This window comes from the organism of the source record quoted next, unplaced genomic scaffold, assembly GCF_019419815.1.
Source record: "Pyrus x bretschneideri cultivar Hongxiangsu unplaced genomic scaffold, Pyrus_bretschneideri_v1 Contig59, whole genome shotgun sequence".
Lineage (NCBI taxonomy): Eukaryota > Viridiplantae > Streptophyta > Magnoliopsida > Rosales > Rosaceae > Pyrus > Pyrus x bretschneideri.
Window position 1 is genome coordinate 1,308,950 of NW_025999797.1, and position 142,714 is coordinate 1,451,663.

Below are 142,714 nucleotides of genomic sequence, written 5' to 3' on the forward strand. Positions count from 1 at the left end.
GGCCCTCTAGAGCTGTAATCGTCTACTTTTGGTGCTGGCTTCGTGCCGAGTACTGTCTTTTTGAATTCCAAAATTGCTGTGGGATTTTTACTCTTCTTGATATAGTTTATGACATTTTCACCATCTTTCAGACCGATGAATGCTGCTGGAAACGAGCTTCGAGTGTAGTACTCTGAAAGGGTAAAATTCGTAACAAAGACAGCTCCTGAAACTTTTGCGGAGTTAGCATTTTCAACTTGATCACTCATGCTCAAATTGTCTTTACACACTACAATCTTGTTCTTAAGTTTCATCAGTTCCTTTACGCTTTGACATCCGTCCACGAAAACAATTGGCAGTTTGCTTCTAGAGGAGTTGCCTGGATACAATGTAGTGAAGGTGATTTGAACACCATTTCCCAACGTTAAAATTCCTTGAAATTCGCGGTCTATAGTGCCTGCGCCTATTATCGCTGCCCAAGGTGCTCCATTGAGTAATGTCCCATACGAAGGGCCATCATTTCCTGCTGAAGCTGCAACAAAAATTCCCTTGTTCATGGCTGCAAAAGTTGCTATTGCAATTGTGTCATCATCCAAAAAATGGTCATCTAACGTATAACCTAAGGAGATTGACAATATATCCACCCCATCTAATATTGCTTGGTCTACAGCAGCAAGTATATCGGATCTATATGCAATGTTAAACCAAACCACTTTGTATATAGCTATTCGAGCTCTTGGTGCCACGCCTCTAGCCGTGCCAGTAGCATAGCCAAAATAGGATGCGCCCTTTACATCATGACCAGCGGCGGTGGATGCAGTGTGAGTTCCATGTCCATCTGTGTCACGGGGTGAGTTCATCGTGATGGTCTCCTCAGGATTGTTGGCAATGTAGCCTTTGTTGAAAAACCTGGCTCCAATGAGTTTTTTGTTGCACAAGGAAGAGTTGAATTGGGTGCCAGACACACATTTGCCTTTCCATTTAGAAGGGACTTCAGTCATTCCTTCATCCTTGAAGCTATCGCTCTCAGGCCAAACTCCAGTATCAAGCAAACCAATTATGACACCTTCGCCATAATTCGAAGCAGGCCAGGCACCAGAAGAGGAAGTCAGACCAAGGAACTGCGAAGTGTGGGTAGTTTGGAGTTTGAGGGGGCCATCATGAGCAAAAGAAACGAAGCCAGGGCACTTTTTGAGGGCTTCAAGTTCTGAAAGTGTAAGAACTGCACTAAAGCCTTGGATAGAATTAGTATAAGTATGGATGATCTTTGTGGTACTATTAGAGGATTTAGCACTATCCGAGATGGATAAAAGGGTAGCTAAGTACCACCTTTCGTGGCCGGAGAAGGCTTTGGGCATGGCGGACGAGTCCATGTGGATAATGTAAGCATGGGATTGTGCAGAAACTGAATTGAGGTGAGCGATTGCAGATACAATTGTGCATACAATTTGCAGGAGCATTAGAGTAGCCATTGATGAGCAATGCAATGACATTGTGTGATACAATATTCGTTGGCTCTAAATATATATATATATATATATATATATATATATATATATATTCATGGTTTAATTCCAACGTGCAAAGAAGGAACTTGGACCCCCAAAGCATACTAGCATAGTGACTAAAATGAGTGTTTGCAAAAGCAAGTTTGGCATTCATCTTATCTTTTTGTAAAGCATTTTTTAAGTGGGGGACATTTTGCTTCTCTTTTCTCTATAATTGGATGGTATTCCCGTGATTACCCACTTTCTTCTTGTATCGATTACAAAACTACAAATTGCAAGGCAATTGGCCAAAGAAATTTTGTTGTGTTCTTTGTTTTTCCATCAAATGGGCCAATGAACTTGTGGAAGGCCTCTAAGGTCAAAAAGGTTATATACTTGAAAACTTCCACATAGAGAACCCGGCCGACATGAAACCTCTTGTAAAAACATCAACCAAATTGAATGCTTTGGGATGATGATAAAAAGTTTTTATTATTATGTTTGTAGGATGAAATGATGTCATGTTGTCATATAAGGAATACTTGCTTCATACATGTAAGTAGTCAAATATTATCCGAGTGTAATATATGGCGGCGTTCTTTAAAATCAACTCTCGAACATGTTTACTAATCAGGAATGGGTGGGAGGAATGAAAATTATACTTACGATAACAACTCGAGAACCAACAAGGAAAGTCATAAATCAAAGAAGTCAAAAATTTTCTTTTGGGGGGGGGGGGGGGGGGGGTGGGAAGGGGTGTGGGGGGAATGAGGATATGATCAACTACCACCTAATCAATCTAATTGTTGGTCAGGGAGCCACATATTTTGATCTCATATATCTGATAGTAAACACATAAGAAGTCGTTGGTAATTTATTTTAATTTACATGAGTTAGTATGAAGATGAGAAGTTAAGAATTAGAATAATTTTAAATATCATGTGTGCAAATTTCCGCCGTCTTCTCCTTTGACGAAAATGCAACTGCAAAATAATAACACCTAAGATTAAGGCCAAAAGCCTCATGCGCCCACGATGATTTTTTTTGGGCGGGGGGGGGGGGGGCGCTTTGGCCGAAGAATCTTCGATGCCAAAGTTATAATTTTGAGAGAGAAAGTGTTTAGGAATTTTTGGGGGAGAGAATAGCCTAGCATTTTAGTGGGAAAACATGGCTATTTATAGGGGAGTGACCGACCCTATTTGGAGAATAAGGTCGGCCATATATGGTCAAATTGTGAGTGTAATTGCAAGATATTATATGAAATAATATATTGCAATTAACTTGGCAATTAATCCCAAATTGAATAGGAAAATTGGGAGTTACATTTTGAGTGAGGATTTGATGAGAAGTGATGAGAGGGTTTTGAATAAATACCATTTTGATGACCTTTGACTCTTTCTTGATTAAGTCGTTATTGTCCATTGCATGCACGTAGGAATCCTGGTGTGCCTCAAGGGTAATTTTGTCCTTTTACCCAAAAGTACACATGTTGCCTCCATAATTTTCTTGATTATTTTTTGGCTCCACAAATGCCCCCTACCTGCTAGTCTGCTCGCAAGAATGGGCAGCAACTATAGAGATCTACAACTTTGATACAGATTCCCACTTGTGTAATATCCCAAAAATTTTAAGTGGTGATTAAGAGTGAATCACTTATGGTCATTGTTAGAAAAATTAACTAGTCTTATTTGAGGTTTGGATCAAGTGGCCTTTGGTACATTAAATGATCTTTTACTTTGAGACCAACCTTTGGATAAATAAATAAATAAATATAAATATATATATATATCCCTCGTAGGATTTATCCTCTCGCATGAAAGGAAATAAATCGTCTCCAAAGCCTATTTAAGCCTACCTTAAGTAGAGGATTAAATCAACTTCAGAGAGCAATTATTTATCCCTACAAGAAATAGAGAAAGCTAAAGGATATTTGTTCCCCTTCCTCTAGCACTCTTCTTGGCTTGCTCGTGCAAAGAACCGTCTTTCGTTAATTTCTTTGTCTTATCCGCACCGCACCAATGTAAGAAAAACTTAATTTTCTTTGTCTTCTTCTTAAGTGGTGCTACCACGGGGCAGCCGTAGGGGTGGTGCGACACGTTGGCTAACAAGGGTCAGGAGTCAATTTGGCATAGGTCGAGGAGATGGTGTGGCAATGGCCACAACTTATGCTGATCGGCTTGACTGAAGTCAAGGGCTAGCTCAGCATGGGCCGAGGAAGTGGCGTGGCATGGGCCATGGTTTAGGCTCCCACGTCTGGGCTGCTTGCCAAGAATGTGGAAACTGTTTAAGTTTGATTTCTCAGCTGCCGTAGACGGAGCAATTAAGGAAAAAGCTGCCAAGATCAGAGTTGATGAAGATAAAATGACGAATGAGCGAACTGTTAAGTGCGAATTGGTTGTTGCCCCCAACCATTTACTACTTGGTTGGTCTTCGAGTAGTCGATATTTTGAACTGTGTGGCTTTCTCGCACTGGACAACAATTAGTTTACCCTCTCGCACTGGAGAGCAATTAGTTTATCCTCTCTCACTGGCAAGCAGATCTAGATGAATGTCAGGGAATTAGTTTACCCTCTCGCACTGGAGAGCAATTAGTTTATCCTCTCGCACTAGATAGCAACCCTAGATGGGTGTTAGGGAATTAGTTTACCCTCTCGCACCGGAGAGCAATTAGCTTATCCTCTCGCACTAGAGAGCAGACCCATATGGGTGTTGGGGAATTGGTTTACCCTCTCGCACTAGAGAGCAATTAGTTTATCTTCTCACACTAGAGAGCAAACCCATATGGGTATTAGGGAATTGGTTTACCCTCTCGCACTGAAGATCAATTAAGTTATCATTTCGCACTAGAGAGCAGACCCAGATGGGTGTCAAGGAATTAGTTTACCCTCTCGCACTGGAGAGCAATTATTTTATCATCTCGCATTGGAAAACAAACCTATATAGGTGTCGAGGAATTGGTTTACCCTCTCATGCTAAAGAGCATGGAAGTCGTCATTATGAGCGTAGCTGAGGAAAATTGGACTGCTAAACAACTGAAATAATCCTCAGCTTGTGAGGTTTTGTTCGGTGATCTGATTGAGACTTCAAACTGTTTGTGGAACCCGAGTAAGGGTGTAAGTGGGAAACACAGTGAGCTGTTCCCAAACTTTCTTAAAGTATTGTGTCATCATTAGATGTTTCATCGTGTGCCCTTCTGAGGCTTGGTTGGTGATCCCAAACTATTTGAATTTGACATCTACATTTTCTCAAAACTTCTCTCTTAGTAATAAATTTTATCAACTATTGATGAATCTACAATATGAAGTTTCCTTTGATATAGTTAATAGAATCTAAACAGAAACATATTGAGGTATGCCACCCCTAACAACGGTCATATGCAAACATACATATTCAGAATTCTCTACATTTTAGACATGTATGTACATAATAGGTTGAACTATACGTCTACTCATTTCTTGTTAGTATTTGTAGGTTTCAAATCTTTGAAATTGGGAATTGTTTCGAAAGGAATGAAGAGATAGAGCGTTGAGAATTGCAAAGAGAATGAATAAGGAGTTCATTGCTCCTCAATGCTCTATTGGATTCGATTACTCACTCTCATATGAAGTGTGTGCTTTACAAGATCACAAAAGTGGCTGTTGTGACTCTACACGAGCCAACAGTAAAAAAATACCCACATGATCATGGTTTGCTAATATAACATAAAAGAAATGGCAGGTGGCAAAATACAAGCCACTAAGATTTTTTTAATTAATCTTACCCATAACTAAGAGTACAAGAACACTTGAGAACAAAATCAAATGAAAGTTTTTTGGAAATCTTGAACTCCAAGGAAGTGATGTCTACAACAAGCTTATTCTTCAACACTCCATTCTAAGATTGTTGCAGATTTGACTCCATGCAAACTCTTGAGCATATAAAACATGTCCTTTGACAAAGTTTTTGTAAAGATGTCTGCTAATTGTTTCTCATATTTGCAGAAAACAAGATTGATAACGTTCTACAAGACATCTATGATATAGTGCTACAATCTATGAATGTGCTTTGATCTTTGATGGAAGACAGAGTTCTTTGTCATTGCAATTGCAGATTGATTGTCATAATACAAGGGATTTGCATCAATTTGCACTTCTCGAAAATCTTTAAGCATAAATCTTGGCCAAACTTCTAAGTTGTAGCTTCTAAACCACTAACATACTCATCTTCAGCATTTGGCAATGAAACACTATGTTACTTCACAAATGTCCAAGAGAAAATGCCACTGGCAAATGTAAAGGCATAGTCTGACGTACTCTTCATGTCATTCTCATTACGTCCCAAATCACTATCACAATAACCCACAAGCATTGCAAAGTTCCCTTTAACATATTCAATTCCAAAATCAATAGTTCATTGGATGTACCTGAGTATTCTCAGGTACATCTCATTACAGTTCCAAGGTGCTTCTTGGTTGGATTGCGCATGAATCTTGATAATAGGCTTGTGGCAAACATTATATCAGGGCTTGTTATAGTGAGATATAACAAACTCCCAACAATTTGCCTATACATTGCTTCTTCTACAAGTTCACTTCCATCATTCTCCTTAAGCTTCTCATTGACCTGCTAAAGGAATACTCACTGGCTTGCAATTCTTCAAACCAAGGTTCTAAAAGACGCTAGGCTCTAGTCAGGCGGTGGGATAGGGCATAGCGCCTAGGTGGCTAGGTGGACTAGGCGGATATAAGTAAATTTCTTATACATGTATAAACAAGGGCCTATTTATACTTAAAAAAACACATAATTGTATACATAAATTGCAAAATAAAATGACATATATATTATAAAGTATTAGAACATATTGAAAATATGGGGAACAATCATACAATGAGTGTTCATCCAAGTATTCAACAAGTCTCTCACATTTTATTACAAAAATAAAATACAAAACGAAAATTATAGATTTTATGTCCAAGTGAGAATAGTGACCTAGTCGAGTACCTAAGTGGGTTTAGGCAGGCACATAGGCAAGTTAGGCAGACACCTAAGCGAGTCTTGGTGCACTTTTTTAACTTTCAAATGCCTAGGAACTAATCGGGGGCGATGGCCAGCCACCTAACCAGCCTAGGCAACACTAGGTGAGGATCTTTAGAATAGTGCTTCAAACCAAACTTTTCAAGAAGAGCCAGTGCATATTTCTTTTGGTTTGTGAAGATTATATGCTCAAATTGAACAATCCTCATTCCTAGAAGGTGGTATAGCAATCCAAGGTCTGTCATCTCTTATCTTTTCATCATGTTAGCTTTGAATTCGTTAATCAAATTCATACTACTTCCAATGTACATAATGTCATCTACATAGATAGAGACACTTAATGATTACCTCCTTCTTTAGTTTTGATGTACAAAGTGGCTTCACTAGGACTTCTTTGAAAACCACATTTAAGCAAGAGTTGAGTCTTCATTCCAAGCTCTAGGATCCTGTTTCAAACTATACAAGGCTTTTATGAGTTTATACACTTTGTCTTTAGAACCTAGAACAATGAATCTCTCATATTGATCCACATAAACTTCTTCATTTAGTACTCTATTCAAGAAAGCTAATTTAACATCAAGTTGATATAATTTCCAATTCGGGTTTTTATCACAAGTAGTCCCTGAAATTAACCCATATTATCAAGATGGTCCCTGAAGTAGTCCCTGAAATTAACCCATATTATCAAGATGGTCCCTGAAAATAAAAATCAATCAATGTAGTCCCTGAATATGGTTGTTGCAAATCAATGTGATTTTTTCATTAAAATTCTGTCGAAGTATGCTAATTTGACACATATGTGGACCCGCAGGTCTATTAAATATTGTCACATGGATAAATTATTAAAAACTCTATAAAATTTTAATTTAAAATCATTTAAAATGATTAAATATAAAAAATTAAAAGTTGGTGAACAAAAACAGTTAAAGCTGCATATACTTTCACGATGAGGAAGACTCAATTCGTGCAAGGAGAAAGAGCCATGGGTAGGCTAGAGGCAGAGGAGACCATTTGGAATGATCGACCCGAGGACGTCATCCAAGCTTGTCTAAAAAATTATTTGTTCTTAGGTTGTCTTGCTATCTCAAGATTGGGATCAAGGGTTGTGATGGGGGACTGGTGGTTGTGTCTGGCTTGGTGTCGATCCGAGGTTGGGATGAGTTGGCAATTGGGTTGAAGGGAAACGGGTTGAGGTGGGTTGGTACGGTCAGGTGAGGAGGGAAGGGGTCGACGATTGACAGTGATGGGGAAAGATTGACAACAACGATGTCAGGGTAGGGTGCGGTTAGGGAATATGGTGGCTTGGGGTAGCAAATTAAGAAACCTAGGTCCTGATGGTGGTGTGAGCGGAGAAGGGTGGTCGTGGTCAACGTGTTTGAAGAAGACGATGGAGATTGCAAACAATGAGGTTTGAGAATTAAAGTTACATCTAATTGTTTAATTTAATTAGATGAGGATTGAGGACTAAAGCTACATCTAATTTTTTTTTTTGTTCAATAGCTTTTAATTTTTAATTTCATTTTGAATTTAGTTTTAATGATTTTAAATTAGTTTTTATAAAGTTTTTAATAATTTATTCATGTGGTAATAATATTTAATAGACTTGTTGGTCCACATATATGCCAAATCAACATACTAATAGAAATTTTGACGGAATTCTAACGAAATGACCACATTAATTTGCAACACGCATATTTAGGGACTACATTGATTGATTATCATTTTCAGGGACTATATGGATGGTATGGTTCAATTTCAGAGACTATTTGTGATGAAAACTCTTTCCAACTTTTTTGAGCTGCAAATGCACTAAGTGTCCTTATAGTGTCTAGTCTAGCAACATGATCAAAAGTCTCATTGTAATCCATTTTTGGCTTTTGAGAGCAACCCTTGGCAACCAATCTTGCTTTATACTTTTGTATAGTGCCATCCAAGTTCAATTTTGTCTTGAAATGACATTAGACTATTGGTCTATCAACCAATTCCCATGTTTTTCTTCTCAATCATTTCAATTTCTTTCAAGCTTGATCAGTGGCAGCATTTTCATATTTCTTTGGTTTAATTATACTGAGATTACACCTTGTATATACATCACTCAATGATCTTAATTTCACTAGAGTGGTATTTGAAGAACAGGTTTTCCAAATTCAATCACAAGGTCTTCAAAAATAGTTCTTTGAGGAATACTCCCTTCTAATACTAGTGATCTTGCATTCATACTACATTTAACATTTTGAAATTAATTGGCATTCTCATTTAATTGTAGGCTTATTGGAAATGACAATGACTTCTCACTTTCAGTTTCCCAACTCTATATGGCATTTTTATCAAATAGAACACTTATGGAAAGTATAATCTTCTTGGGGTCAAGAACAAACAGTCCATACCCCTTTTCAGTCTTTCCATATCCCACAAAGATTCCTCTAATTAAGCATTCATCTAGTTTGTGTCTCATTTGTCCAAGAATGTGACTATAACAAACACATCTAAAAACTTTAAGATGCTTGACTCCTGGTTCCCTCCAACTGAAAGCTTCAAATGGAGTTTTGTCCTTCACTGTCTTTGTAGGACATATATTGAGCAAATAGACTGCTGTGTTGACAACTTCACTCCAAAGGTAATAAGGCAACTTCTTTTCATGCAACATACTTGTTAACGCTCAGAACTTGCATGTTAACAAAATAAAATAATAAATACTTGTAGGGCTTTTGGTACGAAAGTAAAGCAAATTAAACTCAGAGATATAAGTGGTTCACCCTTTAAAAATTGGCTACATCCATTGCAGTGCTAGGATTTATATTGATATCAAGATTGAAAATAGCGCTCGGTTATTTAATCTCGTTAACTTGAGCATCATTCTAATTGCATTTATGTCTTATCTTAAGCATCTATGTCACTTAAAGTTGTCTGTCTACCCAGGTGCTTGCGGCGGTCGTAGTCCTTCTTGCACTCTCTAGTCAGCTAGGTTTAAGGACAGTCAGTCATTGAGCTCGGGCTTGTCCTCTTTTAAGCCCCTTGGGCCTTGGGCTTCGATTTCTCTTATTGGGCTTCTTGGTTGGCTCCATTGTTTGGGCCTAAAAGTACCCAGCGTTACAAGTCCCCGAACCCCGTGATCAAGGGTCCTTTCTTGAGCAGGGAGTTGTAATGGTTGGTCGGCTTGTTGGGTTGAGCTCGAGTGTTTCCAACCTTTGCTCACTGGCCGATTGACTTTATCACATATGCCCTTCAATCAGAGCAGCAGTCGGGAGACGTTTTAGGTGCTCGAGACTTGCGTTAACTATGGCAGACAGGTGTGGCCTCGTGCACTGTGGTGTGACATTTTCAATAGGTTAGATACTTGTTTAGAATGTTTAAAAGGGTTGGAAAGTTTTAGATACTTAATCATTATTTTTTCAAAGGGAATTGTTATTGGCACTCCAAACTTTCTATATTTAGAAAGAAAAATACACTTGTGAGGAGTATAGAAAAAAATTTTTGGAGTACCAAAAATCATTATATATCATTATATATAGGAAAGAGAAAAAGCAAAGAAATGGCAGATGCTAAAGTGACAAAAGAGCTCCGCACCGAACGCATGCCGACGCGTTTCCTCCCGACCTGTTACCCCCAAACAACCCATCACATTTCCACCTTCCATGCTCCGTTCCTCTTTTTCTCTCCCCAATCCCCGTTCCTCTTCCCCTCATTCCAATTCCCATGTGTTGTAAAATTGTGGAAACTGTGATGTAGCAGCTTCAGGAAAAGTCCATCCAAACAAAAACATCCCCACATTCCAGCATATCCCAACCCCACACCTTCCTCAGCGAAGAGAGCGCAATTAACTGCCACTATCTCATTTTCTGTTATTTATTTATTATTTAAAATAATTATCATCTCACTCTCCCACTCTCTGTATCTCCCCCTCCTCACCCCCTCTCTCTGTTTCAATCTCCATCTCCATCTCTCTCTAGATAAACCATTACCTTGAAATTGTTACCAAAAACAAAGAACAAAAAGCAGAGAGAAGCCTGGGAATTTGAGGTAATAAAAGCATCCTCCTTTGGGTAACATTCTCAAAATCTCTCTTTCGTTTCTTGCAAACCCATAAACCCTTTTTACCCTTGCTTCTTGTTACTTCACCATTGCAGGGTTCCAGAGAATATCAAAAGATGGGAACTTTATTAAATAATCTCCAGCTTCAAGCTCTCTTCATTGCAGTTTGCTTATTTTCTTCCTTCTTCTGCCTCAAGGTTTATTTATTTATTTACAGCATTTAATTAGCTCGCATTATCTTCAATTCTGAATATAAATTAATTTTCTGGGTTTTTCCTAAATGGCAAACAGATCGGAGAGACGTGTTCGAAAGACAGCGACTGCGACGCCGGTTCGAGCTGCCAAACATGCGCTGCAAATGGCAACACCCGACCCAGATGCACCCGGATTCAACCCACGAGTCCCACATCAAAGGTCATCATTTTTTCCTTAACTAATTACGTAATTAAACATTTGTTTGGTTTTAGTGTTGTTAATTAATTTGCAAATGGTGATTAGTTAATAATGTAATTAATGATGGTAATTGAAGGTGAAAGGTCTACCATTCAATCGGTATTCATGGCTAACCACCCATAACGCTTTCTCTCAAGCTGGAGTCAGGTCCTCCACCGGTTCCTTAATTATTGCTCCCATGAACCAGAACGATACCGTTGCCAACCAACTCAAGGTAAGTTTCTTTTCTTCAAGTATTCTCTACCCTGCATTTTTACCCTTTTTTTGTTTTTTGTTTTTGGTATATATGGAACTTGGATTTTTTTTTTCTTTTTCGAAATAATTACACTGTATTTATCTGATTTACGGATAAATGATTAAATTTTGGTGTAAAGATAAAGAGTCAACGGCTCTAACTAATTTGACTAAACTAAGCGGGAATTGTGTTCTTGCATGCCAAGCGGTGAGGTGGGCTGGTGTGTAATCTAACGGTAGTCAAAGGAGCGAGCAACATACTCTTTTTAACCTTTAGAGCATTCATCTTAACTTTCTACCGTCTAATCGAGTAAATTGAAAAAAATTAAAAATTAGAAATTAACAGGGATGTGTAGACAGTAAAAATAGATGTATAGATAGCATTACCCTAGTCAAATCATGGACATGTTTGTGGCAGCAAAAATCTGCCGTCTTCAGTCTTGACGAATTTGTACCTACAAAACAATCAACACCTTTGATCAAAGACCAAAGCCTCATGGGTCCATGAGGTTGGGAGTTTAGCCAATGGATCTCTGATACCTAAGTCGGTCTTTGAAAGAGTGAGTGTTTAAGACTTTGTATGCGTAGCAAAAAGCTTACCAAAATTTGGTGGAGATTGAGGTATTTATAGGGAGAATGGTCGACCATAGGGGTAGGGAGTAGCCCTGCACATGGTGGCATCATATTGGCCAAGATGTGTCATTCGTTGGATGAATGAGAAAAAAATATTCCCAAGATATTAATTAGGAAAAAAATATCTTCAGATAATGGTGGAAGTATCATTGATTGATTGTGAAAGGTATTACTTACTTGATGGAGTTGATCTTTGACTTTTTCATATCACGAGTAAAAGAGCTTTGAGCAATCATAGTTAGCTGCTTGAACACCCATTTAAAGAGAGCAATCTTATCTTCTTTGAAATTAAATCTACGTATCGCCTCCAAGATTTTTGTTATTACTTTTTGCTCCACAGTATTGACTAGGCAAATGTTTGATTTTCTAGGTTATCCTTCCTTTGTATCTTTACTTATTTCATGGTTTGACAAAAACAATATATGCCTGATGACGTGGCAATTTGCTAGATCATTGATGTGGTCAAGCTGGCTTATGTTCGACTCTTGGTGTGTGTTGTTGTTGAGAGTATCAATCTATATAAATAAATGTAAATAATAAAATATGTGCCTATAAAAATTGGATCACTCTTCATATTGTTAATTGATTTTATGGTGAAACCTCAACTACTACATGACATTAGAATAGGTTGTCATGTGAAGGCCAATGACCACATGTGCTCTATGTCACCTAATTTGTGTTGTCAGTGTGCTAGGCTTAAAAATTCGCCACACATGTGAGGCGCTTGTTGAGAGTATCAATCTTACATTGGAGAAGGAATGGATCTTGCATGTGCTTCTAAGTAATCGAGCTATTCCTCATATTGCCAATTAATTTTATGATAGAACCTCAACTTCTTCAGTAAAGTATTTTGAACTCAAAGAATCCATCGAATATTTGGATAGCTGACCGTTTAAATCTGGCATATGCATGAACTAGAAATAAACCTCAAGCACCAAGCCTACCAAAATTTACTAGAAAGGAAAAGAGAAGAGTACAAACGAGTGGACATGTAGCCAAAACATCGAAGAAAAAATTGTTACAATAAAGGTTGAAACAGCCTATATGAAACGATAGTTAGACATGCCCAACCAATCACGAAGACAGAAAAAAGAAATAAGAGTAGGACATGAATCCCACCAAGAAAAACTAGAGTTAATAGCACCATAGTTTGCTAAGCATCTGCTACTTGATTACCTGCACGGAAAATAGGAGAAACTTTAAATGACACAAGTCGAAGTCGCTCCAAAATAATTTTGTCAATCCACCCGAAGTTGCCAAGGGACCAGATTAGGACAACTAAAGAAATGAACGGCTAACTTCGAATTTGTTTCAATCCAAACAACATACCAAGCATGAAGCCAAGCCAACTCAATTGATTTGATGATCAATAAGACTTGGGCATGTAGAGCACTAGGAACATTCAGATTAGAACTGAAAGCCCCAATCACACACCCTTGTTAATCACGAAAAACACTTTCACAGCCAGTCCTACCAGAATCTCCCTTACAAACACCAGCTAAAGATCCTTCATGTGTTTTATGTTGTTGAATGGTAGAATGGCGTCCGAGGGTTTATGCTGGATATGTATGACTTCAACAATGACATCTGGTTATGTCACTCGTCTGGTGGCAAATGTTACAACTTCACTGCATTTGTAAGTGCTTCAAATTATGCTTTTGCCAAATTGAATTTGAATTAAAGGAAAAATATCATGCTTAAATATTTCTGTCCGTTTGGAATTGCTTGTGGAATGGCTAAAAGTTCTTTCTGACAACCAAAAGCACTTCTTACTGCGTTTTATAGAAACAGTTAGAAGTGCTTCTGGGTCTTAGAAACGTTTTTGGAGAAGCAACTATCATATTCTTCTTCAGGATGATTTTTAATAAAATTCAGCATGTTTTGAACGAGCAGAAGTTTCCTGCAGATGCAATCCCAAATGAGCCTTTACTCGCTTTACTTTATAGTTTTAAAGGTTGAAAAGTAAATTGCTGCTCTTGATTTTGCTTGCTTGTGTGGACCAATTTTCTCTGCAGCAACCTGCTATTAACACACTGAGAGATATTAAAGCCTTTTTGGAAGCCAATCCCTCAGAGATTGTCACCATTTTTATTGAAGATTATGTGGAATCTCCATCGGGCCTGACAAAGGTCTTTGAGGGAGCTGGCCTAAAAAACTTTTGGTTCCCAATTGCTCGGATGCCAAAGAACGGGGAAGATTGGCCAACTGTCGATGATATGGTCCAGAATAATCAGCGGTTGGTGGTTTTCACCTCTAAGAAAGCTAAGGAGGCTTCAGAGGGAATTGCTTACGAGTGGAACTATGTCGTGGAAAATCAATGTGAGTCCTATATTTTAAAACGTTTCAAGATGTCAAGCACTTCACCAGATTGTTTGTTTAATATTTGCTCCTAAATTTTCCTGAATTTTGTATGTGTAGTATGTGACATATCATTCTATTAATGCGCGTGTAAAGATTAATTCCTGTCTGAAGATTTTCCTTAATTTTGTTTGAGTACTATATTCTCAGATGGAAGTGGAGGAATTATACCTGGTTCATGTCCAAATCGTGCTGAATCATCTCCCATGAGCACAAAATCTAGATCATTAGTTCTCGTGAACTTCTTCCGCGATCTTCCAAATGCATCAGCATCTTGCATGGACAATTCAGCTCCCTTACTAAGCGCGTCGAAAACTTGCTATGAAGCAGCCGGGAAACGGTGGCCGAACTTCATTGCTGTTGATTATTATGAGGTATATAGTGAGACATTTCCGTTGAAAACTCCTGGAAACAGTGTCAAGTAGATAAAGGGACGGGTAGTGACACGCTCCCCTTTTCTCCTTCGGCACTCCTCTTATTTGTCCTTAGTTTTCCTGCGGTTTGTTCAATTCAATGACTAGAGAAAAATGGAGTGCATGGGAAGAAAAGGAGAGTACGAAAATTACTTTCATAAAAAAGTCAAATTTGCATGCATTTGCCTAAACCTGTTCTGGTTTCTGTGTTGAAGAAAAGTGATGGTGGGGGAGCTTCAGAAGCAGTGGATGAAGCCAATGGCCATCTGACATGTGGCTGTGACAGAATCACTTACTGCAAGGTTCGCAAAATTTGCCATCAGAACTTTATAACTTTGCAAATATGAAATTCATCTAAGTTTCCAATCTATCTTTTATGAGCAGGTAAACGGTGGTAACGTTACATTTGGTTCATGCGACGTCCCCAAACTTGCTCCACCGCCACCTGCCGCCGCCGCCGCCATCACATCCGCTCTACCAAGTCCCAGTAACTTCGCTTCTCAGGGACAATCAGTCCACTTGCTTTGGTTGTCTGGAACAATTTTGGCTACAATTCTCTCAATTCGGGTATAATTTGTTATCTACTTTTGATTGCTACCTCCCTTGTAATTTTTAAACCACACGATACATTTTTTTGGGAGAAAAATTGATGCCTCCATTATTTTGGGGTCTGAGGTAAATATCTATTCAATATTGTAACAAGTTAATATATTTTGTACAATCAGTTTCTCTTCGTCCCTTTTATTTTCTGAATTTTACCATTACCCGAAAAGAGTCTCTGGAGGTTCTTTTTTTTTTTTTTATTCTTTTTAGCGGGAAGTTCTAAGTTAAAATTTGGGCCAAGTTCGTTTGGGATGTCTCCTAAGATTCCAAGTTTTCACTTATTTGACTGTGATGTCTCCTACCACCGTTCTCAGTCGCTCCATATCGATTCTCTTTCTCATTTAGCAATGTTGTACCATGATTAAAATTATATACTTTTCGGTTCACTTTTTAAAAATCAACTTTGCAAAAAATCAACTAAATCACAAATAGTGTTTGATTAACATTGTCAAAGCCTTAGTGTTCAATTGAAGAACATGGTATATTATATATTGGACAACTATTAGGCGACTAAATGATTTTGGATTAGGTTGATTATGGGCAAAGTTTATCTTTAACGGGTGAATAGAAAATAGATAGTTCAGATTATTGTTCAACATTGTAGGATGAGAGGGAGAGTTGGGAAGGTAAAATGAGAAGTTCCAAATCAGAAGTTACTAGCATTCCTCAATAATTATAGTGTGTATCAATTTGTTCTCAAGTAGAAAGAATCTACCCTATAATTGAAGATATATCTCCTTATGTCACATGACAAGTGTTGTAGACATAAGGGAATATGTACACTAACTCGTGATTAGTGTTTGTAACTAATTATATACAACTACATGTGTACAACCGATGACTTTGAGGCATCTCCCGTTCTTCGGACAGCCACATAATTGAAGGGATTTACAATATGCACCAGTGTACCTAAACACTAGGGGGGTTGTTAGATTGTTTACTCCACATCTAATCTATCATTCATCTGGTACGCATCATACATTAGAGCACGTTAAGATTTTCACATTGGATAATAGATGACACCACAAATCTCGTCTTTTAATGTTTGTCATCTGGTACGTATCATACATCAGAGCACGATAAGATTTTCACATTGGATAATAGATGACACCACGAATCTCGTCTTTCAATGTTTGTCATCTGGTACGTATCATACATTAGAGCACGATAAGATTTTCACATTGGATAATAGATGACACCACGAATCTCGTCTTTCAATGTTTGTTTGTAAAAATTTAGGGGCAAGGAAACTACCTCATCTCAGGGTCAGGGCATTACCATAAGCCTCTTTGAGAACTTATAGAGGGGTCTTAGCCCCCTTTTTTTTTTGTTTTTACGTGTCACCAAAATTGTCGGCAACAGAACTTGTACCTACACCTTGATATTTGGTCGTAAGAATGAGTTGGTCCGCAAACTAGACCTTAGAATTGCTCCAAACTTGTGAAGTCCAGTAATTCATTAATAAATTTAGGAAAATTTAATTCACATTCTCATTTTTATCTCCCACACATCCTTGTTAATCTTTGGCATTGATTTTCTTCAACTTATTCGATTCAACGGCCAAAAACTGATAGAACTGTATGAGAAGTAAAAATAAATGTATAAATAACACTAACCTAAATTTATTCCCATTTGCCAAGAAGTGTGGCAATCAGATGGTTTAGCTAGTACCTACACATCTCCCTTGAAAATTTAAGTCCAAAACATATTTTTCTTCCCAAAGTTAATAGTTTTTTTCATCAAAAACAAAAATAAAAGAATAAATAGTGACCTTGAAGTCATATCATTGTCCTTTTATCTTAAGATATTTTTGGAAGTGGAGGGAACCAAGAATTAAACTTTCATAGTAATAAAACTGCAACAAGTACAGAAGATCCCTTCCATTCAGGAGGGTGGGGATGAACGGAGGTCATGCAGCCGTCTTCAACATGGAGTAGGATTCTCTCTCATTTTTTTTCTCTTCCTTTCTATTTGAACGGTCACAATTAAACCACGTTAATATCTTATATTAATTTTTTATAAAAAAAAACCAAAAACAAAATAAAGAATGTAAGAAAAAATGATGAAAAGATGAGAGAAGAGAATCATAATCTCTTCAACACCTTCTACATTTGGAGGAATGAAGTTTCCTAATCCCAGACCGTCACACCGCCTTACGAAATTAGTTAACAGTTGACTAGTACGTGTATTTACTTATTAATACAATAATTATGATTATAAAATATTAATGATGTCGCCCACTTATATTTTACCGCGTGAATTAGAAGGATTATGTAACGATGGGACCGTGAAGCTGAAAGTTTTCTCACCCAACCTCTCATGAGCTGCAGTGCTATTTATTTGCACACTGTCAAGCTGTCTCGGTTTACGACTACAAGTTTCCCCACTCATAACAAAAGGCATGTTACTGGAGGTGCCAGGGCCACAGTTTGTGATCAAAATCCACCAACTACTTTTAGAATGAATTTCATAGCTAAAAAATCATTTAATTTAGGGCATTCACTTTTTGGGGCTTTTTTCTTTATCAAGTTACTTATAATGTGAACAAAATCAAACAAAAAATGATTGAAAATTTATCATGTTTACATGCACACCTAGGTTTAGCCAAATTGGCTTGAGCAGTACGCTTAATCTCCCACATCGTAATTTAGATGTTAATGTAATTATTTTATCATTTGACAAAAAAATAATAATAATTAAACAAAAATCATACTTGCCTATAAATACATGTAAACTAAATGCCACCAGATGATTCAGGAACCTATAATTTGAATTTAAACTTGATATATAAATAAAATATATATATATAATATTTTATTCAACAATGACAGATTTGAGGAATAGTGTGACTAACAAATTACATTACACACTCATTGCTCAAAGCTTTTCTGAAAAATGGCATTTGCCAAAACATTTGAATCAGCTGTTCTTGTGAAACTATATGGAGCAAAACACAAGCATAGAATCAGAAAACAACGTAGCGTAATACCCTGTGTATGTAAAAGCCGGCAAGCTATTGGATAACTTTGGCACCATTTGCAAAGGCCAGCTACTGAATGAGTGCAAGAACCGTCACCCGCATCAAACAAGTCTGGTAAAATTGGCACTGCTTTTCTCCTCGATCCCTCCATCATGTCTTATCGGACTAATGCAATGCCACTTTCGTACCCACTACTATCACCTGGTTCAGTTACCTGCTTCTCTTTCAGCCCATCCTTCACATCTTCACCATCCAAGCGCTCTGCGTCCCTTCTGGATCTATGATCCTAAAACAAGTGTTCACAACTTGAAAAGTTAGAAAACAGAATTGAAACATCTAGATGAAAGAAGTAACAGCATTAAGGGGACAGATATGATATGTCATTTTACTGCATTGAATGTAACAGTATAACAAGTGCCAAATGAAATCGATGAGAGAAAGTGACAGAGAGACCATTATTCATTTTCACTCAGAAAGGCACACGTACATCTTTAAATGGGGACTCTTCAGCTTCTAGCATATGTACAATATGTCCCAATTTTGGCCGCTTCAGTGCATTTGGGTCCACACACCGTAAAGCTACAAGAAGAACCCGCTTCAATGCCCTGGAAGCAGGCTTCTCGGGTAACTTGGGATCCAATACTGCCTCTGCATTCCTGTCAGCAACCATCTTCTTAAGCCAATCCACTAAGTTCACCTGATAATCTCACATTTGTTAAAACAAAATCAAAGGAAACTCACGAAAGAAAGAAAACCGGAAGCCATTAGAAAGGTTATCTTAAGGATTCAGACCTCTTCTGGAGGCCGGCTATAATCAACTGGATTCCTCCCCGATAGTATCTCCATGATAAGAATCCCAAAACTATACACATCACTTCTCTCATTCAACATGCCCGTACTCGCGTACTCGGGAGCTACATAGCTTCAAAAGGCAGAAATAGATTATTATCGATCAACGCAAGAAAATGCAAGCGCATAAACACATACATATAAGCACATGGAGGGTCCACCATACCCAAATGTTCCCATGACACGTGTTGTAATGTAGCTTATCTCAGAACCAATGAGCTTGGCAAGGCCAAAGTCTGACACCTTGGCATTCCAATGCTTGTCAAGTAAAATGTTGCTCGATTTTATATCACGGTGAATAACCTTGGGTTCCAGTCCTTCATGAAGGTATGTTAACCTACAAGATTAAATCAGTTATGATGAAAGCCACCGATGAAGTCGGGGAAACAAGAAAGATCAATAGCATATGTGAATTCTAAATTGATCTGCATTTTGTACCCTTTTGCGGTTTTTAGTATGATATTCATTCGGATCTCCCAAGTAAGCGGACTGCAAGGCCCAACATCCCCATGAAGCCACTGTTCTAGGTTCCCATTGTTGACATACTCATACACAAGCATCCTATCAACATAAATGCAGTTAAAAAGATAGAGTTGATATTCTATCGCTATGGACTTAATAAACTATAATTACAAGATTAAAAGCTACAATTGAGATAATGAAGCTAGAGAGTAATGAGGCAAAAAACAGAGTACCTATGAGCTCCTTCAGCACAGAAGCCAAGCAATCTTACTAAATTCTTATGTCGAACTCGTCCGATTGCCTCCACTTCAACCTTGAACTCCCTCTCAGCTTGCCCCCTTTCAATTAACCCAATTTCTAATCCATTAATTCAATCACAAAAGCTCACTTTATCACAGTCATCAGTCAATTAGTACAACACAAATTCTAACAAAATTGACTAAACGCAAACTCTTACAAAACTACATAACCAAACACACAATAAGCCTCGCATTATATACGAACTTAGGGCCGATTTGCGATTACTTCTCTGGAAAGCACTTTTGCTCGTACGCGTTTATGCTAGAAGTACATTTATTACAAACACATTCAAATCTTTATGAAAAATCCAAGCGCTTCCCCAAAAACACTTGAAGTGCTTGAAGTGAAGTGCTTTCTAAAGACGCAAGCATGTGCTTCTCTAGAACGCTTTGACGAGCCCGAAACAATCACATAAGATATCATAAACAGGCCCTTAATCCCCCACAAAATACTAGAAAACAAAAGAATTGACTTCAAAAGCACCTGTTGTTAAGCAAGTTCTTGACAGCAACGTGAGTTTTATCCTCCAAAATACCATGGTAAACAATCCCATATCCTCCTTCCCCGATAACGTTGTCATCCACAAACCCATTTGTCGCAACCTCGAGCTCTCTAAGAGTGTACCAGTGTCCCCACCCCAAGTGAGAAACTTCGGGTCCCACCATCCCCGCCTGCTCAACCCCGCGCGCCTCCCCGCTTCCATGCGAAGAAGAAGACCCGATTGGGTAAGTAATCCGGTGGTCCTTCCCAATCTCAATGTGCACTTTCTGGTACCCAATTGGGTTCTCTTCCTCTGTCGGCTTCAGCAAGTGTTGCCTCTCGATTCTGGGAACTGGGTCGGGCTCCGCGCGCGAGTAAGCTTGGGTTTGTGTCCGGACATGGTCGACCCGGATCTCCTGGATCTCTTTGGAGACGATTGGGATTGTGGGTTTTGCTAAAGTTTTGTTCTTGGAACGCTTGGCGGCGAACCAGAGAGAAATGAGGACGAGGAGGAGCACGAAGGCGACGCCGACGCAGACCCCAACAACAATCCAAAGACGGAGGCCGAAGATTGAGGTCTGCTCGGAAAGCTGGTCGCTCAGGTGCTCGGCTTTTACATCCGACATTTAGAATTTTGGTGCCTTTCTCACAAGTGCTTCTGTGAATAAGCTGTGAGAAGGGACAGAGAGAGTGGAGGAGGGAAGAGGAATACTTATGGCAGCTGGCGTGATGGGACTTTTTGGAATCGGCCGTGTCTGTCTACAAGTAGAGTGAGAGAGTAGAGTTGCTGCTGCTGCTTTCGAGTGAAAACGTAATTACGCGCGGGTTGGGTTTGGCAGTTGGTTGGGGAGCTTCTCAAATGCATTCAATGAGCAAAAATAGTAACTCCACTAGGAAGTTTATTGCTTTAAGTTAAGCCCCAATTAAACGGCACGTCTAGTTTCTAAATTGGGTAATTTAGATTAAAATATGAGCAATGTTTTGATACTCAAAGTCGAGTTGGAACTTCTATTAAAAAAATTGTCTAATTCATAAAAAATTGTTCTTATAATCGGAACCGTCTTTAAAAATCATCTCTGCAAAAAAATGAATTGAAAATAAGGTTATTAAGTAGATCAAATGTAGCACGTAGATAGACAGTCCATTTGCTCTTGGACAATGTGATCGACTAAATGACTTTAGTTTTAATTGATTTTCTGCAAACATGATCTTTATAGAGTGATTTATTATATGAACAGTTTTGATCATAAATATTACGGTCTATGAATCGGAAACGAAGAGTTTTGGGTTGAAACTCCTACTCATCATTTGGGTAGCCAAGTATTATTCTTAAAAGAATATTATGTTTGTGTATGTAACATATTCTTCATGTGACCGTTAAGGGTAAAAATTTATATGTTATGTTAAAGAAAATAGGGTTAGCCTATTAGTGAATATGGGTAGGGTGACGAACTTTAAAGTAACAAAATAACTTTTGAAGAGGTTGTTAACGCTCAAATCTTGTGAGGCTAACAAATACCATTTTGGTCATGTAGTCATCCTTTGGTCTGCTTAGAATTGAAATGATAAGAAGTGAACAAAATTTAAATAGTTCGCCTCTCAAAACTAGACTACACCCACTGAGTCACCATATATATTACACTCAATATAATCTATTCTTTTTTCTCTGTGTATTTGTTCGACCCCTTCTAAGGAGTACTTGTCCTCCTTATATAGGCCCTCAATGAGTCCCCAGTTCTTAGGCTCGAGTCTTCAACTGCCTTTGCATTTAATGCACCGAATACGTAGACAGGATCTACTAGTTGTCCTTTAGTTCTTTAGTTGGCACATGGTAACAAAATGATGTTAGTTCAGGTCCATTTGCCTATTTTCTTGGGACAACGCGTACCAAGCACCTTGCTTGGCACGAAGGTTGGTGGGAATCCATACCCCGATTGCTTAATATGTCAGCCTTTACATCCTTTCATGGGCTTGTATTCTCTCTGATAGTTGTCACGTGGCCTGGAGTTGATGTCCGAGTAAGCATGTCCCTGTGTCCCTGAGACTTTGTGCTATAAAGTTGTCAATACACCAAAATTGATGTCATCAGTCAGAAAGTACTTTATGAGGATGCGATCGGCTTTGTTATTGACAAGCGAACCAGGCCGCTGAGCGGTCATCTGAAGCACTTGAGATAATTATGTTGAGTCTTGGTCTTTCTTCCTTTGGGCCTTTCTTTCTTTGGCATATGTTTCTTTGGGCCTTCATTTATTTGGGCCCATGTTCCTTTGGGCTTCTAGGGGTCAAAAAGAACGTTGCGTCAACAAAGATTTTTTTTGGAAACTTTAATGAAAAGCTCCCGGTACTGTTTACTTTAACGAAAAATCACATTTTTACACTAAAAATTTAATCATGATACTATTCACTTTACCCCTTTATTTTGTTATTTTCGTTAAAACTCAAAGTTTTCAAGTCATTTTCATTAGTTTTCCGAATTTTTAAAGATGAGCTTGAGTGACAACGTTTAAAGTAGCATTAAAGTGTCATATAGGTTAGTAAATGACACTTATAAAACAATTGTTAATTCCCATAGATATGCTCTAAGTAAGCTAATTGTCAACCTTGTTATTTTATATTTTATTATTTACTTTTATATACAAGTGATATTGAGGAAGGACTTAAATATAGGATCTTAGGTACATGAATACTCTTGAACACCTTAAGTTATAAGCCATTTGATTGAAGGACTCAAGTACTATAACTGGTTGTATTAGATAATTTTCCTTTAATTCAAGTTTATTTTCTAGCAAACATAAATAAACCCCTTCACTCTTGTTCTCATGATCATTCCGAAATTTGAAGAGGGTCAAAGTTCGTACTCCCTATTAATAAAAGGGGTACGTAAAGAATTGGTTAAAGGGGGTTTGTTCAGAGTTGGGGAAAAAGATATACAAACATTGATAACTTTTTTATCAGAGAAAGGAGAGGATATGAGTCATAGTCTTGTAAGTTTGAAGATAAAGCACTCTACTAATAACAAGACAAGACTTGTAAGCTTGACTATAGATACTATACTAATAACTTTAAGGTGCAGTATGCCGAAATATTGAGTGTGATATCAACAATAAGGAATCAAACTTCTATGGTAGGTTGGAAAATGTGAGCGATATGAAAGCGATTTTTATTTTTTTTTAGTTTAACATATTGAATTCATAAGTGTGATATTTATACAATAAATAACAAGAGAGAGAAAATAGAAAATCAATGTAGAATGCTTAAGTTGCGGTGCCTGATTCTTATATAGACATCACACACACCTAACCATTGTGGTATATTTAAGTCTAATAATCATACGTGTTGATAAGTTAGTGGCTTCCCTTTGTAAGAAAGATATATAATGAACAATTTCACAAATCATTGAATTCTCCATTGATAAATTTTCAAGTGAGTTAGCACCTAAAAATACATAGGGTTCAAAGCATGACCAATGTGATGGAGCAAAATGAAGTAAAATGTCATACATTGCTCACTAGGACAAAACGCCCAACGAGAATGCACAGCCAATCTCTAATTTGGGAAGAAATTCTGGGAAAATTGGTTGTTAATAATTCTACAACATCAAGAACTGAAATAAAAAACTAATTTAAAAAATACAAGAAAAAGTCACACTTCAAGATTTTGAATTTAAAAAAAATGTCCTTAAACTAAAATTGGAACTCAGCAACTTTTTTTTTTTTGAACAAACAATATTATCTACAGTAAGGGGATGAGGGAGTGGGCTACGCCTCACATTGGACTAGTCTTAATAATGTGGTTCAAATTCGCCTTTAGAGAGAATCGAACCTAAGACTTCTCACTTACAAGTGAAGATGAATACCACTACATCATAATACTAAGTAGCTAGAACTCGGCATTTTGATGATACGATGAGAGTCCCTAAGACTCGAACCGTCTATAATAACTCTTTGAGCTAGTTTCTCGGGTGATCCACCCCCTTATGCTAAGTTTTGTGAGAGACTTTTTATTAATTTTCTATATTTTGTTTGATGTGATACATGGATGAGGACGGTTCAGTTTGGGAACGGAAATGCGATATCCATTCCATAACCACGAATATTAACCATATCCATAACCGTAATTAACTATCGGGAATTGTTCATAACCATACCCATGGGATAATGAATTGTCCATCGGTTAACAATTATATCAATCTTCGTCAATGAAAAAAATTTACTCATTCAACACTTCAACTTACACATTATATTTTAATAAAAACTAAATAAATCATTAAATATCCACATCAAAATCATCAAAAACATAACAATACTTTATAGAGGTGTTGATGTAAGTTTCTTTGTGTTGTTTGCTTTGCTTTCATCTTTCTGAATCTTTGTATAAGCTACTTTGTTGTTGAGTTTTGATTCAATTTTCAGTTGTCTCCCTTGTCATTTGAACCTCTTTTGATTATTGATGTAGATAGCATTGTCTTTCTTTCATCGCCCAAAGTGTTTGTAATCGAACATCGGATATCATTTGAACTTGTCGTTGATTCAGTTTGTTTGAATCATGGTGTTTGTGCTTACTGAGCTTTGAAGCTCAATTTTTTCCCTTCATTTCCAAATAAGTTTGGATGAGAAGTTGACATGTTTTGGATGTATTGAAGAGCTATTGAAGATTTTGGTTCATTTGGCATACATTAGATGTTTTTGTAAATGTTTGAAAACACCGTGTACATTTATTTTTATTTATTTTATTTTACTTTTTACCTTTGTTCTGGATTTTGGAACCTTTGTAGTTCACTCGAGGTTTGTTTGTAAGAAATGTTAACGAATTTGCTTATATTTCAGTTTGGAAAATTTGGAAGTAGTCACTTTTTGTTCTTTAAAGTAATGTGAAGTGTCACATACTCGAGTTTAGTTTGGATCCTAGTGGCACATGACATTGGAATGTGGATTAGGGAGGGTGAGCTTATGTGGGAGGCTATTATTGTGGTGTTAGATTTAAGGGAAAAATTAGTTATGTGCCACTATATAGGTTCAAATTATATAACTGGTTTGGTATTTTAAGTGGCAAAACGAAGAACAAACCGCTTCACTAAATATATTGTTTAATCGCTATCATGGGATCTTAGTTTTGACATGCGATGTGTAAGTTTATCTCCACGTAACATAATATTATTAGATCGTGACGTTATATAATAGCGAATTCGTTTTATGCAAGTTGATCACCATTTGCAAATGCTAGATTAATATCGCTTATCAAGAGAGTAAAAAAAAAAAGCAATTAGCTACAATAAATATATTATTATTTCGTTGTAAAAGTTATCAGTGTTTATTGGCGTCATTGTATCAACATTGTATGGCCGATATATGATAAATATTGTTGTAACTGAAAAAAAAAAAAAAAAAAAAAAAAAAAAATATTTCCAAATACCATCCCGCCATTTCCCTCCGAAAAAAATGCCTTCCCGCGCAAACCACAAAATGCTGGCGGGTTTATTTAGTTGATTAAAAAAGGAACTCCAAAACCCTACTCTACACCCACAGCCACTGACACTTGCACAGACATCCACACACAATCAATGGCGGACGACGAACAAGCGACGGTGGCCACCAGCAGGCGGCGGAGTCGAGGACCAGAGGCGTCGGCCCGTGCCGGAGCCCTCGAACGCCTCAAAGCTCTTCGCCATGGTGGCCGCCGATCTGAAGCTGGTGGGTTCCAAATCAAGATGGAGGACCGAATCTATGACACTGTCGGAGACGACGAGTACGACGCAATCGTCGCCAAACGACGGGAAGAGGTCCGAGGCTTCATCGTCGACGACAACGGCCTAGGTTACTGCGATGAGGGCGAGGAAGAAGACTGGACTCGTGCCGGTCCGTCATCGGATGAATCGGACGGTGGCGATAGGCCCAAGAGGAAGAAAGTCGAAAAAAAGGAAAAGGAAAAGGACAAAGAGCCTCGGCCCAGAAAGCCCAGTTCGTCGCTCACTGCCGCGGCGGCGATGATGGGGAAGCAGAGGCTCTCGTCGATGTTCACGTCGTCGGTTTTTGGGAAAAATAGAGATAATGAGAGGGGGAGAGGATTGAATTGTGATAGTATTGTGGATGATGTGATTGCGGAGTTCGCACCAGATGAGGATGACAGAGAGAAGCGGAGGAGGGGGCAATCAAACAAGATTTTGGTCCCGAATTTGAGTGTTAAGAGTGAAATTGGGTTTGATAGGGGTGTTAATTTAGCAAGGAACGTTGAATTGGATAGAGTTGTGGCAAATAATAGTGATTCTTTGGTGGGTTCTGTGCAGATTAATGAAGGGTTTGAAGAAAATGAGGCCAAGAAGGAGGTGGGTTTAGAAGTCGGTGATCCCCCAATTGAGCAAAGCCATGATTTTTCAGAGGGTGGAGGGGCAATTGAGGAGAAAAATGTGGATTTTGTTGAGGAAAAAGTGGAACCTATGAAGAAAAAGGAAGAGGTTTTCACTTTGAATGCAAAGATTAAGGAAGATAACAAGGACCCGGCATTGAGTGCTATGGCGGGATGGAAGGCGGTGAGGACTGGAGGTGATGGGAATATTGGTGGTGGTGTTGTGGAGGCCAATAGCGGCTCAAATAGCGAAGAGATTTCGCAATGTGATTTGGAAGAAGATGGTTCACTGCCGTTTTACATGATTGATGCTTATGAAGAGTTCTATGGTGCTAATGTGGGCAAGCTTTATCTGTTTGGGAAGGTAAATATGTAAATAGTTTGATGTAATATAAATTCTGTTTGGTTAGTAACAAATGAAAGTTTGTAATCTGTTTCATTTCTGAAGTGTAGTTCTTATCTTGCATGTTTGATCATGTTGCACTACTTCATTGTTAAGTTTTGGTGATATAGGTCAAAGCAGGAAGCACATACCAGAGTTGTTGTGTGGTTTTAGAGAACATGCAGAGATGTGTATACGCAATTCCAAAGAGTTCTGTATTTCACAGTGATGAAATCATGAAGCTTGAAAAGGATGCCGAAGAGTCGAGGATTTCATCCAGAGAATTCCGTACAAAGCTGCATGTAGGTGTTTGCTTTTCAACAGGCGTGAACATACTTACATGTAGTTCTTGTTGTTGGATTAGCATTTATTTTTCTTTGCTGCTGTTCATGCTTTTGTTTTTCCTGTTATCAGGATATGGCTTCGGGTTTAAAGAGCGACATAGCAAAGAAGTTGTTGGATCTCAATATATCAGCTTTTAGCATGGCACCGGTTAAGGTTTGCAGTTACAATCACAGAGATATTTCCAACTGTGAATTAATTAAATTATAAACCAATGAAGTTTGTTGAGTCTTCACGAAGCTTTCCTGTTATTTGTTCCACTTTGTTGCTCATTCAGTGTATTGTGAACATATCACAGAGGAGCTATGCATTTGAGCGATCTGACATACCTGCAGGAGAGAATTATGTACTTAAGATCAATTATCCATTCAAGGTATAACGCTCAACCTGTAATTAAACCAGTTTATACTTTATAGAAATAAAGTACACCTTCAGTTTGCATATTAACTATGTTACTTCTTTCTAGTAAATATTTGGAGTTTCCTAGGTTTTTGTTCTTTGCAGTTGCATGCTGTGATACAGTGATGGTTAATGACTTGATGATTTAGTATCAAATTTCATTTGATTCCATTTTTATGAGTACTGATTGCATGTCGCAGGATCCCCCACTTCCAGCAGATCTTGAAGGAGAAACATTCCTTGCCCTTCTCGGAACACATACCAGGTACAAGATTTAGAGCAGGTCCTCAAGTTTGATGTCTGATCTATAACTCTCAAATGCTTCTTTGTGTTTTGTTCCTGGATTTTCCTAGTGGTAAGAATGGAGCTATAGCTTATGTTACTTTAAAGCTCTTTTCTTTATTGAATAAGAGAAAACCTAACATATCATAACCTACAGCGCTTTGGAGCTTTTTCTTGTTAAAAGGAAGATAAAAGGCCCTTCTTGGTTATCAGTTTCAGGTTCAGAGTTTCGTCCAGTTTCACAACGGGTGAGATCTCCAAGTCTGGACATCTGTTATCATTTTAGCCATGATTATGAACTTCGTATTTTACTTTGCTTTCAGGTTCATCTGTTATAACTTTGGTTATTCTATCATACAGGTAAGTTGGTGCAAATTGGAGGTGGTTGTTAAATCTGCAAAAGACATACAGGTCTCAAATTGCCCAAAGAAAACTGCAGAGGCTCCCCCAGTGGTTGTTACTGCAATAAGTTTGAAAACTATTAATTTTGATGAAATTGTCTCTGCATCTGTTATCTGCTGTCACAAGGCCAAGGTTTGTCCTACAATCTTTTTAGCACTGCTAGTTTTAGTTTTGTTTTTTCTGTGACTTTTGATGCATCTTGTTAGGATGCACAATTATCTAAGCCTACTGACTAACATGAAAGGAAAATTTCTCATCTAACTGTGATGTTTATAAATTTCATCCATTTGTTCCAGTCCTACAGTCAATATAGTTGAAGTTATACATTCATATGCTATAGCTTCTGAAATCTGTTGCTAAAGTACACTGAAATGTTCCATTATCCTTATATTGTGCCCTTTGGTGTTTCAGATTGACACTCCTGTGTTAGCATCGGAGTGGACGAAACCTGGCATGCTGAGCCATTTTACTGTTGTCCGTAAACTTGATGGAGGCATATTTCCAATGGGCTTCACTAAGGAGGCTACAGAAAAGAATTCTAAAGCTGGATCAAATGTTTTAAGCATCGAAAGCACGTGGGGTTTACTGGCATATCTAATTCTCAATCAATCCTTTTCTTTGCTCTTTATAGAATAATAACTATTCTGTTAAAAACTGTATTTTAAATTCACTGGTATTGAAACTGAACTTTGTTTTGCAGTGAAAGGGCTTTACTAAACCGTTTGATGATTGAATTACACAAGTTGGATAGTGATGTTCTTGTTGGACACAATATATCTGGGTTTGACCTGGATGTCCTTCTCCGCAGAGCTAAGGTTGGAATACTTTTGCCTTCCTTTTACGTTAAAAGTTGATTGTATCTATCCTTGTTATGTTTATTCCAATGAGTTGTAAGCAAGATAACAAGCATGAAGTGGTGAAATCATTCTACTATTTGTGATTGATAAGGTCATCCTTTTCATAAAATATTTGCATCTAGAGGCAAACTGGATGAAATACAGACTGCTGACCAGATGCAGTTTGTAATCGGTTACATGATGTTTTGGTGCAATATAACTTCTCTTTTACATAAAAAAGACTAAAAAGCTTGGCATGTTGTTTTAAAGACTTGTTTCAAGTTTCAATTCTGAATAAAAACATCATTCTCCAAATGCAGCTTTCTATGGCTGTGTCATTCCATTGCAAATTTCATGACCTTCCGTCGTTTCAAATGCCTGTTTCTTGTCATGCAATTCTTCTCTTTCTGCTCATCATGATTTTTCCAAATGCAAATGATTTGACCATTGTTTGTAAATTCTATGTATTATTGGTAACACTACTTCCCAAAAATGAAAAAAAGCTAAATTTATCACAATGGTGTCATATTTTGTGCATTATTTGTAATTTCGTACACTTAATGAGCTACCATTTCCCATGTATATTTAAGGATGTTCAATATTTGTAGGTTTGTAAGGTGCCAAACTCCATGTGGTCCAAAATAGGCCGCCTTAAGCGTTCTGGGATGCCTAACCTTGCAAAAGGAAGCTCCATTTTTGGGTCTGGAGCAAGTCTAGGGATCTTGTCCTGCATTTCTGGTCGCCTTTTGTGTGATACATACTTGTGTTCCCGTGACTTATTAAGGGAGGTAAGTACTTGTGTTTGGGATTATATGCTCGGTATTGCTGATTAGGTTTAGGTTCTCAGCAATCAGCATCTCATGTATGCAATGTTTTGGTTTATCAGGTTAGCTATTCTTTGACACAACTTGCAAAGACTCAGCTAAATAAAGACCGAAAGGAGATCATGCCACATGATATTCCTAGAATGTTCCAGAAATCAGAATTTCTAATGGAACTGGTAGGTTCTCATGCTTACATTATAAACTCTATTTGGATTTTAGAGTAGTTTTAACTGTTCTGTTAGTTTACGCTAGATTACTAGGGCTGTCATTATAGCCTCTACCTTATGCACCACCTCTTATCATATGCATACAAGGTTAGGTGAAAAGGCTGTACTAACCCAAAATCTATTTTTCTTACACCTCTCTGATATGATTTTCTTCACACTTGTCTCCTGTTATAGAGATATATGGTCCCTGAACTTTAGTCCAATTGGAGCTTTGGTCAATGAATTAAAATTTTGTGAGTCTTGGCCTCTGAACTTCTTATAATGTGAAGCAATGGTTCTTTTGGCTAACTCAGTTAGAACTTCCATCCTCTTTTTGTCCCTTTAAAATCCTTTATTTTGGATTAAAGTTCTTAGGGAGTTTCCTAGAAGGACCGCTGCTTGAATTTACAACAAGTTTAGGGACCAATAGTCATGGATTTTTACCAAAGCTCCAATTGGGACAAAGTTCAGGGACCATTGCTCCAATTTTCTCCCTGTTAAAAAGCTCAATTTTCCTGTCTTCTTTGACAACAAAATCATATAGTTTAGGGACCAATGGTCATGGATTTTTACCAAAGCTCCAATTGGGACAAAGCTCAGGGACCATTGCTCCAATTTTCTCCCTGTTAAAAGGCTCAATTTTCCTGTCTTCTTGACAACAAAATCATATAGTTATTTTATTATTAGGAGAAGATTAGTGTTATCAGAGATTTGGTATGCAAGTGAGGCAATTTAATGTTTAATGCAACCAATAATATCAATAAGTTATGGGTAGTGTTATCCACACATCCATTTTACTTCTCACACACCCTCTCAATTTTTGGCCGTCGGATTGATGAATTGAAGATCAATGGCCAAAAATTAACAAGGGTATGTAGGAGGTAAAAATAAGTGTGTGAATAGCACTTTCCTAATTATAGTGTATGTACTAGAAAACTGTGTTAGGAGAGTTCATATTGCATGTTAGTTGGTCCCTTTGTTCAGAAAATGGCTGACAATTCATGGCTCTGAAAGTCTCTGATTGTTATCTACTGAGAATTCAGTGGACCAATATGCTTACCAACCAATTATGTCAGCCTCTTGCTAATAAAACCATGATTCTTGTTCACTTTTCTTGACACCTTGTAACTTTATAGAACTAAATTAACAGTGAAAGGGGTTAAATTTCCTGCTATAACTCTGAAATTATTATTTGGTGTGTTTGCACATGTGTTATTCTAATACCTTTTTCAAGTATTCAGATTGAATATGGTGAGACCGATGCATGGCTGTCTATGGAACTCATGTTTCATTTGAGCGTTCTTCCCCTCACACGTCAGCTGACAAAGATAAGCGGTAATCTGTGGGGAAAAACCCTACAAGTGAGTCCTACGATGTTTTTTTTTCCAATTATGATTTCAAATTCTGATTTGGACATGGTCTAAAAAGTATAGGTGGTCTAAATCTAATCTATGCACTTTTCAGGGTGCTAGGGCACAAAGAGTAGAATATCTTTTACTGCATGCCTTCCATGCAAAGAAGTATATTGTTCCAGACAAGATTCCTCATCTGAAGGAAACAAATTCGGCAAAGCGTAAAACAGATAATGGTGTTGATGATAAAAATGTTGATGAGGTGGATGTAAATTTTGATAATGAGGCAAAGAAGGATCATGGGAAAGGCAAGAAAGGTCCTGCCTATGCAGGTGGATTGGTATTGGAGCCAAAAAGAGGGTTATATGACAAGTATATATTACTTCTGGACTTCAACAGTCTTTATCCGTCTATTATTCAGGTAAGCAATATAACTTCTGGACTTCACATACTCCCATCGCCAACATGCCTACTTTCAATTTGTTTCTTCTCCCTGATGTAAAGTGAGGGAAAATCTTTTACATATTTTTTTTAATATTCATACCGATTCAATTTTACAGGAATACAATATCTGTTTCACAACAGTGGAAAGATCTTCAGAAGGATTGGCTCCTCGTTTGCCATCTAGTAAAAAAATTGGGCTTCTACCTGAGGTATAATATCATCTTCAGTACAGAATTCTTTGTTTACTCATCCTGTGCATTTTCGCTCAAACAGATTGTCTACATTTTCGCTCAAACAGATTGTCTCCTGATGATATAACTATCTGTTATAACATGGAGTTGTAGGCCTCATAATTTTGTTTCCATTTTCTCGTTCTCAAGAAAGTATGTGCTGTGCATGTATATAATATGCTTTTTGCACTACTTTGCAGTTGTTAAAAGATCTAGTTGAAAGGAGGAGAAATGTAAAGAAATGGATGAAGACTGCATCTGGTCTCAAGATCCAGCAACTTGACATTCAGCAGCAAGCTCTAAAGCTGACTGCAAATAGGTTTGTTTCGCCCTTTTAGGCCTGTTTATTTTTTGTTGTCACATCAAATGTATTTTATATATATGATGTGAATATGGTTGGTATTGCAGTATGTATGGATGCTTGGGGTTTCCAAATTCGAGATTTTATGCAAAGCCACTGGCTGAACTTATAACACTGCAAGTAAGAGAAATATGTGATGTTTAGTCTGCATTGTAACTACAGGGGATTGTTCACATCTAATATATAAATATTATTACTTTTACACCAAATGCTTTCATTCAGTACTGAGCAAGTCCCATAATTTTTGTGCAGGGGAGAGAGATTTTGCAAAGTACCGTTGATCTTGTTCAGAACAATTTGAACCTAGAGGTCATTTCTTGTACCTCATAATAGCAGTGATTAATATAGCTTCCAATATCCACATATGACTGAGATCTCAACTGACTGGTTAAGAAGGATGTGCCACTATTATTTTATCTTGCAGGTAATCTACGGTGATACTGATTCAATCATGATTTATAGTGGACTGGATGATATTGCAAAAGCAAAAGCAATTGCACGGAAAGTCATCCAAGAGGTGAGGTTCTAACCATGATAGAGTGCTATCTGAATATGATGTGGTCAGTAAACTTTCCATTTCAAACCCTTATCCTGTACGGAAAGTCATTCAAGAGGTGAAGTCCTAACCATGATAGAGTGCTATCTGAACATGATGTGTCAGTAAACTTTCCATTTCAAACCCTTATCCTGTATGTTTAGTGTTCTTGCTCCTAAAACTATTTTCATAACAGATTCAAATGGTGCCTCTTGATTTGTGATGAAAGTTCCATGCTTTTACAATCTCTGGAGAAGTCCAAAGATCTAGTTAAAGAGATTAAAATCCACTACATTAATTTATACATAATGTTTCCGCAGTAAATAACCTCCATAGTTTCCATAACTATTTTTTAGACAATGCAAAGAGCATTTTTTTTTAACGGAAAAGTAGACACTTCAGCTCCACCTTTGCAGTATCTGTCACAATATTATATGTATTCTAGTTCGCCTATCTATTTATACTAAGCTTATGTGCGTATGAGGGGTGATTCCTCTATCTATATGCATCATAGGTTAACAAGAAGTATAGGTGTTTGGAAATTGATCTTGATGGGTTGTACAAGAGAATGCTGCTTCTTAAGAAAAAGAAATATGCAGCTGTGAAGGTGCAATTCAAGAATGAGATGCCCTATGAGGTAATATAAAAAATGATCAAACTTTCAATTTCAGTTAAAACTTTCCTGGGAGACGATGACAATTATATATTTTTTTGGGTGCAGGTTATTGAGCGTAAGGGTCTTGATATGGTTCGACGGGACTGGAGCTTACTTTCAAAGGAACTGGGAGATTTCTGTCTAAGTAAAATTTTATCAGGAGGGTATGCTGTGTTATAGCTCTTTTCTATTTGATATTGTCAGTTTGACTTGTGCAAAGGTTACTGATCAGTCACTTTTGTGGTTCACAGGTCATGCGAGGATGTTGTTGAATCAATTCATGACGCTCTGATGAAGGTGAGGTGGTCCTTTTCATGTTTTGCATGTTGAACTCATTGTGGGTGTTTTCTTTGTTGATTTTCCCTTGGAGAAAATAGCCATTATAAATTAATTCTTCGTAGATTCATTTCCTATTATGTTTTTTTTTTTGGGTCAAATCATTTCTTATTATGTGGCCATATGATTAAATGACTGAATTGTTGTATTACAATTTTGAACAGGTGCAAGAGGAGATGAGAAACGGACAAGTAGCACTTGAAAAATATGTCATCACCAAGTCATTGACTAAACCACCTGAAGCGTACCCAGATGCCAAAAACCAACCACATGTTCAGGTGAGTTCAAGTAGCGTATTTTCTGTTCACCATTAGTTCATCTGGTCCCATGTAATGTACTCGATGTGTTTATTTCATTTTTCTGTTGCATTGATGCTTCTGTAATAATCCTAGGTGGCATTAAGATTAAAGCAAAGTGGTTATTCTGCTGGTTGTTCTGCTGGCGATACAGTCCCTTATATCATTTGCTGTGAGCAGGTTTGTGATGCAGTAGAATGTGTATTATATCGAATGAATATTTAGTGAACACTGAGACCTGTTTTAACATTAAAGTGGTGATGTTAATCATGTTTAGCCTCTTGCTTTCCTTCCCATTCCTTGAACAGGGGACTAGTATAAGTAATTCAACAGGGATTGCTCAACGTGCTAGACATCCGGATGAATTAAAACGAGAAGATGGAAAATGGATGGTTGACATTGATTACTACTTGTCCCAGCAGGTTCTTTATCCAACTTATTTGCTCTATGTATTGTCATTTAGGTAGTACATTGTGCTGTTTGATTGATGACTTAATTCCATTGTGCAGATTCATCCTGTGGTATCACGTCTTTGTGCTTCGATTCAGGGTACCAGCCCCGGACGCTTGGCTGATTGTTTAGGACTTGACTCTTCTAAGGTAAAAATCATTCCTCCTAGGCATTTTCTGGAGCTGATTGATAGGATTCCTCCCTCTAATGTATTTTTGAAATTGGAAATTTTAGTTCAAAGGTAACTCAAGTGAAGCTGTTAGAGATGATCCTTCCAGCTTGTCCCTTCTTCTTGATGATGAAGAGAGGTAACCTTGTCTGGTTTCTCAGATCTTTCATAGTGTCCACTGGTTCCTAAACTCTAATATATTTTAAATTGGAATGAACACGATGAAAGATTTCTCTGGAAATGATAGATGTATTCATGTGATGTATTGCAGATTTTGCAGTTGTGAGCCTTTGATCTTGGCATGTCCTAGCTGCTCCAATACTTTTAGTTGTCCAACTATCTTGAATTCCATTTCCAAGTCAATTACCGAAAAGCAAAGTAAGTCACAAGCCGAGGAATCTACCAGCGATTTTTGGCATACACTACGCTGTTCAAAATGCCCAGGGGAAGGAGACATGGGCAGAATGTCTCCTGTAATGATAGCCAACCAGGTATATAGACTAACTCATCCCTTTTTTCACAGTGCCACTATAATTATCCGTCAAGGCAACTGTTAATCTGGAGAGATTTGGGGTCTGAAAAAGTGCTTATGGTTTTCAATACCAAATTGTCGTCGAGCATCTAATGAACATACTCCTTCCGATACTGTATTTGTCTTTCAGGTGAAAAGGCAAGCAGACAGTTTTGTTTCAACGTACTATAAGGGCTTTATGACGGTAAATTTTCCTCTTGCAGATTATTTTGGGGAACCACACGGGTGCAATGATTTTATTTTATTTTTGTTGTAATTCAAACTAAATCTCAATCTCCTGACTTTACTTTCAGTGTGACGACGAATCTTGCCAATACAACACACGAAGTCTCAACCTCCGGCTTGTTGGTGATGCTGAGAGAGGAACAGTTTGTCCGGACTATCCTCGCTGCAACGGACGTCTTGTAAGAAAGGTTTGCATAAAAAACTCGTTGAAAAGAAAAAGAAAAACGCTTTCTTGTACTGTTTTCGTGTAGCTAACGATTTTGGCTGTTAACGCGCCTTCACCAGTACACGGAAGCAGATCTTTACAAGCAGCTCTCCTTTTTCTGCCACATCTTGGATACAGAACGCTGCATAGAAAAGGTGATCAACTTTTCTTAACCAGGACATCAACTCTTGGTGTGAGCTTGTATTTTTAGGCAAGTAATTATTAATCTTTTGCTCCAATTGGATTTGCAGATGGAGGCTAGCACTAGACTGCCGGTAGAGATGGAGTTGGCCAAAGTTCGGCCAATCGCGGATTTGGCTGCTTCAGCAGTTCAAAGGATTCGGGACCGTTGTGCCTATGGATGGATACAGCTGCAAGACCTTTGTGTTACAGTTTAAATCTTTAAAGTTTTGCAGACCGCAGGGTTAAAGTTGATTTGATAAGCAACCTATAAAACTCTTTTAGTCATTCATGTGTATGTTTATAGGTTGCTCATCAGCAATGTTGATGTGCAATTACTAAGCAGCAATGTGTTTTAAGCAATCTCTCGGAAAGTTATATAGGTTGATAGTATATTGAGTATTTATGCTTTGTACTAGTATAATCATGGCAGTTGGTGCTTCCCTGCTTTACAATTTCTACATCGGCTTGAAAGAGATACGTTAATACTCATTGCCAAATTTTTATACACCATTTCTACTTAATTACAATACGAATTTGTCAAGTCAATACAGCTTTTCGTAATCTCTATATCATTTTTTAATCAAGAGCTAATCTTGTTTAATCCTTCTCTATTTTCAACAAATAATTCAATAAGTAATTGTTTATTGTGATTGAATAAATCATAGCAAAATCAAGTGACAGTAACAAAAATAGTACATAATCAAGTGACAGCACAAAAGGGTTCATCAACACCCACAAGTCAAAGAAAGCAGTGGAGCTACAGACATTGGACGATTTTTCAGATCTGAAAATTCCAGCGGGGCAACCGCCAAATAGCAAGGGTCCGACGGCTATGGCAATTTCAGGTTAGGGTTTCTAGGAGGGAAAGGGGCGAGAGCGTTTCTAATATTTAATGGCAACGGTTTAATTTGGGGACGAAAATGTTATATCTATCCCCATAACTACGAAAACTAATCATATACACAACTGCAAATTAACCGTCGGGTATTATCCATAACCATACCCACACGGTAACGGATTCCCAATCTGTTAACGGTTACATCCATCTTCGTCAATAAAAAATATATATTCATTCAATTGATGCATAATAATTTAGTAAATATTAATTTCGTCATTATATATATGATGTATAAAATGATTTAATGAATGGATCTTGTGAAGCATAAAAATTAAAGCTAAACGTTGATAATGTTGGTTTGATCTTTGATATCTTCCACAAGTACCCTTGAATTCTCATAGATTTTGATTCATATTAAAACTTTTGTACTTTTCCACAAAATGCAACTTACACAATCAATTTTTGTAGTCTCAAGGTAATGGATTCCGTGAATAATAAATAAATAAATATATATATATATAATTTTTTAATACTTTAATATTATATATAATATATATTATTTGGTTCGGATTTGGTTATGGATACCGATTGACAATTTCTATAACCATATCCAAAATCATAACAGAATAATAATCACGGTTTTTCTCCATACTCAAAATATATCCAAATTTTCATACCCAAATCCAATCCATTCGAGCGGTTATCCACGACTATCGGGTTTAACGGTTAGAATTGCCATCCCTAGGTATTTTAGAGTCGCCCAGAGTCCTGAGTATCTTCTACTCAATGGCACCATAGAATTTTTGCAGCTTTGCTGCCACAAGTGATGGAGATGGGAAAAAACAGTTCACGTCCGTTCCAATCATGTGGCTCAGTGCGAACAGCAATTTTCCTCTTCAAAAATTCTTATTCCAAAATCTTATTAAAAATGAATGATGCATCGCATTGTCGAAAAACAACATGCGGGTAAGGAAGCAACAATTATTCTATTAACAAGTAAAATAGTAAATTACCGTTCCACAAATGAGCTAAATTATGTATTCCGACAATGTTGTATATGCTTTTGACTACTTAAGGGAACTACTTCAATCGTCACTTGCGCTGAAAAACGTATACCGCTTCATGTGTACACCTTTTGCTATCACAAACTCACTGCAACTCCCCAACAGGTGCTTCGTTGAGCCACAAGAAATGAATGAAGTCGTACAATTCCGCACTCACACTAACCTGCTCAGCGTAAAAATAGTTAAGTTAAAAGTGGAGTCACTGAAAAATGAGAACAATTTCAAAAAAGATGTATCAGTATCAGTTGATTCGGTTCATTCATACCTTGTACGGCGTTGGGTTTAGTCTCCTCATGTGGTCGGGACGCATTTTCTTGAGTTGTGTAATGCAGCGCTCCCTAATGTCCTTTAATGGTGGCAGATCTTCTCTTGCTCCACCTTCAATGAACAGAAATCCGGGGTTAGACATTACATACATCAATATTACGAAAATAAAAAAGGGACGGTAGTGTGCTCAAAACTATATGTTCGGATGATGTTCTATTTCCAAATGTTATCAAATATCCTGAAAGTCTACCTGGGCTGCCAGGCCAGAAACATTTCATAAGTTCTTCAACGCGCTGTGGCACCACATATGCTCTCTTTGATTCATTAAAAGGGTGACGACATAGAATTCTTTCTCCCACCTGCATGTTGAAATATAATTATGAGAAATTTCTGATTCATCATTCTAGTGATCATCACATGGAGTGAACTCTTTACTTGTATAGAATCCAAAGAAGCAAGCAAAAGATATACACTCAAATAATAAGCCTTATGGATACGAAGAATTAAATACGTCTCATTAGATGTTCTGAAATATTACTCTCTTTCATTTATATCTGTGTGTGTGTTTCTCTTCGGATTAGGGACTTTGAGGCACCGACGCTCCTATTTGTGGGTGTGGAACTCACATAAGTGCAGAGTTAAGCTTCATCATTTGGTTTTTTGCTTTGTTTGTCTACCTCTTGGGGAAATAAATTAATAAATCCTGCCCATCTTGACAACTTATCATGCAGCATTATGAGTTTCATGCACTCCATTATTATTCCAACAATAAAAGAGACACCACATTTTCAGTACTTGCTTTCCGAGTCTCTGATGTAACTAAAATTCATAGATTGACATGATAATAAAAATCTACTCCTAGCCAGTGTTCAAAAAGCCTCGCCTAGGCGCTAGGCGGTTGGCCACCGCCACGACTAATCCTTAGGCATTTAAAAAATAAGAAAGAGCGCCTAGGCAGCCAGCCTGGACTCGCCTAGACCCGCCTAGGCACCCGCGTAGACTGCCTAGGTTGTGAAAATAGTTAACTTCCATATTGAATTTTATTTTTCAATAAATTGTATGAGACTTGTTGGATACTTGGATGAACACTAATTATATGCTTGTTCCCAATGTTTTTAATGTATCCTAGTGCATTATAATTTATATGTCATTCTATTTGGAATATTATGAATTTATGTATCCCAATACAATTATGCATTTTTGTAATTATAAGTACAAATTTATTTATGTTATTAATAAATTTAATTAAATTTTAAAAAAGCCTAGGCTCCTGCCTAGACGTCTAGATGCTAGGACCCTATGCACTGCCGACTAGCGCCTCGCGCTTTTTAGAACCTTGCTCCTAGCTTGCAAGCTCTTTGGAATAGCTAACCCAAATTATGAAAAATGTTTCCGTTTGCACTCTGATATATGAATGATAAGGATAACATTTACTAAAAAATTTGAGAACATATGTGGTGTAATGAATGCATAGACCAAGTTGACAAGGTACCTTTGGAGGTGGTTCATTTTCCCCTGTCATTATATCTACCAGGGGATAACCTTCTTTCCCATACAGTCTGTAACTCCGCTTTTTACAAGGAATGGAGACCTAAAATGAGGTTTGAAAAAAATTAGAATCTAAACGAGAGTGGTACAGGAAATTTGTTAGAAGTATGATCAAACCTTCGTAACATCTTCAGAAAGTTTTATTCGAGGCTGATTATTTATCTCAACAAGCTTGAAAACGCACCCTAAAGCAGCTTGAGCGTAGCAAGTAACTACATAGGTTCCAATTCCAAATGAGTCAACCTCATGACCCTACAAAAGATACAGATTAATCTAATTAAGAAATTAGGTTCCAACAAAATGTATTTAGTCCTATGGTTCTAAATCGCCGTATTAAAAGATAAACAACTTAAAGGTAGACATATCAACACTATATAAAACCAGCACTCAAATGCCTCTGTACAGTTCTTAAGCCACAGCATAATCCCCATAACTTCAGAATCATTACCTGTTTGTTTAAAGCATCCAAAGTTTCCTCGTTCAGATCATTACTAGCTGTAATATTGGTCTTTCCAAACCAAGGTACTCCAAATTCTTTCTCAATGGTGCAGAAAATCTTCCGAGCCTCGCATGACAAATACGCTAGGTCACCTGAATCCAACCTAATTCCGGCTGCTTTGTACCTGGACATAGCATCATCGAACTCATCAAGAGAGCTACAAATGTACTTCGTTGATTGCCTAAAGACACCAAACTAATTAAGTCAAGGGTCGTGAAGCTGCCTGCACATTGCACAAATTAATATGGATGTCGCACTGGTAAAAAAAATTGCAAAGACAAGGTTAATGTAATAGTTCCTGGAGTAGAGGCAACTTTGTGGAGAAAATTTTCAGTGTGCAATATTTTATTTAAAAAGTAACCTGCAAAACAGCAACCTTTTTTATGAAACAGCATCAAAATAAGCCTGCAACAGTGGTGTAAACCGGCCCATGTCTTTCTTCAATAAAGCAACCAAAACACCCCCCCAAAAGTAGGGTTCATGATTAAGAGGTCAAATGCCTACAACCTTAAAGTTTGAGCACTAATATTGGCTTCAACCCCTTAAAAAGAAATGCATTACCATACGAACTGCTTTTGAGCCTACATTATAAACCATAGTCATCATTATCAACCTTATTGGTGTTGCCATAGTTTTTCCATTTGAAACCAATAGAGGATACCTATTTTTGTAAATCCATTCCAGATTGCACAATACTAAAATCATCAACTGGATAAAAAAGATTAAAAATGCTGCACGAAAATCTTTCGAACATACCCTAAATCATTGAGTGCTAAAGCAACGGCACAATAGTTAGGGATTCCACTCCTCATAACCTGGTAAATAAATGAAAGGCATGTTGCTAAAGATTCACTTTATTTAAAGAGACAATAAAGTATACGTGGGCCGAAACCACATCATTAAACATTATGAAGTAAGCTGCATAATGTTTACTTACATCATATGTGTCTACAAGAGCTAGAAAGTTATTAGGGAATGCCAATGCATATGATGTGAATGCTGCTAGCTCACTTTGATTGGTCTCGCCAAAAGTTCCATTTAATGATTTTGACCACTGCAAAGAACATGGTAAGCGTTGTCAAGGTCTGAGTGAACTGATCTCAGATCCTATTATGATATCAAAACAAAATTCGAGATTAAATGTGTAAAACAGCTGACGAAGGCAGAAGGGGATATGAATATGCAAAACTTTGTGAAAGTAAGACAGATTGCTTACACCCACAGACAGATATTTGATGAAACTGAAAGGGTTTAGTAGTTCAACCAAAGTTCAATGGCTATGAACTTATACGCCATCATGCACAAATTTTTATAACTTAAGTAGAATGGAAAGAACACACAATTGAGAAGCATCGAAATTAAAAAAAGCATATGAATTTTATGTGAAGAACAAAATCAAACACCTGAATCTTGCTTAACCAAGTCTGAACCAGGCTAACAAAATCCTCACAAGTACTCTGGCCATCACTGCTATGAAGTGATTTATCAATAATCTCATCAGGACTCTGTAAATGATTAAATAAATTAGAAACAGTAGCTTCACATGCAAAGGCATGCAAATCATGATGAAGGCAATATAATGCTCATAGCATTTAGTGTTTCAATGTCATGGAACAAGAATAGACACTAAACTCAATCTAGTAATTTCCTTTATCACGTTTGTAATTTACGAAGGATTCATAAGATATCATGTTTGTAATTTCCCTTATCAGATGAAAATCAATAACATTACGGCCGTGAAACTTTATCTCATATTTAATGAATAAACAGAATAGCTTTAGCGCTCAACTAATGTCACGCTAAATACAAGAAATGGGTCTCAAACATTGAAAAACCTACCCAATAATATAAATATAGTGGTATTTTAATAGGTAATAGACTTACTAGTTTCTAGTTTACCTCTGATGATGTAATTGTAGATATGAACTAAAATGTTTTCTACAACCTATTCGGGGTTATGCAGAATAGATCCCAAGTCTTTATGCATTTGAAGTTGTACTTTCCAAATTCCCAAAAAGGATGAAAGAGTTGCGTACCATAAATGAGCTGACAAAAGCATGAGAATGGGTTCCACGAAGTGGTATCCCGAATAACTTCCCAGCTGCAACATTACTGTCAAATATAACATAGAGATAAAAGGAAGTTATTCCATATCATTACTCAGAACGACAAAAGGCCGCTGATTTTAAGTCAAATGAAATGAGATTCTTCCAGTTGTCCAATATCAGAAATGTGTGAATATGATTATATGACATATATAGAGAAGTAAAATGCTTTAGAAAACGCAAAATATAATCCAAAAGAATTGTTAAAAAACAAAAATCACAATACTAATATGCCGCAGCTGAGTTTTCAATAGGCACTACCTTGTTGCATGAAATCCTCCCAGGTAACAGTACCTTGATGCCCCTATTCCCCCATCAGGTCCCTATATATCAAAACAAAGACATTTTTTTACAAAGATAATCCGTCCACAGAACTTCGGAACAACAAATCCAAAATGTGAAAAACCTAAACTTGTCACAGTCCAAGCATGTTCCAGATACCTGAGCCCGTCGAAGCCCAAACTCAAGTAGGTTCTTTGATTCTCCAGCAACAAAACGATGCCTTGCAGCATTCGTAGTAACTAAAGATGCATAATTAACAAGATTCAAGAACGGAGTTTCGAGCAATTGAACCACCTGCAACAATAAAACAAACGTAAATCAAAACACACAGCAAAACAACTAGAATGACTGACAACAACAACAATTAACCACAACAGTTTAAAGAAAGCCGAAAACAAAACTAGATTAACGGTTCTCACCGCAATTGGCCCTTCAACTCGAATCAAGGGAACCTTTGGAAAAACAACTGTACCCTCAGGAATGGCATACACTTTAACTCCTGAACAATCAACTCCTCTAAGATAGTCATAGAATCCATCCTACAGTTCACCATTGCAATTCGATTATTCGGGCTTTTGATACACATGCAAAATCACAATTTCAAACTACAGAATGCAGTAAAATTTACAGGTGAAAGTTTCAGAAATAATTTACCTCGCACGAAGAAGACAATGATTCGCGGACGAAGCCGATATCATCCTCAGTTAATTTGAAATTGGCAATGAATCTGATGCATTCTTCCAAACCGGCAAAGATTGTGTATTCGCCGCCGAAGGGGTTCTTCCGGAAATACAAATCAAACCTGTAACGGAAATAAATGTAAAACTCTGTTTGGTTGCCGGTAAAGTTTAGAATTTTCCCGGGAAACAAACGGAGTGGAAAGCAGAGAGAGAGAAGACTGACACAGCTTGTTCGTTGTGCTTGCCGGCTTTCCAGTAAGCGTAGGCCATGGTGAACTGGTAGAGATCCGTGAGCAGGGGGGTGACCATTGGATTGGTGGGGGGCGCAATGACCCGACCCGAATCAATCGGGCCGTTCGAATTCGCCGCCATTCGTATATTGGTTGGTTCTTGCTTCTGCTTCTGGTAAGATATATATGTATGTATATATATGTCTACAGAGAGAAGCTAGAGAGAGGAGGGAGAGACCGCTATAATCGAGGAAGAAGGCGTTTTCTCGTACAATTCATCGAAACGCAGGAGACAGAGGAGAGACAGAGAAACAAGGGATGCGCAGCTGACGTGTCGCTGGTTTTGTCAAACATCTTCGTAGACCAACCATATAGACTTGTCCATGGTGCATTTTGTTAACCACATTTTTTGTTTTTTTGTTTTAAAAAGAACGGTATTTTCTACGGGTTGGAGACTGGGTTAAGCTTTACAACGAGCATAATAATTTAGTTCAAATTCTTTTGTGTTTTTTTCTTCAAATAATAGATTTTGTTAGATTAGCCACTAACAGGACTTGAACCCAAGCTTTCATGCAATGACTCAACATCTTTCCATTATTATAGTAAAGATCATTTATAATTTAGTTCAAATTCAACTTTGACGTTAATCGAAGGTAAAAACTCTCACTTACTTACAATTGTTGTTAACAACATTCTTTTATGTAATAGTTATGTGAGAGAATCCCTTTGTTTAACATTATACTTCCACTTTTCCCCTCATTTTCTGATTATTTCTCTGTGTTTTAGCCTACTTTTTGTGATCATCAGAACCCACTATCATGGGTTTGATGGGGAATAAGCACATGCACTTGAAAAGATGACAGATGCTGAGAGTCTTCAGGGACACGGAACTTAGGGCATTCAAGTTTGTCCTTTTTGTTGTATAGTGTTTATTTGATCATCTTGGTCTGTCCACGCCACCTCTGAAATTCAAGGGGCTCCGTTCCGACTCCCTGCGCTTTCAAGAAGACCACGCCATCAAACCCCAGAAATTATCGACCGAAAGCAAACCCTATGATAAATAATTTACGAACGCAAGTAATCCTTTACCGCAATGATAAAAAGAAGTTGAGCTCTTTATGATTACGTAAATTCAAATCCTGTCGATAATTAAATTAATATCTAATCTAATAAAATTTATCGTTTGACAAAAAAATAAAAATAAAAATTCATGACCGACTTCGCTCCATCGCTCAACCTCTTCGACAAAAAATCCATTAAATGTTTTGTTTTGTTTTATGGGCCTTTTTTGTTGTTTTTCGTCCTCATAATTAATAAAAATTCATTAAATGTTCTTGGTTAAATGTTCATTAAATGTTCTTGGTTAAAATGTTGTTTTATGAGGGTTTTTTGATAAAACTTCCTTTTTTTATATTTGTATAGATGAAGTCATATAATTCTTAGGGTTCGTTTGGTGTGCTATATGAGATTGGATTTTCAGAATATAATTAGATTGGCAATGACTGATAAGACAGAACTTGTAACATGTATAAGGATACGTTAGATAACTCACTCTATTATGAACTCATAACCTATCATGTTCATTCTATTTCATATTTGACACAACAAACAACGGACTAGACTCAAGTTCATTTTAATTGATCACAACCTGTTTCATCTGGCCCACCAAACGAGGCCTCATAGTTTTGAAATTCTCAAATAATCAGATTCCAAAAATATTAAATCTGGAATGAGTTTATGAAATTCCAAAATTACAATTCCAAAATTGGAAGTGATATGTAATTCCGAAACATTTTGGATTGAAATTGAAAACGTGTATTTGACCGAAAGTAAAGCCTTGCAGAGTGGTTCAAATATTTTATTTTTATTTTTAAACGACTTCAATTTTTGTTATGTTACTAGAAAAGGCACTTATAAAAATAAATGATTTCTCAAAAAGCATTTCCAAGAGAAACTTGTGTAAGATTAGCTACATTCTCCATTTTTACGAAAGTAAAATGCTTTGATCTCCCTGTAAATTTGTTATATATAATTTATTGAGTATCAAGTAGTGTAGGGAAAATCTACTGCAGACATTGTGTAATCGCCTAATGATTCACATACTATCTCATTTTAAAATTGGTACAATTGTTCTAGTTCAGTATGTTACGATTTAATTGAGTTGATATTAATTAAATAAGGAATTAACTTGGTTCTTTAATGATTGGGAATAAGTTCCTCTTGAATGCATTTTGTAGCCGATTCCTCAAAATTTTACTGCTTATGACTAGAACCGTTTATATGATAATCGCTTGGGAAAGATCATATTTTGAAGAAAATTAATTAAACGTGAGATCGTTTGGTATTCCAATTGTATAAAGAGATGGACAGATTCGGTAAAATAATTATAAACCGTCTATTTATTTGCTACAATTGATTGACTAACCAACCTTGGTTTTTACTGATTCTTTTTGTAAATATAATCTTTACATAGTGATTTATAATATGAACGGTTCATATTATAAATCTGAAGTGTAAATCGGCCACTAAGTGATTTGAGGAGGAACTCCTCAATTTTGAATAGCCAAGCCTTTCTCTAAATAATACTAGTGACAAAGTACTATTATCTATATACTCCTGCCATCATTCCCTTCTATTTCTTAGGAACGCTGACAGAGATAAATATCATTATAAATTAGTATAAAATATTGCTTATAATAATGATAAATAAATAAAATATATAGATGTATTTATTTTTTGTTTTTCCTAGCTAGTAACATAATAAATAGATTGGTTGGTTTCAATGAATCTGCTCCAGATTAACAAGTCAAGATAAGAATCTACTTAATGCCCTTAAATAGTTTTATTTCTTCCTTTTCTTTTTCCACCTCTTGAGAATAATTCCCATAGTCCAGCTGAGTTGAATCTTTAGACCAGAAAAAGGAGAAACAAAATGAAGATGAAATTGGTAAAAGTAATACCCTTGACTACGTTTAGGCTATTCAGCATTGAACTTTCCTTTGAAGTTGAAGACAAAACACAACATACAAATTTGATGGCAACCTATAGTAATACTTATTTATATGTGTCGTGTTCATGTTAACTCATTTGTGGATAACATGCAAATTAGTACAAAAATAAGAGCTATATAATGCAATAACTTACACATTATTCATAAAAAATGAATAAAAGCAATCAATTTGTTAATATAATATTATATTCGTGTTGATTTTGAGTCTTGTTAACGTATTGTATCCGAAACTTAGTTCTTAAAACTTTCTTGACCCTTGACTTGTATGAAAGTTTTTCAGTCACCTGTGGAGAAATCCAAGTCAATTGTTGGAAATTCCAGTTTTCTTGTTCAACGTTTATTCCATCCCATTTGTTGGTAAACAGACCAAGAAAGAAAAATATAAGAAATATGGAAAGAGTAGTTCATTTCAAGCTAAAACCTGAAATTTCTCAGTGATCCACAGGTTTTAGTGTTGAATATTTCAAGAATATATTCATATATTTGTTGGCTGAAAAGTTGGGTATTTGTCCAACCGTTGCTTCTTTTCGAGTGAAGCATTGCAGCATATGACATTCTATAATATACATATATATGTTATATATGTATATATATGAATATAATATATATATATATATATATAATATAATATAATATATCGGTGCTGCATTGTGTAGCATGTGTGTGCGCAAAAATGATGGTACCAAAATGTTGGATTTAATTCAACTTTGTATCTTTTGGTTGAACTACAATTTTTGGTTAAAAGACATGACGTTTTATCAAATTGTATGAGTAGAATTAAAAGATATAAATAATCAATATTTATTTTCTGAAAATTCTAAATAGAAAACATGTTTTTTGGGTCAACAGTATTAAGAATGGTTGTATATCTTCAACTAAAATGAAAGGATTCGATGAACGGGTGCTTTAAAGCCTATAAATACCTATTGTGGCATAATGTTTCACACACAATTTTCAAAAATTTGTTTCTACATTCCTTGCTCTCTTTTCTCTTCATCACATTCATACAATTTCTTTCTAGTTATTTCTAAGGAAATACAATTCGGTTTTGCTAATCGAATATTTCATACTTCCTGGAAGTAACTTGTCAAAAACCCTCTAGCAAATTCATTCGAGTGGGGGCAAATAACACTTTAAGAAAACGATTCAAGTCGTACCTCAAAATCATCATTCGAATTATTCTCTATATTTCTACATTTTACTCTAACATTTAGCAAATTTTTTAACAATCGATAAAAAAAAGTTCGGTAATTTGTAACACCTCTACTCCAAAGCTGGAAGATCCTGAGATCTCTGCAGAAATTAAATATTATGAAGTAATACCAAAGCAATGAAACAAAACACTACATAGCTGGATTTTATGAACACGATTTTCATATAGTTCATATATAACGAACAGCGGCCCCTTATTTCAGACATGACAGATGATTTATAATGTGACGAGGAGCATAATTTCCAAATAAAAGGAACCACAGAAAGAAGGGATAGATAGAGTTTACATGTGTCTCATCCCCCACCCTACTATTTCTACCAATTACGTATCAAAAGCCTTGCCAAAGCATTGAAGAGAAAACTCTTACGAATTGCAGGTCTGCTATGAGGCATACGCATAATTCGAGCGTGCAACCGAGGCTCTAAGAAATTTTGGAGAATTACATAAGCTGTTACAAGTTGTGGCTACACCAAATCCAAAATGTGTAAAGAGTATCCGAGCTTAACATGCATCATCCATGCCTTCTTTCAGTTTTGATGGCATCGTTTGAGACCCTTCTTCCTGTGCAAATTCTAAATGCGAATTACATAGTGAACATACGGTGCACATAACCATGTGAAGAACGGATAAAACATTGTATTGATCAAATGTACTTACCTATCAATGTGAAAGTTTTGTTCTATAGTATTCAGGAGACTGCCTTCCTGCCAGTCCCTTCCTATGATGCGTGTATCAAAAGTACTCTTCGAATCTGATACTCGTACGTTAAAGGGAAGTGAATCAGTGGCTGTGCCTCCCAATTCAAAATTTTCCAACAAACAAAATACATGTTAGACCAACACTAGGATCCTGTGTGCATACTGTTCGAGTTATTTGAAAGGGCAACTGTAGGATCATCGACCCACCTGAAAGATTCATCTCCGAACAATTTACATTAATTTGTTGGTGCTGCAAAAGGTCCTCCCTGCAGATTTCCTTCATATGGAAAATAATGTAAAAAGGTTAATATCGTTTGCTTAGTTCGGTATGCATTATTCACACAGCGATAATTTACCTGAGATGAGGCTGGCAGTTGAAAGGGTCCCAAGTGAGCCTGAATTGACGGTTCCAACCCAAACGACGTTTCTGAATTAACTACATTTGACATGTCTGGTACATATGACTCATTTGCAGCGGTGCATTGGTTGGATAAATTGAACAAATTTGTCATGTCCAAATGCAGAGGCCTAATTTCCTCACCGAGCTCCATTCTCATTTGCGAGAGCTGTATGGGTTGCAGCGTTCCAGGTAGGCACAAAGAATGTAGACTCATACCATTTCTCATTGATAACATCTGAAGTACAAATCACAAAGTAAATCAATCAAAACCAAATTCTCGATTTTTATTTCTCCGATCATCAGTGCAGTTGGCATTTCATAGGCAAGTTTCAACCAGAACCATAAGATTCTTCAAACAGTGCACAAACCGCAGTCACTGTTGCAAAGCTAAAAGCTGACCTATTTCATTCAAAATTAGGGCCCCTAGGTGCATGCACATGGTTGGATCATACAAATCATATTTGAGTTTTCCTTGGCATTTCATTGAATGGGGAATGCAATGTGTGGACTCAACATAAGGGATACTAGAATTAACACGAGACAATGAACTATGAACAGCACTTGAAGCTTCACCGGAAACTAAGAGCAAAAACGAAAGCTAATACCTGAACTTGAAGCTGAAGCTGCTTGAGGTACTCAATGGCTTCATCAAGCATAGAAGCTTTGTCCGTCTGCCCACATTAACAAGATGAACCGTCAACTCGATAATCAAAACGACTCACACACAAGAGAACAAAAATCAAGCATCTTGGTGTGTCTAGCTTACCTTGTTAGAATTTGGGATGAGATTTTGCAATGCCTTCATTTTCTCGTTGATCCTATTCCTCCTCCTCTGCCAAAACAAACGGAATAGCATCAAAAATCACCAACGAACGCGATTTTGTCACGGAAAAAACAAAACAGATACCAGAAATTTGCATATTAACTCAAGTAAGAGGCTCTCAGATTATAAACCCACCTTTTCAGACAAATTATGAACTTCTGCAGCTCTGCTTCTCTTTGAAGAACTCCGTCCCCCACCTGACTTCGCTTCCACAAACGCTTCGAGACCCTCCTAAATTTATAATTCCTCAACATCTTATTCAACTTAAAAGATTCACATTAACTCACACTAACAAAAGAAAAAAAATGGGAAATTAGAAAAATCCAAAATTTTATTTTTCATCTTCTTAATTACAGCCTACTGTTTCAGTCAAAACACCGTTCTTTTCCTTTCCTTCATTTTCTTACCATCCAAACGAACCACAAAGAAAATAGTATCAACTCTAAGGGATCAAAAGCTTCAACTAGCCAGGTAAGGCATGAAAGTCCATTAATTTTAAATACTCTTATTTTCTTGCACTTTCCCTACATTTTCTCAGCAACCAAACGCACCTTAACTAAAAATATATATTAAAAAAAATCACAACTTTCCAAAATTCCAATTCTCAGAAGAGCAAAGTACCTCGCTTTCACAGTCATACTCGTCGGCCTCGTTCTCACTAGCCGCGAACGAAGACGACGACACATTGGGATTACCGGCGGACACAAGCGCGGCGGAAGAATCAACGGCCGTGATCTCGTCCCCGAAGAAACCAGAGTGGCACGGACGCTCGAGATTACCAGGCAGAAGAGCACCAACGGACGGCGAGGGCGAAAACAAAAACTGCGGGGCCTTCCCCGGCTGGGCCGCAACGGAGGCCAAAGAACTAGACGAGCGCACCAAAATCTGCTGCAGAAAAAGCGACATGTCGTCGGCGGCCGAATGCGGCTGAGCAGCTGGAGAAGAAGAAGAACAACAAGTGGCATTTTTGTAATACTGATCATATTCGTAAGTGTCCCCCATTGCTGCAAATTTTGCTCTGTGTTTTTTGTGTTGTTTTGGATTTAAGCTTTTGTGGGGGTTGGAGTTTTTTATGATATTACTTTGTTGCGTCTGGGAGTGTGGCGGAGTGGGCGGGTTTACGTCTGTCTGCAGATTATACTAAACTTAATTAAACTAAATTAAATTAAAATTTAATTAAGGAAGAGGAGTGAAGAGAAGTCGCACTCACTGTTGCCACACGTGAGGGGCACTGACTGATGGAGTCCTCGTAGTAGCACTGTTTCTGTAATTAATCATGTTGCAGAGTTTTCTGAGTATTCTGACTCTTTCCCTCCGTAATCCGTACACAGTTTATGAAATATAATTATAATAATTATCGAGTTTGTCTCAGTCTAGGACTAAATGATCCAAATTTGATGATTAATCACTTCAGCGCATAAGTTACACCAGAGTATATGTGAATTTTTGAACCGTAAATTCTTTTACTCGAAGACAATTCACTTGAAAAGATTGTAAATCAAGCCAAAACTTGAAACTTATAATTATTTTAGTTTTCCTCATTGTTCTTATTCATCACTTTGAGTTCTACAACACAAAATATGTCATAACAAAAAAAAAATACTACATATTGATTATAATTCCGTTTTTCTTTCATTGCTAGGAACTTATCGATTTAATTTTCCTTGGATTCTAGCAATTTGACAAAGTTGCCAAGGCCTTTCAAAAAAGAGAGAAAGTAGGAAGAACTCTTTGTCAAATGTCAATGCATGTCAGGCAAAAATGGAAGTACAACCCGAAAGACACAACACTGCAGGTCAGTAGTGTACTAGTGTTGTGTTCTGTTGAGTAATCGCCACCCATCAAGGCTATCATGACCTCTGGAGGTAAAGGATCGCAAGTACATGGACAAGTCTAAATTGGATTTCGATCCAAATAGAATGCTGCGAATTTCTTGAGTGCTTCTGTTCCCTCCCTAAATACGCAGCTACTCGCAAAATCCACTACATTTTACACTATCATTAATCATATTTTCAAATAAGAAATCAATATTAGAAGTTGTACAATTAGAACTAAAGCATGCATATGGCTCTTAAACTTTACAAAAAAAATATTGTAAAAATACTTATAAAAGTAAATGTATATGGATGTTACAGTTTTTCTATAAGAGTACATCTCGCTCAATGGTTCAAGTTTTGTGTAAGTTTTAATCGTGGCAAAAATTCATTATTTCTATATGCAAGATTTAACAGTTTTGATTTTTCAAACCAATGATATGCACTAGGGAATAAAAATTACAATGTTACTATGAAGTTTATGTCATATATGACACAAGATATGAGCTATATATAAAGAGAGTTTTAACGAAAAACCCGCGGTACTGTTCACTTTAAAGAAAAACCACATTTTTACACAAAAAAGTTAAATCTGGTACTATTTACTTTACCCTTTATTTTGTCTTTATCGTTAAAACTCAAAGTTTTCAAGGCATTTTCATTAGTTTTCCTATATATAACGAAAAACACACCTATATTCTCATGAATATAGCCGAGGCAAATGAACCTGGTGTAGGAGATCCTGAACTCTGTAGTGATCTAGGTAACTTTGTCTTCAGGTTCTAGAACCCAAGGCCAAGACGCGTTCTTTCCTCGACCGTAATCACTCAAGTATAAAAGTCAGAAGCCCATTCGACACCACTGTGGAGCCAAAAATGATTGAGAAAAATATGGAGGCGACACATGGATTCTAGGGTCAAAAGGACAAAATTACCTTTGAGGAATACCGGAACTCCTACACGCAAGCAGTAGACAATCATGACTCAATCAAGGTCAAAAGTGCTCAAAATAGGTAATCATTCAAAACCTATTTCATCTATCCTCATCAAATCTTCTCCACAAGGTAACCCCCAAATCATTCAATTCAAATTATATTTATTAGTTAATTAATTGATTTATTACTCAATTAATTTATTAATTAGCTAACAAATTATGAATCACACTCAAAAAACCATCCAAGTGGCAGATCTCCATCCTCCCAAAGGGGCCAGCCATACCCATATAAACGCCACCTTATTTTCTCCAAAACTCAATTCCAACTCTCTTGCAAAATTCTCTAAATTCTCCAAACATTTTTCCCTCAAAATTCTAACTTTGGCATCGGAGGTTCTTCGGCCAAAGCCCCCCTCCATTCATCGTGGGCGCGTGAGGCTAGTGGTCTTGACCTAAGATGTTATTTGTTTTGTAGGTGCAATTTTGTCCAAAAACAAGAAAGAAGAAATTTGCATCCACAACCACCACCACATCTATTCTACTTGCTTGGTTGTGAGTTAGTACGCTCGCATTCACATTAGCTCATAATTACTTACATGTGCGCCACGTGCGCAATGTAATTTTATTGTCAACAGTAATACAACACCCGTTGAACAAGCTGTAATTAGATTTCAAACTAGTTATTTATAATAAATCAAACATGATATCTCCTAATTAAAAGCAAGAGCAAGATTTTGTATATCCACGTTGTAAATTCGTAGTCAATAAGAATCAAATTGCCTTAAAAGATGCAAGTTTACTTTTATAACATGTAGTACTAAGTGGTTCGATAATCAATAATAAGATCTTATAGGTGTCAAATGAATTTTACAACGATTAAATTTTCCACAGAATCTATACTACTGTATGGTTCGTATCAACCTAGAGGATGAGAAAAAAAAAAGAAAAATGATGAATATTTTTATTAACCATAATTATGGCTGTAATTTTATGGTAACAAGCATTTAGCCTAACGGTGTTCTTACCCTCGATATAATTGTTTTGTAGTTTTTAGAAACAGGCCACTCACATCCTTGTCTATATCATGTCCGAGCCGACGTCACCTTAACCAGACACAAAATAATGCAGCTAAATATTTATCAATATCTTTTGTTCTTTCGCTTTGCCTTATTTTCCTTTATCAAGCATACGTGGCAAACTCCAATTGGGTTAAATGATATCGTACCCGACCCTTTATAACTACCCTACACGCGGGACCACCAGAGCACCCGTGTTACCATCAACAGACGTCATACACGTCGGATTATCACCCAAACACGGTGAAGTACTTGACTCTCTCTATCTTCGGGTGGGTCAGATTTTGATATGGACGAGTCAAGAGGATAAGATGATTAACTCCTTGAGATTTGTATCGCCATCGGACGATCAGATATGACTTGCTCGACAATCAATAAATCGAATTTGATTGGTGGATCGGTGAAATTTAGGAGCTTTATGCTCGCTGTCATACATTTCCAAGGTTGAGGACGCACGTTCAAAAGTGAATACAACGAGATGCGGGTCCTGAGAATTTAGATTTCTTAAATCATTTTTAAAGAAAATGTTAAATTCTGAGTAGAATGTTATGTAATCAAATTTGAAAGTATAAACAAACTTTAATCGGTATGTCAATTCTATGTGGATTAATATATGAGTTTTTATATGTCAAATTTGATATGTGAAAAAATATGATGTCAACTAATTTTTAATTATTTTATTATGTGAGTTCTATTAATGCATTAATTATAGATTTTGAAAATTTATTTTAATTGATTTTTTTTTAAATCGGTCATACAAATATCATTTATAACAAAAAAAAAATATTTGACATTATTATGTCAGCCATCAAATTAACATTTGACATTTATCTTTTGATATCTCAATTCGAAATGCTCATAGGTGAGTTTCTTAAGTTGGGGTTTTAATGTTTTTAAATTCTTTACCATTTGTATAACAAAATAAATTGTTAAAAAATAAAAATAAAAATCTATTTTTGTATTAAATATTATGAAAAAAATAATATCAAAAGAAGAAAGATATATAATCACTATCCAAATATCACATGTCTCACGTTTTTAGACACAAATATACTTATTAAGTTTACTTAAACTAAATTTTCAACAAATTCTTTTTTAATTGATAAAATAGTTAACTCATTCTTTTTCTTGTGACATTATTGATTGAAGATTAGATTTGAAAAACTTTTATTTTGAAAAACTTCTTTGTGCAGAGGCAAATGTTACCAGTATGGTTAACAAAATTCTATGCAACCCGTGCATTTCGAAAACAACTATCTATTTATCTAAGATATCTCAAGTCACTTCCATTGCCCGATTTATTTCATTCGGTAAAGTTTCTCTCAAGATTCTTAGCTTTAGAAATAAGTTTTTCCCATCAATATTAAAACGTTCACCATGTGAAGATTGAGAGCGGAGAGCGATGGTTTTTGTGAAAACAAAGAGAGAGCAAGTGGGGTAGTTTTGATAAAATAAAAAGACAGACATTTTGATTTTGAAAATTTAATTATAATTGAAAGAGTAAAATTATATTTACATGTGAGTGAGGGAAAAGAAAAAATAGTAAAATTTTGTTTGTGAAAAATTATATTATTGCATATGATTTTATTTTTTGATATCATATCTTTATTGAAGTTAAATTGGGGGCCCCTCTGAAATGATAGATTTAGGCGGGCGCCTTCTTTGACTAACCTTAGGGCAGGCCCTACAACAAAAGACTATTTCAGTGTGCGCATAACACAGACATGTACGTCATATGTCATTATACAAGTAGAAAGACACTTGAAAAAAAAAAACTTCCCTCCACTATGACATAAGGCCCCATGTTCTGAGCACATTGAAAAATCTCATGTATACAACAATGGATATAACGCCATCTCTCTAGCTATGAAGGGCTAAATGTAGCTATTTATATTCTTTAGAAATTACTTTAGAGCTAAATTTTTTCAATCTCCAATCATGCAAGCCTATATTTTATTTCCCTTCATATTTATTACTTTATAGGGCCAAACTTTGTCTATCCTGGAACTACATGTTGCCTGTCGTGGAACCAGACTATGTCCGATTCTTTTAATCTGCCTTTAGCTCTTTGGATGAAGATTGATTTTGTCAATCTTAAAACTAAACGTGGCCTATAGTCTTTGGCTAGAAATGGTCTATCCTCCATTTCACCAAACAAGTATCCAAGTTCCAACTCTTATTCATAGAATTTGAACCTCAAACATTTTCAACAAAGAAGAAGAGAATTAGCATTCCAAAATTATTTTGGTTTGCTACATAATGAGCATTCCTCCATAAAAATGTCATATTCTCCAGTATTTTGAGAAGTGTGGGAAATTGTAGATTTTCAAGGGCCTATATACTCAGTCCTTTGTTTTCTTGTAGCTATAACTTATTTCTCAATCAAACCCAGAGAGTATTTACCCATACACTCAATTTTCACAGTTTTACTCTTATTCTTCCCTCCTCTAACTTTGACCTTTATATACAATATTTTTTTAAGGATAGTAGTTTATCTAAGAAGGGTTGGGAAAGATAGTTGTTTATCTAACATACCCGAGGCAATAGCCTGATCGCCGGGGACGAACAACCTTGATTCTTCGAGTATGCTAGTATAACCTTGAAGGCTTCATGTTCTGCATCGTCACAATTGCTAGCCGCAAGAGTAAATTTCTTGGGACCAAATCTAATCTAACATCTAATTTAACAAATCTATCATTTGACCTAAAAAAGAAATCTAAATATTGTATAACCTTGAGAAGGTTTGTTGTTTGAAGTATCAATACTAATATCAATGAGTTTTTTAGAGCGTCGATAACAAATTTAAGGGATGAAATCATCTAAATTTAGATCCTCCATCACTTGCAGATGAATGAGAAGTAGAGAAATTGGTACTTTTCAAATTACAAACATAATCACATATCTATATTACTTATTATTGTGGCCTAATGATATTTTTCTATATTTGTAGATAAAATGTTTTAAGTTCGAATTTTGAAAATGACAAGTTTGTAACCAACAATATTTCTCTACCCCTTAATGTAAATCATGCTTGTATATATAGAAAAATATAACGACTTAGTACTTACCCATAAAAAAAACTTAAATGCATATAATACTTTTGCAGAAAGGTACTAATTAATAAACAATCCAAAATTCCAACCACACTCGATGTGGTAAACTGTATTCAATAGAGTTTTTAACGGAGAAATGAGAATGACACATTATTTTTAGCTTTTTTTGTTTAATTATGGCATATTCATTCCGTTTGATTTATTCAATTAAATGATTAGAGATAAAAAAGAGTGAAAAATACTTTCTTTTTTTAATTTTATTTTTTGAAGAAGATGATAATTTATTATCATAACAAAGTTACACCAAATGGTCCAAACACAAAATTAAACACAAATCAAAGATATGAACCAGTCAAACAACATAAAAAGGGCCAAATACTAGGATTGAAGCTCAAAACAAAAGAACAAACTCTACGAACCCAAATTACCCGTCTACCGCAAGAACCACTGCCCCTGCCATCATCAAACCAAGGAAGAGGCAAAGAACAAGTCCAGACAAGAGATCTGCAGAGGATGGGGTGAGTGCGACTAGGATGAAAGAAAGTGGTGGAGGAAGATGGAAAGCTATAGATCGAGAAAGAGGGTGAGGAAAAACAAAACAAGAAGAAAATACAAGATGGGCATGCCACCCAAATCTGAGACAACCGCTCAGAAAAACTAAGATAAAAGCTCAGAAAAATGAGACAAAACGCTTAGGAAAGAGAGGGGGTGCGTCCGACACCGACCGAAGTCAGGGCCGACGGCAAGCAAGCTTAGTTCTTGTTTGGGCGAGAGAGAACAGAGGGCGAGTATGTTTGAGAAAATTCACTTCCCTTCTAAAGACTGAAATGCAGGTAAAAACGTCGAGCCCTTGTTGAACTCTTTGCTAGCCTTTACCCACTTTCGCCGATAGACAAAGTCCTGAAATTAGGATTCATAACTTTATCTGACATCAACAAAAACTAGAGTAGTTATTGCGCTAAATCGATCAACAAAAATTTTATCTGACATCAATTTGCATGTGCGTAACTTGAGATGCCTCAGGTTTGACCCTTCACCGCGCGGAAGCAACTGAGTAGGGAAGTCATAATGGTCAATTCGGGTCCAAGTGCGTTCAGATATTTTGTCAGAACTGAAGGCAAGGTCGAGGATTTCAGCACCCTTTGTAACAGTAAACTCGATCCGGCCATTGAAGCAATGAGGATGCTTATTTCCAAAGCAGCAGTGTAGCTTGAAGGATTCGACTTTCGAGCCCAAATATGAAGCTAAGAATGCATCTATGCTTCTCTGAAAATACCACGCATTGAAAATAGAAACTGTTCCGGGAGTCCATGTGTCTGCTGCATCAGAAATTATGTCACGCCAATTGAATTCAAGATTTGACCTGTATCCATACAATTTCTTCCACCGGCGTGATAATTTGCTAGTGCGTATAGCATCCCTTATCAAACTGATAACTACAACTATTCCCAAAGAATAAAACACTAGTAAGGTCAAAAGGAAAAGAGAGAAAAACGCTTAAAATAATATTTTAGAAACCAGATGTGGACAGTAAATATCACAAGTAAGAAAGTTTTTTTCTTCTTTCTCGATTAAAATTATACATTCAAGCAGCATGTAAATCTCACATCTTCACACGCCTCTCCATGTGTGGTAAATTTTCATGTTTAACACTAATAACTCAAATTGCGTGACATGAAACAAGTGTGACTGTTAACTTTCATACATGAGGCAACCTATTATGATATTATGAAAGAAGTTGAGATTTCACCATAAATCCAATTGATATAATAGAAAGTGATTCGACCACTTATAAACTCTTGCAAGATTTTTCTTTTCACAAATAGAAACGCTTTTACGATCACATCTTCACACTTCCTACCACAACATTTTGTATGATAGGTCATGCTATGTGGGATGTGCAAACTCCAACTAGCTAGCTGCAGTACTTGTATGAAGCGGATTTACGGCTATTGTAACTTCAACTAATAATATCATATCAAGTGTAAGTTTTAATTCATGTAATTCAACTTCAAATTGCTGATCTTGTCTCATATACTCAGGCCAGCCCAAATTTCTTGGACCTAAAGTCCTTTTAGTTTGGCCCAGATATTTAATGAAAGCCTTAATAAGAAGAGAAATGATGAAACCACGTGGATTGAATATGATGCCAAACCGATTGACGATGAAAGCACGAAAAGTACAAAAACAAAAGGCATGGACAATAAAACGCAGAGATACTTTGGACACAGATCCTCTCCGGATCTGAGCCTATAAATCAATAGATCCAGACCATTGAAATTTGATTCAATGGCTACAAATAGGAGGCTTCATTAAAAGTTATAATAATTGTAGTCGTTATATCAAATTTCAATGATTCGAATCTATTGATTCCTAGGCTAAGATCTGGAAAGGATCTGTGTCCAGATACTTTATCAAACACACAAGTTATACGTAAAGTGGTTTTATCAAGAAATAACGTAAAGTGAGAAAAATAAAACAAAACGAAAACAAGTAGCCATAAAGTGAGATTCTGAATCATGTAAATGTTTGAGCTTAAAAAATAGTAAACCAAATTCCCCAATGACAGACCCCATCAAAAAAGAAAAAGAATATGTTTGTAGAAGAATCTTTTATAATATATTTTAAAGGTTTTTGAATATTAGTCCTTACAAAAGATTAAAATTTAAAAAAAAATTGGTGCTAGATTACATATTCAATTTAATCCCTTAAAGTGTACTTTTATCAAAATTTATATTCAATTTTTGTTATTTAATGTGTGTTTTTATTTAATCTCTCCACATTAAATTTTAATTTTATTAATATGCACATATTTAGTTCTTTAATTATAAATGAACATAAATGAGAAAATATTAAAAGAAATTTGTGATACAAAATATATAAATACATGATTGTATTGTGCCGAAATATATATAATTTACTTTTTTGTACCTACATGATTTTACCGAAATATATTATAATGAACCTAAATATATGTACTGAAATGTATTATATTGAATTAATGTACTTAAATATCAATACCGAAATGTATGTACCAAAATGTACGTACCAAAATGTATGTACCGAAATGTACGTATCGAAATATACGTACCGAAATGTATTATATTGAATTAATGTAACTAAATGTCAATTCCGAAATGTATGTACCGAAATGTATTGTATTGAATTAATGTACCTAAATGTCAATACTGAAATGTATGTACCGAAATATAGTATATTGAATTAATGTACCTGAAAGTCAATACTCAAATGAGAGGTATTAGGTTCGAATCTCGTGGATGGCGAATTCGATACCAAACTAAGTTGTCCATTGTATGGCTTAGCCGAACCTCTCTCACCTTAGTGTAAAATATATCGTTGTACTAAAAAAATAAAAAAAAAATAAAAAAAACTCAAATGTGTGTACCAAAATGTATGTACTGTGACATCCCGTCCCGAGATTATAAAAACGTATGTGTGAATTTACCTTTTTACCCCTAGTTCGTTACATTTACGTTTAGTGTTGGTTGTGTGGTGTGGCATGTGTTGGACCCCACACACACACTCACACACACTGTCTTTCACTCTCCCGTGTTTTCCTCTCCCTCTGTCTCTTTTCTGTCACTTTTCTCTCTCTCTCTCTCCCGAGCTCCCATTTCTTCTTCTTCCTTCTGAAAACGTACGGACAACACACACATCACCCAAACCTTGATGAATCGAAGGAACCAAGGGCATTTTTGGACTCGTGAAGCTCGTACGAGTGCAACCATACCATTTTCAGGTGAGAAATCCTTCGTTTTCATGTCGATTGGAGGTAGTCCGATTTAGGTACTATTCATGCAAACTTAAACTAGCGTGTTTTTGGGATTTTTAAGCTTGTAGATGTCTTAGTGAGGTCCCAAGGAGCCTCGGAATACTTCGTTGGAGAAGTTTGGACGTCGGGATCATTGTGGTCAAAGTTGGCCGGAGCTTTCGAGGCTTTTTCCGGCGAATCCACGGCGAGTTAGGGGTCGAGGCAGGTATGGATGTGTTCGTCTCGTCAATGCCTTCATTTTGATATATCGTACGTCGAAAATGGTTAAGAAATAAAGAAGTTATGACACTTTGAAATTTACCCAGAAATTCCGGCAAAACACCAACTCCGGCGAAACCAGTCCGGCGACGCGAGGAAGAAGACGCGCGCGTGGGCAGCGCGTAGACGGGGCGCGTGGGGGCGCGTGCGTGGTCCGAATTGAGTTCTAAAAATTGTCACGCGTTCGTGACGTCGTGTAGATCACCGTGGTATATTCATACACCCAAATTGAGCAACGTATGAGAAAGTTATTGACGAATGTTTGGTGTATGCGCGTTAAATAACGATAATTTGGTTACTTTTTGTATAGGTGAAAATTATACAGAAGAAGAATGTAACCAATCTAGGGGAGGCTCAGGGACCTACGAGACGTCGATGTGATCTGTGAGTGGGCAGTTTTGTTTTCGTATATATACGTATGCTTGACGTATTTCCCAGAAAACGTATTTTAAAAGAAATACGAATTGAATATCCTGTCATGTATGCATCGTATTTTAATATGTGCATTACCATAATTATGCATACTGTTGCATGGTGCTGAGGAGGCCCAGGTAAGCTACTTTTGATATACATTTGATATACATTTGATATACGTATAAAATACGTTTGGAATACGATTGAAATACGATGGAAATACATATAAACCTATATACGTTTATATTTCCAGAAATTGGTTAGAAAAGGTTATTTGTTTCATGCCATGCACCATATGTTTGTCGTTATGCATCATCACATGTATTAGTAGTGGCATACATATATTTATGCGTATTGGGTGCTGTGGATGCACAGATAAGTGCTAGGTAAAGGTTATTCATATTTACATTCAGCAGTAGTTTGAGATGCTTTGAGAGCTCATAACCTGATCCCCGGTGTTAGTGCTCGCCCTGAGCAGGGCCAGTCCTTCACGTGATGTTCACCTCCCCGCCCTTTATGCTCAGCTTGGATCCAAGCTAGGTGCATAGCCTGTCGTACAGACCACATGAGGTGGTTCCGACTCGTAGGTGACGTGCGATTATTCGCCCAGTCTTACGTGATCGTAGCACTAGAACGTATATATATATACGTAACACCCAGGCATGTCGTACAGACCACATTAGGTGGTTCCGACTCGTGGGCAGGTTCAGTTGTTTAGTTATTGAGATTGAGATTTGAGCTCTAGATTCAGCCGTACAGGTCACTTTAGGTGACTCCGGCTGTCAGATTATATGTTGTTGATATGAGTTATGCCTGAGCATTTACCTTTTATTATGAGATTCCGATGTGAGTATGATTGGCATATCTTGAGCATAATTGGCATACCCTTGAGCTTGATTGACATATTTATACATACGTATATATGTTTATTTTCTGGGAAAGTATACATGTTTTACGGAGAGGGGTTACAAAGTTTTGAGAAGTATTTGGACTTAGAAAAGATTTGTTTTACTGACCCACTCAATTTTGGTTTTGCGCCCCTCCAAGTTCAAGAATTGCAAAGGTGTGGTGACTACGAGGAAATTCAACGGTGTTCTGACAGAATGGACCAAATGAGGACTCACCTTCGGGTGGTTTATCTTAGAAGTTGTATATTTTAAAGTTTCCGAACTGTGTAAATGGTTACGTCACTCTCACGTGACGGCCAGCATGCCCTCCTTCGGGACGGGGTGTGTCATGTACCGAAATGCATGTATATGTTTGTATCGATGAATTAATGTACTTATATGTTTGTATTGATGGATATACCGAAATATTCAAATATATTAATATACCTAAATGAAGAACATACAAAATTGTTATCGGATTATATATTATAAAAAAAAATTAGTTGCCTAAATGTAGACATTAAAATATTATGATAAATGAAATGAAAATTAAATGTAATTAATACATTAAAATAGGAATAAAAAGATAAATAAAACATCAAAATATAACTAATAAATGAGATGATTAAATGTACTAGGACTAAAATTGGATTTTAATCTTACACAAGGTTATAGTCTAAAACTTATCTTTTCTAAGGATTAAAATAAAGTTTTCTATATATTTTATTATTCTCCAATTAAAGTACATAAAAGATTACAAGTATTATTGTATATGTATTTCACGGATGCTGGAATCTATTTGCAATTTAACTAGTATTTACATGGAATTTGCAACAACTTAAACCTTCACGTGCGGACTGCAAGTCAGTGATTGCAAAGATGTGCCGGACCTGGATTATTCATGAAAAATGACGAAAACATGAGCACATCTTGTCCGGCTTTCCATTTATTTTATGGTTTTTGGCATTTTGCTACAAAAAACTAACACACACATATATATATATATATATATATATAAAACCTTTCTCCAATTTTACGAGTCTACGACTTTTCAAGCTTCAACGTACCACAGGCACAAACGCCGAGTCCCTCAAAAATCTTTTCGGACCAAATAACAATCTTGTTTTTGTGGAGTGGAAAAACTTGGTGGGATGGAGGGAGAGGCAGAGATTGATCGGTTGCCAATAGACCTCTTGGCGCATATATTTGTTCTCATAACTTCCTTCACTGATTTGGCCCAGTAAGTTCTTAACTTTTTTTTCCATTTTAATTTTCGTTTTTATTTTCTTCTGTATTTTTGGTTTTTGTTTTCTGGGTGGTTGTTATTTTTTGGTATTAATTTGTGTGGTGGTTGTGAATTTTGTGAAGGGCAAGCGGTGTTTGCCGGAAATGGAAACAGGCGGTGAAGCAGTCTTTGGGGCGGAGGGAGAGTTTGAGCTTTGCAGGTTGGAAGATGGATGATGACTCCACATCTCGTTTGCTTCGCTCTGCTTACAGCCTTAAGGAGCTCGACATGTATAATATTTATACTCTCTCTCTGTTTCTTACTAACTATTTATTTAATTATTTATTTTTAAGAAATTCTGTTAATTTTTAAATGTCAGGGGGATTCTTCCAAACAAAAGTTTCTAAAATTTTACCCTTTGGTGGTATTTTCTATAAATTTTGTTGATTTTTAGAGTTTCAGTGACTAATTAGTTACAAGTTAAAGTTGTATGGAGAAGGTTATGCGCATTGTTTCTTGGATTATTTTGTAGGTTTTAAATTTCTGTGTTTTTGGTTGTAAAATATAGCTCTGCAGCTACTCAGAACTTGGTGTAAGTTTAGAGCTTCCTGATCTAACAAGAACACGAACGGTTTGGTTGAAGTTTACGATTTCTTGCGCAATTTTGAGTGTCATTTATCATGATTAGTCAAATAACTTACCTCCAAGTTTTCGTGTTCGGTACTCAGTAGGTCTGTAACGATTAGGTTGTACTTCAGAAAAGTTCTCCGGGTTAGAAGTGTTCTTATCTGGTGATTCTGTACTTAGTACAGGGTTTACTGTCTAGCAACACAAAAGAAGAAATTGTTAAGGAAAATATCTCTATTATTTAGTCAATATTGTAAATTGATATTGTGGTTATTTCCTTTCCTATTTAGTTTCTGGACAAGCCTTACTTGTAGGCTATAGTTTAGGTTTTCCTTTACCCGTATGGTTGTATAAAAGCTGTAAACCTAGTTGTTCAATATACAAGTATTACAATCCCATTCCGTGATTCTTATGATGGTACCAGAGTGATTGATATCTGGGAAAGTAAACAGTAAACACATAAACAACCCTAGCAAACCCTAGCCATGGGCGATAACACAGACACGAAGTCGAAGTCAACTTTCTCGAGCATGACTTCACATCTAAAGTGGGAGAGTCCTAATCATCCACTTTATCTCCATCATTCAGATCAACCCGGTGCAGTACTTGTGCCGCAGTCATTGGTGGAAGACAATTACAATACATGGATCCAATCCATGACCATGGCCTTAACGGTCAAGAACAAACTAGGGCTTGTTGATGGAACTGTCAAGAAGCCGAGTGAAGATGAACATGAAGAATTGCAGCAATGGAATCGATGCAATAATCTGGTTAAAACATGGCTCTTAGGATCCATGTCAAAAGAAATCTCAAGTAGTGTCATCAACTGCAAGGATGCAAGGCAGATGTGGCTTGATTTACAAGAACGGTTTTCTCATGCAAACATCGTTCAATTGTTTCATGTAGAAAACGAGATCCATGATTGTGTACAAGGCAACATGACGGTAAGTTCATATTTTACCAAACTAAAAGGCTTATGGGACGAGCGCGATGTGTTGTGTTCTATCCCTGCATGTAGCTGCGATACAAAGAAGGAAATCATCTCATATGTTGAGACTCAGAAAACAATGAAATTCCTCATGGGCTTAAGTGATTCCTTTTCCACTGTTCGCAGCAATATCCTCCTTCTTGAGCCTTTACCCACAGTGAACAGAGCCTACTCTCTTGTTCTTCGCCATGAGAAGCAGGCGGAAGTCTCAAGTGGAAAAAATACCTCTCAACCTGACGCAGCAGCATTTGCTGTAAAGACCGGTGGCCGCGAGCTTGAAACTGAGAATGGTGGTCCTCGCTGTGGTAGATGTAGCAAGACAAACCACAGCACCAAAAATTGCCGTGCCCATCTCAAATGCACTTTCTGTGGATGGAAGGGTCATACCTTCGAATATTGCCGCAAACGTAAAGCGGCCGCTGAGACTGAACAAAGCCGCTCGACACCTTTCAAGGGCAATCAAGTTGCCGTGCATGACAAGGAAGATGGGATGCCAAGCTTTCCTTTTTCTCAAGACGATTGTAAGCAGATCCTTGCCATGTTGAACAAAAACCGTTCCTCACTTGCCAATCACGTGGGTAACTCTTCAACTAATGAAGAACTTTCAGGTAAAGCATTTTCTCTCATGCATAATGGCATTAAAAATGTTTGGATCTTGGATAGTGGTGCAACGGACCACGTTGTTTGCAGCCCTCATTATCTCACATCATCAAGGCCAGTTACAAATCACACTGTCCAACTTCCAAATGGCTCTCTTGCCACGGTCACTCACATTGGACAAGTGGTCTTCTCTCCCACACTTGTGCTTGACAATGTTCTGTGTGTTCCATTCTTTACCTTAAATCTGATATCCATTAGCAAACTTGCATATGATTCCCTTTATATTACCATCTTCCTCAAACAGTTTTGTGTCATACAGGACCTACGCTCGGGGAAGATGATTGGGACGGGAATTGAACGGGAGGGCCTCTACTATCTCGACCCATCCAAGAAAGGAACATGCAACACCATTAGCACAACCAACCCACATCTTTGGCACCAACGCCTCGGACATCCATCCAAAACTGCCTCTATGTTATTTCCTTTTAAACCAAGTTTTTGTGATTCAAATAAGTGTGACATTTGTCCCTTAGCCAAGCAAACAAGAGCACCATTTTCCCTGAGTTCCATATCCACTAAATTTTGTTTTGAATTGCTGCATGTTGACATCTGGGGGGGTTATCACGTTCCTTCTATTTCTGGTGCAAAATATTTTTTAACTATCGTTGATGATTACACTAGGAGCACCTGGATTTACCTAATGAAATATAAATCTGATACACAGCAGCTTCTTGTGCAATTTGTTCATTTGGTCGAAACCCAATTTAATGCTAAAGTCAAAATCATTCGTAGTGATAACGGCCCCGAGTTTAAGCTTGCTAGTTTTTATGCTCTGAAAGGTATTGTCCATCAAACCAGCTGCGTTCACACACCACAACAAAATGGTGTTGCTGAACGTAAGCATCGCCATTTATTAAATATTGCCCGAGCTTTACTCTTCCAAGCCAACATGCCACAACGTTTTTGGGGGGACGCCATACTCACTGCTGCCTATCTCATTAACCGCACTCCCACACCCCTTCTCCATGGGAAAACACCCTATGAAATGTTGTTTCAAACAACCCCCAGTTACTCGCACTTACGTGTGTTTGGCTGTTTGTGCTTTGCCTCTACTCACGCCTATAAACCTTCCAAATTTGATCCTCGTTCCCGTCGTTGTGTCTTTCTTGGGTACCCATATGGCCAAAAGGGTTATCGACTTTTCGACCCCCATCTTAACAAAATTTTTGTCTCTCGGGATGTGCTTTTTTTTGAAAATCATTTCCCTTATCATTCTACCACTTCCGCTGCTCAACCACAGTCCACTCTACCCCCACATCCCTTATTACCCATTGCTGTCGATCCCTTTCCTGTCCCACGACCCATACTACCCTCCACATATACACCCACTGAGCCATCCACCTCCCACACACCCACTGAACCATCCTCCGAGCCCTCACCCTCCCCACCTCCTTCTCCTCATTCCCCACCTGTTACACCCCCACCTGCACCATCCCCCGACACCACCATTCTCTATTCCCCCTCCCCAACTCAACCTGTTCTACCCACTCCACCACGCCGTAGCACACGCCCCACCAAACCCTCTTCTTTTTTGCAGGACTTTCATGTCGAGGTTGCTCTCCCGTCCAGACCTGCTCCCGCTTCTTCTACGAACGTGGCTCTTTCCTCGTCAGGTACTTCTCATCCTCTCTCCACTTCTTTGTCCTATGATCGACTCTCTTCTCACCATAAGGCCTACATCACTAATCTTTCTCTCATTCGAGAACCTACGAGCTTTTCCCAGGCTGTCCGTGATTCACATTGGCGTGATGCCATGCACCATGAGCTGGCTGCTCTTCAAGCCAATCATACCTGGACCCTCGTGACTTTGCCGCTGCATAAACGTCCCATTGGTTGTAAATGGGTTTACAAGATCAAACTCAAACCTGATGGCACCGTTGATCGGTACAAAGCCCGCCTTGTTGCCAAAGGTTACAGTCAAATTGAAGGGGTTGATTACCAAGAAACCTTTGCTCCTGTCGCCAAGTTAACCACCGTCCGTGTGCTCCTAAGTGTCGCTGCTGTGCAAGGTTGGCATCTTCATCAGCTGGATGTCAACAATGCTTTCTTAAATGGTGACCTTGACGAGGATGTCTACATGACCTTGCCTCCTGGTTTCGGACGAAAGGGGGAGACTCGAGTATGCAAGTTGAATAAATCCCTCTACGGTTTAAAGCAAGCTTCAAGGCAATGGTTCATTAAGTTATCTCATGCTCTGAAGGCTGCTGGATTTGTTCAATCACGGTCCGACTATTCACTATTCGTCCGAAGTCGTCATGGTAACTTCATTGCTTTACTGGTATATGTTGATGATGTGATATTAGCAGGGAATAATCTGCATGAAATTGAAGAAACCAAGAAGTTCCTCTCTCAGCGTTTCAAGCTCAAAGACTTGGGGCAACTCAAATACTTCTTGGGAATAGAAGTTGCACGATCAAAGCATGGAATTACTATATGCCAACGTAAATATGCTCTCGAAATATTGGAAGATGCTGGGTTTCTAGGCGTTAAGCCTTCTCGGTTCCCTGTGGACCAAAATTTGTCACTCACACAAATGGAAGGAAAGGAGCTGAATGACCCTTCATCGTATAGACGACTTGTGGGCAGGTTAATATACTTGACCATAACAAGGCCTGACTTGGCTTATGCTGTTCACATGCTAAGTCAGTTCATGGAGAAACCTCGACAACCACATCTTGATGCTGCACACAAGGTCCTCAAGTACATTAAACAAGCACCTGGACAAGGGATTTTTCTTCCTTCCACAGGCTCATTGCAATTACAAGCATTTTGTGATGCTGATTGGGCTAGATGTCGAGATACCAGAAGGTCGATAACAGGGTTCTGCATTTTGCTTGGTCACGCACCTATTTCTTGGAAGACTAAGAAACAAACGACAGTATCTCGTTCGAGTGCAGAGGCCGAATACCGTTCCATGGCCACCACATGTTGTGAAATTGTATGGCTGAAGAATATTTTGAAGGACCTAGGAGTGAACCATTCGCAGCCAGTGAAGTTGTTTTGTGACAATCAAGCAGCATTACACATTGCTTCAAATCCTGTTTTTCATGAAAGAACGAAGCACATAGAAATCGATTGTCATCTAGTACGAGAAAAGATTCAAGAAGGAATGGTACGCACGGCTTACATACGGACCAACGATCAACCAGCTGATATTTTCACTAAGCCGTTGAGTTCAACACAGTTCGAAGTTCTCCTTGGCAAGTTGGGTGTTATTAACATACACTCCAACTTGAGGGGGAGTGTTAAGGAAAATATCTCTATTATTTAGTCAATATTGTAAATTGATATTGTGGTTATTTCCTTTCCTATTTAGTTTCTGGACAAGCCTTACTTGTAGGCTATAGTTTAGGTTTTCCTTTACCCGTATGGTTGTATAAAAGCTGTAAACCTAGTTGTTCAATATACAAGTATTACAATCCCATTCCGTGATTCTTATGAGAAATCGTTCTGTTTGTTTGCAGGCTTATTAATAGATAAACTCAGACTTTGCCAATTTCTATGCTTTTTATTTTGCCTTTTCATCAGTTTTGCATCTGATTACTGCAAGTATTCGATTTGGAATAGTCTGGTGTCATGTATAACAGCTTAGTTAAAGGTCCTAGGAGGGATACCTAATACTGTCGTAGTCTCAGCATTTGAATTTCATGATTTAGTTATTTCATACAGCTCATTTCAAGATTTAGTTCTTCCGAGATGTACCAATTTGGTTCTTTCATGGTTTAGTTCTTGATTTATCTTCTTGTTTACTCAGTTCAAGGAGTCGTTGGAGTTGCCAGATAACCGACAGTGGATTGTACAGAATATCTATGGCAAAGTGTATCAGCAACTTAACATCAATATCGCTATGGGGCATCACAGGGATCACAGATAAAGGTGTTGTTCAACTGGTATGTGTACAAGCAAATGTTGCATCTTTGATCTACTGCTTTCATTTACATGAGCTATGGAATAACTTTCTCAGTTCGGCATTCCTTTCCAACAGATATCAAGAGCTAATTCCTTGCACCACCTGAATATCGGTGGCACATTTATCACAGATGACTCGTTATATGCCATTGCTCATAGCTGTCCGCATTTGAAGGTAAGTTGTTCATGGAAACTACGACATGAGTTTTCATTTCCCCAATTTTGTTCGAGTGCATTTCACTTTTGTTTGTTCTATAGATGTATGCTAAACGTGTGTACTCTCTGTTGTGAATTCCAGACTGTCATCCTGTGGAGCTGCCGTCATGTGACCGAGACCGGCCTCTTTGTTCTTGTAAAATATTGCCGCAAGCTTGAATCCATCAATTTGTGGGGGACGAGAGTTCCTGTAGACTGCTTCCTTGCTTTGATCACTATCAGTCCAGCTCTACAGATAAAACCGCGAGGACTGTCGTTAAATGTGGACGCTTCTATGTTGCCCATTGTATAAGCCGCCCATTCACAGTAAGTTCTTTCGACATTTCCGTATATAATTTTCGTTCTACAGCTCAAGGCCCTCGATGGGAGGTTGGTTGAGGTTAAATTGTCAGCTCAATATCCTTGTTCTGTATATAATTCACATGAACTACCACCACCTATATTCTTTTGTGCAAGGTGTGAATAAGGGTTGAAATTCAAAACCCAAAAAGAGATGGGACTAAAAAGTGATTGGCATGATTGTTTAGATCCGACTCCAAGTCAGATAATCAAGTATAGACGAGTGATTTCTGCACATTATTTTTTGAGAAATTGTCTTATAACTAATAGGCAAAGGGGTACGTAAAAAGTAAAAAAATGGATAAATCATTTTCCCCTTGGTGCAAAAGGCCTCATTAGACCAATTTTGTATTGAATTTTTTCACCTTTCAAAGGTAGATTAGGAATTTAGGAATATTATGATGTGGGGCAGAAAACAGAGTATCCAAGGCTAGTCATTTTTCCAACGCTACTCAAATATGAGATAAGAAATCATTTGCAAGCCAAAGGTTAAACTGAATCTGAGTGGTGCATAAAGATAAAGTGGAGAACTAAATCAACCTTCCATTTTTCAAACTACATCTTTCGGAATAACCCTCTGTAAAGGTCTTGAGTCTCTGCAAATAAGAGAATAAAGGAAGACCCAAAGACCAGAAGACCAAAACACCAGATTTTACGCAGGAAAGCGAATAAAACAAGACTTTTAAACTTAAATGTTAGAATACAACAATTAGGAGAACCTAGTATGGGTAATACCAGCACATCTACAAATGCTAAGTCGAACAATCTCCTCTTTATACTACGTACACACCGCTCCCTGACAAAAGACCTGAAAACAGAAAAGAAACGTGTTAGTGCTGGTTACAAAGTGTGAACAAGATGGATGAAACAAAACAAAACAAAAGTGAAGCTAGCTAATTCTGCATAAACTCTTGGACCGGTGGAATCTGTATGAGATCCTGTTTGGTGCCACAGCTACTTCTTTGCATATGATTTTTACCATTTCTACACTATACTTAATTATGAAAACAGCTCAATGCAATGTATGATTGTGAAAAAAGAAACAGCAAATTCCACAATATATGCAAATCGGACCAAAAAAAGATGGACCAAATTTATCTGCAAAATGTTTAATCAACCAAAAGGAGGCATGTCATTCAACCCAAGTGACCTCTTGAAAACCATATGCTTTTATAGGACCGACCAGCCATATTACCAAAGTGAAATGAAGTCGAGATGTGTTATGTGATGTGTACCAAGCTCTTAAGTTAAAAGATGAAACTATAGGATTGTCAAGTCATTCCAATGGCTGAGAACCAGTCATATAAGGAAGAGTACTACATACCTGAACTGATTTCTGGTACATTCTTGGTCCTTCGTGGTAACTATCTACTTCAGATGCCTCTGCAACTCTATAATCCTTGTCCCAATAGAATTATAAAAGATTTTTCTTTACAATCTCGCGTCATTACTCTAGAACCACAGAACCACTCCTTTACCTTCCACTCTACTAGGCAGGGTGTAACGGTTATCACTCTAAACTTTAGTATGACATATTAGAACAACTGCCAGAAGTAACTCACTAATGACCTATCCTAGTATTTAGATGTTGCGGTCATAGCAAAAATCCCATCAACGGAATATAAAACAAGAAGACAATCAAGTGATTTGGAGAATAGAGTATTGAGGCAGATCTTGAAAACTGAACAGAGCCAGTAAAGCTTCCTGCATTGTTGGTCACTGGATTTCTAGTTGGTACAGAAATGTTCTTGCAAGATCCAGAAGGTGCTCCAGCCTGCGAAAATCCAACAGTAGAGTGTTTTACAGTTTTCCTTTCTACGAAAATTGGTGTGTCATCACAAGGGTATAGGTAAAATCAGTAGAAGTACCCTAAAGTTTTAGACAGATCCGGAAATGTTTGAAAATTTGGTGAAACTTTTGGATTATTGTTAAGGTTGGACAAAGTAGGACTCATGGCACCAGCTTTTGACCGCTGATTTGGATCATAAAAAGCAATAAAGAAGTTCATAACTAACAAAAATGAATGTGGAAACAAGTTACACAAACACACCTGGCAGGCACTGACAGTACTACACCCGCAAAGCACTGGGCCATTCATTCTATCAACAGCATCAAACACACCTCCTCCATCACTCCTCTGCATGGATATCATTTTATGCTTAGTTAAAATGCCTAATTGGATGATGTTTAGTATTTGCTTCTTCCCTAGCTAAGATTTCCATACCATATAAAAGTTGACTGCCAAAAAATTTGGCATCACCCCTGCAGCTTTATAACAGGTACCAACCATCTGCTCAAGTGGAGTTGAATGCTCTTTGCAAGCTTCAGCTTCAACTGGATATGTTGGAAAATAATTTTGAAAGAAAAGAGATGCACTTTTTGAATTCAGAGGCTTTGATTCTTTTCTCTTGGGGCATGAGCCCGGTCTTACCCCAGGATCTCCAGCTGAAATCCAGTAAACAACAGGCTATTAACTATAAAATTCAAATATAATTTGAAGCACTACGATATTTCATTTATAAGTACCTTCGTTTTCCACCATGTACTTCCACTGGTAAGCTACTCCTTCCTGTGCTTCCTTTGAAGCGTCAGAGGTAAAAACAAGAAGCCGATGATTCTCTTGCACCATCTCAGTAACTGTGGGCCACTCTTCACCCTTTATTGGCATTTTTGCAGCAGGAAACCAATACTTGTCTAACCCAGCATTGGTAAACAATGTTGTTAAACCTTTTGGAGTTTTCACATAGTCCTCGATAATAATGGTCACAATCTCTGTTGGGTTCTGACTTAGAAATGTTTCCACTTCCTTCAAAGTGTTAATTGCAGGTTGCTGAGAAAAATCCAATGGACACATCATAAACAACCTCGCAAAACTATAACCATTCACATATTAAGTCTTAAAACTGATAAGGTGGAAGAGAGATTACAAATGCAGTGAAGTTGTAACATTGCCCCTTGAAGGAATGGCAAAGCCAGATATCATTCTCGAAATCGTACATATCCAACATCAACCCCCTCACTCCATTCTAAAAACAATATCGCATAAATTAATACACATAACGAATAATTAATGAATAAAAGAAGCAGACAGTTACATTCTAATCTTAGATTCCAAGAAACAAAGTTAAAGAAAGGAATGACATTCCAAACGTATCTGTTCTCAGTGGCTTGATCATTTCGTTTTTTCATTATCAAGAATATACCGAAAATGGCATAGTTAAAAGGTAAGGCACATACCCTCAACTGGTTAGTAACAGTGTCCTCTTGGTTGTAAAATGTGAGTCTCTGAACACCGGCCACGGGAGGCGCATCAACGATGCTGAAAGAATTATGAGTCACCAACCATGTGTACTTGTTGAATGGCAACCCATTAATCTAAAACACCAAGACATTTAAAAAAACAGCATAAACCCATCATCAAATTCACAAAAATCCAAAGTGGGCAGCCATTAATTTCTTGAATTTACCTCAAAATACCACAAACCCATAAAAAAGTTACAAATTTTAAATCGAAAATGCTCACAATTGAAGTGGGAACGATTGCTTGGCCTCTAGTGCACACGGGCTGGTTCCTACCGGAAGCAGGGCAGTTGCCACAGTAAAGACCCGGCCCGCAGTCCGTCGCCGCCGCACAAGCTTCTAAAACCTGTAAAAGATCTACATTTCAGCTCAAATTCCGAGAAAAAAATATGAGATTGTGCAGATCGTTGAGGGAGGGGGAGAGAGAGAGAAACCTGGCAATTGCCGTTGGAGCAAGCAGTGGTGCTGGTGGCCAAGAATGAGAAGAGTAGCAGGAAGAGGAGGCCCGTGGACGGGGCTATGCATAAGCCGCCGTGATCCGCCGAGCACGGTGGCATGGCAGCTTGTGGTTATGCAGAGAGCTCCAAAAATCCACCGCCCAGAGAGAGAGGGAGGGAGGGAGTGAGGGAAATCTCGGAGAGAAAGCAAAAGAGAGAATTTTTACTCTAGAGAGGGGAGAGGGAAGAGGGATACTGACTGTGACAAGTTTTTGTGTCTTAAAACGCGGGCTTTGTCACCTTTCATTTTCTGCTTTTATTTTATGGATTGAAGCGCCTCATTTTGTCCACACATTTTTTACTAATTACATGTCATTTGATCTTAAATCGTCGGATATAATAAACTAAAGAAGAACGATGATTAAAAATGAATCAATCTTCCAACTTAAAAGAAAATTAGCCCTTATATCTTCACTTCAACCGCACATTTGAATCATATTTTCAAACAAGGCATTGACTCTTGAGGGATTGACAACGACGCAATAAACAATATAAATTAATTCAAAACAAGCAACAACCAAAAAAACAATAAGTAACAAGCAACACGCAACAAGCAACAAGCAACAAGAATAGGAAGTAATGAAGTGCGAAGGAAAAAACACCTCTTCTTTGTCCCACACTTACTTTTATCTTTGTCCATCAAATTTAATAAATCGATTAAAAACGAGGAATTGTGAGTGATTATAAACAGCGGGTGTTTACATTTTTATTAAGTTATGTTTTTGGTGGTTTGTCTTGTAAGGGTTTTTGGAATTTTGCCCCCCCAATAAGTTACATTTTAATGCCCCTCACATGGTGGGGTAGGGGGTAGGGGGTAGGGGGTTCGTTCTGCTTCAGTGCTTCTGGCCAGCAACTTCAACTGTAGCCTGTAGGGCAGGGCACTCGGTCTGGCGTCATGCAATTCTGTATGAAGGCTTGTTTGTGGCTCATGCTTTCTAATAAGAAACATACTTCTAACTTCAATAATGTAATGTGGTTAGCTTGGTTTGTTAATGCGTCCTGGTTGTTGTTTCATACAAGTTTTGGGCAGAGCCGGTTTGGCAACGCTATATCTTTCTAAGAATGATACTTTGATTTCAATTAGTTTGTAATTTAGTTGGTTAATAGCGTTTGCACGTGCATTTGAGGTCTCATGTTCAATCCCTTTTTCTCCGTAATTTCAAAGAATTGTAGTGCAAATTGTGCTATGGTTTGTCATTAAGAAAAATAAGGATATTTAATATAATCTAAACTACAAAAAAGAGATTCAAACTCTATTATTAAACGATACTTTCCAAATTATAGAGATAAAAATTCAAAGCTGGGTATATAGGGAAATCATACTCACTCTCAAGTCTCTAACCCCATGTGGTTGTGTTTATGTGTGCTATTTGACATTACTTTTAAAATAAGTAAAATTTTTTGCATATAACCAAATCACTTACTGAATTATAGGGGTGGGCACGGTGCAGTTCGGTGCGGTTCCACCCCTAAACTGGAACCGGAACCGAAATATATTAACGGTTCGATTCGGTGCGGTTCCACTTAAATTTATTACTAGAACATTACGGTTCGGTCTACACCGGTTCCGATTCGGTTCTTGCCGGTTTACGGTTCCTAATATTAAATTATTTGAACACCAAATCATTATGCATTCAAATACATCTTCTAAAACTGATTACATAAAGTTGCATACAACACATCTTTTTTAATGCAAATGTCTTTGGTAGTGGCACCAAGTCAACAAAAAGAGACAACTAAAATACATATGCACTGGTCAATCAGTCAACAAACAAAAAAATGATGAAGCAAATTGCAGGTTTTCAGACTTCAAAGAGCAAGCAAGAAGCAACAGCTCCTGTACACAATTTTTCAACCTATTATACCATGACATGTGTGTGTGTATATAATTTATTTATTTATTATTAATAAAACGGTTCGGTTCGGTTCGGCCGGTTCTTGGTCATTCGAAACCGGAACCGGAACCGGTTTGAACGGTTCGGTTCGGTTTTTCACTCAAAGTTGACTTTTCCGGTCAACACGGTTTTTTTCGGTTTTTTTCTTACGGTTCGATGCGGTTTTGCGGTTTGACGGTTTTTATGCCCACCCCTACTGAATTATATAAAAGTCTTTTTAGAATTCCTTTCGAAATGACAAAAAATGTTTTCTAACTATAAAAAAAGCTTTTGACCGCATTGGACAGAAAAGTAAAAGTACTTGGTCGGAGAAGCACATTTTGGAAAAGCTCGTGCAGGATTATTTCTCAAGAAGCCACTGCCAAGTATTTTATTAAGAAGCACTTAGATTTTCAGTGGAATTTTCAAACATGTTTCTAGTAAAATAAAATTAGCTTTAGGAATAAACATGAATTGTTAGAAAATATTAATCAGTGTCTGTTTTGAGAAGGCAATGGCCTCTCTCTCCAACAAAATGACGAAGAATACATCTCTGTGGTCAATGAGAACGATGCATCTTCTCTAACTCTAAAAGAATGGCCAAAGAAAGAATCGTAAATCTAAAGATTCAAATTAATCTTCGGGTTAAGCAAGCTTCTTTGCACGACCACTTGAAGGAGCACCGTCGTCCTTTTTTGACCCCGATGCCTCGGGCTTCCGAGCCCAAGCGGGAGCTCTGTCCGGCTCATAGCGATAATCATAGAAAAGTTCCTCTCCTGCAGCAATTCGTTCCTTGGCAAATATGCCCACCCTGTGATCTCCGGCGACCATAATGACCTGCCATGGAAGGGTTTACTGTTGAATCCAAAATGTTTTCAAAGGGTAAAAAATAACGAAAAAAGGATGTCAAAAGGGTATATACCTTCGCATAGCAATTTGGATCTGGAGAGTGGTTGGCAAACTTCAGTTTGTCACCCTTCCGATACGCATCAAGGACAAACTGTACAAAACAAATGCTTATTCACGGCAGTATAAGATAAGAGGTTAGATATGACATGGAATTCCAAGGTGTCGATATACATGCCTGATCGTTCAGATTAAAGAGAAATGATGAATTTTCACGGTCATATATTTTTCCACGCTTATCTGCTTCGCGATGTGAGATCAACTCCCCAGTATACTCACCAAGGTATTCATGTTTGGCGACACTATTCTGGAGGGTGGCAAGGAAAATTAGCTAGAAGCATAAGGAGAAACGATCACCAGACATCATAAAAAATTTGGACATACCTTTAAGAAAGCACCCCAGCCAGATACGTCAGACCTTCCAAGTAAGACCTGAACATAAATGAGGATACAAGCAGTCATTACTAGAAGACTTCATATTAGGACGCTAGCTTCCAACAACTTTACCAACTCGTCAAGTAAATTTTTAGCATAAACGCTACCTTTTGACCATGCATCTACAGAAGGAAGGAATAAGAAGAAATGTAACGGTAAAGTGAAGTGTGGTTACCCTTTGTTGTTGTTTCAGAAGAAGCTTCATATTTCTACACTCATAATTGTCACCTCTTTGGCTTGGAACCCCAAGGGTACCATCTCCACAACTGCAAAATGACATTTGACAGCCCCTTACTGTTGAAAGTTGACCAGAGCGAAAAAGCAGCAAACATTTATATTTATACAAGTAAAACACAAACTTCAAACTTATTTTCCCGAAAAACAAAAGGTATGAATACCCTTATTTCTAAGTCAGATAGCACCTACTGCTCCCACCTTCATATATTCCATATACATCAGCCTACAAAAAACTATATTTTCCACACCCTATGTACACTTGTAACATAACATGCAAACGGCTTATTTTGCCAAGCCATTCTGACTTAATAAAATTTCAAGCCATTTCATCATACTACAAATGTCAAAAACTAATTCATACAGTAGAGAATGAGCATTCATCAGGCAATCACCAGATTGTGGAATATACAATCTTTAAGTGATTAATTAAATTTGCAATCACTTAATTGCGACTGCCCGATTGAAAATGTGAAAATGGTGTAGATATACAAACCCATAGCTTAGGCACAGAAAATTAAAATGTGTTACTAATTTAGACAGAAAATGAAAAATGGCTAAGTTGAGTGTGCTCAACTCTAAAAGTTAATATAGGATAAATCCAATCACAATGAAGCCTGAACTGTCTGAAGCACATTGAGAATGCCATACAACGTAGTCCAAACCTGTTACAAAGTGATATGAAAAGATTTTCCACCAAAGAAAAAGAAAACATAGTAACAGTTATGAGCTCACCTAACCCAGCAATTCCGACAAACATCTGGATCGCATTCCCTGTCTGCAGCAAAACAAGGACACTGACGGCTTCGGCATTGACTTTTAGCACAATGACAACCTCTAAATCTATTCTTGCAAGTCTTTGGACACCTAGACAATTAAGTTGTGTTTTGAATTATCATTGGAAAAGCCAAAAAACTCGATGGACATTAACTAAAGAAACAATTAAAATCTATGAACTAATTGGCCAAATTGATGAGGTCAGCTGCAGATCAAGAGAAAATTAAACAAAAGACGTTGAGGTATCCATTCTTTTTCAGAAATATAATTATCAGAAAATAGAAGCTCACCCACAGTACTTCTCGCAACAAGTCCCATTTTGTAGACAAGAACACTGCTTTCCACAAGCTGTTTGGCAAGTACATGGATTATACTGCCTGCAAGGCTGATCTTTTCTCTCAGTAATTCGTTTCCGGATTGAGTGGTAAGCAGCAGATTTCCAAGTATACTTCAAACGACGAACTCTACCCCTTCTACGTAAAAATTTTGATCTCCTTCTTGCTTCATTATTACCCTAAAGTTTGTTTCAATTTAGACAAAATATAATCACTTGTTAGGGCAGGGAGGGTCCTGTCATAACCATATAAGCCTATATAAAATATAAACTATAAATCCATTAAAGTCAACCTTGGAATACCCTTCAACAAGGGAGTTTGCAGCATCACCTGCTTGGCAGGACATCTTACTCTCTGAGTAATTCATATACTGAAAAACCTCCCAACACGTTTTCATACCATTTAAAAGGTTCCTTGCTATTAAGCAGCTGTGATAAGAAACCCATTATAAGATGGAAACAGAAGTAAGTACCTTAAGTAATTAATAAATCTAAAAGGATATCCAGACCTATAGATGCAGTGCAAATCAAGTATTTAAAAGGAAACTCTCTACCACTGGCACAGTTGCACCTCATATTTCAAGAATGGATATTCTTAACCAAATTATAAAAGTACAGAAAAACTTACAAAATACTGTATCCACCTTAGGAACTTCCCAAGACAGTACAATAGATTGATTACAAAACTATAGGATGCTCTACATTACAAAGTCGAGACATAGCCATGTCAAAACAAAAAATTATGGCATATACACGTGAACTCTTTTCTTTACTTTTTATTTTGGGGAGGGTGGTGGTATTGTGTGTGTGCGGCTGCTCTTTTTGCAGATAATTTTACATGTATCTAAATAATACCCAACATCACTACTAATAGATAATTACATACAGAACAGGAAAGAAAATCAACTAGAGAAAACACATTACATCCACTGACCTGTTGCTGCCAAATATCTCTATGCCTTTCTCAAAAAGGCCCTTCTCAATAGTTTTCCATGTTTTATCATCACTTAATTCTTGTTTATATATGTTTTCATCAACACATTCTTCTCTCCTCAAAATGTCATCACTACTTGTAGCAGGTGGATCAGCAATCATCTCATCCGGTACACCATCAGGAGATTCACCCTGAACAACTTTGTTGCTGCCCTTAGCAGGTGATTCCCGCCTCCTAAACCCTCCACTGGTAGAAGATTTCAGATTCTTTTGTGAAGAAGAACTAGTGTCTTCATTATCCTTGCATGAATTAGATCTAAGCTTCATATCACTTGAACAGAGCCCAGCATTAACAATGGAATCGGAATCAGAAATCACCATTTTCTTCTGCCTCTTCTGCATGCAAACTAGAACACGCTCTGCAACTCTCTTGCTATTCCTCTTACGAATTCCACTTTTTCCTGCTAGCTTAGTCTTTGTGGGTGATTGATGATGGTTATCACTATCCTGCCTGGATCCATTCTCTGAATCACTGCTTTCTGAGATGTTTTTTGCATTAGATGAAGCACTTTCACTTTGCCCAGACTTTGCCTTCTTTCTAGAAGATTTCTTTCTCGTTGATATTTGAGCACTAGCACCATCCAATGATGTGACCTTTTTTTCTTCAAGATCACCAGAGCTCACTCTAGCAATTCTTTCAGACTTCAGTACCTAAAATGAGACAATTTGAAACCACAAAATCACTTTTTGCCAATTCTTTACAAAATTCCCAGCTACACAGCACAGATCACATTCATGACACATACTGATCTATAGCAATTCGGACCGCATGATACTTTTTCGTCATCTGGGGGACTCCACGGAGGTTGTTTCTCAACCTGACAATTTTTTTTTATCAGCGTAGGATATAAAAGTCTGGTGTCACAGTCAGGACAGCTATTAAAAAATTACTTACAGGAAAGACAAGATCCTGTGAACATCCATGTAATCTGCAATCAAATACCTGCCAAAACGAACAATCGTGGAACAGAGTTAGAAAAGATAACCCAACAAACATACAAGTAAACTTAGAAAAAGAACACTTACTAGGCAGCGACGACAAAATAGGTTGTCAAATGAATCCAGAGCTGCATCCAGATCTTTATCAATAAAAGAATTCCCAATTTGTGAAATGTCTTCAGTATCCCTGTTCTTACAACCCCCAAAGCCTCCTCTTCCTTTATGAGAGCATCATATCTTGCCTGTATAAGACGTTTGATGGAGTTTCATATCTCTGTAAAGCCAGCACAAAGCAAATGGGAAACGGCTGGACCAAAGCTTACACTGACTGGTTTTTATCATGTTATACATTGGACAGAAGCATGGCAGAATGGCAAGTATTCCTGCAAAATAGAAAAATGAAACTACCATACCTTGACTTCAGATGGACTTCTAGAGAAACACTGTGCTAATGACTCCAGCAATGGATCAGGGAAGCCAACTTCTTTTATAGCCGAGCTGGTAAATTCAATGAAATGACCAGAGAACAATTACTTCACCTTTCTTACGGTGTATAAGCACATACAATTTCAAAATTGAGATTCTCCGTATGTTTTAAGGAAAAAAAAAAATATATCAAACTGAAATTATTATGTCAAGATGAGCACCTAGGTCTTGGACAAATATTATGGCAATAGAGGACTGAATATAAAGGTCAGTTTAGTTCACATTAATATATTTTCTGCATAATGAAAACAAAAATAAAATAATAATTTGATTAACTCAACTGTACCCAGTACAAAACTGGACTTTTGTTTCTCCCTTCCCTGTTGTATATTCAAAATTGACCAAGCTATTATAAAACCGTGTCCATCCCAGAAATGAGAGAGTGGCAGGTACTAACAAATTTAACTCTTCCGCTAAAGCTAAGGACTATAACCATAAACTAGGTTAGGGAAAGCCACTTGAGATGGTATTATTGGCTAAGACAAAATATCTAAGATTAGATGTTGATGAGAACTTAGATATGTACCTATACTTTATTAGGCCTGCAACAAAAGGAAATAAATCATAGTTTATAACATTAGTTAACATGGTTATACCAACCGAAGTATAAAGTCTTCAGATTCAACAAAATCCCTTTTTTCCTCTTCTTCATCAGCTGCTTCCTCCTCACTATCACTACATATAAGAGCTTCACCTCCATTTTGATCATAATAAATTCTTCTTCGACCTACCACTGACTGATCTTCTGTCATTCTTTGGTTTCTGCAACAAATGTCAAACAAGACAAAACAATGATATCACTAACAGGAACAAATGAAATGAAACGGAAAAATAGGCAGCCAGATTACATGGCATGAGATTCACAGTACTGAACAAAAATATAAACCAACAACTCAAAGAGGCCACATCCAACAAACAGTAGAAATCAGTAACTGCATGTTACCAAATTCAATTAATAGCGCAAGAAAAGATGACACAAAAGTCAAACGTGCAAATGATATATATTTGAAGCAGTAATTGATTGATGTTGATGATGCAATGATCTGTAAAAATTGCATGATCTAATTGGAAACAAGGGAGAACAAGAAGGAAAAGAGACCAATAAATACAATGAATCTTATCTTGCAGCACTTATACCAAAAGGTTCAAGACATAGTAGTATATTTTTTCTCTTGTCAGGAGTATTTAATCTATTTCAACCAGTCAGTGTTATCAGTGTTATTCAATAAAATGTACATACAATATTCCCATTGTACAGAAAAAGAGAATGACGAATGAAACTGATTCCCATTGTACTGATTCCATTCTGTTTTCTATCTCTTTCCGTGAACATAGATTAAACTATACAAGATACTTGCAACTAGCTGACGCTTTGTAGAAGGACCTCAAATTTCATTAATAAACTTATAAATTGAATCTTTTTTGTGTTCCAGAATGTAAAACAATTCCACTTCACACAAGCGAACAAGGACATGGAGTGATATGCAACACAAGAACATAATTCAAGTTGAAGTATATGGGTCATCAAAAGTATAGACCATGTGCAGGCTGAACCTGTCCAAAAATATCCATGTAGTATAAGGAGGTAGTCTTTTAACTTCCGGAAGCTTGATAGGACGAACAGAACTCTTGACTGCTACATTAGATTCAAGTAGAACTGCTGTGGACCCATGACCATCTTCTTGAGAGCTATCGTTGCTCCCATTGCTCAATTCAATTCCATTTTGCAAGGCAAACGCATCTTTTTGCCTCTTTGTCAATAGATCTGAACTTCTACCAGCATCAATTAACCTACTACTTGCTCTTTCAGTTGACAGTGCATACATGTTGTTGGTGACACCAGCCAACTTATGCCTGTTTTCCTCCATTCTTTTCTGCAATGAAAAAATACTTAGTATTATGAGACAAAAACGTGATATGATCCTCTAGTTTTCTGTATCAATACAATAATTGCCATAAGATCTGCGAGGATGTACCTTTATAGAAGTAGCCCGGTTAAAAACAACTTGCTTCTTTAGATTTTCTATGAGCAATGAAATCTCCTTCCGGGTTACATCCATGTTTTCTTGTGATCTCATCATCTGTAAAAGTAAAAGATAAGTTTAATCGAACATAAAAACACAAAATTATAAAATACCCAGACAAAAAAGTAGAAAATAATTAAGCAAGTAAAAGTCAGAGTGGAGTTGAATGAACACAAAATGAAGTGGTTCCAAGAGCGGGTAGCACTCTCTATCAACAATTTGAGCACAAAAAGCTATAACCAACCTTTCTATTGTAATAGGTCCAGAACCCTCGATCAGCGAAACAATTTTCACAATTTTATCTCTTCCTAAGTTGAAAGACATTCGTCAAAACTACATGGTAAATTATCCAAAACATAGATAGCATCATCAAAATTGGCACTTAAAAATCTAAGCAAGCAGAAGTTAAACGAGCAATGCTGCTATATCTCTCTCCATATCAACCCACATTGGTAAAATTCATACATAAATGCCCTTATATTGTATGCATACTGAATGTATATAAATATAAAAGAACAAATATATGTATATGTACAGGCACACACATTGACCAATTTAAACCCAACATAAGACCTTCCATGAATGACAAGAATTTAAGCTGAGTTTTCATTGATTTACATAGAGAAAGAGATCGAGAGAAGAGCCGAAGAATTATACCGGCGGGTCGTCGTGAAGCTCCGATCTATTGGCAGAAGCGGAAGGCGAAGCCTTCGACGCCATTGTAGGCGGCGAAGCTGGGGGAGGTTAATCCGGCCGGAAACTCAATTTTCGTTCGTATCGGATCCGATTCGTACAGAGGCAGTCCTGTGACGAACTGTAAGGTAGGGTTTGGGAGAGAGGATTTTGGCGGGTCGGGCTTGAAACCCTAATCACGTCTCAAGTTGGGAGGGGCCTACGGAGGATTTTTGGCCGTTTTAGAGGAGACGTATTTCTTTTCTTTTCTTTATAAAAACAAAACCATGAATGAGTGTATTCTTTTTTGTTGTGCTTTTTTTATAGGTTGGAAATTGTTATAAGCGTTTTTGGTAGTGTTTGTATTGTGTGTTTGTTTAAATGGTCAGCGTGAAATCGGAAGAAAAGTTGGATCAATGGGGGGAAAAGGTACAGTCATCGTCTATTTTGAATTGTCTGATGAGACACTAGCCCTTCGTCATGGAGAATTTTTACAGTGAGTTGGAAACACGATTCGGTACAACAATTATCATAATGTAATTGATTGAATATTTTTTTTTTCAAATGTTCAACTAATTGTAATTTTACACTTGATGTACTGAATTGTATTGCCGGCACACCGAAAAATCTCACCTTGACATGCACTCACATATGCTTCGACGATAATATGTTTGGACAAGGGATATGCAAGAAATTTTTTTAGGTTAAATGAACTAGAAATACACTTCAAAATATTAAATTGAGTCTTTTATCCATTGCTAAATTTATGGCTGATAATAATGTTGTCATTTATTTCTTTTCTAAGTTTTATCGTGCACAAATGTTTATTTATTTATTTATTTTCGAAGTACCATATAGCTTGGTTATATAGAGCAATGAAGCCAAAAAGGGATGATACCATGTAGAAAAATAGAAGTAGATAGTAGGGGAAATGATAACAAAGAGTGAGATTGGTGGAAATGGAAAGGGGACCAGATCCCTTTCTTTTAATCCATCAAATCAGGGAATTCATGCCATTGAAATTTGATCAAATGGCTACAAACAGGAGTTCCATTTAAAAGTTATAATAACTTCAGTCATTAGATTAAATTTCAACGACACGAATTTCCTAATTTGATGAATTAAGAGGAATGAATCCGGAAAGGATGCCTTTTCGGTGGAAATGATCATTTTCCATTCATTATCATATACATATTTATACTACATTGACAACAAGAGTCCTACGTATTGTAGAGTTTTTTTTTGAAAATATTCGTCACCTTACAATATTAAAATTTGAATAAAACAATAACAAACTAATCTTTCATTTTTTTTTAACAAACGATATTATGTGCAAAGCGGGAGAGTGGCTAAGCCTCACAATGGATTAACAATAATGTGGTTCAAATTCGCTTTTGACGAGAATCGAACCTAAGACTTATTACTTATAAGTGATGAGTAATATCACAAGACCATAATACGTGACTTTCACTTAAGCATTGACTCGTTTAAGAACCACCTTACCGCCTTAGTCAGCGGGAAAAATGAGGCCTGAACCCTTCTAAAAAATTACCCTAAAAAGAAAAACATGCAAAATGATGGTCGTTAATTAAAAACAAAGTATAAAATTCATCATCGTAAAACCATTGTATAACACCATTGGATAACATGCGCCAGTGGGGTAGTATTTCCACTCTCATTTTCTCCTTCCACGCAACGAAAATCATTTTGCGACATTGAAATCATTCGATCACTCTACTACTACACTACATAGGGAAAGACAAAAAGTTAGACTCTCAAGTTGAGTTGTTTTAAGCAACAACTCGTTTGCTTGGACTCTAGAAATTACCAAGCACAATTGAAGATTACAATCAAAATTAAAAGCATAGGTTATGTGAGCATAGCTTGCATGAACTCTGCATCTCCTGCCATAGCTCGTATAGTCTCTGGCCAAAGGCAACATTCAAAATTGATACTACCTTCTTCAGGCCCAGGAAACACCGTTAACTTCCCAACCTTTCTTTCTTGAGTTCTGCTTCGCACAACAACCGACCTTCCCCACCCAAAATCATTACCATACACATTGAACCGCGGCGAGCATCCTGTAAGCAAATCAAGAGTTGCTGGATCTCTTTGTGGTTTTGAAAGAAACGTAGGAGCTTTTACCCAATCCTCCATGTACTTCCTAGCTTCTTTAGCCTTCAGCGAACCAATTTTTGTTTATTAGGAAGGCTGCCTACACTAGTCCATGTCGTTCTCGCTCCCCAATGTTAACTACATTGCAATGGTTGGGAATTGAAAGGAAAATCAAGAAGAAAGATGAAGAGAAGAAAGATGAACACAAAGAGTTTTAGAGAGAGATATATTTAGAGAGAGAAATATGCTTTTGTATTAATTGATAGAATGAAGGTTACACAACTGTTTTTATAAGAGAAAGCCTAACTAATCTAACCAACTTACTAACTGTATTGCTACCTTGTATACTTAATACTCCCCCTCAATCTCAACTAGGGAAACCCAATTTGAGATTGGAAGAACATCTACAATCATTGAACACAATGTTGAACCATCTGCAATCTTGCAATCCCACAGCAAAGTCTTATGAGCAACTCTATTGACACACCAAATTCCTTATCGAAAACCTTGGTCCTGCCTACCACAACCACTTACAAAGCAGCAACCCTATCTGCGAACTTATCAACCTAGGCTATGACTCCAGTAATTGCATGAGAATCTTTTGACAACACATTGCTTTTGCCTTCAACCTGTCCATCATTGTTTAGCATCTCTTTGCTATTGACTCCAACTTCTCCAGCATTGATTGGCATCACTAAACTGCGCAATTTCATATTGGTTCTTTCCAAAGAATTTCAGCCCCTCAAACTGATTTCTACACCGCTGTAGCTACCGTTTTCTTCACGATAAGGTTTCCAATATTTCACAATCAACATTCCTAGAAGACCTTCAATTTTCACAGATTCCACTGTATTTTCAGACATTGTGATTACTCTGACCAAATCCTTCTTCGTTCACAATCGAGAATGATCAAACAACAAGCTTTACAATCACAGAAATCAAGAAACACAACCTTCTTCGGTAATCGGCCTTCAATGAAGAAAGGGAACAAGAACTGCACTCCGGCAATCGGCCTTAATGGAGTTGCACATAATAACAACAAACAAAACTTTTCAAGAACGTTACTCTGGTTATCGGCCTTTAAGGAGTAACACACAATATCTGAGACAAAACTTTTCACTCCGGCTATTAGCTTTATGTAGGAAACAAATTGCATTTAACACACTCTTGGCAATCAGCCTTTTTTGAGTGCATAAATCTCAAACAACCAAGAACTAATCACGCAACAGAAAGGAATGGCTATTGGCCTTTGTATTCCTTCAACAATCTCGCAGAAAATGGCTATCGGCCTTAACAGATAAACTTGCATACAAGAAACCCTATCGAAGAAAATAAATTTTCACTGCGACATTTAAGCAAACAGACAGAGTGCAGAATTTAGTAGCAAAGCCTGAGACTCGAGCTTCCAAGCTTGGCATTTCGTCAAACACTTGGGCTACACATAGGTCTAAACGTTCTTCTATACCAGAGAACAGAGCACAGATCCAAATCACAGAAAATATAATTCAGAAAGCTGCACCACCAAGATGAATGAAGAAGCAGATAATCAATAGTGCAAAGAAAGCAAACTTTGTTCTCAGTCACATCTTGTTTTCAAGCACCAAGAAATCAAAAGATCGACGGTGGAGCGAGACCTTTCAACTTTGATCGATGAGACCAGAGAAGTTCTCAAATCAATGGCCAAAAACATGTATAGTCTGAGCACACAAACATTGCAGCATGTATGTTGCCACACTTTGCAGATGTCATATGCCACCATCATCTGATTATTTGAGCTTGATTCTATAATCTCGAACCATGATTGCGGAGGTTCTTTCACAGCCCAACGGTGTCAAGCAGTCGAGAATTCGACCCCTACAACTCCGGCTTTGACCAAATCCTTGACGTCACCGACAACCTACTCGCCGCCAACCGCCAAAACCCACTTGATTGGTACACCGTTCTTCAAATATCTCGACCCAGATCCGCAAACCCAAGTCTCATTCGGACCCAGTTCGCAAACCCAGCAAGAATCGGAAAAAAAATCAAAATCAATGGTGTGAGCCGGGTGGCTTTGATACCATGTTAACTACATTGCAATGGTTGGGAATTGAAAGGAAAATCAAGAAGAAAGATGAAGAGAAGAAAGATGAACACAGAGAGTTTTAGAGAGAGAGATTTAGAGAGAGAAATATGCTTTTGTATTAATTGATAGAATAAAGGTTACACAACTGTTTTTATAAGAGAAAGCTTAACTATTCTAACCAACTTACTAACTGTATTGCTACCTTGTATACTTAATACCCAGCGGTGCACTTCACAATAAGGCCCAGAGCCCCATTCCCGATGTACTCTTTTGGCAATGGTGAGTCCATTCTTTGCCGCACTCCCACTGCAATCCGGTAGCTAACTTCTTGATCTGGGTTCAGATTTCTGGCACGCGTTACCGCTCGCCAACGATGAGCCATGAGTGCTTGAAGGGATGAGATCGTGTTATTGTCGGTGGTGCCCATCTCAACATTAGCCTTGGACTTGAGCTCTACCACTTTCTCTTTACGAAAATGAAATACTACCCGCTGTGAAGAATTCGGAGACGACAATCCATGTCCAATTAGAGGCTTCTTGGTCATGATTTCTTGAATGTTGGTTTATACTGCAACCAATAAAGATGCCGTCAACAAGTTCGGTGACTTGTACTGCAAGCAATGGTTTTGTAATACCCTTGTAGTTCCAAGCATCCATCATACAAAAGAGGTGGTTGACAATGTCATCTGCAAAATAAACGGAATCAAGGATATCCTCCACTTTGACACCATCGGCAGCTGCATGGACAAACTCAGCTTCGTTGCCATTACAATCGATGAAGAAAGAACAGGTGTTGTCGTTATCATTTTTAGTCAGGGCAAACCGACCAGCGAGCGGGTAGAAATTAAAGGTACGGGAAAACGTGGATTTTAGGTGGTCTATCAAGCTACTGCTCTCTTCCGTCTCTGCTGATTTCTTGAAGAGCAGCCCCTTTTGAATGTAATCGACCTGGATCAAACGCAGATCCCAAGGAGTTAACTCGATTGATCTGTGATTTAACTCATCATCACCGTCATTAGTTGGTCGGATGGTGCTGGTAGAGATGTGCAGAATCGGAGTCATTTCAATTGATTGCAGCTCACAACGTTGAAAGGTGATGGTTATAGAATATGGTGATATAGTACGGTGGATTTGTAAATTAATAGTGCTCACCTACCATTGATTTTGTTATCTGGAGGCGAAAGATATGAGACCAATAACCAAATCTTTTATCTACTTTTTAAAATGGAACATAGATCAACGATATAAGCATGGAGGACTTTTTAATCCTAACGTATAATGGAAGATTTGATTTTGTACATTAAAATTTCTCACCTACCATTCATTTTGTTGTGATGAGGCAAAAGATATGAGACCAATAATTCAACAATAAGTAATACAAAGGTTAATAGTTAGTACTGGTTATGTTTAAAGCTTATGTCTTGTTCAAAAACAGCGAGGAAATTCCATTACCAAAAGTGTTTAATCTCTCACAATCTAAATTCCAAATATACCCATATCACTTTTGCACACAAATGAGAAGTAACTCATAACTAGAAGAGCCAACAATAATATATTACTCCCTAACACATCACTAACACACCAAATACAAGAGTAAAAGACAGAGGAGAACTAATGGGTAGTGCCCTCCAAGCCAAAAGAGAGGTATGCATTGTGGAGCCAAAAATAACCGAGAAAAATATGGAGGCGACACGTAGATTCTAGGATAAAAAAAGATAAAATTACCCTCAAGGCACACCGAAGCTTCTACGCGCAAGCAGCTGACAATCATGGCTCAAGCAAGGTCAAAAGTGATCAACATAGTTATTTATTCAAAACTTATTTCATCCATCCTCTTCAAATCTTCCTCACAAGGTAACTCCTAAATTATTTCTTCCAAATTATATTAATTAGCTAATTAATTATTGATCACTCAATTAATTTATTAATTAGCTAATTGATAGTAATTAACACACAAAAACACCAAATGTGGCCCGTCCCCATTCTCCTAATAGGGCCGGCCACACCCCTATAAATACCACCTCATTTTCTCCAAAAATCTAAGTTGAATCTCTTGCAAAATTCTCTAAATTCTCCAAATACTTTTCCCTCAAAATTCTAACTTTGGCATCGGAGGTTCTTCAGCCAAAGCCCCTTCCATTCATCGTGGGCGCATGAAGCTCTTGGCCTTGACCTAAGGTGTTAATTGACTTTGCAGGTGCATTTTCGTCCAAGAACAAGAAGGAAGAAATTTGCATCCACAAATTGGTGCTTTCATTGAGAGTTTGAGTCACACACTCGTACAAGACTCTTGCATTCAAGGTTTTTCGTTTTCTTGTTCATTTGTAGATTTTTCGTACGTTCTTATTCTTGAAATTTTTATTTCTAAAAATTCTTTGATAAAACGTAAAAGAAAAGTACAATGGCAAGAGATTTGGAAACCTCGACGAACGGAAATTCCAACGTTTAAGAATTAGGACCGCGACGATCTACAAGGCTCAACACAACGATGAGTGGAGCGGCACCACCCTTACAGGGCACCACTGTAGCAACCACCACGGTGGCCACCCACGACAAAACCCACGACGCCAAGGCCACGACCCAAGCCGTGCCACTTCAAGCTTCAAGGGCCAAAACCTTAGCTGAGCCGACTCGAGCCACCCAAGTCCAAGCCGAGCTGGCCCCAGCCGCCCAAACCTAACGCGAGCCCAATGTGTTGCCAAACCGAGCCTTAGCCTTGTACCTACGTACGTCACGCGTCGAGCAGCCCACTCCAATAGCCCAGCCTGCTCCCGCGGCCCAACCCACTTCCGTAGCCTTCCAAGCAGTTCCCACCGGTCCAAGACCGGTTCAATTGTTCCAGCTTCAGATTTCTAGACCTACACTTGAATCGAGGGCATTTTCACCATATTTCTCAGTGGATTTGACATTTCCCACTCAAATCTCGTGCCCAGAGTCTACCATACTTCCACTGCTCAAGGAGACGAGTTCCTTCAAAGCTCTTCCAACCCAAATGGAGAACAACACTTGTCTCGACAAGTCATAAAGTTGACGAGCGCCCTCGCACAGCAGACGACCTTGGTGAATCAGCTCTTGCAGTGCACCAAGATGCAATGTGCCTCGGATGAGGTGTCTTAAAGTAGGATAAGGGCAGACGAAAAACTTTTCTAGCAATGTCCCGACAAACAACCACTCGACTAGCCACGAATCAAGCGTTCGGGCAGTGTACACTCTCGATTGGGCCCCCGAGATAGTGTATTCTCCCGTTTTAGCGCGCGGAGGAGTATGCACTCACTACTAGGCCCACAGACAAGCATACATTCACGGTTGAGACCACACTCCGATGATCAACATGGACAACTTTCTAGGTGAAGTGTTCATTTGCGACTAGGCCCGCAAGGAACATCTTCCACCTCACATCGGAGTAGGCATGACGATGGACGGAGAAGAGCAGTCACTCAATCCGGCTCAAGTTCAACCGACAACCTGCAAGGGATTCTCTTGCCTGCTAGGAACGAAGAGGTAGAGAGGCTCTTAAAAGAGCGATTGCGCAATTTTCAACGCAACAAAGTCGTCGATGAAGCACTACGATGAAACATGACCAACATGAGCAGGTCACCTTTCACAGACGAGATCGAGTAGGCAGAACCTCCACGTAAGTTCAGCATGCCGCACTTCGCATCTTTCAAAGGAGATGGAGATCCGGAGAGATACTTGAAGCATTACCGAAGCATGATGGTCCTTTATCGAAACAACGATGCCCTTATGTGCAAGATATTCGTCACCACTTTACAAAGCAAAACACAAGATTGGTTTCACACCATACTGCCACTATCAATCTGGAGTTTTGATGATATTTCCTTGGTTTTTACCAAAGAATACTCATCCTACCGCTTGATCAAAAAGAAGTTCGACCACTTGTTCAATGTGAAAAAAAAATCCAAAGGAGTCGTTTCGCGACTACGTGAAAAGGTTTAAAGTAGAGAAGGCGAAGATAGTCGGATGCAACGACTCGATAACATGTGTAGCTTTCCAAAAAGGATTCCCAGCAGACCATCAGCTGTTTGGAGATTTTATCATGAAAGAAAACCTAACTCTGGCAGACTCTTTCGCTTTGGCAGAGAAGCATGCACTTTGGGACGAGGCTCGATGAATAGACAAGGCGCCCGAGCAGCCTCAAAAAAAGTCGGTAGTGGCTCAGAAGAATAAGGACAAGAGGCAGAACAACAAAAATGGGCAGGAGGCCAAGCGTAGGGACCGACCCATGACCAAAGAAGGTCCGATGACTAAGAACTACTCTAAGTTCTTAATCTCGATCCACCAAATCCTTTGCGACATCAAGAGCGAGTCATGATTCAAGTTGCCGAAACAATCAAAGGGAGATACTTCCAAGTTGGATTACACTAAGTATTTCGCATTCCACCGAGGTCCCAGTTACACAATCGATGACTGCTATACTTAGAAGAACTACCTAAAGAAGCTCGTGAAAGAAGGCATAGTTGACAAATACTTGGACAAGTCAACTGCACAGCCTAGAAGGAACGCAGACATCGATGAAGAACCACTAACCAAGACGATTTGAAATGGCATCTTCGCCGAATCAGAGCACTTGGGGGCCACTTGTTACACTTCACCCCCGATTTTAAAGGTAGTTTTGGGTTTTTTAATTAAAAATTATTTTTTAGGGCCTTAATTGGTGAGCCCAAGGGGCCTACCCCCTTGATTTGTGTCCCCCGACCTCTCTCTCTTCTTTCTCAGTTCTCTCTTCTCCCTTACTCTCCCTTATGTTTCATTCTTGACTCTCTCTACAACCTCCTTCCCTGAGCATTTCACGCATACACGTAAGCATCCATTTCTTTCCGGTAAGCACCATCAACCACCACCTAGACCTCCCCGTCGTGACCCCAGACCACCAGGGTTGTCTTCTTCTTTCCCCTCTCACGGAACAGTGACACCGTCACTATTCAAAGTGTGCTCCGGCGAACCCCAAAATAGGTAAGTTTTGAAACTACTATAAAACTTCCCTTTGTGGTCCTTTTAAGTTATTTCTGATCGTGTGTGTGGGTTTTGAATGTGAAAACTATGAAGAAACAGTCGGGGACACTTCCCCGGATTTTGACGAGGAACCTGTAACTTTTGAGCCAATTTCTGGCTAAACCATGATGAGTTGGCTGGCGTGCAAGGTATCAATCTCTTCATCTCGCTGAGTACTACAACTTTCCTTTTTGTTTCACCCAATTTCGTGAAGTATTGAAGAAGTTACATCCATTTAAATCTTACCCAGTTTTTGGTGACCTCTGCGGCTTTCGAGGCATTTTTCAGCCAAACCACGGCGAGTTAGACGTCGTACGGAGTACCATTCTCTTCGTCTCGTCGAGAACTATGATTTTTTTTTTTGAATCACTTAATTTCATTGAGTATTGACAAGGTTATGAACGTCTAAGTTTGTCTCATTTTCTGGCCGAATATCCGACTTTCTCCTTCATTGGGTCCGGCGACCCATGAGTTGAGTTGGGCCAGCCCAACCTACTTAACCCCAAGCTCAAGTCCTTTTGAGTCTAGGCATTTGGGCCATTTAGAACTCAGGCCTTAGGCTCGTGTCCCCTAAGGTCTGAACCCCCTTTTATTTATTTATTTTATTGTTTTTTGGAACCCAAAGGCCCGTGGGCCGTGCACCTGGGCCCAGGCCTGTCACTAACCCAGCCCTTAAACTTTTCTTTTTTTTAAAAAAAAAAAAAATTAGAAACCCTTAAAGCCCAACCCTTTTAAAAGCCTAACCCAAACCCTTTTAACCTAGGGCCTTAACCACTAAACAAATGGGGAATATTCCATTAGGGAATATTCTTTCTATTGACTTTTACGAAATTTACCCAGGACCCTTCTTTGAGTAATTCGACGTCCTGAATTCATTTCTGACGTCCGTTTTCCTAAATTCAATCATTTAATTATAGTTTTATTAATTGGACCCTTTATGTGCTTAGGGGCAAATATTTGTGACGATTCCGTGTTCGCTAGTTTGTGTGGCTCTTCGACAACTAAGTATCTGTGAGTAGACCCCTTCTAAAATGCATGTTTTAATAGTATAAATGTACATATGAAAAGCATGATTTAATGATTACGTTTTGTGAAACGTTTTACGAGATAACATGCTTATTGAAGCTAGTTTGAATTTTTACTATTTTTCCTATAACCTATGTTCTTTATAGGATATCTTATGGATGACGATATAATATTTAGAACATGTTTCGAACACTTCTTTGTAGTATAGATGATGGATGACTTTATACTATGAAGATGCTTTTCAATTATATATATGTTCAATGGTTTTGTACTTACCTAGTGGTCCTTATTTTGCTACGGGATAAGGGATATATTCTGTCACGAGCGAGGGTATGGTGTTGGCATAGGGCCTCAAGATGGTTTTCCTCTGGCTATTAGCACAGGGACGGGGAGTTGGCACGGGGCCTAAGGGTGATTTTCCTCTGGCAATTGGCATAAAGATGGGGAGCTGGCATGAGCGTTGGAGGGATATTGGACATTCACTAGTGATTACGATATATATGAGTTATGTTTTGAGACATTGTACGGCATGCTAGGTTTTAGAAAACCTATTTTTATCATGTTATATGAGTTTTCATAAAACCTGGGGGTTAGTATGTTGATAACTATTTTACTATATATATATATATATATCAAGTTGGTACACTCATGTTTATTTTGCGCCCCCTTCAAGACTAGAATCGAGGCATACAATCCTGGCGTCAAGGCACTTCTGTAGCGACATCTTCGAGTCCTCTCGGTATATGACCCATTCTTTTATTCATTCAATTTTTATATAAATTCTTTTAGTATTCTAGATTAGATGTGTGTTTTGACCACGTTCCTTAAATGTATATTCATTATATTTAAATTTATAAGTCTTATTTATTCCTTATTCTCAGCATTTGCATTCAATAAATGGCTTTCGTCACTCTCGGGTGTCGGTTATCACGTGCCTATCCTGATGTTCGTGGAATATCAGGATCGTGTTACCACCAACAATTCAAAGAAGAGGAAGATCAATCAGGCCCTACTAGTTTCACAAGTCCAAGCAGTCGACACTTATCCTGGACGCATCATTGGCTTCACCGAGCAAGATGTCGAAGGTTTTGATTTTCCACATGACGATGCACTAGTAGTATTTGTCCAACTAGCCCATGCTATAGTTGACGTGAATGATGGTTGACAATAGAAGTGCAGTTAACCTACTTCAACTCTTAGTAATTCAAAAGATGGGCCTGGAAAGCATAATCATATGCCGAGCGGAGGTACCCACCAGATTTAACGGGCACACCACGACTGCCATTGGCCACATCACACTTGACGTGAAAACACTGCCAATTGTCTTAAAGCAGAAGTTCACGATCGCAAGTGACCCATCTCTCTACAATGGGATTCTTGGGAGACCTTGGTTGATCAAGCCAGATGCCGTCACTTTTGTTAAGTATCAAAAAATCTGATTCCGCATCCTGGGAGGAGGAGTCGGAGAAATTAAGTCGGACCAGGCCGCATCTCAACGATGCACTGTGCAAGTATTGAAGGAATCCAAGAAGAAGACCTTTACCCCCAGAGAGGATACTGAGGTCCGAAATGACGAAGAAGCTACCCAATAGCAATTACAGCAAGCGGATCAGGAATATGGTGCCCAAACCGACGAGATAGGATGGAAACCCGAAGAGGACGCCGATGACATCATCCTTGATCCCTAGCAGCTAGAAAAGATGACTAGAATCGGCTCACGTTTGAGCCTAGCAGAGAAGGAAAGATCATGACATTTTTGCGTGGTCACCTTCCGACATGTCCGGCATCGATCCCGAGATAGCTTGCCACAAGTTGCACGTCGATCCTGCTGCCAAGCTGGTGATCCAAAAAAGAAGGTATTTAGCACACAAACGAGTAACGATCATCAAAGCAAAAATTGACAAGCTATTAGATGCCGAATTCATAGAAGAGGTAGCATACTCAACATGGCTTGCCAACGTCGTGCTAGTAAAGAAGAAAGAGAAAGGCAAATTGAGGGTTTACGTAGACTACGCCGACCTCAACAAAGCATACCCAAAGGATCCTTATCCACTTCTCTAAATCGATCTATTAGTAGATTCAACTTCTGGGAACCAACTGCTCAGTTTCTTGGACGCCTACTCCGGCTACAACCAAATAGCTATGTAGGAGCCCGATAAGGAGAAAACCGCGTTCATGATTGAATGAAGCACTTACTGCTACAAGGTCATGCCTTTTGGTTTGAAAAATGCAGGACCCACTTACCATAGGTTAGTAAACATGATGTTCAAGAAACAAATTGGAGTAACCATGGAAATCTATGTTGATGACATCATGGTGAAGGGCAAGCAGCGGTTAAACCACATCGGCAACCTGACAGAAACTTTCAACATCCTCAAAAAGTACAAGATGAAGCTCAATCCCTCCAAATGCATATTTAGAGTATCTTCAGGCAGATTTTTAGGGTACCTAGTGACTCAACGAGGAATCAAAGCACATCCTAAGCAAATCCAAGTGATCTTAGAAATGAAATCTTCAATCATCTTGAAGAAGATCCAAAGCTTGACCGGACAAGCAGATGCCTTTAACCGTTTTCTCTCATGGTCCATCGATTGATGCAAACCCTTTTTCAAGGTTATCAAGAGGGCATAACGAGACAAATGAGATGATGAATGTGAAAAAGCTTTCCAAGACTTGAAGAAGTATCTTACATCATCTCTCTTACTATTCAAGCCAGAAGTAGCAGATGCCTTATACATCTACTTGGTAGTCTCCCAAGTCGTAGTTAGCTCAGCCCTCATATGAGAAGAGCTAGGGGCCCAATTGCCTGTATTCTACACTTCTAAAGTTCTTCTCGATGCAAAAACAAGATACCTGAATATCGAAAAGTTAATTTTACCACTAGTTGTTGTGGCTTGGAAGCTCAGACCATACTTTCAAACTCATACAGTCATCGTCATGACTTAATATCCTCTAGGATCAATCCTACATGGTCTGGACGCTTCTCAACGAGTGATGAAATAGATGTTGGAACTTGGTCAATATGGTTTAGTTTTCCAACCCTGCACGGCGATAAAGGCCTAAGCCTTGGCAGACTTTATAGCGGAATTCACGCCTAGTCTAGGCGATGCAATAGAGTGGCCCAACGATGCCCCGAAAGCAACCGGGCACACCTTAGCCACACATGCTCTCCCTAATGGAGACTTCTGGCATTTGCATGTCGACGACGCATCCAACTATAAAGGCTCGAAAACAAGTGTAGTCCTTGTCACCCTAGATGATTCAATGCTGGAGCAGGCAATCACTCTAGGCTTCAAAGCATCCAACAACAAAGCAGAGTACAAGGCCCTACTAGCAGGCCTCTGAATGGAAAAAGACCTAGCGGTGAAAAAGCTCGCAATTCATTCTAATTCCAAGTTCATCACCAGCCAGACTATTGGGGAGTACATCGCAATACCTAGAGAAGGTATGCAAATAACTTGAGGCATTTCAGATTTACACTCTTGCTCAAGTTTCACGGGCAAACAACGCCCATGCAAATGCGCTAGCAGGCCTAGGCTTCATCTTTAACCACCAACTTAAATGCTCTATCTTGGTGGAGTATCCTGACAAGCCAAGCATAGAGGCGGAGCCAGTAGCCGAAGTGTTATAGGTTAGTATAACTCCTAACTGGCAAAGTTCTATTATAGGCTACCTGGTCAATGACACACTTCCTACTGAAAGGTTGGAGTCTAAAAAGCTCCAAATAAAGCAGCACGTTGCTACATGTGGAACGACATTCTCATCCGAAGATCTTACGTCGGACCACATCTCCGTTGCCTAGTACCTCCCGACGACCTAAAGGTTCTAAGCTCAATCCACGAAGGCGTTCGTGGAAATTACTCTGGAGGCCGATCTTTAGTGCATAAGGTTCTTAACGCAGACTACTACTGGTCTACCATGCATCAAGATGCTAAAGAGTTAGTGCAAAAGTGCGATCGCTGCCAATAATACAAGTTGGTACCAACACTGCCTGCCAGCGAACTACACTCGTAGACGCGTCCTTAGCCGTTCATGCAATGGGTAATCAACTTAGTAGGGCTGATGCTACCCGCTACTAGAGGCAAAAGGTATGATAATCGTGGCAATCAATTACTTCACTAAATCGGTAGAAGTAGAGCCCATGACAACTACGACTCAGACGAACATAAAGTGTTTCATCTAGAGGAACATTATTTGCTGATTTAGCATCTTTTAATCCATTGTCATTGACAACGGCCCACAATTTTTGGGTAAAGATTTGCTGAAGTTCTTCCAAAAGTATGACATCAAGCAGCACATGTCCACACTGAGGTATCATTAAGACAACAAGCAGGCCGAAGCATCCAACAAGATGATCTTTGACTGCTTCAAGAAATCATTCACTAACGACAAGGGAAAATGGACAGGCGATCCCCCTGGATGTTTATGGGCATATCGCACCACCAAAAGGCGAGCAACTGGTGAGATTTTTTTCTCTTTAGCATTTGGTTCAGAAGCAATCATTCATCCTAATGTCATCGTGCCAAGTATTAGTACTCTACTGCCAAGCATTGAGCAGAACAATAAAGAGATGGCCATAAGCTTAGATCTGGCAGAGGAAAAGTGTGAGCAGACCATCACCAGTATTGCAGCTTACCAGCAACAACTCATCTCCAGCTACAACAAAAGGGCCAAGATCTGCCAGTCCTAACCCAAAAATCTAGTCTTAAGAAAAGCCTTCATCACTGCCCCCAGAGAAGGCTCCAAAAAGATGGATCCTATCTGGGATGGTCCGTACAAGATCAGCAGAGTAGGCGGCAAAGGTAATTACACATTCGCCACCATGAACGACAAATAGATTGAAAAACAGTGGAACACCTACAATATGAAGAAGTACCATATGCGACCTCCCGCTACATCAAAGCCCGAAGAACTCGAGCAGCTTGACGGGCACCATCTCGTGAGCCGAGGATTATCCAGTTGTTATGCAGTTGTAGACATCGAAATTTTAGTGAAATAAATGTTGACCAATGCATTAAAACTACAACCTTTATTCATTTCATCTACATCAAACACTCATTTCACCTACAACTTCCACTTACTTCACCAACACTACACACTTACTTCACCTACAAACTCCACTCATTTCACCTACAACATCCACTAATTTCACCAAAAAGAAAGGATGGTGGTGATTCATTCTTAAAGCCTATAAATAGGCTTCTCCATCAAGGGATAAAGAAAAGAGAGGACCAATTGACATCATACCAAAACCTTGAAGCTTTGAAGCTCTAAAGCTTTCAAGCAAATCCCAAAGGATCAAGAAAGCCCTCTTCGTTCTTCGTCAAATCATCCTTCAAGATTAAGCCCCGACGGCCCTTGAAGAAACTTCCCTCAACCTTCAAGATCAAGCCCCCAACGGCCCTTGAAGAAAGTGTTCATTGTTTATTATCCGTTCATCCTAAGATCAAGCACCAATGACCCTTTGGATCAACGACATTAACAAATCCACACACCCGTTCTTCAAGAACAAGCCCAAAAGCCCTTGAAGATCCGTTCATCAAGATCAAGCCCTAAAGGCCCTTAAAGATCCGTTCATCCTAAGATCAAGCCCCAACGGCCTTTTGGATAAACAACATCAACAAATCCACACAATTGTTCATCCTAAGATCAAGCCCCAACGACCCTTTGGATTAACAACATCAACAAATCCACACAACTGTTCATCCCCAGATCAAGCCCCAACGGCTCTTTGGATCAACAGCTCATCCACAGATCTACACTTATGAAGATAGAATTAGAGGATCAAATTGTAAAAGAGATTGTAACCCTAAAATCAATACAAAATATTATTTTGTACACATGTTCCTGTTTCAAGAAAATTCGTGTTTACAAATTTGGCATGCCCAGTAGAATAATCTCTACCTCTCATCTCTTTCTCCGTTAAGGAATTCGAACACACCTCAAAATCTATGACATAAAGCAAGGAACAAACCATTCTAGCAACCACCAAGGGAAAGATCTTGAGCATTTCGGGCGCGAACGGACAATCCATTGGCTCCATAATCGCTCCTCAATATGCTGTTTCAAAGTTGGTGCCATTAAGGGAGCAAGGGGAGCATCAAAGATGTAAGTCCATCATCAACTTGACCTCACTGGGGGCACCAAAGCATACTGCTCAGGCACACAAGATAACATCCCAAAATGGCCAACGGGGTTCTTCATCAACACCCTGGATGTCTGAAGGAAAGTCGTGTCTATTGGTTGCACAAGTCATGACCATCGGCGTTACCTCCATTGAAGAACAACTCGCTCAAATAAGTGAAGCAATTGTAAGGCTCACAAGGATCGCAGAGGAGAAAGACTTGCAAATCACTGCACTTATCAACCGCTTGGAGGCGCAACATGACAAAAAAATTGACCGCGACCCAAAGGTTGATCCACTAAAAAGAGAAGCCGACGAAGAAGAAAGACTTCTAGTAGAGAAAGTCGAGGAGAAGCCAGACCAAGCAACAACACTCATAAGCTCTCTTTCCATACAGTATATCCAAGACATGATTGCCAACATCGTCAGAACATAGGTGAGAGGCACTTCACAAGATACACTGTTGTACTTAAAGCCATATACCAAGAGGGTTGATAGCTTGCGGATGCCGACGGGTTATCAGTCGTTAAAATTCATATAGTTCGATGGAAAGGGAAACCCAAAGTAACATGTCGCCCATTTCATTGAAACTTGCAACAATGCTGAGACGAAGGGAGACTACCTCGTCAAGCAGTTCATGCACTCGCTAAAAGGTAACGCATTTGACTGGTACACCGACGTCGAGCCTGAGTTTATCAACAGTTGGGATCAGCTAGAAAGGGAATTCCTCAACCGCTTCTACAATGCTCGCCGCACTGTGAGCATGCTGGAACCGATCAGTATGAAACAGTGGAATGATGAACCTGTCGTCGACTACATCAATATATGGCGTTCATTAAGTCTGGATTGCAAAGATCGGCTTTCTGAAACCTCCGCCATTGAGATGCGCGTTCAAGGTATGCAGTGAGGACTATACTACATCCTTCAAGGCATCAAACCATGAACCTTTGAGGAGTTAGCCATCCTTGCCCATGATATGGAGTTAAGCATTGCCCATTATGGGAAGAAAGAACTGATCACCGACTATAGGAACGACAAAGTTTTGGGGCCAAAGGTGGATAAGGCTGCGTGGAAACCCACCAAGGAAGCAATGACGGTCAACGCAACTCCAGTCAAAATCTCTACACGAGGCAAGGCGATTCAAATCGAAGCTTTTCGTGATCAAGAGATGCGTACACGCACTTTGAAGGAGCTTGAGGAGAAGACTTATCCATTCCCTAACTCTGATGTGGTTGTCATGTTGAAAGACTTGCTTGACAAAAAGGTGATCGACCTACTTGAGTGCAAATGGCCAGAAGAGATGAATCGTACTGACAGTCCAAGGTACTGTAAATTCCACCGATTCACCAGTCATCTGACGAAAAAGTGCTTCGTGTTGAAATATCTCATCATAAAGTTGGCTAAAAAAGGAATCATCGAGCTAGATCTTAACGATGTGGTGAAGTCAAACTATATCACCGTCACTTCTGGCTCTTTTGACTCAAAATCTTCACCTCAACCACTGGGGGCATGCTCCAAAACCATGCCAGTCAAGTCAAGTGAAGTTGAAGGATGAACTTATGTTATTCCAAAGAAAATGCACAAGAAGCATACGTCTCATCCACAAGTTCACCAATCGGAAAGGGGGTAAATCAGCTATCGTCAACCTCCAAAGCTACATGAAAGTGTTGAGGATGATGAAATTATGACACCAAGATCGTCCGTTGCCATCACGATGCGCGATTTCTTCCCCAAAGACTTTTTAATTACTCGATCAAGACTCTTTGCTACGAAGATTGTAAGGAATGCCTCTCTAAGATCGTTTGACAAATTCACAAAGCTCCTCATTCGCACGAGCCTAAAAGGCGACAATAAATGCTCCTTGCCTGTATGAGTTAAAACTGCAAATGGCACCAAGATGCTCCTTGCCTGCACGAGTCGAAACTGCAAATGGCACCAAGACGCTCCTTGCCTGCATGAGCTGAAACTGCAAACGGCACCAAACGCTCCTGGCCCGCAAAGAGCATAAACTGCGTACGGCACCAAAAAAAAAAAAAACCCATCACTTATTTGAACTACGTTATGACTTGATCGCTTCTTTGAAGGGTACGTAGGCAGCTCGAACATTCAACTTCAAGTTCAGTCACATCAAAATAAAGAATAAATATTTTATTAAGGGTTTGATTAATGAAGGTCAATGTCATTACAATTTCTGTGCAAAAAAAAAAAAAAAATTATATATAATACATTTTTATATTATACATGTTGAAGTGTCCACTTAAAAGCTGAATGGATGAAGCAAAACAATCTCAGTCAAATTCCACAGCAGGTCCAGGTCCAGCTCTCGCCAAGCTAACCACACGCCACGAGCCAGCCCAATGCCATCATCATCCCAACTCGTTCGACGCAGCCGGATTTCCCAAGCCCAACAATTCGCACTGTCTTCCCAGCCATCAAATCTCGAGAAGAAGTTAGAGAGTCTGCCTACCACTGTTGCTGGGGTTTGGTCTGACGACAACAATTTGCAGTTTGAGTCCATATCACAGTCAGTTGATGGAACTGAATGACAGAAGCAATTGCACCTTTGTCCACTTCAAGCTTGAGTCCCTCGGCTTCAACATCACCACCCACCTTCAGCCCTCGCGGTTTGAAGGTTCGATCGCCACGGCTGGAGGCTGCAGCAAATCCAAGCTCTTCCATGGTTGACTCATCGTCTTCTTCCTCTACGGCTGCAGCAATCCAAGCTCTTCCATAGCTGCAGCAAATCTAAGCTATTCCACATCTGACTCAACATCTTCGTCTTCGCCAGTGGTGTGGTCAGCCCTGGGGACCTGGTTTTTGTTCCCCACTCCTTCCTTTTTTCTTTGGGTTTTTCTTGGCCGTATCGGACCTCTAATTCTAAACAGAAACCCTATGGCTGAAACTTCATCCCGAACGTCGCCATCTTTCTTCTCCGATCAAAACTTCTCCAAGATTAGGTTATTCCCCCAGAACCTCTTTCTTCCCTACAATTTGATCAGGTTCGTCAACCGCATCTCCTTCAACATAACTTGCTGCCACTACCACGACTCCCGCTCTCCCAAGTTCTTACCATTTTCAAGCGACAAGGATGACAGTAGCAGCAATCGGACTTCTTCCCTAACGAGCAGCTCCAGGTCCGTCACGCCATCGCCGAAACTTTTCTCACCACCGACGTCATTCTCCACAGAATCGTCGCTGTGCCTTCTGCCCATCATACCCAGCGAAAGTCGCCACGTGAACTTGGTTCCGCAGCTGAAGAACAGATATACACGAAGAAGCTTGTCAACATTTGACCATCGAAAACGTCGTGAACGTGCCCCAACTAGCTAAGATATGAAATGTGGAGGCACGGGTGGTCTCGGAGACAAAGTGCCATGACATCGGCTTGAGGTTGTAACTTGGGTTGGTGTCGCTTCGCAGCGTCTTGGATGCCTGGTGACTGCCTTCCGCTGCTGTTGGTTGAGACAAGGGAGTAGGCTGCGGTCGCTAGACTCATGGATGACGCTTTTAGCTTTTTGGCCTTCATTCGTTCATCAACCTCCTAGCGGATGTGCTCCATCTTCAAACTTACCAGCTCTGCACTCCTCCTCGCCTAAGTTGTTATGCCCTCTGCAAGCTTTTCCTCTCCCGCTGCAGGTGGTTGCTTTTCATCCTATGCAGCTCACATATATATATATATATATATAAATCATAAAAAAAAAAAAAAAAGAACTATTGGTGCAGTGACTGTGCAAATGATGGTCTCCAGAGAAGCAAATGAAAATGGTCCTCATGCGAAGAGTGCAGTACAGCGAGGAAACCCACTGAGGAACCCAGCCATGCCATCTTCAAGCCACTACTCATAAGTGCATGCTATTATTAGCAAGTCAAAAAGAAAGAAAAGAAAAAGGGCGGTGGCGACAAAATCATTGAAAGATAGAAATGAACAATGGGGATGATGGTGCATCAGACAGCATCTAAAAAAAGAAAAGAAAAGAAAGGTTATGGGATGGTGCACGACATCATTTAAAAAAAAAAAAAAAAAAAAGAAAAAAAGGAAGTAACACATCTTAGTGAGTTATATGTTTTGTTTGTACTTAGCATTATACACTAAATGAAATAAAACATCTCTATTGATATCTCCGAGAAATTACAAATGTGTACAAAAAAAAAAAAAAAAGGGAGCCTTCACAAAGGTTGATCACCTAAAGCCCCACTACTCGGCGAAACCCCAGAAGCGGGAGGCATTGAAGATAGATTATTCGAAGCCTTAATACTTGGTTGAACTCTAGATGACAAAGGTAAAAGGTGCCTTTGGAAGAAAGCCACAAATCTCTGATGGTCACTTTGAATCCGACCTTCAGATTCTTGCAGCTGATCAAGCTTCCTCTTGATGCTCATCGAATAATTATTTGCAAGTATGTGCAAATCTCTATTCTCGCGCTTGAGCTGTCTGATCTCTTGTCTAAGATTTTTCACCTCGGCCGTCAATGATTCAACTTGACGGGTTCGAGCAAGTAGGCATTGGCCCATGTTGGACACAGAGCTCGTACACTGAACACTAAGAGCCAGGGACTTTTGAACAGCCAACTCATCGGACCGTCTTGAAAACAGCCTATTGTCTCTAGGAGTGAGGAGGTTCCTAGCTACTACCGTAGCCGTTATTGCATCCCTCAGCATAGAGTCTTCAACTGTAAGAGGGCCATTAGAAGATAAGAGGCATGGGCACCATATATTACCCTGACGCGGTGCACCTGTATCACTGCTGAAACTCATCTAAGCAAATGTTAGATGGGTTAGCCATTTTCAAAAATGTTAAAAGAAAATGGTTGGATGGAGTAAAATCTCAAAAAATACACCAGAGACGATTTTCACGAACGGGCAATCTTCAAAGTGTGCATGTTGGATGTGATCGATACCTCTATAAAAGGAGAGGCAACATAGCCACCAATTCAAACAAAAATCGAAGAGACACCACTTTTCGAATTTCAAAAGTTGGATTTTCCTGCGTAAAGTTCGTCAACACTTTTCAGATGCAATCTCAACTTTTCAGATAGCGCGTGCAACTTTGTCAAAGATTTCTTACAAAGTTGAAAACGAGTGAATTTTACTATTCCAAGTACAACGTAGTTGCCGACAAGCATGGGAAACAAGGCCACATCCGCACCACTACCTGCTGTTGGAAAATACCTATATATGTCGACCTTCATCCTCCATGGCAAGGCATACATCTAAAATGTCTGACTCTTCTTCCTTGCCAAGAATGTAGCTGCACCCAAACTTCTCAGTATACTCAGTTTTCTTCTTCCCTAAAAACACCTCTTCAACCAAGTCTTCAAAAGCAAACGTATCTTATATCATCAGGGTCGAAAGCAAGAGCATCTCATAGCATGTTTTCTCCTTGTCCTTTTCTTTGTTCTTGTTTTTCCTTGCAGGTCAAAGAAAAAGAGAGTAATCAGCCGGCACTTGGAATCAACCTTCCAACTTGGAACCGACTGCCTGGAAACCCCTTCCCTGATTGCTTACCTAGCATTGCTCTCAAGTACTCATCTTCAACCATTGATGTACTTCCAAAAAAGACACCACATCTGCCTGGAAAACAGATGAGGCAAGTGAAGATGATACATCGAAGCATGTGGAGACAAGCGCAACAAATACATGTGCTGAATCATCCGCTACTTCTTCAAAAGCAAACGTATCTCATATCGTCGGGGTCGAAAGCAAAGGTATCTCATATCATGTTTTTCCCTTATCTTTCCCTTTGCCATTGTTCTTGCCTTCAAGACAAAGAGAAAGAAAGCAATCAGTCAGAACCTGAAATCAAATTTCTGATCTGGAACTAATTGCCCGGAAGCTTTGCCTGGTTGCTTACTTAGCATCGCTCGTGAGTGCTCGTCTTCAACTATTGATAGGTCTCAAATTCCCTTAGCGAATACTTCAAGACTGTTGACATGATGTCGGCTCTTTACATTGAAGCTGCCAAGCATGGATGAGTCGTTGAGAAATGATGCTCTGAATGACCATTTAAAGGCAAAGGGTTGCGCACCACTTCGGCTATGCAAAAGAAACAAGCTAAGAAAAATGCAGCACAATGAATTGGAACAAATCATTGTAGCACAAAGCCCTTTCCTGTAGAACCGCATAATCCAAACGGAGGAGTTTAAGTCAAATCCAAGCTCGACATCATTGTTCTAATCAAAAAGCTCGAGAAGCCTCAACAACCTTCTACTGGCACCGTCGCCAAAGAGCAAAGCCTCGCCGCGTGACGCCGTCAAATCGCGAGTACTTCTTCAAAAGAAAAAGTATCTTATATCATCAAGGTCAAAAGCAAGAGTATCTCATATTATGGTTTCTCCATGTCATTTCCTTTATCCTTGTTCTTACCTGCAGGACAAGGAGAAATAGAGCAATCAGCCGGCACTTGGAATCAGCCTTCCGATCTGGAATCGACTGCCTGGAACCTCTTCCCTGATTGCTTACCTAACGTTGCTCTCGAGTAGTCGTCTTCAACGGTTGATACACTTCTAGAGAAGATACCACATCTGCTTGGAGAATAGATAAGACGAGTGACAATGAAACATCAATCTTGTGGATCATTAGTAAACGCAACAACTACACGTGTTGATTCATCCCCTAACCCTATTCAATATGAATTGGAAAGATTGAACAAAGAAACAGGCCATCACCTCCACCTCATGCTTGCCTGCCATGTGTCCAAATCCTGAAACTGCTCGTGGTCCTATTTTCATTCAAGATCAAGCCTCGATGGCCCTTGAAGAAATCACAAGTCCGACTCAAAATCAAGTGTTCACCACCCTTGAATCAAATTCAGCTCTAGATAAAATGAGTAAGTTCAGACTTTTGGAGGAGACCAGAAAACCTTCTAGCCCAGTTCAAGATTAAGCTTGTGGAAAATCAACGATTGGAAGAAACTAGAAAATCTTCCAGTCGAATTGAAGATCTAGCCCCGACAGCCCTTGAAGAAATTTCTAGCCCAATTCAAGATCAAGCCTCGACGGCCCTTAGATCGACATCTACAATAAGGGACTTCAAAACGCATCTTCTACACTTGACAAGCACATGTATACGACGCGCCTTGAAGTGGGGGCATTTGTATACATCAAAATTTTAGTGAAATAAATGTTGACCAATGCATTAAAATTACAACCTTTATTCATTTCACCTACATCACACACGCATTTCACCTACAACTTCTACTTACTTCACCAACATCACACACTTCACCTACAAATTCCACTCATTTCACCTACAACATCCACTCACTTCACCAAAAAAAATGGATGGTGGTGATTCATTCTCAAAGCCTATAAATGGGCTTTTCCATCAAGGGATAAAGAAAAGAGATGACCAATTGACATCACACCAAAACCTTGAAGTTTTGAAGCTCTAAAGCTCTCAAGCAAATCTAAAAGGATCAAGAAAGCCCTCTTCGTTCTTCATCAAATCATCCTTCAAGATCAAGCCCCAATGACCCTTGAAGAAACTTCCCTCAACCTTCAAGATCAAGCCCCCAACGGCCCTTGAAGAAAGTGTTCATCGTTTATCATCCGTTCATCCTAAGATCAAGCCCCAACAGCTCTTTGGATCAATAACATTAACAAATCCACACACCCGTTCTTCAAGATCAAGCCCAAAAGCCCTTGAAGATCTGTTCATCAACTGTTCATCAAGATCAAGCCCCGAAGGCCCTTAAAGATCCGTTCATCCTAAGATCAAGCCCCAGTGGCCCTTTAGATGAACAACATCAACAAATCCACACAATTATTCATCCTAAGATTAAGCCCCAACGGCCCTTTGGATCAACAACATCAACAAATCCACACAACTGTTCATCCCTAGATCAAGCATGAACAACCCTTTGGATTAATAGCTCATCCACAGATCTACATTTACGAAGATAGAATCAGAGGATCAAATTGTAAAAGAGATTGTAACCCTAAAATCAATACAAAATAATATTTTGTACACGTGTTCTTGTTTCAGGAAAATTTGTGTTTACAGCAGTCTCTACTTTACAGCTAAGTTTTTTTTCGTTTTACTCATTTTTCAATGAGGAATTCAGAAGTAATTTACAACTTGGCTCGACTACATGTTTACAACAACTGATCACTCATGCATTTCAAAAGAATATCGCATCTTCTTAGGGGCTCATCGCAAGAATTGCACCCTCGGAGGGGCCAACCATGCTCTCCAGTGCGATAGGGTAAACCAATTCCCCGACACCCATATGGGTCTGCTCTCCAAAGTGGGAGGATAAACTCTACACTCCGAATATCCATATGTGGATGAGTCGGGTTACCCTAGTATAATTAGATGCACGATGGCTTGCGCCAGGATTCCTAGTAGAAGCCACAATGGTCTTTTTCAAGGCTTGGCTAACTGAAGGATTTTGGGTATCTTGGCCTAATCCGCAGGGAATCGGGCCTTAGAGACGGAAGGGGCACATGACGCAGTACGTCCTATAGACAGCTACCCTGGAACCCCAAAGTTGTTACCAAGTGCACTAAGGTATCCTACGGTTTCCAGAAGACTACCTACGGCTTACCTTTTGAGCAATAAGCTAGGTTAAACTTATACGACCGCACGTTTATGTGAGAGGTTAAACAAGTTAGCCCGTGTATAAGAAGCTTCATCCATTGTCGACATGCTATGCAGTCGATGGGCTTCATTTCTACCAAAGCGCAGAACGACTTACACCAAGTCCTAAAGTGTTGTGATACTTGCTACGCAACCTATGAAATTGGAGAAAGCCAAGGTTAACAGTCTAGTGGTTACGCAGAACAAAAGAAGCAAAGATAGAGAAAAGCGAAGGAAACAAGTTTATTAAATTTTCTAGCAAAATTGATAAACAACTAGCAAAGATCGAAGAAGTTCAAGCAAAACAAAAGCAACAAGGAAAACAAAGAAAATCCTAAAGGTTACTTAGAAGACTGCTCTTCAGCAGCTTGAACATCCCACAACTACTCGGTTGCCACATCTTCATCAACCGCGACACTCTTAGCAGTGGCACTATCCAGCGTTTTACCTCTAGCTACCCCAGCCTGCACACCAACCTCTCCGACTACTTCACCAATATAAGCCTCAAAATTAAAGGCAAGCAAGTCTTCCAGAGAAATAGAGAAGGTCTCGAAGTTTTTACTAGAAGACTCAAAGTTAGACGGCCGCCCAAAGAAATGGTTTACCTAACCCAGCTTGTAGAAATCAGCTTAACTCTAAGTAAGTGAAGCCTTGAACCCAGCATTCTCACCCTTCAACTGTTCATTCTCCTCAAGCAAATAAGCATGGACCAGTTACAACTCATCCACTTCCTTTTTCTAACTGTCGTTGATCTTCAAAGCACCTTGGAGTTCCAACACTTAAGGCTCAAGCCTATCAACGACCTTCTTGAAGTGGATCACTTGGTTGTAAGCAACGATTAGTTCTTCATCCTTTGCGTAAACAACAGAGTGGAATTCAGATGACACGCTCAAGATCTTGAATCTGAGGTATGTAACACTCGATCTTCTTATTTGCACTTTAATACTTTACTTGGATCACATCAAGCCTAGTCTTCAAATCCACAATCTCTTAGCGAGCGGTCTCAAGCTGTAGAGAAATGGGGTTAGACATATTAGACCCCTTCAAAGCAGCAAGCTCAAATTCCAACTTATTGACTTACTCGGTCGAGGAGTGAGCTTTGGTCGCCATGGTTTTTGCCACCTCCTTAGCAGCCTTGGTATCCTTTTGATCAAGAAACATAGACTCGGCTACTAAAATCATCGTTTTCTGCATCATAGCCATTAGGGTAGTCTTCGGTCGTATGCTTCGCAAAGGAACTTGGGTTAACAACTCCCTTAATGCCATCAACAAACTTGACACACATATTCATGTCCTCGAGCAGATTTGGTCTCAAGACGGCACAAATCTTAGCATCTTCCCCGGAAATAGACTTGGTGGATTTCACACAACTGCCCGCACGAGCAATCTCCTTATTCTCAAGCAGATGAATCGGTCTTAACAACAGAAGGAACGGGTTTTGACACTATTTTAGCAGGCAAAGGCACCTTGTCACTCTTCATAGTAGCAAACATTTCCAAAGGTGAACCAGACTTAGCCCCAGAAAGACGTTTTGGCATAAATTTCAGCCTTGAAGGCACATAGGAACTTCTATGCTGTGCAATCATATTTGCAATCAAACTAGCCACCTTTGGAATGGCAGACATCACTGGCACAAATCTAGTAGCCTCATCATTCTCACTATTGGGAGAAGTTAAGTCAATCACAAGCTGGGGAGCAGTCGGTGAATGTTCACGAGCAGTGGAAGAAGTCTTTGGTTTTTTCTCAGCCACCATCTCTTTAGTAGGCGAGGAATGTCTCTTTTTCCCACCTTGACTTACAGCGGGCTCCACAACAGTGATCAGACAAGCTAATGCCTCCGCCTTGATCTGTTTTATCTCTTCTCTTGGGGGCAACCCATCTTTCTCCCAGCGATGAAGACTGAGCAGCCAACGCCACTAACGGTACTCGGAGAGGATACCTAGAGTGACATGCATTTTCTTCATGTCTGGAGAAGTTCAGAAGTTGAGCCAAATTTCAAATCTACAAAAGTAGTGGGAGACAATCAGAAAATTAGAGAGCAACTTAGCACAAATACAAAACAGCTGAAAGATTAAACAGTCTACGTACGAGATATGAAAACAGTATAAACACGCAACTCGGGGGAAAAATCAGACTCTTATCCTCCACTTATCTCCAAAGTCTTATTGGCCCAGTCATGATCTCCCTTGCTCGAATGATCAAAGATCTTATGGTGAGATCACAACTGCCCAACTTTCTTGATGTAGCCTATGTTAAAGAAGTACCAAAATTCGTTGATGGTTAGATCTAAGTCAAAGAATTGGCTTAGATTGAGGAATCCTACCATCACATAGATCACATTCGAAGAACATTGAGCAGGGGCAAACTTCATATAGCAAAGTACTTCTTGGAAGAAATGAGGCATGGGAAAAGTAAATCCCAATACAAAGTAGTAGGGGTGGAACTTGATGGCTCTTTGAGCCCCACCACATGGCTCACGGCTGCTACCATCTTTGACACGCTTCATTCACACTCCCGATGGAATTGTGTGCCTATATGCCTCAAGGAGTCTCTAAACAAGTCATCAGAGCTAATTTTGAAGTGAACAACCTTAAAGTAGCCAACTTTGCTCAAAGACCCGACTTGACAATACAAGGGTGGCACACCATCATCATTCTTGTGGCTCGAGGAAGACATGCTTCAAAAAAATTCTACAAAGATGCAAGGAAGATTCGTTAGACAACTGCACAAAAAAATAAAAGGGAAAAGGTATGGCACAACAGGCCCCACGTCCCAACAACTCTTGGCATCTTTCTTCCTTCTATACTAGAGTGGGCCTGAGGCCAGCTATATATATATAAAAAAAACAAAAAAAAAAAGTGGGCACAACAGGCCTCACGGCCCAAGCCCAAAAAAAAAAAAGGAAGAAAGGAGGCATGTGCCTCCTCAGCCCATCTCTCCACGCAGCCCAGGCACAAAGGCCCAGACCAAAGCACCCAAGTACCCAAGCCTACTAGCCGCGCGCCGAGCCAAGGCCCTAGCTGTTAGCCCTCGGCCCGAGCCGAGCCACCATCATACCAAGCCCACAAAGCCGCCCCATGGCAACAATTGTGCCGTGGCTTTTCAACCACATTTTTCACGCCTCCTCGGCCCCTGTCGAGCCAAAATTCAAGCCCTGAGGCTTCCAAAAAATTAAGAAGACAAGGAAAATTAATTTTTCTTTCCTTGAAGTGGCGTGAAGACAAAGCAAGCAACGAAAGATGATCCTTTGCACGGGCAAGATGTAGAAGATTGCTAGGGGAGGGGGAACAAATATCCTCTAAGCTTTCTCTCTCTTGTAGGGAAAAATAAATCGCTTTCCAAAGTTGATTTAATAATATGCTTAAGGTAGACTTAAATAGGCTTTGAGAGAAATTTATTTCCCTTTCATAGAAGGATCTAATTTTCAATTAAAGAGGGAATCAACATCAAAATAGGAAACAATCCTATATTTCCTAAAGCAAGAAGATCTCTACACCTGCTGCCTTTTCATACGAGCAGCCCAATAGGTGCAGAGGCATTTGTGGAGCCAAAGATAACCGAGAAAAATATGGAGGTGACACGTGGATTCTAGGGTATAAAAAGATAAACTTACCCTCGAAGCACACCGAAGCTTCTACGTGCAAGCAGCGGACAATCATGGCTCAATCAAGGTCAAAAGTGATCAAAATAGGTATTTATTCAAAACCTATTTCATCTATCCTCATCAAATCTTCCTCTCACAAGGTAACTCCCAAATTATTTCTTCCAAATTATATTAATTAGCTAATTAATTGAGTTATCACCCAATTAATTTATTAATTAGCTAATTGATTGTAATTAATACCAAATGTGGCCCGTCCCTATTCTCCTGATAGGGCTGGCCACGCCCCTATAAATACCATCTTTCTCCAAAAACCTAGGTTGAATCCTTTTGCAAAATTCTCTAAATTTTCCAAACACTTTTCCCTCAAAATTTTAACTTTGGCATCGGAGGTTCTTCGGCCAAAGCCACACACCAACCCCCCCCCCCCAAAAAGAAATCATCGTGGGCGCGTGAGGCTCTTGGCCTTGACCCAAGGTGTTAATTGATTTTGCAAGTGCATTTTCGTCCAAGAACAAGAATGAAAAAATTTGCATTCACATACATAGTCTAGGTTAGAAAAAGTAAGAGACATGGCATCTCACCAAATAGGTGGTGTGAACAACTTAAAGCCACGTGCTTTTTCAAACCTCACTAGAATGGCTTTTCAAATAAGCCAATTATTAATAGAAATAAGCAAATTTACCAACTTTCATTAGAAGCAAAACTATAACTTAAGGCAAGTTGGCTGGACTTAATGATATAAAAACTAAACCTAACCAATCTATTTGGGTAAATTATACAAAATTACCTCAATTATTGGGCCAACCACAATTTCATACATCATCTTTAAAACATTTCAATGTCATACCTTATCTTACAAATTTGTTATAATGTCACACCTATGTCAGTTTGTCTATCAATTTATCCGTTTAATGCTGACATGCCATATGCTGGGTCCCACCCCCTCCACATATAGACTTCCGTGTTGTACCGCCACGTAGATTTCCTGCCAAAAAATTTCCACATCATTTTTTTTTCAAAATAATTTAAAAAAAAATAATCTGAAAATTTGAACACTGTTTTTCCCGCCAAAACTATTCCACATCAGCTAATTTTTTTAAGGGTTCAATTTTGGAAGCTAATACAACCTAAATATCCAAACACATACACACAAATCTCACATCAACACATGATGTAACCTAAAGATGAACACAAATCCCACATAAAGACATGATATAGCCTAAAGATGAACACAAATCCCACATAAAGACATGATATATACAAAAGATGAACACAAATTCCACTTCAAAATTAATAACTCAAAACATTTGCAATCCATCTAAAAGATATGCTTTAGACATCCTTAAATATCCAAAAATGCACAGTGCACTGATTAAAAAACCAACTGAAATCCATCTAGCAAAATAGTGCAAATCAATGCATTTATAGGCTTACAAATCAGTACAAAAGACCAAGAAATCCAATGTTTGTGATGACTAATTCCAGAACCCATGTACCATAATTTCAATTTCTATTGCACACAAAACATGACAACAAACAGTAATTTTTTACATTTCCTAGCTTCTTCAAGTCTTTGTTTGCCTTGTCTTTCTATGCTTGGTGGCTCTCAATGAATGAGCTTCAAGATTTGCAGATGAACCATCCCCTATTTTGTGATGCCCAATTCCAATGTTCATTACAAAAAGTAAGATGTAAAGTAAGGTTCTAAACTAAATTTGATGTTGTAAACTACAAAGGAGGGGATTAGGTTTTTACCTTAGATTTCCTTATCTTATTTCTAGGTGTAGCTTTGACTGATGACGATGCTCTTTCTTGTGCTGATGTGGATGCCTAGAACAAAGTACAAAATCATTAAATGATTAAAGATTAAAGTATTAAGGATTAAATGATTAAAGGATTAAATTACAAAGTACAAAAACTATTACCTGTTTGTCCCTTGGAGGAAGATGTCGATGATGGGTCCTTGAATTATGACCTTCTTGCTTGCATAAAGTACATTTCAAAGCGTTTTGCCCTTTCCTTCCAAGTTTAAGTGGATTTAGGAGGACCTTTAGGATCATTTGGTGGGTTTGTGGGAGTTTGTTCACCACCTTTCTCCAATTCACTAGCTTCTTTGTTTCTCTTCTTCCTTGGTCTTCCAGGTTGCCTTGTATATATATACTGGAGGCAAGATTGATGGGTTTTCAATATCCTCACTCAAAGACATACCATTCATAGGCATTATTAAGTTAGAATAAACTTCTAAGTACCGTGCTTTTGAATAATAAACATCCACATAATCCTTAGGTTTTTCTTTCTTGAAATGATGTTAGCTATTGCCTGGTTGCAAGATATTCTCATCAAGCCATACTTCTTACAAAACCATGTCTTCTCAACCAAGTCTACCACATATTGTTCCTTACCTTAAGAATCTAATTGAAATTTGGTATATCCTGACCATTGTGCACTACACCTGCCACTTAAGAGTTTGACTTCCTCAAACTTCTTCTTAATCTTAGGGTAGAGATCTCCTACTTGCTTCATCATTATACCTTGCCTCATTTGAATTCTTTTCATCAACATAGTGTGAATCATTTGCAACATAGTCATAATAGACTTTTGCCTTAGCACTAGTATGATTGCATTTAAGGATTTACATAGATTATTCAGCAACATGTCACATTTTGGATAGGTTTCAAAATGTGATGTGCTCCATGAGTTGCAGGTTTTTTCACTAGTCAATTGTAAGCCTTTTCATCCAGTTTCTTCACATCCTCCATTGCCTTTTTGAAGTATGGAACCATTGTTGTTTTGGCAACTGCCCATAAAGCACCCTTCAAAGTTTTCCCCTTGAACAAATATCTACAGTTTGTGTATAAATGCCTCACACAGGATCTGTGGTGGCAATTAGGGAGAACGTTTTGAAATGTTGGAATTAGCCCATTTTGCTTGTCACTGATAAATGTCCACCCATTTTGGTTTACAATACCTATATCATCAGCCAAGAGTTTCAAAAATCAAATCCAAGCTGCCTTATTTTCCATTTCCACCACTGCATAAGCAATAACCCATGTCTTATCATTTGGATTAATGCCCACAGCACAAAGCAACTGCCCTACATGTGGAACCTTTAAGTGGCAACCATCTAAACCTATCAAAGGTCTGCACTCTGTCTTAAAGCCTTCTTTGTATCCCTTAAGCAAATATATATTCTCTGAAACTTTTACCCATCTAACTTCAAATTCACAGTGCTTCCAGGGTTTGTTTCTACCTTACCTGACCAATCTTGAAACTACCAAGCACCAGTCAACGTCAAACCTTCAAGGACCCACTGAGGGGTTCATGCCGAGGCATCCATACTGAAGCACAAGAGTTTCCCTCCAATCAAAAGACCAATCACATCACGACACATGTCAATGTCAGAATAAAGCTCCTAGAGTCCTACATCAATCGCATACTAAAGCCGAAGACTTCCCTCAACTATAAAAGAAGACCATTCTCCTACAATTAATTCATAATGCCATTATTGTACTTAAACTTGTCATTAGAACCCATTAATGATGATTACGCTTGAACCTATATATTATGCAAACCCTTCATTATTAATGAGAACTCATCTACCCCGTGGACGTAGTCAAACTTAGGATGAACCACGTACATCTTATGTTTGCTTCCTTACCTTTATATCTTACATATTATCATAACTAGGTGATGAGAGCTATTAAACAAAGGTCACAAACTTGACACTTTACGTTGTTCCAAAGTCTCACTGATTTTGTGCATCAACAAAGTTAATCATCATTACTTCCTCAGCAAAATCCCACAGTTTTATATATTGCTTTGCATGTTTGCTTTGAATAATCTTCAAAGCCTTATCCAGTGCCCTATAAGCCTTCATCCTTGTATGCCCATGATTCCACTTAGATTCCAAAGTGGCTAAAAAAGAATCCACAGGTCATGTGGGATTGAGCTTTATCCAATCCAAGTACAAATCTGTGAGTAAAGGAGAAGTCAAGTTCTTATTCATCCAAGTCCTCGCACAGGTTGTTATGCATTTAGCAACCTAAATATTAAGCTACTAATTGCACGTTTTAAACTCGCAAGGGCACAAGATCAAACACATAATATAGAAAGTAAGTACGAGATCATTCCCATAAGGATTGCACTAATATGTATATAGAGTATGATTCCTAACAATTTAAATTATTTAATTCACAAAGCTAGCAAATATGCAAATAAAGGTTTAACAAAATAGGTTGCGTGTAACATCCCACATCGCTCGGGGGAGTGGATCCTGTAAGCCTTATATGTATATTTCCATGTTTATCTAGCACGAGGCCTTTTGGGAGCTCATTGGCTTCGGGTTCCATTGGAAATCCGAAGTTAAGCGAGTAGTGCGCGAGAGCAATTCTATGATGGATGACCCACTGGAAAGTTCTCGTGTGAGTTCCCAGAAACAAAATCATGAGGGCGTGGTCGGGTCCCAAAACGGACAATATCGTGCTACGGTAGAGTCGAGCCTAGGATGTGGTGGGGGCCCGGGTCGAGATGTGACAATTTGGTATTAGAGCCTAACCCTGGCCTTGGTGTGCCGACGAGGACGTTGGGCCCTTAAGGGGGGTGGATTGTAACATCCTACATCGCCTAGGGGAGTGGATCATGTAAGCCTTATATGTATATTCCCATCTCTACCTAGCACAAGGCATTTTGGGAGCTCATTGGCTTCGGGTTCCATCATAACTCCAAAGTTAAGCGAGTAGCGCGCGAGAGCAATCGCATGATGGGTGACCCACTGGGAAGTTCTCGTGTGAGTTCCCAAAAACAAAACCGTGAGGGCGTGGTCGGGGTCCAAAGCGGACAATATCGTGCTACAGTGGAGTCGAGCCTAGGATGTGGTGGGGGCCCGAGTCGGGATGTGACATTGCGATGTATTAAGTTTAAGTATAAAAGCACAATCTTTAACGTAGGCAAATAAAAGTAATTGGCAATAAGGGTTTTGAAAATGATGTTTGAATGATTAGAACTTTGACTTCCATCTCAAACCTTTTTCGCCTAAGCAACCGATACACACTATGATACAAAACAGATTTTTGATGCTTTACGTTTGTCAACCTAAAGGCATGATATCTACTCTTTAAGCTATTGATTTCCCTAAACAACGAATTAGGCATGGGTGTCTACACTAACTCTTTTCATTCTCGAAGTATTTAGCATGGTGTCTACTAAGTTGCACTCCAAGAAAGCATAATACAATGGAAATCGACAAACACACGAGTCCTAAAACATGGTATCTATTCCGGTTACTCGTGATAATTAGTTCCAAGAACCGTAACTAGTTCTCTTGTTACTCAACATAGGTACAAGACTCGATCATCCAAATTTACCCATGTAACAAACTCAATTACAAAGCTATTCTATGGTGATCAATCATAAAAATAACTCAATAAGATTGGAATTAAAACTGGAATTAATCACTAAAGCATCAACAAATTGTCTTGTAGCAAAGGTGTATCGAAAATACTCAAGGAAACATGATTAGGACTTCAATCAAGTCCCAACTATGAAATTTAGTTACTCATAATGTAAATGGGCAGCAAAGACAAACAAAACTTCAAGTAAAAGGAGAAGAAGAAACTCTTCGATGACGAATTGCAGAACGGTGCTCTGGTCCTTCCTTTTTCTCCCTTCTGCTGTGGGTTGTTCTTTCTTTGTTTTGGTGGCTGCTGCTGCCTATTTTCTTCCCTCTCTTTTGTTTTTTTATGCTTTTTTTTATATATATCTCACACCCCCTCTGCTGGTCTGATTAGGGATCCTCCTTCATTCCCCTTCTAGTTGTAACTGAAAAGGCAATTAGCCCTTTTTTTCCTTATCAAGCTTAATGAGCTTTAAAGTCTCATTATATTAAAAAGACCTTTAATTTACTTTCTCTTGGACTTTTTGGCTTTCTTCAACTGGTTAAAACTCCTAATAAATAGGAATTTTAATCTTCCTTTTTTCTGCCACATTGATACACATTTCTAGAAAACTTTGTATTCGCTCATAGCCCGACATTCATGTACTAAAACTTCCATAACTCCCTCTAGAAAAATGATATTCACGAACCGTGAAATTCTATGGAAAATAGACATCCGTGGCTTTCCAAGCATATATGGCACATCTCCTAGTTCTTCTCAAGTCAATACAGTTTAATCCACGAATTCGACTGATTTGCAGAGGCTGTGCTGATGACATAGGATTGTAAAAACCTTTTTCTTGCTCATTTTTCACTCTTTGCTTGTTACAACCTACAAAACACAAATATAATGTAAAACCTATATAGAAGAGTAAAACAAAGGTGTAAACAAGGAGAATTATTATATATATAATAGCGAATTTACAAGCATAACACAGGTGTGGTGATGAACAATTATCTTAATTTAGATGTTGTTTGATCTATGCCTCTAGCCATCACCACTCATCCAAGGGTAATCTTTTGTACACTTTGCAGTAATCTTCAACTTCTCATTCCTAGGAAACTGACTTTCCTCATATCCTTTCACTAAGGAGTACATGATGACAACTCTCTTGAATTGCACACAGTCTCTGAAAATAAGCCCTAGAGTAAGATGTGGATTCTTCATGTCCGTTTTCTCATTAAACTCTGGATAATGCTCTCTTTTTTGCTTTCTTCCCCATCTTCAGAGTGTACACTTTTTAGGTCATCAGAATTATAATCTGGTTCATGAACCAGATTTACTCCCCATCTCTAGCTTCTTCAACCTCTTCTTGTCTTAATTTAGATGTTATTTAGTACTATGGATTTGTTTAAGATGGAGGATAGATCAACGAGATAAGTGTCGAAATGTTAAATTTCTCTTGTTTTACTTTAAGATATTTTGCTACTTACGTGGATTATTGTGTGTCTAAGGAGTGACAGCTCACAATTTCTCTTTGTGGTGAGAGCTTTTCTCTCAAACTGAGAGTTATTCTCACTTCCTGTGTGAGGCATTCAAACCACAGAAAATCCGGTGGCACCGGCCCTAGCTTTGGCTGGGGTCAGTTGCCGTTTCCTTCTTGCTTTCTTTCTTTTTTGTTTTCCTTGATTCCACTGCTTTTTATTCCAAATTTCTACTCCAATCTATCATATTCCTGTATCCCCATGGGTATTACTTTTCCTTGCTTCAATCTTCATCCATGCATCATTCTGAGATTGTGCGTAGAGTTATGGTGTATCCACCGGCTCAGGTGTTTCCAACAACACCACTTTCTTTTTGTTATCTATAGGTTTTGGCAATGTCGTTTGTGGGTTTCCATGAACTTCATACTAATAGCTGGCTTCTCTCACTTAGTTGTCAACTATCTCTAGTTTATGGATGTGCTTAGGTAGCAAATCGGGTTTGGAAGTGGCGTCTGTTGAAGCAGTGCGCGATAGTGGAGATGGAATCAGATAGATTGGCTGGTTCTAGAAGGGTGGAGAAAGTTGTGGATGGTGTCGAAGCTTCTGCTTTAGGAGACGTGAAGCTAGGTTTGGGCCTAAATGTCTTTTGGGCTCATTTTGTGTTTTCTAGTGTTTTAGGCCCACTTTTGTTTCTTGATATGTAGTTTTTGGGCCTTTGAACTGCTGTATGTTTGTTGTTGGTGCTTACTAAATTATCCTTTTACCAAAAAAAAAAAAAAAAAAAAAAGCCTAAGACTAATGGAAAGTTGCTCTATCCCAAAGAACGAACAATAACATAAGGGAAATTCATAGAACCCTTCTTGTTACTCATTAACATGGAGTAGGATTCTCTCCCTCCTATTACCATCATCTTCCCTTCCCTTCTCTCACACTTTTTTTTTTTTGTCTTTTTCTCTATATAAAAATTTCAAAACAAGATGTTAACGTAGTTTAATCGTAACCATTTAAATAAGAGAGGAGGGAAAGTAGTTTGGCATAGTTGTTTATCGCTGGTTCTCCCATTTACTTATGCATTAGTTCGACTCCCGGCATGCTCATATTTATGCCACTTAGTACTATGGTCTAGTAGTATTTATATTCACTTGTAAGTGAAAGGTATTAGGTTTGATTTGAATCACATTATTATTAACTCATTGTGAGGCTAAGCCCATCTCCCTTAATGTAAATAATATCGTTTGTTTAAAAATAAAAAAATAAAATAGAAGAAGAGGGAAGGAGAGAGAGATTAGAAAGGGAGATAGTCTTAATCCCATTAACACGTCACCGACAAACCAAATACATAAGAGTAAATGAGAGAAAACTAACGAGTAGGTGCCCTCCAAGCTAAGGGAGAGGTACTGCACTCTCCTAGTAGTATTACTTAGTGAAATGGCTACATCACGTAAATCCTTGCAAACTGCAGGAATCAATAATGCCATTCTGTAATTATTGTTATCATGTAGCATCGATTATAGTACCAATAATTCTTCTGTCCCTTTCTTTACAAAGTCTAATAGTAATAGCTGTATAGCTGGAGTTAGTTAGACAAGGGTAGTGTGTAATTAATTGTAAATGTTAGGGTTATTTTTACTCTTGTATTGATGTCTATATATATACTGTTGTAAATGCATTATTGTATGTAATGAGAATAAGAAGATATTTTTCTACTTTTCTGAGTTCCTTACAAGTTAAGGTTTCTACATGGTATCAATCGCCACCGCCTTCCGGCCTTGGTGACTTTTCGATCCTCACGCCACCGTCTTCCGCCTTCCGTGTTCGCTCCGATCTCTGGTGATTTTTCTGGTGATCTTTCTTGCTGATCTTTCAGATCTCGATCTTTCAGATCTCGATCTTTTGTGTCTCTCTGTATTCTGTTTGGCTGGATCTTGTTCTTGTTTTCACGCATGGCGTCCGATTCATCGTCTTCTCCCTCTTCTTCAAACCCTAATTTGGTGTCTAGTTATACTTCTCTGACGATTCAAAACATTGGGAGTATGGTTCCTCTCAAACTTAAGAGCTCGAATTATCTTCCATGGCGTGCGCTCTTTGCTCCCATTCTCCGTCGCTACAAGCTTCTTGGTGTTATTGATGGATCTGAACCCTGTCCCTCTCCCTTGCTATCTGATCGCTCACCCAATCCGTTGTTTGAACAGTGGTATGAGAAAGATCAAAATCTTTTGATCTGGTTAAACTCTACACTCTCGGAGGAAATCATTCCTTTTACAGTTGGGGTTTCTTCTTCTCGCGATCTTTGGGTTAAATTGGAGCAACGTTTTGGAGGAATTTCAGATGCTCATGTTCATCAACTTCGTTCTCGTCTTCAGTCTCTTCAGAAAGGCTCTCATTCAATCTCTGAGTATCTGCAGCAAATCAAAGCCATTTCTGATTCCTTAACTGCCGCCGGTGCTGGTGTGTCCGATCGTGACCTCATTGCTGCCACACTCCATGGCTTACCTGAGGAATTTGACTCGTTCGTTGATTCTATCACTCTTCGGCTCTCCTCTACTACTCTGGATGAACTGCATGGTCTTCTTCTTACTAAAGAGTTGTCAATGGCTCGTCGCAAGAAATCTGTTGCTACAGAACCTTTTCAAGCGTATGCTGCTCAGAATCAACCCCCATTACTTCCCACACCTCATTCCTCTCAGGCCTATGCTGCTCACAATCAACCACTGCAAAATTCTTTTCGGTACAACTCTAATCGAGGTCGGAATACCAATCGTTTTTCCAACCACAGAGGCAATCGCACTTATCAGGGCAATCGGGGAAATTCTTCTAATTCTGGATTCCATAGATATCACAATCAAGGCTTTCGTTCTCAGGACAATCAAGGCTTTCGTTCTCAGGACAATCAAGGCTCTCGTTCTCAGGGTTCCTCTCACTCTCGTTCTCCTTGTCAAATCTGTGGATCCACAAGTCATGAAGCCATTGACTGCTATGATCGCATGAATCCGGACATCTTTGGAAAGGTTCCTCCTACCAAACTCGCAGCCATGTACACTCAGTATGCATCCAAACCATCTCCCTCTTGGATTCTTGATTCTGGAGCTACCTCTCATATCACTCATGACATCTCCAATATTACCTCTCCTACTCCTTATACTGGTGATGATAAGGTCTATATCGGCGATGGCAAAGGTTTGTCCATTCACCATACTGGCAGCACATCCTTACATACTGATCATGCTTCTTTCAAATTGAACAATGTTTTACATGTTCCGCAAATGAAGCACAATTTACTCTCTGCATATCAATTTCTCAAAGATAATTCATGCTCTTTGACTTTGAATTCCAATGGCTCCGTTGTTAAGGATCGTTCTACGGGGAAGATGCTTTTGCGGGGACCAGTTAGACATGGTTTCTATCATCTTCAAGGTATTCCTGCTTCTTTCTCTTCATCTTCCTTGCCATCTCGGGCATTAGTCTGTACTAAAGCTTCTGTGAATATTTGGCACAGTCGCCTGGGGCATCCAGCTTCCTCCATCTTCAGGCGGGTTCTGTCTACCAATAAACTTGCTTTGCAAGGGAAGCCATCTGTTAACTTCTTCTGCTCTGACTGTGCAGTTGCTAAGAATCACAAGCTTCCGTTTTCCTCTTCTACTTCATTTTCAACTACTAGCTTAAGCTTGCTACATTGTGATGTTTGGGGCCCTGCTCCGGTTGTTTCTGTTTCTGGTTACAAATACTACCTTCTAATAGTGGATGATCATAGCAAGTATTCTTGGTTCTTTCCTTTAAAGGCCAAATCTGATGTATATTCCACTTTTGTTGTGTTCAAAAACTATGTTGAAACTTCTGTTGGCAATAAAATCAAGTGTTTGAGGTCTGACTCAGGGGGTGAATTTACTAGCAATCTCTTTACATCTTTTCTTCAAGCTAATGGCATATCTCATCAGCTCAGTTGTCCCCACACGCCTGAGCAAAATGGTTGTGTCGAACGAAAGCACCGTCATTTAGTTGAGACAGCTCGGACTTTATTAGTGGCATCTAAAGTTCCTCATTTGTATTGGGTTGAAGCCTTCTCTACTGCTATCTACCTTATAAATCGGCTGCCTATTTCTAGTTTGAATAGTTCTCCATGGGAAATTTTATTCAAGTTTTCTCCAGACTACTCCAAGTTAAAGGTTTTTGGTTGCTCCTGTTATCCGTGGTTGAAGCCATATGTTTCCTCCAAGTTAGATGGTAAAAGTACAGCATGTGTCTTTCTGGGATATAGTCTGCAGCACAAGGGCTATAGGTGTCTTGCTCTTGACACTCAGCGCATCTATATTTCTCGCCATGTACAATTCAATGAAACCCACTTTCCTTTTCATCATTTGTCCTCTGTATCTGCTCCACATCCAACTCCCTCTTCCTCTGCCATTTTTGATTTGCACTTCTCCATTCCTCAGCCATCTCCCGATATTTCTTCCTCTTCCAGTTTCTCTCTTTCATCATCTGTGCCTTCCTCCATTGCACCTGTTTCTTCTCCTGTTCTCTTGTCCAACCCTGCCCCTATTCTTGCACCATCTTCAGATCCTATTAATGCTCATCCTATGCTCACTCGATCTAAGGCTGGTGTTTTCAAACCCAAGGCTTATTCTGCAACCAAACATCCATTACCTCTGGATGTTGACTTTATTCCTTCTACCTATCTACAAGCTTCCAAATATGCACACTGGCGTCAAGCTATGCAGGAAGAGTTTAATGCTCTTCAACTCACTGGTACTTGGCACTTGGTTCCTCCCTCTTCTTCTCAGAACATTGTGGGTTGTAAATGGGTGTTCAGGATTAAGAGAAAACCTGATGGCACAGTTGATAGGTATAAAGCTCGTCTCGTCGCTAAAGGTTTTCATCAGCAAGAGGGTGTTGATTATCAGGATACTTTTAGTCCAGTAGCCAAGCCGGTTACCATTCGGATTCTATTAACTCTGGCTGTCCAATTTGATTGGTTTTTAAATCAATTGGACATTAGCAATGCATTTTTACATGGCGACCTCAAGGAAGATGTCTTTATGAGTCAACCACCTGGTTTTATTGATTCTCATCTACCTACTCATGTGTGTAAACTTCACAAATCCCTGTACGGATTAAAACAAGCTCCCCGCGCTTGGTTTGAGAAACTGTTCCAAGCCCTGCACACTTTTGGTTTCACACAATCCTCCTCTGATGCTTCCCTGTTTGTTCTGCAATCATCAGTTCCAGTTTTTGTGTTGGTCTATGTCGATGACATCCTTGTGACTGGTCCAAATACCAATCTTTGTCAGCAATTTATTCACAAGCTCAGTCAAGTATTTCCTGTTAAGGATCTTGGCCCTCTTCATTATTTCTTGGGTTTAGAGGTTCATCGTACCTCTGACGGTCTTTTCATGCATCAGGGTAAATATCTTCTTGATCTTCTTCACAAGACAAATATGGCAGGAGCCAAACCTTGTGTCACCCCTCTTGGTGCTTCAAAGCTTGATCACAGTGGTCCTCTACTTTCTAATCCCACCGAGTATAGGTCTATCGTGGGTGGCTTACAGTATCTTACCTGGACCAGACCTGATCTCTCCTTTCCTGTCAATCAAGTCTCTCAATTCATGCATGCTCCCAGGGAACAACATATGCAGGCTGCCAAACGTATTCTTCGCTTTCTCAAAGGTACTCTTACACAGGGTATCTGGTTTAAAAAGGGTTCTTTAGATCTCACTGCTTATTCTGATGCTGATTGGGCTGGTTGTACTTATGATCGGAGATCTACCAGTGGCTTTTGTGTTTTTCTGGGTGGGAATTTAATTAGTTGGACTGCTAAAAAGCAACCCACTGTTGCTCGCTCCTCAACAGAAGCTGAATACCGTTCTTTAGCTCATACTGCCGCTGAACTCACTTGGATCTGCAAGGTGTTTTCTGATATTCATCTTGCTCTGTCTACAATTCCTGTCATTTGGTGTGATAATATCTCTGCGATATCTCTTGCTTCAAATCCTGTTTTCCATGCTCGGACAAAGCATGTTGAGGTAGATTATCATTATATTCGGGAACTTGTCTTGGCTCGGTTGGTTAAGGTTCTCTATGTTTGTAGTCATGATCAGCTTGCTGACTTACACACCAAGTCTCTATCCAAGCACAGGTTCTGTTTTCTTCGGTCCAAGCTTCCTCTTGGCACTTTTCCTGCACCAAGTCTCAGCTTGAGGGGGTGTAAAGAGTCTAATAGTAATAGCTGTATAGCTGGAGTTAGTTAGACAAGGGTAGTGTGTAATTAATTGTAAATGTTAGGGTTATTTTTACTCTTGTATTGATGTCTATATATATACTGTTGTAAATGCATTATTGTTGTAATGAGAATAAGAAGATATTTTTCTACTTCTCTGAGTTCCTTACAAGTTAAGGTTTCTACAGACTGGTAGAGGTCTGATGATCACATGGTGAAGGCCGACGACCTTTATTAATTTCCAGAACTGTCCACAACCATAAACCAACAAATTTTCAATGATTGAGTGGAGGACGCTTAGTAATCAGGTAATTTAAGCGGGGATGTTCTTAAGAATAAAATGACACAAATAAAACATGAGCATAATTTAAAAACCAAGAAATCAAGGATCGAAGATCCGCAATAATAAAATTTTCTCTAAAATAAAGTTTACCAAGCCACACTAGCCATGAACTCTTCGTCCTCCGCCAAAGCGTGCAGCGTCTGCGGCGAGAGGCAAGCTTCAAAATCAATGCTTCCATCTTCGGCCCCGGGAAACACCGTCAACTTCCCATCGAACTTGTTCCCGGCACCACTTCTAACTGCCAGAGGACTTCCCCAACCAAAGTTGTTACCATACACGTTGAACCGCGGCGAGCTTCCCGTGCTCAATGCGTCATCACTTGCGAAAGCATTCAATTTGGCCAGTTTTGGACTCTCTATCCATTGCTTCAAAAAATTTATAGCATCCTCTTTCGTCTTTGAAGCAATCATCTTGTTCATTTCCAAAGCCACCCATCCTAGTCCGCGGTTGAGCAAATCGCTCACGGTGGATGTGGCCGTGCCAAAAAGAACCGCATTGCCAAGGTATTCATCGGGTAATGGCGGCTGCAATCTTTGCCTCAGGCCTACTAGTAAGCAATATTTGATTTCTTGGTCGGGGTTGAGATGCCTGGTGCGGGTTATGGAAACCCAAAGATGAGCCAAGAGTGCTTGCAAGGATGAGATCTTGGTGGTGCCCATCTCGTCATTGGCTTTGGCTTTGAGCTGAGCAATTTTTTCCTTGGGGAAATGAAATACCCGTTGTTTAAGAGGCGGTGGTAGAAATTTATCTGGGATCTGACTGCGGAAGAAGGGAATGCGAACTGGAAGATCAATGATGCCGTCCAGAAACTCACGGCCAAAAATACGAGGTGACTGCGAAATTCCATCGCGACCACCACCACCGCGAGAGATCTCGGACCAAGTGTTGAAGAAATGCCAGAATGTCGACCCATCAATAACCAAGTGGTTCATTGTGCAACCTATGAAAACGCCATCAACCAGCTCTGTTACTTGCGCTGCAAGAAGGGGTTTGGTCACACTTTCGTAATTCAATGCCCCATTCATGGAAAAGAGGTCGTAGACAATTTCATCGGGGACCAAGACAGGGTCGAGGATATCCGCCACAGTGACTCCATCAGCAACCGCGTGGACAAACTCAGCTCCGGCGCCATTGCATTCGACAGCGAAAGAGGTGGTGTTATCGTCTTTATTTTCCGTGATGGCCAGACGACCAGCGAGGGGATAGAAGATGTCCAAGGCGGTGGCGAAAGAGGACTTTAAGTGTTCGACTAGGTTATTCTTTAGGTCTTCATTCCCACAGTTAGTAGAAGTAGGTTTGTGGAAAAGAAGGCCCTTTTGGACTTGATCTACAAGGAGGAATTGCAGATCCCATGGAGTTAACTCAATTCTACGAGTTAACTCATCACTGTGGGTTGTCGGTTGAACAGTTGTGGTGGAGATCAAGCGAATGTGTCTCATATTTTGGTGTTGTTCTCTTGAGGAAGGCAGACTATACTATACTGAAGCTTTGAGGGTGCCTTTAACTCTAGGCCAAATCGGACGATTAATGGTCACCGTGTGGTGATAGCGAATTTCCAAGACTACCCAAAAGTGAAATTTCTGTTAAATCTCACTTAAATATAGGGATAAAATATGTCCACACACTCTTTAGCCTTCATCTCTCTTCCTCTCTCCGTGTAATTATGCCTCCCCTCCTGTGGCCTCTTCTCCTCCGCTATTGACTTGTAACGTTTTCCATCTTAGAAGAAACATTTACAAACATTTACCTAATTTCTTACCGGAAAAACAAAAGAAAAAAAAAACATTGTGGGGTGACACCCAACAAAAGGCTTCCCCCCACCATCTTCTGCCCACAAGACAGCCAAAGAAGAGGCCTTCCTTGTTCCTCGACCACCGAACACAACCCCCTCTCATCACTTATCTCTATCCTACGCCCCACCTCTTATCTTGTGCACCTTTTTCCCCTATACCTTCCCCTCCCAACCTCTTTCCCCAAACTCGGAGTTTTTGAGAGATGTGGCTCTGGTGAGGGACATGGCTCTGTCGGAATCGTCAGCGCTTGCGAATACCCGAGGCGGAGGAGGAGGACGAGATGGCAAAGATAACTTGCTTTGGATCCAACTCGCGTGCCAACAACTATATGTGGGTCGGTGGATTCTTTTGCAAATAGTTAATTTAGCACATGACCAGAAAACAAAAGTTAATTAGCATCAGATAAAACATGCACAATAGTGAAAGTACCTCTACCAAATAAATAATCAAACAAAAACTGATTATTGTTATCTTAATATATAGATAAGGTTAGGGAGAACAAATTTTTAAACCAAATTTATAAATCGAATAATGTGTCATTAATAAGAAACAAACACATTGATCGGTACGTAGTTAATAATCCAATCACATACAACCACATTATTTTATTTGTAAATTTGATTTTAAAAATTTAATCTTTCTAACATTACCTTTATTATATACCTTAGAACTCAACTTTGTATCGAACGTTTGATCTCTCTATTCTTTGGAGATGGGTGCCTCTTCAAGGTAAGAGGTCCACGTTAGCTGGAAAGGCTATGAGCAACGTGTTCTCATAGGATTGCTCGCCTGCGGTAGCGAGTGAATTCGCAGCATCCATTACAGGAGTTGTGAGGACAAAAGGTCCGATTTACCCTAACTCGCAACCTACTAGCAAGGACGAAGAAGCCTCCTTTCATGTTACATTTCAAGCGTATTGTCGTTAAGATCTATTAGTTATTGTATTATATTTCCAGTCTTTTATGCTTTCATTTAACCATTAGCTGCACTGTTGCTCTAAAGCAAGGAATGATTAAAATCACTTTTTCTTCATTTCTTTCATTTTAAGTTTTGGGAATACAAACCACAACAATGTAAAGTTCTCCAACATTCGAGGTATATAAAAGAATCCAAATAAGTCAACTTCACACTTAGTGCACAATCGCTTGGTTTATATTTTAAGAAAAGTGAGCTAACTCCATGGGATCTTCAGCTCATCCTAGTAGATCACGTCCAAAAGGGCCTTCTCTTCCACAAACCAAACTCCAATACTTACGAGAAATACCAAAAACTGGATGTTGTTTATGCAGTTAGAATTCTTGGCCTAGAAATTGGACTCGGTTAATTGTATCAACAAATTGTTTCTCCTGGGTGTTATTTTTCTTGCTTCTCAGTGCCACATAAAGGTTTGAGAGAAGAGAATAGCGATCGTGTCACTTCATGCTTAGATTGTGTTAGTGCGAGTGCAATACACTTTTTTTAAAATATCGTGTCCTCATTTTTAGAAATCTCTAATTGACAATTTAATATGTCGTTAGTGATGCAGCGCTGAACAATTAATATGGTTTCTACTTTAAACATGTTGTTGGAGACTTTTCATCTTTCAAAGCTATGTTTTAATTAGATGCCTAGTAACTATAATCTTTAGTATTAAGTTATTTATCCTATCAATGAAGGTAGCCTCCTATTTAAAGGGTTCTATATGTAAGATTAAGAAGTGAAATTAGTGAATTAAAGATAATCTAAGAAGAGAGTAGTTTTCTACTCCTTAAAATCAAGTGTGAGACTTGGTCGTGTCAAGTGAATCCACGATTAGCGACGTGAGTGAATCCGTTGCCCCTGGTCGAGTGATTCCCAGGTTCTATCCCTGTAGAGACGTGAGTGATTTCGTTCCCTTGGTTGAGCGATTCCCAGGTTATCATCCTTCATCTCTCGAGACTCCCTTGGCTTCTCCTGTGTCAAGTGGCATCATAGTAGGTTTTCCGCTGCGGTTGAAGATCATGGTTATGATTATCAATCCGTTTCAAGATCACATCGTTGAAGAGATTAGTTTCGTTGATTGGAATTATCCACCAATTTATAACAAATCTGATGACGACGACAAGCATACCGTTGATGTGGCTCATCAAAAAGTTTATCTGCTACCAGGAGAAGAAGGCTTTGTGGATTGGGGTTATCCACATAACATCAGTACAATGGTGGAAACGTTTTATGTACAGCTTCATAAAGAGGTAAAAACATTGATTGTGCATAATGATTACATTTGGGAAGATCTCATTACTCACAATCTAGAGCGGAAATTGTTGAAGAAAATAATCAATGAATTTGATTGTGGTTTCTCAATATCCCTCCAACGCTACTCATCACAAGAAACAATAATTTGGAAAGTGTATGTGCTTGATTTGAAGTCAATTTCTGTTAACAAGGAACCAAGGTGTACTTGCTTTGGAATAACATGGAAGTGGAGTTCAAAGGAATATTTTGTGGGACGGAACAACTTGACAGCTCTGAATTTGCTTTTGCTATTGTGGCTGTTGTGGAAAATTTTGAAAGGTCGTGCAAAAGATCGAGGAAAAAAAAATCAAAGGAAACTCGGACGAGTTTTTTTTGAGAAGAGGAGAATGATGCGATGTAGAACAATTAATATGGTTTCAACATTAAACATGTTGTTGGAGACTTTTTATCTTTCAAAGTCATGTTTTTAATTAGATGCCTAGTAACTATAATCTTTAGTATTAAGTTATTAATCCTATCAATGTAAGGTAGTCTCCTATTTAAAGGGTTTTATATGTAAGATTAAGAAGTGAAATTAGTGAATTAAAGTTCATCTAAGAAGAGAGTGAGTTTTCTCCTCCTTAAAATCAAGTATGAGACTTGGTCCTGTCGAGTGAATCCACGATTAGCGACATGAGTGAATCCGTTGCCCCTGGTCAAGTGATTCCCAGGTTCTATCCCTATAAAGACGTGAGTGATTCCGTCCCCCCTGGTTGAGCGATTCGTAGGTTATCATCCCTTGTCTCTCGAGACTCCCTTGGCTTCTCCTGCATCAGTTAGCCCATTGTGAACCTCATTATTATTAGTCCATTGTGAACCACATTTTTGATAACTCATTGTGAGACTTAGCTCATTTCTCCACATCTTAGACCAACTCCAACCCTTGGAGTAATTTGCCTTCTATTCCACCCCCGCTCCCCCCAACAAAAAAAAAAAAAAAAAAAAAACACTCCAACCTTTGGCCTAAAATGGAGTTATGGGTAAAAAACTCAAAAATTGCCCAAATTCCAACCAAGATTTGAGTTTGGGTTAGTGGGCTGGCCCAAATCTGCATGTGGCACGCCCAATTTTTTCAAAGCTGCATAGGATTGACGCACCATTTACAATCCCACGCCCCCCACTTTTCCCAAACAAACAGCCAGGGACCCACCCATGTGGACATGTCGGGGAAGATTTATGAGCCCAATGGCTCTTTCTTTCATCTAATAGTGTAGAGCAACAAACCTTTGATTCCATCAAATAGTTCAGATTTAAACTTTGTTAATTTCTAGTTTTAAATTTATAAATTTATTAAATCCAATGGCTGAAATTTAATATGATCAAATTAAACGGTACAAAAAAAAAATTAACAACCCAAATTTATATCCAACGACTAATATAATTAAAGAAAGATTTATTTAAATCAAAATTTACTCAAAAAACTCTATAAATATTAGTGATTTTCAAATATGAGAGGCTCTTTTGTAAGGACCTTACGAATTCGTAATTGGAATTAGAAGATCTCTTTGAAATGTAATTAAAGGATATTGTATGAGGTTGCAATTGGAATCAAATTTGAGGGGGTTAAATGTAATTTACCCTTATCGGAATCTAAATATTTTTAAGTTAAAATGTTCATAAAATTTTAATTAAGATGGTCTACGTAATTTTTTTTGAATTTTTTTTAAAAAAAATATCATAAATTCATTTTTTAATAATCTTGGGCTAAAAATTTAATCCATAAGGGTTGGAGCAAAAGAAAAAAAAAATTTTGGGTTAAAAATTTTAGATTTTAACCCAATGGTTTGAGATGGTCTTAGTGTAGATAATATCGTTTGTTAAAAAAAATATATGAAATTTTGTTTAATTGATATAGTTTAATATAGTTATTGATTAATTGAACTATTGTTTAATATATATGATTATTGATTATTTGAATTATTGTTTAATTAGTATTATTCATTGTAGAGTACTCTAGGACTTAGAATCTAAGACATTTTTTCTTGTTATATAGTTACGTAATAGAACGATACTAAACAGTGCTTAAATCTTCCTTAAAATATTTAGGGTAGTCTTCCTTTGAATATTCCGGTTAGTCCAAATCCTACGTCGAATATTCCTTGTAGTTCACAGTCAAATGAGATCATTGAGTTGGATGAAAATATTAAAATATTGGTTAATCTTCCTAAAGACCATAGACTTAGACCTCGAATGATTGATTATAAGCCTAATTGTCATGAAGGAATCCATAGATATTATCTACAAAAGGATCCTTGTCAACCTAAAACCGACAAAATCCCAAAATAAAAAATTATGGGGAAGAACAATCGATGTTTTCTTATCTGTTGGTTTGATAATTTTGAACGGTCACCTCACATTTTGTAATTAGGGCGGCACCCCAGTTTTCTGAGTGCCACCTTCACATTAAGAGTATGATATAACAAAAGATGTTGCCTTTTACCTTTGTTGTTATCTTTTCAAATGTCGTTTTAATAAAACAGAAATGTTGACAGCGATGCCTTTGTTAAGACAGGGTTTACAAATTTGCATACACACGACAGCCTGTACGCCGTCTTCATCGGGGAGAAGTCATCCCCTACGAAAATTGACTGAGAAATCTCAATGAATTCTTGACGGATTTTGTTCATTCAAACGAAAACCTTCGACGACGTTTCGAGGGAGGATCGAAGGCACCAAACCACCACTACCTGCAACTGTAGTTGCAAATCCCAACGACCTCGTCATACATCTTGGTTCTCGTCTGAAATCATCCCTCGACGGAGATCCAGGATAGTGATGACGGCCTTGAGCTTCTAGCTCAGCCCTATGAACCCCAACCGCAGTAGCAGGGGTGGGTTTTCTGTTTTTTTCTGGCGGGAGAGAGGACACGCCCAACTTCGGCTGATGCTTACCCAAAAAACCCAAGGCCTTTGAGCCTCTAAAACGCGTCAACCCGCGGGTTCTATCCATGACCCGAGCCTAAATTTGGGCATGTGTCACCCCTCTGTTGTTTTGGGTTGTGGCCTGCAGCCACTTTGGGCCAGTGCAAAAGTAACAGTCGCATTAAATGCTTAGGTTTTGGAATTAGGCTATCTAGCCCACACATCTGTATCCTTCATTAGCCCACAGACCAACCCATTCCGCCTGAGGCTCAAACGCACCAGATGACTAGTCTGGAAGACTTCCTAGATTTCGAAGTTATCCACTTAATTAAATGAATGACTTTAACTGGGGATTATATCTTGCAATATTGATTATATATTTGTCAATTTAATTGTGTATATTGTATAATTGTATTTCGTTTAAATACGAGTACTATGAACCTGAAGTTCATACTAAACCTTGAACCCGAAGTTTCAGTACACCATAAAAATTGCTAGGGTTGCAGTCTCTATTGATAGCATGAATCTTATTAAAACTCTAGAAGAACATGCAAAACTTGCCTCGCACCTAAAGTTAGAATTTGAGATGAAGGATCTTGGAAAAAACTTGTTACTACCTCAACCTAAAGTTTGAGCATGTTCTCATGGTATTCTGGTAACCAGTCGAGCTACCTTCATAAGGTGTTGTCTTTGAGTACACCCATGATCATCTATACTGACTAGATGCAAATGAGATCCTTATACAGGTTTTGGAACCAAAAGTTTCTTATTTAAGTTTAACTTGCGCTTTATTGTACTTAGCTCATTGCATAAGGCAGGACATCTCTTTTGTTGTTGATCTTTTGGAAAAATGCAGCACTGCGTCTACACGTTCCCACTAAATTGGCATCAAATACGCTTTTCCGCTACCCTAGAGGTATTGGGGATTCGGGCTTATCCATATGCATCCCATGCAAATCCAACCCCTGATCCTCAGAATAATGCTTGCCTTATTTGTTATGCTGACGCTAGTTTCTTATTAGACCCGTACAAGGCATGTTTCTTAATAGTTATGTCTTTACAATTAAGGAATACTGCAATATTTTGAAGGTTCACATTATAGACATTAGTTGCTAAATCTTCAGATTGTGCCAAACTCACTGCACCTCACTATGCCATACATAAGCAGATATGTGTGAGAGCTCTTGCTAAGCCATTGGGATCACATGCGAATTTTTATCAATCAATGAGTTCCTAACAATGATCCATGACGACTTGCCACTTATATCGACCCCAAGAAGTCAAACCAAGAGTATATCGTTGTTCTACTTCATTCACCAGCAAATAAGGTTCTAAAAGACGTTAAGCGCTAGTGAGGTGGCAGATTGAGGCATGGCGCCTAGGCGGCTAGGCAAGTTCTAGGTAGAATGACATATAGATTATAAAGTATTAAAACATGCTGAACAAGCATATAATGAGTATTCATCCAAGTATTCAACAAGTCTATTACAATTTAGTGAAAAAATAAAATGCAAAATGAAAGCTATCAATTTTTCATCTAAGTGAGATTCACGACCTAAGCAAGTGCCTAGGTCAGCTAGACGGGCGCCTAAGCAAGTCTAGGTGCAATTGGTTAATTTTCAAATGCCTAGGAATTGATCGGGGTGGTGACAAGCAGCCTATCGCATAGGCGAAGATTTTTAGAACAGTGCCAGTAAAACATTAGAAGATTGAAGTCAAGCAAATCCGATCCCAAGACAACATCGCAGATCTCTTCACGAAGTCGATGCCGATGTTTACCTGCCAGAAGCTTACCAAGGTATTGGATCACGTGACCTATCTCATTTGCAACTCTTGTAGTTATCAAGAGGGAGTTTTGTCGCCCTCACAGTTTTATTTCAATTTCCTTGTATTTTAGATTTGTTGGACTTGTTTGACTTTCAAATTCTTGATTGTTTTTATTGGTGTAGTTTTGGTAAACTCGAGGGAAAATTCAATATGAACCTGCTCACTATGGTGTTATGAACTGCATTGTTGGGTTATGTGGTGTGTATGTCGCTACTATATCTCACCATGACACATGTTTCATTTCCAAGTCTTGGGAAGCCTTCTTGAAAGCCGTATGCATTAAGCTTTGTCACGTATCACATTTCATCCTCAGACTAATGGTTAGTCTGAATGAACTATCCGGATATTGAAGGACATATTGCTTTTGAATATTTTACAGTTTAGCCAGTCATGATAGGCTCTTACCTTGGTTAAAGTTATGTGTAACTGCGATGGTATTGTTTGAGCCTTGGTATAAAGATTTTACGCACGAAACATGTTTGACAAATGAGTATTGTGAACAGGTATTTGAATGATCAAGGTTACGATATAGAAATTATGATTATTGTTGATGTTACCCGTGAGGGTAGTGCGTGAGCAAAATATTGCACCCTTGGAAATTTGTTACTTGCTTATTGAGACAACATGAGTTGTCGGTATTTTGGGTTGCAGACCAGTAATATCAATAACTTAGTCGTTGGGTTCGTTAAGAAAGTAGACAAGTAAGTCATTTTATGTTAGCATTTGTATTTACTTATTTAATTAATTATTCATTGTTTGGGCTCGACTCAAAGATGTTACATGCTTATCTTTGGAGTATGTAACGCAACGAGTGCATAGGTGAATTTTTTTTATGTTTAGTTTGGATTTCAGTGCAATTATTTTAAATCTTACACTAATTACATGTAGTTTGGCCTATGTTATTATATACCTATTTTGACTTTCTACTTTATAAAAGTATTGTATTATAGTATAATACTGAAGGAGAATGAAAGTTTGAGTTTGGAGGCATGAAAGAGGAATCATTGCACTCCAATTGTGACACAATGGCATTCTCTTTTATGCAGCCGCTCTAACTTGATTTCTTCTTTATACATCTTCTTTCTATCTTAAGTATTTTAATGCGTAGCAAGTGATTTTAAATTTTGGGGACAAAATTTTTTAAGGTGGGTAGATTGTGACAACCCATCCCTAATTTTACATTTTATAAATTTTAAAAGCGTGAATTGATGAAAATGCCCTAGAGGTAAGGATTTTGACTTCCGTTGGGCATTGTTTAGAGAGATGTATGAGTCATTCTTTTGGAGTATTTGCGTAGTAATCATTGCCACGATCGCATATGCGAAAGCCGTTTGCGAGTCCGGATTATAACGGTATAGTTACGGGCGTTTGAAATTGGTTATTTAAAGTTTAGTTATAAATTATTTGAACTTCCACCTTGTGGGAAAGAAAGCCCATTCAGTTTTAAGCAAAGAATAAGGGACCAATCAAATTAAGGGAAGACCAATCAGAAATCAGGAAAAAAAAAAAAGAGGGAAGTTGCAGCCTTCCCGTCAGTCCATACACCCGCGCACCACCCGACCCAAATCCGGCGAATTTCCGCCAATTTTCTTGTTGATCTCCACCATCCAACACCTGCAAATCACTCATGTGGCCTCTCATCCACCATCTCAGCCCAAAAAGAAAGAGTTTTGGTTCCAACTTCGTGAAGGCCGACACACGGCTTCTTGGGTACTAGGTGGCGATCCACCCATTTCTGAAATACTTACCTTCAATCACCACCACCAAAACACTTCTCTGGAGGTCAGGAACAAAGCCCAAACAGTTTTAGGGGCAGTGGTGTTGTAGAAATTCTGGGGTTCGGACGGGTTCTTGTCATTTGAAGCTTTTCCCGGCCAAGTTGGACTTGGCCGCAGGTATGAAACTTGCTCTACTCGTTGAGATCTTCATTTTTGTAAAATTTGAGAATTTTTCGAGATAGTTGAATTTTCCGACGAATCGGGGCGGTGCGTAAGTCGAGTCATCCCCTGGCCTTTCTAAGCTAAATTTGACACCTCAATTCCATAGGTGAAGTTCAATTGATGAAATCTCATCGTTTGAACATAGTTTTAATAAAGACCACTACTTGAACATTATGTGAATTGACAATTCGATCGTTAGATTGTCACCAAACTTTAATACAATATAGTACGTAATATTTGAGGATACTAGAAACTTACGGATTGGAAATCTGACATACGGATCTTGTCCCGCCTCGCCCCAAATTATTTGCTTTATTTGGGAAATAATAATATTAGTGATAGGCCCAAACGAAACTCATGTATAGTTTGCTACTATTTCTTTTATCTTACTTCTAAATCTCCAACTAATTTAATTCCTATAAAATTAACCATGTTTTTAATTACCATAACAATCAATTAAGTTATCAACTTAATTCTCCAAATTCTTCTATCAAGCAACCTCTAATTCAAAGATTAATTCTCGAATATTTAATCTTACTGGTATTATGGCTGCATCTAACGTCTCGTTAGACTGCCTACGTACCCTAAATAGAGATCAAGCCATTCGTAGTTCACAAATTCCAGTTCAATTAAACTTTGATATTTCTACACATAACTAACAATCACCATCTAGCTTCAAACAAGTGTATTACATTAAATGCTTAATAAATTTAATTCCAGAACAACAAAATTAGCCTAAAAATACAGCATAGGCTCCCTGGCCACGCACCACCGCTAGTGGTGGTTGGCCGTCCTGATTCGCCTGAAAATATCAACTATCTTCAAAAATTACCAAATTTTACAGGAAAGTAGATCTCAGTGAGAGGAACAACTTTCATACCTACGTCCAAGCCCAATATGGCCGGGAAACATCTCAAATTGGCCACGAACCGTCGGAAACCCTTGAATTTGGGTGTGTTCAATTCGACCTCAAAGTAACTCCAACGCCCCTAAATTTTTTTGGGATTTTTCCACACCTCAAAAGGAGTCTAATGGTGGTGGAATTGAACTTGAGTAGTTTCAAATTTTGGGTAATTCGAACTCAAAGCCGCCGCACCCCACAGTGCGGTTTCTACCCATTTCAAATCCCATGATTTTTGAGGTGTAGTAGGAAGAGGGAAAGTTATGGAAGGTTTTGCAATGGTTAATTTGATGTAATTCGCTGGAAAACGGGGCGAAATCCCACCAGAAAAACATAAGAGGGCCGATTGGGTAGGGTCCGATACCCGGGTTGCGGGATCCCCCGCTCCCCCTTCTCTCATTTTTCCTCCCTTCTCCTCAACCCCCCCCCCCCCCCAACCCAATTGGTCCTCCTCCCTATTCTTTTTCCTTTTTCTCCTTTCTATTCTTTTCTTTTACAACCATCCATTTTGTTTCTTCCTTCATACCAGCCACACATGTGGCTTTTTCACATGGCTCCAGATTTTCTAGAGCGTTCTAAAGATATTTAAAATTACCAATTTATCCCCGACTTTAAACGTTAATAACTTCTTCGGTAAAACACCATTTCACGAACGGTTTGTGCCTACATGTTCGTGAGATCAAGCTCTATTCAAGCATATAAATGTGACCTCAAAGGGTCTAGGAATTTTAAATAATTAATTTCCAAACTTTAAACCTCGTAACTAGTTTAATTTAAAACTTAACTCACATCAATTACTATAAATTCTCGAAAAATCAAATAAAAGCTCAATACTACAATTACGTTAATTGTAATAATTTCCCAATTCTATTTCCATAACCATAAATCGATTTATTTTTGATGTTCTCTATGTATTCATAATTATGAATATTTAATTCATATACTTAAATTTTCAGGGTATTACAGATCTTCCCAAATTACATTTGTAAATTCAGTACAATAAAATGTTAACCGCCACTTGAATTGGTAATTGGTGGAGATCCAACTGTTGGATCGTAATAAAACTTTAGTATGATATTTTAGAAGCACAATGTGGATCTTTGGAAGTTACGGAATGGAAATTCGAGATGTGGATCTTCGAATTGAGCTACATAGGGTTGTGGACTCTACCGTTGATCTTTGACTGATAGTTGACTTTTGGTCAATGGGTCTCAAATCATTCTAGAACGTCCTTGGGATGTCTTTTATGGAAGTTACATGTTCTATTGATAAGAGTTCTGAGATGTGACTGAATAATTGTTCTAGGTAAAGATCGTTCGTGATGTCTCGATATTTGTGCTAGGGAATCGTAGCTCGGACCTCAGGTTCTAGTAGTAGAGTTTTCGTATCAACGAGGATTTATGGCAAGTCTTGGTATTGGAGATTACCTTCGACGGTATGATTTTCAATCCATTATACTGTACCTTATTTATGCTCTGACGTCACGTGTGAAATAAGTTCATTCCCGCTCACAGCGCACTCTCATGTTAGGCACTTTTAGGTTTAAATTTATTCACATATTCCACATCACCACACTTTATGGCTTCGTCACCTTTCAGGTGTTGGCCAGCACAACTCGATTCGAAGTCCTAGCGGACAATCCGGATCGGGATGTGTCAGTTTGGTGCTGACACCAAACTGACACATCCCGACCCGGACACCAAACTGACACATCCCGACCCGGATTGTCCGCTAGGACTCCGAATTGAGTTTTGCTGGCCAACACCTGGAAGGTGACGAAGCCATAAAGTGTGCACCAAACTGACATATCCCGACCCAGATTGTCCACTATGACTCCAAATTGAGTTATGCTGGCCGACACCTTAGCACTAAACTGACACATCCCGACCCGGATTGTCCGCTAGGACTCCGAATCGAGTTATGCTGGTCGACACCTGGAAGGTGACGAAGTCATAAAGTATGCACCAAACTGACACATCCCAACCCGGATTGTCCACTAGGACTCTGAATTGAGTTGTGCTGGCCAAAACCTGGAAGGTGACGAAGCCATAAAGTGTAGTGATGTGGAATATGTGAATACCAAATTGTCCCATCCCCGCCCGGGCCCCCACCACATCCCGAGGTCGACTCCACCGTAGTATGATATTGTCCGCATTGGGCCCCGATCATGCCCTCACAGTTTTGTTTCTAGGAACTCACACGAGAACTTCCTAGTGGGTCACCCATCCTGGGAATGCTCTCGCCCGAACTCGCTTAACTTCGGAGTCCCTACAGAACCCAAAGCCAGTGAGCTCCCAAAAGGCCTCGTGCTAGGTAGAGATGAGAATATACATATAAGGCTTAAAGGATCCACTCCCCTGGGCGATGCAGGATGTTACAATCCACCCCTCTTAGGGGCCCGATGTCCTCGTCGGCACACTTCCGGCCAGGGATTGGCTCTGATACCAAATTGTCACAACCCGGCCCGGGCCCCCACCACGTCCCGGCCCCGACTTCACAGTAGCACGATATTGTTCGCTTTGGGCCCCTACTACCCTCACGGTTTTGTTTCTGGGAACTCACACGAGAACTTCCTAGTGGGTCACCTATCTTGGGATTGCTCTTGCGCGAACTCGCTTAACTTCGGAGTTCCGATGGAACCCGAAGCCAGTGAGTTCCCAAAAGGTCTTGTACTAGGTAGAGATGGGAATATACATATAAGGCTTAGATGATCCACTCCTCTAGGCGATGTGGGATGTTACATTGTGTGCATTTTCTACTAATTAATGCATTTTGAAGATGTCAAATATCGACATTGCATTAACTCACTTTTTTCTTCTTAGACTACAAGTCTGTCCCACTAGATTTACAGTAGCCAGGTTTTGGTAAAACTTTATCCTTGTATGCATTTCTACTTAGAGACTCGTGTATGCATTGCATGTGGCGAACGAGAACTGACGACAATAACCACCATCTTCTAACTATGAAGACCTGGTTCGACTACTTCTTAAGTTCTACATACTCAAGGTGGAGTTTTGTGAACAATATTGTACTTTAAGTGTGATTGTGTAAACTAAAAGTAGAAAACCTATAGGATCTTGAAGATCCTTTCCTTGTACTACTGTAGGGCAAACAAAACTCGTCATATAAATAAAGACACTAGGCATAAGTTATTACACACCGAATTCCTCAACCCCTGCTCTCTCTTCTCTTGCCCCCACTCTCTACTCTCTCTTGCAAATAGTTATTTCACAACAAAACCATATTTATTTATTGGGAAAATTACGTGTACAAAACTAGGAAATACATGATGAGGGTATACAAAAATGTCAAACTTCTCGCGTGCCGAAATTGTTTCAAATTCTGAGTTTCCTACAATATGTATATACAGCAGTAATACACAACCTCATTCACGCATTCTCCAGTATCTCTCAAATGACCAACAGCAGCCATAACCTTATTATTTCCAAATACAAGGGACGTAACAAACAGAACTGCCATCACAACAGAGCAAGGAACACCGACGTTATCGCGATATCATATGATGGAGATTTGGTCATGGGGCTATCGAAAGGGGTGCCTTTTGGCTGTTACCTTTCTTCTTTCTCCACACTAGCTTTCTCCATAATCTCCCACCTCCCAGTTTCTTTCCGGGCACTATAGCTAATGAACCAACAGCTGCATTGTCATCCTGATATTTACTATTTAGAACAAGGATATTCTCGAGGGGCTCTATTACCCTTTTAGTACTGAATGTGGAAGTTGAAACCCCTTTTGAAATTGGAGAGGTAAACTCCTTGATGTCAGCACCGTCTTCTGCTAACATTTTATCTAGTAACGAGGACCGTTGGTTTGCGTTTTTGTGTGGGGTTGGGCTTCTGGCTTTGGCCGTGGGGGTATCTGTATCAGTGGGATTAGTGATGACCTTGTCAAAAAGAGCTGCTTCCCTTGGTGCAGCCATTGCCTTAAACTGCTTGTCGAGGTTAAGTATTGTCTCTTGGCATTCAGCCAACTTTTCTGAAGCAGCTGTTATATCCCAATCCTGAAATTTTGATTAAAAAAAAAATATATATTTACGATCAGAAGTAAAGAATCAGAATTCTCAGTTCTTTGAACTGTAAAAACAGTAAATCAAGTAATATTGCAGCTGAGTGACAAGAAAGTACAATAGAATCATTTTTTGCTTGTAGTTGTTTTCTTTCAAAGATGAACTCTCCGTTTATCCAGAGAGAGAGAGAGAGAGAGAGAGTGAGAGAGAGAGAGAGTCCACATTTAAGTCGATCACTTTCAATGATGTTTCTAATGAGACTATTGTTTCACTGTACATCTATTAGTATATGACACCCCAAGAAGCTACTATTAAGATATGGTTTTTATTTCGCAATGAAAGTGCAGGTGGAAACAGAAATTAAAGATTCTCAAACAAACGTAAATGTGCGTACAATAAGAGGATATTGACTCACATATTGGGCTTGCCTTTCCTCCCGATGGAGATCAGAATTTGAGCTTTTCTTCTTCACACTGATGCATAGGATCCCTCAATTAATTTAAATTGTAAATAAGTAAAGCTGTAATTTGTGTGTGTGGTACTCTGTGTGTGTGTGTGTGTGTGTATATATATATATATAAATCTGCATATGTACCTATCAAGCTGAAGCTGTAGTTCCAAGCATGTAGCCTCCAACTCTGCACAGCATTTTTTTTTATTCATCAGTTGAACTTCTAGGGACAAAAACTTTTGGCGAGCTTCACTTAATTCAACTCTGGCCTCCGCAAGCTGCGTTTCAAGATCTTCATTCATCACCTGGTGATTTTTAATCTGGTCTTCAACGATTTCCTTTGACTCTCGTAAACTTTGTAACTCTGTTCTCAAGCTGGCAATTGCTTTTTCAGATTCCTTGAGCTGGTTCATCAGGTATTCGCTCTTATCACTAGCCGACTGAAGTCTCCCTTCCAACTCTCTCCTTTCAGATTCTAAATTCACCAATTCGTTCTTTAATTTTCTGTTTTCTTTGACCAGATTGGCCTGCAGCTCTTCTATTTGTACACTATGGCCATTTGAAAAGTGACCAACTACTCCAACTTCTGTTTCAGTTTCACTTCGTGTATCATCCCAATCAAATTCCTTCTTAATTGCGTCCTTCATGCTTGAAACATCTTGAAGCGAAAAGCAGTGGTTTAAAATCCAATCCAAAGCTGTAGTTAATTCTTGGGCAAATTTTTCAAGACCGGCCTTTCCATTCAATAAATCATAGCATGCATGAACAAACTGTTGTAGAAGATCACCGAGTTCAGAAGTTTTCCACTGGAAAACACGAACTATGTAGCCTGTGTTTTCCGAATTTACATATGTGGACACGTTCCCATCCTTCCTGGACCCATTCTCGGGGTTATAATCTGGAGATGGCACATTGATTCCTTCAATAAGCTCAATTACTTTACAAATGGACTTACTCAGATCTTGCTGGAACTGCGGATTACTCTTCTGTGAGCTTGAGATGTCCACATCACTTACTCCTCTGGGTGAATCAGTTACTAGAGATCTATCTGAACCTTTCCATGAGGTGCAGCTCTTAACGGAGGAAGGATTCAACACCTCAAAATGGCTTCCATTTGTCCTCGCATTAACCAATTCACATGGCTT

At 38.7% G+C, this 142,714-nt stretch overlaps 12 protein-coding genes across 15 annotated transcripts in view; 3 read left to right on the forward strand and 9 right to left on the reverse strand.

Moving 5' to 3' along the window:
* LOC103937736 (subtilisin-like protease SBT1.9) overlaps window positions 1-1,678 on the reverse strand; it is a 2,613-nt gene extending 935 nt beyond the window's left edge. The window contains exon 1 of the mRNA XM_048571340.1: window positions 1-1,678. This exon is cut by the window's left edge and continues 935 nt beyond it. Within this exon, the coding sequence (XP_048427297.1) occupies window positions 1-1,472 (1,472 nt within the window). The 5' untranslated portion in view covers window positions 1,473-1,678.
* Window positions 1,679-9,989: 8,311 nt separating this feature from the next.
* LOC103935138 (PI-PLC X domain-containing protein At5g67130) lies at window positions 9,990-15,331 on the forward strand. The gene is made up of 9 exons (XM_009344895.3): window positions 9,990-10,498; window positions 10,606-10,707; window positions 10,802-10,924; window positions 11,040-11,177; window positions 13,368-13,466; window positions 13,846-14,149; window positions 14,339-14,562; window positions 14,817-14,903; window positions 14,986-15,331. Exons 2-9 carry the CDS (start codon window positions 10,627-10,629, stop codon window positions 15,172-15,174), a joined length of 1,245 nt encoding a protein of 414 aa, XP_009343170.2. The 5' UTR covers window positions 9,990-10,498; window positions 10,606-10,626; the 3' UTR covers window positions 15,175-15,331.
* A 2,653-nt stretch (window positions 15,332-17,984) lies between these two features.
* LOC103935139 (probable serine/threonine-protein kinase At1g01540) lies at window positions 17,985-21,096 on the reverse strand. The gene is made up of 7 exons (XM_009344896.3): window positions 20,279-21,096; window positions 19,729-19,833; window positions 19,472-19,594; window positions 19,200-19,370; window positions 18,977-19,106; window positions 18,672-18,881; window positions 17,985-18,470 (listed from the first exon to the last, which is right to left on the reverse strand). The coding sequence occupies exons 1-7, from the start codon at window positions 20,899-20,901 to the stop codon at window positions 18,342-18,344; spliced, it is 1,491 nt and encodes a 496-aa protein (XP_009343171.1). The 5' UTR covers window positions 20,902-21,096; the 3' UTR covers window positions 17,985-18,341.
* Window positions 21,097-25,774: 4,678 nt separating this feature from the next.
* Window positions 25,775-36,719, forward strand: LOC103935140 (DNA polymerase alpha catalytic subunit). The gene is made up of 31 exons (XM_009344897.2): window positions 25,775-26,981; window positions 27,131-27,301; window positions 27,414-27,497; window positions 27,640-27,714; window positions 27,941-28,005; window positions 28,180-28,270; window positions 28,383-28,556; window positions 28,836-28,999; window positions 29,125-29,239; window positions 29,869-30,048; window positions 30,147-30,260; window positions 31,532-31,651; window positions 31,755-32,063; window positions 32,203-32,295; window positions 32,517-32,635; window positions 32,725-32,797; window positions 32,930-32,986; window positions 33,102-33,194; window positions 33,727-33,849; window positions 33,934-34,031; window positions 34,119-34,164; window positions 34,368-34,481; window positions 34,596-34,679; window positions 34,808-34,921; window positions 35,009-35,098; window positions 35,184-35,257; window positions 35,390-35,609; window positions 35,781-35,834; window positions 35,944-36,063; window positions 36,161-36,235; window positions 36,332-36,719. The coding sequence occupies exons 1-31, from the start codon at window positions 25,836-25,838 to the stop codon at window positions 36,476-36,478; spliced, it is 4,602 nt and encodes a 1,533-aa protein (XP_009343172.2). The 5' UTR covers window positions 25,775-25,835; the 3' UTR covers window positions 36,479-36,719.
* A 1,349-nt stretch (window positions 36,720-38,068) lies between these two features.
* Window positions 38,069-44,140, reverse strand: LOC103935141 (nicotinate phosphoribosyltransferase 2). The gene is made up of 15 exons (XM_048571407.1): window positions 43,770-44,140; window positions 43,521-43,668; window positions 43,286-43,405; window positions 43,026-43,160; window positions 42,846-42,907; window positions 42,516-42,591; window positions 41,883-41,984; window positions 41,417-41,533; window positions 41,236-41,294; window positions 40,429-40,603; window positions 40,098-40,232; window positions 39,925-40,023; window positions 38,683-38,791; window positions 38,431-38,543; window positions 38,069-38,328 (listed from the first exon to the last, which is right to left on the reverse strand). Exons 1-15 carry the CDS (start codon window positions 43,916-43,918, stop codon window positions 38,251-38,253), a joined length of 1,677 nt encoding a protein of 558 aa, XP_048427364.1. The 5' UTR covers window positions 43,919-44,140; the 3' UTR covers window positions 38,069-38,250.
* Window positions 44,141-48,117: 3,977 nt separating this feature from the next.
* On the reverse strand, window positions 48,118-51,036 carry LOC103935247 (transcription factor SPATULA-like). 4 transcript variants are annotated; one of them, XM_048571382.1, is made up of 8 exons: window positions 50,542-51,036; window positions 50,056-50,151; window positions 49,864-49,929; window positions 49,703-49,768; window positions 49,054-49,332; window positions 48,905-48,974; window positions 48,657-48,750; window positions 48,118-48,560 (listed from the first exon to the last, which is right to left on the reverse strand). In XM_048571382.1, exons 1-8 carry the CDS (start codon window positions 50,920-50,922, stop codon window positions 48,527-48,529), a joined length of 1,086 nt encoding a protein of 361 aa, XP_048427339.1. In that variant the 5' UTR covers window positions 50,923-51,036; the 3' UTR covers window positions 48,118-48,526. The 4 variants fall into 4 exon arrangements, with proteins under 4 accessions (XP_048427339.1, XP_009343288.2, XP_009343287.2 ...); XM_009345013.3 differs by having other exon boundaries at window positions 48,118-48,571; XM_009345012.3 differs by having other exon boundaries at window positions 48,657-48,786.
* A 12,135-nt stretch (window positions 51,037-63,171) lies between these two features.
* LOC125471196 (F-box protein At5g67140-like) lies at window positions 63,172-70,347 on the forward strand. Its single transcript, XM_048571372.1, has 5 exons — window positions 63,172-63,388; window positions 63,517-63,663; window positions 69,403-69,538; window positions 69,634-69,732; window positions 69,856-70,347. The coding sequence occupies exons 1-5, from the start codon at window positions 63,300-63,302 to the stop codon at window positions 70,063-70,065; spliced, it is 681 nt and encodes a 226-aa protein (XP_048427329.1). The 5' UTR covers window positions 63,172-63,299; the 3' UTR covers window positions 70,066-70,347.
* A 283-nt stretch (window positions 70,348-70,630) lies between these two features.
* LOC103935245 (PI-PLC X domain-containing protein At5g67130-like) lies at window positions 70,631-74,120 on the reverse strand. The gene is made up of 9 exons (XM_048571371.1): window positions 73,847-74,120; window positions 73,636-73,758; window positions 73,350-73,487; window positions 73,040-73,138; window positions 72,639-72,942; window positions 72,337-72,557; window positions 72,163-72,249; window positions 71,437-71,886; window positions 70,631-70,920 (listed from the first exon to the last, which is right to left on the reverse strand). The coding sequence occupies exons 1-8, from the start codon at window positions 73,967-73,969 to the stop codon at window positions 71,707-71,709; spliced, it is 1,275 nt and encodes a 424-aa protein (XP_048427328.1). The 5' UTR covers window positions 73,970-74,120; the 3' UTR covers window positions 70,631-70,920; window positions 71,437-71,706.
* Window positions 74,121-76,217: 2,097 nt separating this feature from the next.
* LOC125471197 (histone-lysine N-methyltransferase CLF-like) lies at window positions 76,218-83,876 on the reverse strand. Its single transcript, XM_048571373.1, is given in 18 exon segments — window positions 76,218-76,620; window positions 76,706-76,783; window positions 76,868-76,996; window positions 77,074-77,121; window positions 77,300-77,390; window positions 78,094-78,225; window positions 78,426-78,649; window positions 78,763-78,898; window positions 79,404-80,113; window positions 80,209-80,280; window positions 80,358-80,405; window positions 80,489-80,607; window positions 80,610-80,643; window positions 80,815-80,899; window positions 81,488-81,649; window positions 82,442-82,761; window positions 82,864-82,968; window positions 83,569-83,876. Coding segments are annotated over 18 exon segments (2,748 nt in total). The 5' UTR covers window positions 83,632-83,876; the 3' UTR covers window positions 76,218-76,428.
* A 4,354-nt stretch (window positions 83,877-88,230) lies between these two features.
* Window positions 88,231-88,824, reverse strand: LOC125471186 (uncharacterized acetyltransferase At3g50280-like). The gene has a single exon (XM_048571350.1). It carries the CDS (start codon window positions 88,822-88,824, stop codon window positions 88,231-88,233), a length of 594 nt encoding a protein of 197 aa, XP_048427307.1.
* A 36,527-nt stretch (window positions 88,825-125,351) lies between these two features.
* On the reverse strand, window positions 125,352-127,209 carry LOC125471176 (uncharacterized acetyltransferase At3g50280-like). Its single transcript, XM_048571316.1, has 2 exons — window positions 125,607-127,209; window positions 125,352-125,420 (listed from the first exon to the last, which is right to left on the reverse strand). The coding sequence occupies exons 1-2, from the start codon at window positions 126,953-126,955 to the stop codon at window positions 125,408-125,410; spliced, it is 1,362 nt and encodes a 453-aa protein (XP_048427273.1). The 5' UTR covers window positions 126,956-127,209; the 3' UTR covers window positions 125,352-125,407.
* Window positions 127,210-140,317: 13,108 nt separating this feature from the next.
* LOC125471193 (filament-like plant protein 7) overlaps window positions 140,318-142,714 on the reverse strand; it is a 6,224-nt gene continuing 3,827 nt past the window's right edge. Inside the window, exons 4-6 of the mRNA XM_048571362.1 lie at window positions 141,714-142,714; window positions 141,534-141,591; window positions 140,318-141,112 (exon numbers count right to left, since the gene is read on the reverse strand). The exon at window positions 141,714-142,714 is cut by the window's right edge and continues 1,418 nt beyond it. Coding sequence (XP_048427319.1) covers window positions 140,627-141,112; window positions 141,534-141,591; window positions 141,714-142,714 — 1,545 coding nt within the window. The 3' untranslated portion in view covers window positions 140,318-140,626. The remainder of the gene's footprint in view (window positions 141,113-141,533; window positions 141,592-141,713) is intronic.

Bases quoted from the DNA above. Each gene is read 5' to 3' on its own strand.
- LOC103935138 (XM_009344895.3), top strand. From the start codon at position 10,627: ATGGGAACTTTATTAAATAATCTCCAGCTTCAAGCTCTCTTCATTGCA. The intron at 10,708-10,801 runs GTTTATTTATTT...AATGGCAAACAG, and splicing joins CTTCCTTCTTCTGCCTCAAG to ATCGGAGAGACGTGTTCGAA. The intron at 11,178-13,367 runs GTAAGTTTCTTT...GTTGAATGGTAG, and splicing joins CCGTTGCCAACCAACTCAAG to AATGGCGTCCGAGGGTTTAT.
- LOC103935139 (XM_009344896.3), bottom strand. From the start codon at position 20,901: ATGTCGGATGTAAAAGCCGAGCACCTGAGCGACCAGCTTTCCGAGCAG. The intron at 19,595-19,728 runs GTACTCTGTTTT...TTATGTTGATAG, and splicing joins TGTGCTGAAGGAGCTCATAG to GATGCTTGTGTATGAGTATG. The intron at 19,107-19,199 runs GTATGGTGGACC...TGCCTTTTGAAG, and splicing joins CGTGTCATGGGAACATTTGG to CTATGTAGCTCCCGAGTACG.
- LOC103935140 (XM_009344897.2), top strand. From the start codon at position 25,836: ATGGCGGACGACGAACAAGCGACGGTGGCCACCAGCAGGCGGCGGAGT. The intron at 28,557-28,835 runs GTTTGTCCTACA...TTGGTGTTTCAG, and splicing joins TCTGCTGTCACAAGGCCAAG to ATTGACACTCCTGTGTTAGC. The intron at 30,049-30,146 runs GTAAGTACTTGT...TTGGTTTATCAG, and splicing joins CCCGTGACTTATTAAGGGAG to GTTAGCTATTCTTTGACACA.
- LOC103935141 (XM_048571407.1), bottom strand. From the start codon at position 43,918: ATGGCGGCGAATTCGAACGGCCCGATTGATTCGGGTCGGGTCATTGCG. The intron at 40,604-41,235 runs GTATGTTCGAAA...TGCTATGTCCAG, and splicing joins TTAGCACTCAATGATTTAGG to GTACAAAGCAGCCGGAATTA. The intron at 40,024-40,097 runs GTTTGATCATAC...ACCTCATTTTAG, and splicing joins TTTCTGAAGATGTTACGAAG to GTCTCCATTCCTTGTAAAAA.
- LOC103935247 (XM_009345010.3), bottom strand. From the start codon at position 50,922: ATGGGGGACACTTACGAATATGATCAGTATTACAAAAATGCCACTTGT. The intron at 49,333-49,702 runs GTATTAGCTTTC...TTTGTACTTCAG, and splicing joins AGCTTCAGCTTCAAGTTCAG to ATGTTATCAATGAGAAATGG. The intron at 48,572-48,656 runs GTAAGTACATTT...ATTCGCATTTAG, and splicing joins CAAAACTTTCACATTGATAG to AATTTGCACAGGAAGAAGGG.
- LOC125471196 (XM_048571372.1), top strand. From the start codon at position 63,300: ATGGAGGGAGAGGCAGAGATTGATCGGTTGCCAATAGACCTCTTGGCG. The intron at 63,389-63,516 runs GTAAGTTCTTAA...AATTTTGTGAAG, and splicing joins TCCTTCACTGATTTGGCCCA to GGCAAGCGGTGTTTGCCGGA. The intron at 69,539-69,633 runs GTATGTGTACAA...CCTTTCCAACAG, and splicing joins ATAAAGGTGTTGTTCAACTG to ATATCAAGAGCTAATTCCTT.
- LOC103935245 (XM_048571371.1), bottom strand. From the start codon at position 73,969: ATGCCACCGTGCTCGGCGGATCACGGCGGCTTATGCATAGCCCCGTCC. The intron at 73,139-73,349 runs GTATGTGCCTTA...TATTGTTTTTAG, and splicing joins CTGTTACTAACCAGTTGAGG to AATGGAGTGAGGGGGTTGAT. The intron at 72,943-73,039 runs GTAATCTCTCTT...GATTTTTCTCAG, and splicing joins GTTACAACTTCACTGCATTT to CAACCTGCAATTAACACTTT.
- LOC125471186 (XM_048571350.1), bottom strand. From the start codon at position 88,824: ATGACTCCGATTCTGCACATCTCTACCAGCACCATCCGACCAACTAAT.
- LOC125471176 (XM_048571316.1), bottom strand. From the start codon at position 126,955: ATGAGACACATTCGCTTGATCTCCACCACAACTGTTCAACCGACAACC.